Source organism: Eschrichtius robustus, chromosome 12 (assembly GCF_028021215.1).
Source record: "Eschrichtius robustus isolate mEscRob2 chromosome 12, mEscRob2.pri, whole genome shotgun sequence".
NCBI lineage: Eukaryota > Metazoa > Chordata > Mammalia > Artiodactyla > Eschrichtiidae > Eschrichtius > Eschrichtius robustus.
Genome location: NC_090835.1, coordinates 2,246,821 through 2,385,227, shown reverse-complemented (window position 1 = coordinate 2,385,227; position 138,407 = coordinate 2,246,821). Strand labels below are relative to the sequence as shown.

General features: G+C 60.3%; 1 protein-coding gene across 6 annotated transcripts; it reads left to right on the top strand.

The window, feature by feature from the left end:
• The first annotated feature begins 23,192 nt into the window (after positions 1–23,192).
• Positions 23,193–136,763, top strand: IQSEC1 (IQ motif and Sec7 domain ArfGEF 1). 6 transcript variants are annotated; one of them, XM_068557293.1, is made up of 14 exons: positions 23,193–23,619; positions 94,698–94,989; positions 99,425–100,671; positions 113,251–113,412; positions 115,233–115,355; positions 116,781–116,947; positions 120,951–121,090; positions 121,513–121,542; positions 122,537–122,662; positions 123,501–123,600; positions 124,810–124,971; positions 125,840–126,016; positions 131,444–131,493; positions 132,640–136,763. In XM_068557293.1, the coding sequence occupies exons 1-14, from the start codon at positions 23,552–23,554 to the stop codon at positions 133,177–133,179; spliced, it is 3,384 nt and encodes a 1,127-aa protein (XP_068413394.1). In that variant the 5' UTR covers positions 23,193–23,551; the 3' UTR covers positions 133,180–136,763. The 6 variants fall into 6 exon arrangements, with proteins under 6 accessions (XP_068413394.1, XP_068413399.1, XP_068413396.1 ...); XM_068557298.1 differs by lacking the exon at positions 23,193–23,619 and adding an exon at positions 26,049–26,089; XM_068557295.1 differs by lacking the exon at positions 23,193–23,619 and adding an exon at positions 68,664–68,793.
• The last annotated feature ends 1,644 nt before the right edge of the window (positions 136,764–138,407 follow it).

Here is a 138,407-nt window from a genome sequence, read left to right as displayed (position 1 = left end):
GCCGTCTGCGGCCTCTTCAGCTGAGGCTGGAGCAGGGGGGTGCCTGAGGCAGGTTCTGGGGCATCCCATCTGCTGCACGTGGGGTCCGGCAACGAGCGATGCTTCAGCCAGACGGGAAGTAGCAGATTCACAGGTCAGTGCGGGGATGTGGAAGGAGGGTCAGGGAACGAGGCCGAAGCTCAGATGAGCCGTGGTGGGCTCCCAGCGGTGGCCCAGAAGGCCAAGGCCTACGGTGCCGAGCTCAGGCCCACTCGGGAGCAGGTGTCCTGGACGTCTGGGTGTTGGGTGCGGAGAGGCATGCGGGGCACCCAGAGCGCGAGCGCTGTGGCCCACGTGGGAAGCAGCGTGGCATCGGAGGAGAGGTGTAGCCCAATGACACCGTCTCCAGGGGCGTGTGCTGTGTCACAGCAGCCGCTGCCCAGCAGGGCAGGGACAGGGTGTGCTGGGGAGCTGGGCCCCCGCCTCGTGGAAGGCACCCCCAGGCCCGAAGGCCTCGGTCACCGGGCGTGGCGCCAAGCAGAGCCAGCAGAGGCTCGTGTTTCTCGACATCGTCTCAGATCAGTTATTTGCCCGCAGGAGCTTCGTACTCTCACTCCCGTTTTACAGATTAGGACATTGAGGCTCAGAGAGGCACTTGTACCAAACGCGCGGCTGGTCAGGGGTGGGGTGGGATCTGACCTCACAGGTGGGCTGGCTCGGAGCCCAGACCCACAGCGGGACCCCGAGCCTCTCTGCCAGGGCTCCCGGCGTGGGGGTGTTGGGCCCTGCCCGTGGTCCGGGCCTCTTTGGGGAGGACCTGCTGGTCTCAGGCAAACACACCGAGTCTCTGTGCCACCCGATCTCTAGAGCAGGGGACCCACAGCGCTTACCTTCTCGGAGCCTGTTTCCTCACGGGCATCTGTGGGGCCTCAGCAGGGCCCCCCCCCCCCGACTGCCCTCCCCACCTGTGACCAGGTTTGTAGCAGGTGACAGATCAAAGGAGGCACCGTCACGGCCGGTCCCCTCGGTGGGACAATGACCAGGACACACGGGGCCCTGCCTTCTGGAGGGGAGTCTGATGGGCAGACAGGAGTGAATAAGCGAACAGATAGATGACTCGGCCTGTTTCACGTGGGGCTCTGAAAGAGAACGAGTGGGGGGCGAGGGTACTGAGGGGCGGGGGAGGGCTGCTACAGATAGGGAAGGCCTCCTGGAGTTGGAAAGCTGTCACATGTGATGGGGACAGAGCATTCCATTGCAGGGGCAACGGCAAGTGCAAAGGCCCTGGGGCAGGAATGATGAGAGGAGCGTGAGGGGGCAGAGGCCATCTCATGCTGGGAAGGGGTTGTCTGTGGTCGGGGGCTGTGGACAGACCTGCCAGCTGGCAGGCCCAGGCCACACCCCAGGGTGCAGCTCTGCCTGCAAAGAGCCTCCGCTGGGAGACTCCCTGTGGGACCTTGGGCCTCGGTGTCCCCATTGAACAGGGAGCAGTTGGACGTGTCGTTGCCAAGGGCCCCCTGGCACTGAGCCCCTGCACTGGCGTGTGGGGTGGGCACGGGGCAGTGTCTTGGCTGACCTGTCAGAGGACAAAAAAGCACATGGTTTCTTGCATGTGGGGGCCACAGGCTTTCCCCAGGGCTGCTCACCTACCCCAGGACCTGACCTGGGACCACCCAGCGTGGCCTGCGCTGGCATGGCCCCCCGGGTGGGGGGGAGGGCTTGTTGTCTGGGGTCATCGGTAATCCTGTCTCACTTTTGCCACCTCAGGAGCTCCCTGGAGACCGGAAGCAGCCTCTCCACTGACCGATACAGGTACTGTTGTACCATCCACCCTGGACCTGCTCAGAACCACTGGCCCACTCTCCCCATCAGCACCTAGGGTCGGCCCCAAGAGGCCATGGGGGAAATTAGCCCCCCATTTGGCCCTAAAATTCCCCCAGGGCCCGGAGATAGTGCTGACACATCCCCTGAGATCAAGTCCAGCTAGGAGCGGTCCCTCCTGGACCGTGGCTCAGCCCATAGTTCCTCCGAGATTCAAGGCTGGTGGTCCCCCGAGGGCCGGCCTACAGCCGTGGCTCCCATGACCACCAAGGCTGCAGCCCAAGGGAGAAGCTGACAGTGTCTGTCAGTTTCCACACTGTACTTGGTGGAAGTGGGGATGGTGGTCTGAGCGTCTTGTATCTTGATGTTTCTGTAAGACGTCTTCAGAAGGAAGGGCTGGAGACTGTGGTGTAGGGGAGGCCCCTGGATGGGGCAGCAGGTGGGCATGGAAGACCAGGAGCGGGCAGCTGGTCCTGAGTGGGGTTGGCATGGACGGGGGGCTGGGAGGGGACGTCTGCGCTACACGTGGGGGTGACTAGAAGTGGGCTGGGGGTCCCCGCTCCCAGGAGAGGGCAGACTTTGTGAGGCCCCGAGAAGTGGATGTGGACCCAGGGCATGGAAAGCGAGGGGGCGGGTGGACGGCAGACCCAAGTCCCACTGGGGAGCTCGGCCTCGGTGAGAGGGAGCTTCTGCACAAAGGCAGTGCGCCCCGAACTGGAGCCGTCAAGCAGGGGCTGGGCCCCAGCTGTCGGGTGGCAGGCGTTATATGGGGATGAGATGCTCTGGCGACCAGCTACATGCCTGAGGCGGCTGAGGCTGTGAGAAGGGCTGGGGTGGGCACGCGGGCGCAGCTTCCCTGAGCAGCTCGGGGCTGCGCACCCCCAGGGGCACTGCTGGAGGCCGGAGAATCGGGTGGTCTGCGCATGTTCACACTGTCGTGTAACCCCGTACACGGACGCTCTGCAGCCACAGCGCACATAGCAGTGAGGGCTGTCGCTTCTGTTGGCTGAAAGCTGGCAGCGTCCCACCTCTGCACGGCCACGCAGAGCTATCGGCCCATTTTACAGGCGTCACTTTTTCAGGACTCTCAGCTGGTGAGCAGAGCTGGGATTTGAACCCAGATCCTGGTGTGAACACTGCCGGACGCTGTAGTACACTCCTCGCCCATGTGTGTACACTTCCTGCACAACCGCACACACACACGCACACACGCAGACTCCCGGACATCTGCACGCTCCCTTCCTTCGGCACTCGGACCCTTATACCGTCCCTCTGCACGTGGGTCCACACACCCGCATGGCCTCACTCCAGTTCGGGCACATAAGTGATGGCGGTCACGGTCAGGGAGTGGCCACAGTAACCACCGCTGCTTGAGGCTGGCCACACTTGACCTCATAGCCATTGACCCCCTGCACCTTCAGAGAGCAAAGACAGCAGGGCCCCTTGGTTCTGCCTTCCCCCTCTGCTTCTCAGCCATTATTTCCTGAGCACCTGCGGGTATGGGGGGAACTCAGGAAACCACAGGGACTTGTCCTGCTGCCTTTGCAGAGCTACTGTATCAGGCAGCAAAAGGACAGAGAAATCGGGTTTTAATATGATACATCAGGTGGTGACAAGTGTGTCGACTGAAGAAAAGCGCACAGCCCAAAAGTTGCGAGTTATGTTTTATCTGGACCTTACCGAGGACTGTAGCCTGGGAGACAGCCTCTGCGACAGCCCTGAGGGACCTGCTGCCAAGAGGGAAGGGAGAAGCCAGGAGATAGAGGGCTTTTTGCTGGGAAAAATGTGCTCCACCAGCAAAGATGACTGCTAATCACAAAAACCCAGACATCTCAAGCTAATGATTTTAGTGCTTTTCTACGTATGGGACGGTGCAAGAGTCCTTGAAATTATTCCTTAGATGTGCATCTCCCCTATCCAGGGCGGGTCTCCTGTTTTTCTCCATCTGGAACCCCCTCAGGGCGCACCTTCAGGGGCTGCTACAGCGGCTGACGGCTTGATGGCAGCAGCATTCTCTGTTTACTGCAGTGGCAGCCGCATTTTTTGTCCACAAGCGCTACGAAGAAAAATAAAGCAGGGTGAAGGGGATAGTGATGGGAGGGTAGTCAGGGAAGGCCTTTTGGAGGCAGCGCTGTTTAGCCAGACACCAGAAGGGAAGGCGGGCGAGGGATGAGCCCTGCAGCTATCTGGAGTAGGAGCCTCCGGGCAGGGGGACGGCCAGTGCAAAGGCTCAGAGGTGGAGCATTCCCGGCACGTTTGAGGAGCAGCAGGCGCTACGTGAGATCTGCCCTCATCCCCTTGGAACACAGGCAGAGCCCAGCTCAGTGTTCCCATTTCACAGATGAGGAAAACTGAGATCCAGGGACCAGAGGACTGTTGGTGCCAGACCCAGCCGCCCCCTCCCCCCCGGCACGACCGCCTGGCCTCTGCCCTTTATGCGCAGCGGGGCCGCTGGCTTTGCTGCTTTGTGGGAGCCTCTGAGAAAGCCGGCCCTCGGGCTCTGGTGGCCAGTCCCGCGGAGGTTCTGGAGGCCTGCTTACAGCCTGGGAAATTCAGAAACAAAGGTCCCAGCCAGTAACTGCCTCCTTTCAAAGGAACAGCCGGCTTCCTCTGCCACAGGCGTGAGAGGGAAGCTGATGTCCCTTTGGGGGAGGGCGGACGGCCCTTCAGGGAGGCTGGCCCCGCTGGCTGGCAGACAGGCCCCTCACCCTCGGCAGACCGCCATGCTGCCCTCCTTCCTCGCCTGCCTCATCACCAGCCCAGTTACCCAGCAGCTCCCCTCTCCCCAGGCTGGGTTGGTGGACTGTGTGACCCACGCTGCGTCCAGCTCGGCCATCCTGATGATGCGTCCGTGCCCTTCCCCTCACTGGGCTTCACGCTCCCCGCTCGACTGAGCCACCGCGGACGCCCTTCCCTTCTAGCCATCCACGGCGGCACTTCCCACGGAGAGCCACCCTGCAGAGCCGCTAGACTAAATCACTCCTGGCGGAGGGGGGCGTCCTGTGCACTGTGGGGTGTTTGGCGGCCTCTAAATGCACTAGAGGCCCGTAGCGCCGCCCTCCCCATTGTGACAACCCACAGTGTCCCCAGGCATGGCCACTGTTGCTTGGGGCAGGGGGTGGTGGCAGAATCGCCCAGGGGGGGGAGAGCCACTGCTCTAGAAGCAGCGCGTCCGAGATGGTGGACGGAGGAGACTCCCTCCTGAGGCCGGTGACTTTGTTTTTGGCTTTGCCGGGACGCGGGGGGTGCTGGGATCAGGCCCGGGTCCGCACCCAGCCTTGGACGCCCGGCCGCCGGCACAGGACACGCAGGCCCAGCACTCTGGCGGCAGCCACTCCTGTCTGAGGCGATGGGCCTGGACGTCGTCCCTCACACACGGTGATGGGGTCTTCTCGGAGCTCTGTTTCCTCATCTGTGGTTGGGGGAGGGGGAGCGAGCCTTCCACACAAGGATGCGATGGGACCACTGCTTTGTCAACAGTGTGGAGCAAACCAGGGACCCCGAGTAGCAGGCGGGGTGAGTGTGGTGTGCTCAGGTGGACCCTTCCATCCCGCTCTCCAGGACCCTTCACTCCTGCAACAAACGATGGGGCGCCTGCAGTGGGCCAGGTGCTGCCCTGAGCCGGGCTGGGCCGGGGTGCTTGCGCTGCAGTTGGGAGCAGAGCAGATAAGTAAATCAACAGGATCATCTCAGAGGCGGGCACGTCCCGCAGAGCAAGTCAGGGCAGGGCGCGCGGGGGGCTCGGACGCGATGCTGCGGTAGGATCCGGTGGGTGGAGAGGGGCCGGGGAGGGCACCTCTGGCCAAGGGCGCTGCCCGGAAGGCCTAGAAGAGGGGATGGCTTCTGGGACCTGGCGGGAGCCAGGGGTCTGGGCGTCGGGAGCCTCAGAGAGCTCAGACCGTCGGCAGGAGTCGGGGCACTGAGGGCCGGTGGGCAGTCGGGAGTTTGGCCTTTATTCTGAGAGCAGCAGGAGGCCCGCGTGGAGCAGGGAGGGCCATTTGAGATCCGTGTGGCTAGCGTGTAGGGAAAGGGCCGCAGGGCGTCCAGAGTAGAAGCCAGACCCGCCAGGAGGGGCCCATTGGTTCTGCTTGGCCGCCCGTGACGCTGGGTCCCGGGCCGCAGAGCCACCCGTCCTGCCTGTGGCCCCGTCCCTGCCTGACAATGCCCCGCTGGCCATGGCCCCTCAGCCCAGGCCCCCCCCTCTGGCGTCGGGAGTCCCCTCCCGGCAGCCAATGAGCGGCTGTCATCGAGGTTCCATTTTAGATTTTATCAATGTGTCCCTGTCACCCAGGCAACCACGGTGGCCCTGTCAGTCTTTCTCCGCTGCCTTTCAGAGCCAGCGGTTCCCACTGCACCATGTGGCGACGTGGTGAGTTTCTGCTCTCGGGGCCGAGCAGGGATTCCGCCAAACATAACTGACCTGGCGAGGAGGCCGGCATTTGTCACCTCGCCCCCTCCCTGCCTGCACCCCACACCCCTGGTCTTCCCAGCCTCGGCCACTTCGGGCCAGGCAGGCGGCTGGGCCACTGCCCGGCCAGGTGCCGGCGCAGCCACTGGGGACCTGGGGACCAGCTGGAAGAGGGAGCTTTCGGAGCCGCCGTCAGGAGCCCCGGCATCCAGGCCCCCAGGATGACGGGCCGGGGGCCCCCACCACCCAGCACAGCCAGGGCTGCCCCCGTTTGCCCCGGGGACCCCCGGGGAAGCCCCGAGAAGCTCCAGCCCCCCGCGGCGGCGGCAGCCTGAGGCTGCCTGGGCGAGCCTGACGGAGAAGTCGCTGGGCTTTTGTGTGCGCTGCTCTTTGTATCGGAGGCTGTGCTGGAGGGGCGGCTGGCAACACCGGGCCATGTGAGTGGGGCCACTGTGGCAGCGGGGACCGGGGTGGCCGGAGCGGCCCGTCCCCCAGCTCCCTCAGCCCCTCTCCAAGTCTCGGTGGAGGTGCCACGGGGGTCCGGCAGGAGACCGAAAGGCGAAAATGCTCAAGTTCAAGGCCTTTTGCCTGGATTACTGGCAGTTCCTGTGCCTGCAGCCGCTGCACGGAGTCTATAAAAGGTACGTGCCCCGGGAGGGCCTCTGCCGTGGGGCAGCCGAGCTGGCGGGACCGTCCCCTGCCTGGCGACCACAGGGCCTCCTCGTCCTGGGACAGGGCCCCTGCTGGCGTTTGCTCTGGACCACTGGGCAACTTGGCTCAATTGTACCCTCCTCTTCCTCCAGCCCTGAAGCTGGTAGGATTTCTGCAGAGAAGGGGTCACCCCCGAGTGCTCTGTGGCCATGCGCTGAGTTTCATTGTTCCTTGCTGCTGAGATTGGCCCTGGAGCGGACTTGCATGGAGGACAGTCACCCCACAGGAGGGCAGCCTCCATCCTGGCCTGGCCCTGCCAGGGTCCACGCCCCCTGACCTCACTGGCGGCTCATGTGACTAAGGGGTTTGACGGCCTCCATCCCAAGCAGAGATCTGAGACACACTTGGGGCAATGAGGGTATCTGCCTTACTTGGGCAGAATGAGGGTATCCCTGGTGTGGAAGTCAGGAGACCAGAGTTCAAGTCCCTCCGCTTGCTTTGTGACTTTGGGCAGGTCACTTTCCCTCTCTGAGCCCCAATTTCCCCGTCTTTAGGGATTTGGCCCTGTTGACGGGTAGTGGCATTTGGGGACTACTCCCTGAAACGATGCGGGCATGACCCCGAATGTTAGTAAAACTGATGGTATCTTCCGCCCATGCGTTCTGTCCACACACAAACCTTGGCTGAGGAACACTGGTGCCCAGGCCAGCAGGAAGGGTGCCTTCAACGGCCTGTAATTAAAGGCCTTGGGGGAGGGAGTTAGAATACCGGCTATCCTGAGGGAATTAGTTTTTCCTGATTTCACACTCTGTGAAGTCCGTGGCTATTAGCATGCGAGCCGTTCTGGGAAAGTGTGGGAGCTTTTCTTTTCTCGTCCAAGGCTTTCTCCGAAGGGGGCAGGTCCTGAGGGTCTCACAGCGGCCTCAGAAAGGAAGTCCCCGCTCTTGGGTGGGTGCCCGGGAGCGAGGCCCACCCCACATCTGATCAGCACCAGCTGTACCCGGGGCGTCTTCCACTCGTGCAGGTGGACCAGCCTTTCCCACCATCCAGGGAGCTTGTTCCTATGGGCCTGGGGCACCTGGAATGTTCTGGCTCTTAGTTATTAGGTGTCTGCCGAGGGTGCACTTTACACTCTGGTCAGTCCTCAGCCCTACTGCAAGAGGGGCGTTGAAGCCCCCCTTTGAGCAGGTGAGACCCAAGGGCAGGCAGGCAAGTAAGTGTGGCCACAGGATTTGGACCCAGGTCTCTCTTGTTCCAAGGTAGACTCTGTCTCGAGTGCCCCGCAGCTCAGGAGAGGAGTATGCCAGGGTCCTGAGGCGAGAGGGATGAAGGAAGCATGTCCCCACCCCACAGGGGCTCAGGTGGACACGGTAGGAGGAGTGGATCTGGATGTGGGGCTTCCTGGAGGAGGTGACAGCTGAGCGGGCAACGAAGTGTCTGCAGGAGTTGGCTGGGCCGAGAGGGGGAGATGGGTGTTCTAGGCAGAGGGAAAGGCATGTGAAAAACCCCAGAGGCTTTCAGAGGGCATGTGTCTTTGGGTGGTGGTGAGAAGCCATGGAGCTGAGAGGGGTGCCGGGGACCTGAGTCTCGGACCAGGGGCTGGGCCTCCTGCTGTGCACAGTGGGGAGCCCAGAGGGGCTCTCAGGGTGGGAGTAGCAAGCTGAGAGTCCCTCTGGGAGTTACGTGGTGCTTGTGAGAGACCTGGCTCAGCCTCCAGGCCAACCAGTGAGAGCCCCCTTGGCCCCTCCCACCATGGGAGGTTCTTATTCAGAGCAGGTGCTCTTTTCTCAAGGCCCAACTGTGACCGGAAGACAAATGGGACATAGTCCCCAAGGAGCTCCCAGCCTAAGAGGGGGAAGAGACCCACTAACAAGCCGTGAAAGTTGAGGATGGGGGATAAATAGAGGTGGCACAAAGATACCAGCAGTATGAGGGAGGCTGTCTGGCCTGGGAGAAATCTAGGAAGGCTTCCTGCAGGAGGTGTCATTTGAGCTGGGCCTGAATGTAGGAGCAGGATTTTTCCAGATAAGGAAGGGACAGTAGGGAGGGAGCACAGCATGAGCAAACGTGTGGAGGTAGGACCGAGCCTGGCGTGGTTCAGAAATGGTCACAGATGAGGCTGAAGTGTAGGGTGCCTGTCAGGCAATGAGGCTAGAAAGGGAGGCCGGGTGGGCAGTGTGATGCGGAGGCTCACGGAGTACCTGCTACGTGGGAGGCATCGTTCTAAGCCCACCAACCCCGTGAAGGGGAAGATGTAATTGTCCCATTTTCCAGGTGAACAAATAGAGACTCATGAGGGAGAAGTGGCTGGCCCAGAGTCACATGGCCTGTCAGGGGGACCGAGGGATCTCACAGGCTGCTCAGGGCCAGCCAAGGAGCTCTGACTGGCAAATGAGATGCTTGGGGCTGGGGACAGTCCTCTTTCTATTGACTAGTGTTCATAAATAATGGTGACGCATCAGTCAGGTGGACGAGAGACTCCAGCTTTATGGCCAGACCGCATCCTGGCAGGGCTCCGACTGCTCGCGACGGTGGGGGAGGGAGTTAGCCCACCTGCCATGGCCCCTCCGGGGGATTGACAGTGTCAGTGCCAGGGAAGCACTTAAGGCACCTCACTTAGGGGGCTTAGGGAGCCGTGGTCACCTCTGTCCAAAGAGATCCAACCCTAGGAACTTGGCGCATGGAACCACTTGGCTCTTTTCCTGATGCCATATTCCATTGTTTAAACCAGCGACCCAAAACTTTCGAGTATGAAAAGGGTGTTTTGCAGACAATGCATAATTAACCACTTCTAAACACAGGGTGTGCCAGGCTCCCTTGAAGCTGTTAATTATTCTTCATTAGTGATCTTAAATTCATGTAAAATAATCCTGGAGCCCTGCCAGAGGCTGAGGCTGCAGGAGGAATGGAGATGCTTATTTCAACTAGAAAGTGCAAAGGAAGTTCTTGGCACCTCTGCCTTCTGCCTGGGGCGATGGCCATTCCGCAGAGCCCCTAGCTTTGGCCCAGAGCCCATCCTGGGAGGCACAGAGCCCTCTCCGCAGGCCCTAGAGCCTGGCGGACCTCAGGGCACTCTGGTTAGTGAAACGGTTCTTCGGGTGGGAAGAAAAAGTAGAGAGTGGTATACCCATCACCTGGCTTCAGAAATAAACGGTTACGACGCGGTGGACGGCCCCTGTGGGCCTCCCTCAAATCCCATCTCACCCCGATCCCCCCAGAGCTAAACCTAAGCAGTAGTGCCCCCAGCCTGCCCATTTGCTGTGTTTATTTCACATGCACGTTTTTATAATTTGGCTAACACAAAGATCATTCTACAAGTTTTAGAACTTTACGTGCATGATGTCATAACCTACAACTTGCTTTTCCAAACTTTTGAATTGTGGTGAAATACACATGACATAAAACTGACCATCTAGTCCATTTTTAAGTGTACCAGTCAGTGGCATTAAGAACGTTCACACTGGGCTTCCCTGGTGGCGCAGTGGTTGAGAATCTGCCTGCCATTGCAGGGGACACAGGTTCGAGCCCTGGTCTGGGAAGATCCCACATGCCGCGGAGCAACTAGGCCCATGAGCCACAGCTACTGAGCCTGCGCGTCTGGAGCCTGTGCTCCGCAACAAAAGAGGCCGTGATAGTGAGAGGCCCGCGCACCGCGATGAAGAGTGGCCCCCGCTTGCCGCAACTAGAGAAAGCCCTCGCACAGAAACGAAGACCCAACACAGCCAAAAATAAATTAATTAATTAATTAATTTAAAAAAAAAAGAACGTTCACACTCTTGTGAAACCATCCCCGCCCTCATCTCCAGGTCTTTTTCATCTTCCCAAACCGAAACTCAGTCCCCATTAAACACTCCCCACCCCGCTCCCCCAGCCCCTGGCACCCACCGTCCTGCTTTCTGTCTATAAATTGGACTGCTCTCGGGACCTCGTATAAGTGGAGTCATGCAGGATTTGTCCTTTTGTGACTGACTTGTTTCCCTCGCCGTAATATCCTTCAGGTTCATCCATGTTGTAGCAGGTGTCAGAATTTGCTTCCTTTTCAAAACTGTATAATATTCCATGCTGTGCGTAGACCACATTTAGTTTATCTCTTCATCCACTGACGGACATGTGTGGCTTCCACCTTTTGGCTCTTGTGAGTAATGCGGCCGTGAACGTGGGTGTACAGATAGCTCTTCAAGATGCAACTTGCTGTTTTCAGTCCAGATTTTATTGGTGAGAGTCATCCGTGTGGCTGTGTATAGTTCTCATGTTTATTTTTGTTGGTGTAAAGTATTCCACTGTTCTGCTGTTGATATAGATTTCGGTGGTTTCCCATTTTTTTGATGCTCCAGGGAGGACTGCAGTAAGTGTTCCTTCACTCGCTCCTTGCACACACGTGTGGCGTGTGTAGGGTTTGTACCAGGGCGGTATATGAGTACCTTCAACTTTACTGGGCTTTGCAAAATTGCTTCCCAAAGTGGTGTAGCAGTGCGCCTCCTCACGAGCAATGAGTGACGGTCCCGTGTCTCTACATTCTTACCTACACTTGGTATTAAAAGCCGGATGATATTTTTAATGTATAAAAGAGAGAAAGAGAGAGAGGAGAGGAGAGGAGAAGACTGTAAATGGTGTGGGTGTCCACCCCAGCTCTGCACAGCGTCAGGCGTCCTGGAGTGCAAGCTGAGACAGCACGTGCCGTTCCCTCGGTCTGTGTAGTTCCAGGTCCTCCGCGGTCACGGATTTTCAAGGGTGATTGTAACTCCGTGTTTTCTTGCCCCACACCCTGACTTTGGCGCCTCCCCTCCAAGCACGTGGTGGGTACCCCCCCCATCTGCTTTTAGATGTAGGACTAGTTCGGGTTAGACCAGCTGTCAACTTGCTTCCTGATGGGCAGGTTTCACCAGCCCCTTCTGCTGGAAATAACGGAGGCCAGGGGTATCGAAAACACAGTGTGAAGACGCTCGTTTTGAAGAGAGTTCCCCAACCTCAGTCACAGTCAGTGAACGCAGTGGCCTGGCAGCTCAGAGCACACAGCCCAGGAAGCTGGGCACAGAGACTCAGGGCTGGTCGGAGGCTGCAGGGTGCCCGCACACACGCTGGAGCCCAGGCGTCCGCTCCCAGCCGGCAGGTTCAGTCCCCGAGGCTTTGTGACTTGAGGGGACGGCGAGGGCGCTGACATCAGGCTGGCTGGGGATCCGATCTGGCCGGTCCCTTTGATCATCGTCAGGACTGCTGTTACTTTCCGTGGGTGTTCGTCTAGGTGCCGAATGCTGCGCGCGTCGTGTCTCCGTGAATCCTCTCAACAGCCTCCTGAAATAGATACTGTTCTTTTCCCCATGTTTCAGACAAGGGAACGACGGCCCAGAGAGGGCAGGTGACCTCCTCAAGGTCACACAGTGGGGATGTGGTGAGTGCCCTCCACGTGACCAGCTCCACGAAGCGGCCCGGCTGCACTTGTCCTCACTGTCTAGCCCCTTCTGGCTCTGGGCAGCTTCTCCGCCTGCGGTGGCTCCGTCACAAATTACCGCACACTTCCGGTGGCTTCAGACGATGACAGTGTTTGCTCTTCCCACAGGTCTGCAGTTTGGGTGGGGCCAGTCCTACTCGGCACCAGATGGGGCGTCTTGAAGACGGGGGGCTGCATTCCTCAGACGCCTCCCCCACCCGGCCGCTCACCTCACAGCTGCTGCAGGCTGTGAGCGGAACGCTTAGACGGGACCTCCCCGTGCGGCCTGGGCTTCCTCACAGCGTGGTGGCTGGGTTCCCAGAGCAAGAGTCCCGAGAAAAAGAGAGAAAGCAGGGTGGGGGTGGGGGGGTGTGGGCAGACAGAGCCAAGTAGAAGGCGTGCCAGCTTTTATGACCAGGTCTCAGAAGTCCCAGAGCGTCACTTCCCTTGCGTTCTGTTCATTAGGGCATCACGGTTGGGACCGTCTCGGGGCACAGTGACACCCCAGTCACTTCTGCTCTCCGACCTTCAGGTCCTGAGCTGAAATGGACTTAGGGAGAGGACCCAATGGGTGTGAGGGTGCCTGGGAAACAGTTGGCTCTGGGTAAATGGGGGGTTTTCTTTTTATTAATGAAGTAAGTGCAAAGAAAGCGTGGAAGTTATTCAGGAGAGGGAGCGAGCATTTCGGCTGGGAAAGCCAGAAGGGGTTCTTGGAGAGCAGAGACGGGTCTTGAGGGCTGAAGAGGGTTTTCCCACCAACAGAGGGAAGCAGTGCCCTTGGCAGAAAAGGCATGGAAAGGAAGTGAGGGTGGTGGAGCTAGAGCGTTGTATCGGACAGAGTCTTTGGGGGTGAGCAACAGAGATCCCGTGAGGCCAACCAGAGACACAGGGGCTCCAGTGGCACTGCACCCCGTGCGGGAGGGCCGGTCCCCAGGCGCCATGGGCGGGCAGGCAGGAAGGGCTGTGTGTGCTGGGCGGTGCAGAATGCCCGTTGTTCCCCGAAAGTGTGTCCTCCTGGCTCAGGCGCTCCTGCTGGACCAGAGTGCGGCGTGGGTGAGAAGCACGCCGAAGGCTCACTTTGACCCGGTGGCCGGGGGCCTTGAGAAGCTTGTCTTCGGCCGAATAATCGGTGAATGTTTAAGAATCAAGCAGCCGGAGCTGAACCCGGCCCAGGAGAGAGGAACGGATGTCCTCAGGTGGAACACCAGTGTGTCCTTGCCAGGTGCATCTAGAGGGCGAGTAAAGCAGATGCTGCAGCCGTGGGTGGGCTCCAGGGCTCCGGACTTCCGAATGACCGCTTCTCCCCTGCGGGAGGCCTTCTGTGTCTTAGCGAGGTCCCGCTGGTGGCCGGAGGGTGGCGGGAGATGGGTGTTACGGTCGTGGAGAGTTTATTCAGGGGAATGCTGTTGCCTGGACGAGACCCCACTGGGCTCCCCCTGATAGACACTTCCTGCCTTCAGTATAACTGCCGGACTGAGCACGTGAGATTAATCCACACTGAGTGACCGTCTGCCCCTGAGCCACGTCTTGGCAGCCATCGGATGGATGGGTCAGCCTGCCTGAGGGGCTCCACGTGTCCAGGCAACTCAGAGGAGGGAAGAGCTGGGCCTGCGTGCTTCTGAGCTGAATGGTCCACCCCCGAAGGGCCAGACTGGTGCTCTCCTTGAAGGCCGTCCTGGGAACGCAGTTCCCTCTGCATGTTTGCAAAGGAGGCTTACGATCAGGGACTGTTCTCCGTGGAGGAGAACAGCTAGGTCAGCTGGCAACTCTGAATAAGATCTGAGGATAAGATAGTAGTATTGAACCAATGTGAATGTCCCGACCTTGAAAACTGTCCTTCGGTTATGTCAGAGAACGTCCTTGTTTTCAGGGAACACATCAACGTAGCAGGGACTCGAGGGGGGCGACTTAACGCTCAGAGAATTCTGATCGCAAGCGTGTGTGTGTGTGTGTGTGTGTGTGTGTGTATGTGTGCACACACGTATGGAGAGAAGGAATACGATAAACAGGATACACTGTTAACATGGGGGGAATCTGGGCAAAGGGGGTACAGAATTCTTTGTAGGCTTCTTGCAACTTTTCTGTAAGTCTGAAATTAACTTAAAATACAAAGTTTGAAAAACAAGAGTCAGGACTTGCTGAGGGCTGGTTGCCTGTGCTCAGGCTCTTGCTCCTCTGGCGCCCCCGGACCCCAGGTCTCCCCCTCCCTCCTTCTCGGCACTTCGGGCCCCAGCCTGAGTGGCACCTCCTCCTCCACTTCCCCGGCTGCCATCGTTCATGCCCTCCAGCTTGGCTTCTTTCTCCTCCTCATCAGCATCGGAAATGATCTCATTCGTTTGTTTAGCTTTTGTCCTCTGTCCCCCGCCTCTAAGTGTCAGCTCTTTGGGACTTTGTCCTGTTCCCCCGTGCCCCCCATCCTCTGTGCCTCGCACACAGTCGGTGCTCAGTGAATACCTGTGAACAAGGTTTGATGGTCATGTGGCTGAAGGTCAGAAAACCTGGAGTTTTGTCGTTCCTGGTTCCCCACCCCCAGACTTTGCATGTGACCTTCGGCAGTGCCTGCCCCGCCTGGGACTCAGTTTCTTCGTCTCTGCCCCAGCTCTGAGCTTGTGGATTGTGCGACTCAGAAAGGCCCAGGCTGCCGCAGGGGCTGAGTCCCCACCGAGCCCCTCTCTGCTGCAGAGACTGCCTGCCGGCTGCTGGGAGGCGGGGAGGAGGGGGCCCTGCCCCCGCACTCACCACCCCTCCCTCCCTGATGCACGAAAAGTGGAAGGTGAGGAAAGGTGTTTCGGGGACCTACCTGCAGCCCAGTGTCCCCGGTGGGCCCAGGACGAGAGTGCAGGCGCTCACCTCTCGCCCAGGGCTTCACGGAACAGAGGCGGGCAGGTTTGCAAGGCACCCTTGGCAGGACACAGAATCCTCCTGAAATCGGATCGCACTGTGTTGTTTTCATGGTAACCTTCTACTTACAGCAAGTGATACTAGTTTTCCATGTAGGGGAGTGATCTAAAGTTTCCTTTTAAAATAACCGTATTCAGGGGCGAAAGCCAGTGCGTTTGGCATTTTGTGCATTGTTTTCAACTTTTCATTCTTGCAAATTTGAACCTAGTTGGAAGCCGGTTTAAAGTCCCTCCGCTCAAAGTCTCGCCGTGAACCACATGCCTGCACCAGATGCCGTGGCTTTGCCCGCCCGTCAGCTTGTTCCTCTGTCTCCTGTAGTTCCTACAACCTGGGAGTTAGACCTAGAAGCTTGATCAGACTAGGGTACGGCTTTTTAAACCAGTTGATCTTAAAGGAAAACATTAAATAGTATTAAATGCTGTAACGTCCACAGAGAGGGCCTTGGGAACTGCCTGTGCATGGAGACGAGCGACGGAGAAGATTCAGGCAGGGCCTCGCCCCGACAGGGCTGGGCGCTGGGAAACAGGATGCCGGGAAGCAAGTGAGGAGGTGAGGTCCTGGCCCAGGGTGGGGCGGTCCTCACCAGGCCTCTGCGCGCAGGCACACGCACAGTCAAGGGGAGGGTTCCTGTTTGGGGTAACCTGACCCACATGCCAGGACCCAGGGAGCTGGGAGCCAGGGGCCAAAGAACCTAGGCCTTTCAGCACAGAATGGGGGACATGGGCGGAGCTTTTCCCCTTCGCCTAAGAAGGAGCTAGGGAAGGGCTCAGCCTACAGCAAAGGGGATTCAGGTTAGACCTTGAGAAGGACTTCCATGCCGGACTAGGACAGCCGCGTCTCATGATGGTTTTAGTGGGTGCTTGGGAGCGGAATTGGTTCAAATCCTTGCTCTCCCGTTTCCTATTTGTATCACCCTGGGCATGTGCATACACCTGCCTGTGCCTTGGTTTCCACGCCCTGCAGATAATACTAGAAGCTGCCTTATAGGATGAGCCTGAGGATTCGCTGAGTTCCTCACGCGTAGGGCACTGGCCCCAGTGAGCACCCAGTAACCACCGGGTATTATTTCTCTTGGATGAAAGTGAGATGCGTCTCCTTGGAGGTTGGAAAGGTTGCCGCACCCAGACCATTCAGAGACCAGAAGATAAGAAGAGTGTGGCTGTGTAGTCCCGAGCCTGCACCCAGCACCACACCCCACGAGCACGTTCACACAGCCTCGGCCCTCAGGGGTGCTCATATGCACAGAGCCCCGAGGGGGCGGCTTCTCCTTCTCTCCCTGTTCTGCGGATGAGGACTCTGAGGTGGGGGAGGAGGGTGTGTGGCGTGGCTTGTAAAGAGCCCAGGGCCAGTGCAGCTCAGCAGCCTGGGAAGGATACAGGACTCAGAGTCGGGACCCCAGATCTGCTGCCCCCAGGCTGTGTGACCTTAGGTAGGTCACTGCACACCTCGGAGACTCTGTTTCTCCATTTCCAATGCTGGGAACTGGGCCGGGCCTCCATCGCCTCCGTCATCTGATTTCTCTACATGGCAGATCTGAGCACAGACCCTGAAGGTCCCTGGCACGGTCTGCCCTCCCAGGGCCTAAAGGGAACTGGGTCGGAGCTCTCAGAAGAGAGCCTAGGAGGGCTGGCTGTCACTTTAACTGACTGCTGATGTCAGACCCTGCCCTCGGGGGGGGTCCCTCTGTCCACAGCCAGGCCACCCACAGCGATGTTCAGTCCTAGGGGTCTGGCTCTGCCCTGACCCCAGTGGGTGGCCACCGTCGCCCTGGAGTGGGCTCCCCACCCACCCTGGACACTCAGGAGCTGCCCAGGATCCTGTTTTTTCCCCAGGTGGCAGAACCTGGTAAGATTGTGCAATCATCTTCATACTTCCTGCTCGCCCAGTCTCGGGGGCAGCGGACAAACAGCCTGGACAGAGCCTGGCCCCAGGGCCCACCGTGGACAGGTCACCTCCCTTCTCTGGGCCTCGGTTTCCTCATCTGCAAAATGAAAGGTGGGAGGATCAAGGGAGAGAGATACTCATTCATTCAGTAGGTACTCATTCAATAACGCCTCCTCTCGGCCAGAGTGTCTGCTGAGGGCATGAGAAATTGATAAGCAAACCCACACCCACCCTCAAGTCACTGCCAATCTGGTGGTTTCAGTGCTGTGAGGAGGCACAAGCACCTCTAGAGCTGGAGCAATCGCAGACAGCTTCCTGGAGGAAGTGGCAGCTCAGTGAATCTTGACGGGGGAGAAGGAACAAAGGGTACAAGAGGTAGCCTGAGGGCCGGACACCTGCAGGTGTGCTTTATTTGGTGTGCACAGGATTAGCCCACATGGCATTTTAAATTTGAATCTATCGCAAACATCTAAAACCCAAGAGCCTTTATGAAAAAAATCTGGATTTCTGACTTCTGAAAATCCAGAGCCTTCATTCCTACAGAGCAAGAATTTTCCCTTTAGACCACTTGTCCTCACCACTCTGTCCCACCCAATCACCCCCCATACCTGCGCCCCACGTGCCCATTGCCATCAGTGGAACCTCCATCCGCCCAGTAGTTCAGACCAGAATCCCAGGCATGACCTTGCACGCCTCTTTCCCCCTCCCCCCGTCATATCCATCAGCAGCCCCTGCTGGCTCTGCTTGGTGAGTGGTTCTAGAATCCAATCGCTTGTCCCCACCTCCTGGGCCACCACCTGGGTCCAAGCAGCAGCTGCTCCCTGGTCCTTGCTCTGTCCTTGCCCCCCTCCAGCCTCCCCTCGGCTTGGCAAGCAGAGTGAGGCCCTGCATGCCCAGGCTGGGTCTTGGCCGCTGGCCCCCGTGCCCCCCACGATGGACCTGCTGAAACTCTTCTCTGGTTTCTGCCCCCTGAGCGGCCTCCTGGGCCTGAGAGGAGAAGGCGGAACTCAGGATGCCATGTGACCGAACGCTCTTAACAGCCTTGGGCCTTCATTTTCCCATCTGGAAAATAGAGGCATCTGGGGCCCCCTCCGCACAAGGCACGCGCTGCTTAAGGAGCAGGACGATCACGGTCTTTGATGTTCAGCCCACTTGGCGGGAGGTCTAGCACCGGCCTCCGTGCTGGGCCCTGCTCTGGGCACCTCTGGAAGAGTCTGCAAATATAGATGACGGTGATGCACTTAGCTTTCAGCCTGAAGCAGGAGAAAGAGCTCGGCTGTGGAGTCAGGCGGGCAGCGCTGGGTTTGGGTATCATCCCCCAGGCAAGGTGTTGGGACCGCGTTTGTGAGTTTGTGGAAAACGGACCTGGTAAGGACCGTTACCACTTAGGCTGCTGTGAGGCTGATTCGGATGGTGTGCAGAGAGCTGAGTCACGACGTTCTCCCCTCCCCGCCCCGCCGCAGGCTCTCAGAGCAGAGGCAGAGGGACGGACACGGGTACTGCAGGGTGAGAAAGGCCGCAGCCCCGGCCCAGCGAATGGGGGGCATGTGGGCGGGAGAGGGGGACCAGGGTAAGCTCATGGCAAGAAACTCTGCTTTATTTCTCTTCCTTGAGGCCCCGATCGCTGCCGAAGTCATCTTTATTTACTTGGTCACTTGGTGCTGGTCATCCCTCCCACCAGAGGGTCCGCCCTACTAGGCTCCCCATCTTCTTCACCGAGTCCTCATGTGGTGTCTGGCGATCAATCCGTGTGGAATGGATGAAGGAACGAACAAACAAATAATTGCTTCCTGGAGGCGGTGGCCTTTGAGTTGCACCTTGAAGGGCAGTGTATGGAGTCCTGGAGGAAACAGCGGGTTCACTAGGAGTTGATGCGCCGTGCTGGCCGTGGGGGTCTGTGCGCAGGGGCGGGGTTAAGGGGAAGGTGTAGCACCTGGGCTGGCAACGGTGGAGGGGGTCCTTACCTGGGCCTGAGGGCGGGCGAGGGAGCCTTTACGAGAACCCAGAGAGAGCCCTGTGCAGAGACCAGGCACCAGGCACCGCTGCTGCAGAGGGCACAGGACAGGAGGGGGTGGGGCAGTGAGCTCCTCCGCCTGTGCTCTTGCCACGCCTCCCACTGGCCACACCCACCGGAAACGGGGTGCCTGGGGATGCAGTCCATGGCCCAGAGCAGAGTGGAGGGCAGGTGGCAGATGGGAAAGGGCCTTGCCTGCCTGGCGAGGTCAGCAGTGGGGAGGGTGCTGGGTGCTGGAAGGACCCTTATGGTGGATGGGGGGTCGGGGAGGGACGGGACAGGCGGAAGGCAGGGTGAGCCTGCAGAGGCTGTGCATGGACCCAGCCAGGGGGAGGGGGCCGATGTCTGGCCTCAGAGACCCCGTCACCCCCAACTCACCGCCAGGGAGTGGGTTGGGGGCACCCATTTGCTGGATGAGACAGGCGACATGGAGTAGCCCCTTAAGTCAGAGGTGGGAGTTGGGGGGTGGTTGAGAGCCCTAAGACCACGGACGCCCCTCACCAGGCCAGCAGAGGGGACAAAGCCCACTGGGCCTGGAGGCTGGACTGAGGTTCACAGACCCTCACTTGGCCCCCAGAGGCGGGCCACACCCCCAGCCCCCATCCTCCGGCCGGGTCCTCACCCACTGCCCCCCTCCCCCCAGGCTGCTGCCTCCCTCAAGTGAGCAGAAGCCCTCGCAGGCCAAGTTCACCGTGGCGTTGGCGTCTCCCAGGGAACAGGTGTGTCCTTTTCTCTGCCTGAGTGGCAGTGACCTCACCCCCAGTGGGCCATGTGAGTCACTGGGCCGAGGGTGGAGGCCCGGGCAGCTCTCCGCAGAGTCTGGCTTTGGCCGTGAGGCTGGGAGAGGGACAAGCGGAGGGTGTGAAGGTTTCCATGCCCTTCCCCCGCCTGCTGCTGTGGCCCCGTGTCCTACGGGGGGGGGGGGGGGGGGAGGGGGCACAGCAGTCACTGAGCACCTCACACATGCCCAGCGGTGCCAGGGGCTCTTGACATGATGCTGACATGAGCTCACCGGTCCTGCAGGAGATGGCCCTGAGAGGTTAGGTCTCGCACCCAGGGTTACACGGTTCTGTGGCCTGGTAGCACTTATCTGTCACCACGGCCGGGAGGGGAGGGATGCTTGTCCCATTGCACAGAGGAACAGACTGAGGCTCAGCGGACGATGCGTGTAGGGACAAGCGCATCAGAGATGAACCAGGAGTCGGCCCCCGTTCTCGAGGACAAGCCACCATCGGCATCCAGGGAACCTCGAAGCACGTGGAGCCTCAGTGTCCTCATCCATAAAATGGGGATAATGACACCCGCCCCTCGGGGATGGAGGAAGCAGAGAGAGGACATGAAAGGCGCAGTGTGGAAACGGTGGGGCAGCCCCCGCACACCCCCAGGCCACCCCACCGGGCCCTCTGCCATGTGACAGCCTCCACTGCCATCAGCCCTGGGGCCCGTATCAGGCCCGTGCTGGGCCGTGTGCAGCTCAGGTTCGAGGCTGGACCAGAGTGATGGCCATGGAGTGGGGCTGCCAGGGGTTCACAAGGCAGATCGTCATGGGCCACCGGTGAAGGAGAGCGTGGGTGATGGCGCCTGGGTTGGCCCCTGCTGGGTGGGCCCATGGAGTGAGCTCCTCTTGTGCCCCAAGGGTTTCCTAAACCCTCATACAGTCTCCCCAGCCCATCCTCACCAAGGAGCAGCCTTCTGAGGAGCACGTGGCTCCCTGGGAGCTGAGAAAGCCGTGCTCCTCCCCTGGCCTCAGTTTCCCCATCTGTAAAGTGGAGGGAGGGAAGCCCTAACTCGGTGCTGTTGGAAAGGAGATGGACCAGGTAGACACAGCCAAGAGGAGGAATGAAGAGTGGGGCCCAGGACCTCCAGAGCTTCTGGTGATGGGACAGGTGTGTCCTCCAGGACGAGAGGGACTTGAAGGAGGCCCCCGCAAGGGACTTGGGCCTCTGGTCCTAAAAATGGCACTCTAAGATCACCTCCAGGGCAAAAGTGCCACGTACTCCCCTCTACTGGGTGCCTGCCATGACTGGTGTCTGGCACAGAGCAAGCGTGTGACAAATACTTCTCCCTCTGGGTGTCCCGGTGCTGAGCCCAGGACCAGGGGGTCTTCCCCAGAGCCTGGGGCAGTAGGACCCATGAGACATGGGAAATCAGAGCCTGGGGGCCACACAAGGCCTGGGGGCAGAGACAGAGAAGGCTCCAGCTTGCCAGGGACATGACAGGTCGTGGATGGAAACCTGGGGACCAAGCAAGAGGCGAGGGGCTGGCAGAGAGGAGGGTTCAGGAGGACAGTCAGGAGGAGGAAGAGCTTGCTGCCACCACCTGTTACACCTCGTGACCCTGTGGGGACAGGGGCCCAGGCCGGGGGGGGTGAGTGAGGCGGTGGATGGCTGAGGGGATGGATGGATCGTTGGGGAAGTTGGATAAGAGGATAAATGGATGCATGATTGGAACAGAGGGAGGGAGATGTGTGTGGACATGTGAATGGTTGAATGGGTCCATGGATGATTAGTTGGACAAGTGGGTGGGTGAATGGATGTGTGAATATAGGGGTGGGTAGAGATGTGTAGACAGGGGCTGCCCCCACCCACAAAAGATGTTGAGGAAACTTCCACTAGTAGGAGAACAGACCAGATAAACCTTTGAAGGGAGATCTTGCTCTGTGTGGCACAGGAAGTAAAGCCAGTATGAAAAGTGACAGGGAGGCTGTATCCAAGGGAGAGTTTCCCTAGGTCAGTGGAGGCCCATGATGGAATGTGCAACTTTGAGAGGTAGTGAGGTTCCTGTCACTGGGGGTATCCAAGGGTGTTCAAGCTGAGGATGGGCAGCCACTTCCCCAGAGTGCTGTGGAGGAGGTCCTGTGGCAGGTAGGGGCCTACTGTGGTGGTGTCTGATAACAAAGAGTGAGAATTTGGGTTCACGAGGCCCCCAGGGAGGCCATGGCCTTTGTAGAAGCCTATCTTCCTTTCAGATAAAAAGTTCTTTCCTGGCTTGGGGGAGAGACAAGCGTGCAGCTACTGTCCTGACTGTGGGAATCGGGCTGGAATCCACAACAGAACTCCCATCCTGCACAGGCCAGGGTGGGGGGCCCAGGGACGGAACAAGGCTTTGACCCGGAGACCCGGTCAGGCCCAGCTCCATCCTCCCTGACTGTCTGTGGGCAGGTGATGCCCCTCTCTGAGCCTCGGTTTCCTCGTGGGTGAAGTGGGGGCCCTGACGGCCGCTGGACACGATGGCACTGGCAGCTGGGTGTGATGCCTAGGGCTGCAGGGTGCCGGGGTCTGGGCCCACCTGCCTTCTGGAGGACTTCCTGGGGGCCGTGGGTTGGGAGAAGTGGGTTCTGGGAGCACTGACCTTGAGCTTGAGTCATTGTCCCCAGGGGCTTCGCCTGGGAAGCCCCGGCTGCCTGCCCTGGGCTGGGCCTGGGAGCAGCTGGCAGGGGGCGAGGGCAGAGGCTCCAGCTGGGGCCCTGCCTGGAAATGCCCCAGACGCGGCTCAGGCCCAGACCCCACCACTGCTGAGAGGGGCCCAGCCCTCCGACCCTCCTCCTGGCCCACCCGTGCACCCCGAACGGATCCTACGGCTCACATCCCACCTCCGCCATCGCCTAGGTCTGCGGCCTGGGTGACTGACCGCCTCTGTGTGTGCCTCACTTTCCTCGCATGTAAAATGGAGCTGATGATAAAATGCACCTCGGAAAGCAGCTGGGAGAATTGGATAGTCAGTTCTGGACCAGTGCTCGGGGTTCCATGAGGCCGAGGTCAGAGGGGTGGGGTGGTGGTAATTGAGGCCAAGGAGGGGCAAGCCACACCCAGGCTCGTCACACAGCAGGGAGGTGGCCTGGCCAGGGCTGGAAACCCCATCTCCCCCACCAGACGGAGATCCTCGAGGGCTGGCGCTCTCCCAGGAAGCAGACAGCCCCTCTCCGCGTCCTGGCCAGAGCTTCGGTGGGCAGGGCTGCAGCGGGCGGGTGTTGGGTTTAGGCCTCTGGGGAGATGAGGGAGGATGTGGGCCCGCCCTCGCCTCCCCGCCCACCTCCCTCCTCGGGCTCAGCCTCTCCCGTCCCAGTCCCAGGCCGGCCTCTGGACGCAGGACCAGACCCTGGGCTCCAGGCGGACGCCCCTCACCCAGCCCGCCCTGAGTGACTCAACTGCTCCCCTGGCCCCGGGCCACCGCCGTCTCCTGGCAGGAAGCAGGCGCAAGGTTGTGCAGGAGCCACGGGGTCTGGTGCACGAGGGCCGCTCAGCCAGGAGGGTCTGGAGCAGCTGCCTGGGGACTGCAAGGCCGGCGGCTGAGACCTGCGGGGGCCTGTGGAGCCAGCGCTCCTCCTCCCCAGGCTTTGGTCTTTTCTTTCTTCTTCCCACCATGAAGAAGGAAGCGACCTGAGAGCCAGCCCCCTGGCCAGAGCGGACCAGGGCCGGAGGGCAGCGCCGTGGGCCCTCGGCCGCCCGCTCCCCTCTAGCCAGGCATGAAGGGCGGTGGCAGCGCTGTGTGGAGCCTTATGTGGAAGTACTGCATCTCCGTGAGGACCCTCAGGTACCAGGGGGCGTGTGTGTGTACGCAGCCGTGCCCGGCTGTCCCCCAGCGGGCAGAGGCAAGCGGTCACTGGGCTGGCCAGTTGCCTTGGCTCTACGAGGTCCAGGGCAGCCCGGCCTGGGGGAGCAGGGAAGAAGGCACGAAAGGCCACCCTGGCGCTCTCCTCCGAGCCTCTGATGGGGAGGGAGCGGGACAGTGGGCCAAGAGTCCGGGGTGCCCAGGTGTCCCGGAGGATGCTTGGCAGGTTCGGCGTGGCTGGCAGTCTCCCCAGCGTGCCCAGGAACTGCGCTTACCACGGAGCACACCAGCCTCGGGCACATCTGAGTGACCTGGGCCCGTCCCCAGCCTCCCTTACTGTCGCCCCTCGGTGAGATGGGCTCAGAACGCGGGCAGGACTGTTTCACACTGTAGTCCACGCAGTCGCTGAGCCCGGACTTGGGCACCAGGCAGCCCAGGGTCACTGGCTTTTGAGGGTGAAGTGGCTTCACCTCTCTGGCCAGAGTTTCCCACCTGCAGATCCTTAGAGGCTCAAAGGGAGGATTAAGTGTGGGAACAGAGGGTGGGGCCTGGCACTCGGCCAGCCAGCGTTGGGTAAGAGGTAGCTGCTGACTTCCCCATCTGTGAGCTGGGGGGTGCCCGGAACCAGGTGCAGTGGGGGTGGAGAAGGAGGTAGAGCGGAGCTCCGCCCCTGGGGAGGGGGCACTCCCCCACCCCCCCACCCCCAAGAACACCAATCCCAGCCCCACCCCCGGGTTGGCTCCAGCCTCAGCAGCTGCTGAAAGGGTTCAGAGCCAGGAGCAGCGACCAATGGATCCTGTGTGTGATCTCAGACAAGGCTGGGCTCCACATCTGTCGAGGGGTTGGGAAGGGCTTAGAGGCCCCGCCTATTTGGATAACACCTTCCTTCGGGCATGTTTTTTACTTCAGGGGGAGGTTTTAGGAAGGATAAAGGATTGGAAGATCCTCCCCCTCTTTCTTCCAGCCCTCATTACCTGGTATGTAAACTATATAAACTTTCCCTTGCTTCCTTCCTTCCTGCCTTCCTTCCTTCTTTCCTTCCCAAAATATTTGTGACCACTTACATGAAATACCTACAATAAAATAAATAATAAAACATCAGGATCAGGAAAAACACAATTTAGAACAGGATGTCATGACCTAGCAGAAAAAAAAAAAATAGAACAGAACAGAGGTATGCAGGGTCCTGAAGTCCTTTTGTTGAGATGAAAATTGCTGAGCTTCCTAGCAGCCAAAGGGAAAAGGGAAACCCAGCCACCCAGGTCACTCTCACGGTGATAAGAAGCTATCATTTCCAGGACCACAGTTGTCTCTGCTGCTGGGGGAGAGTGTTTGGGACCCTGGGCCTCATCCTGGGTAGATGGGTGGGTGAGAGGCATTGCAGGGACAGGCCGTGGGCCTCGCTTTAGGGAAACAGGGCAGACAGTGAGGGCTGAGGCTTTTTCCTGTGTGGGGATGCAGGCTGGCTGTAGGAATGGAGAGGAAAGCTCACCCCTGGAGTGAGTCAGCAGCCGCTTGTCCCTCCTCAAACCCTGGGACAGACCTCCTCAGGCGGGCACCTTGGAGGCTAGGCCAGGCAGGGAGTGAGTCCCTGGGTGCCTTTCCCTGTAACCGCAGCAGGATTTTCCTGCGTCTTGTTCTTTCCTGCGGTTTCCGGGGATTGGTGCTCTGGAAACCTCAAGGGTTGTTTACAGGATGCAGTGGGCCCAGGCCTGGGAGGCCCTGCCATGCTCTGCCAGGGGCTCACCAGCTCTGAGGAGGCGCAGCCCAGCCTCATGGAGCCCTGCAGGCTGGCCTCTCCAGGCCTCAGTTTCCTCATTGTCAGGGTGGGAGTAATTGCACAGCCACCTGAGGGCTTGCGGGGCTCGAGGTCAGTGCCCACTCGGTGTTTGCGGGCACTGCTGGCCGTATAGAAGCAACAGGCAGGCCTGCAGTGCAGGGCCAGCGTGCACACTGGCAGGGTGGCCGCCTGGCCGTCAATGACAGAGGACCGGCTTGGGGTGGGTGAGGGCACCGTAATTGGCCCTGGGTTCTCCCCAAACCCCCACTTAGCGCCCATAAGTACAGGGCGCTGTGTGGTCAGCAAGGAGGATGGTCCCGGTGTGGGATGCACGGGGTGGGCTCCAGGCTTCAGCACACACACGCTGCTCTATGCACCCCCACCCCATTTTGTTGGAGGGCCCCCAAGAGGGCGAAGGCCACTCCCTGAGACAGACAGACGGACAGACAGCTGGAGCAGGCCCTCGGCGGGATCCCAGCCCCCTTGGCTGCCGGAGGTGGGTGGGAGACCTGAGTCAGCAGGTCTGCGGCCCCAGGCGGGGCTGGCGGCAGCCACAGGGACAAATTGGAGGGTTGTGATCGACAGCGCATAGTTTTCCACTTGCGTCTTCAGATTCCGCTCCGCGTGTGCCGGTCGCCCTGGCTGGGGCGCTCACGTCTGGAAAAGCGCGAGGTGAGTGGGGAACAGGCCGCTGGCTGGCCCGCCCTGGGCCTCTGCCCGGGGCCCCGGTGGCTGCAGCCGAGAAGCCAGTGGCAGGATCCCTGGGACTTGGCTTGAGGTCCCTGAGAGGGGACCCCTGGGCTCGGGGCGTCTTCTGGACGGATCTCCCGGGAGCTGGGCACACGGCGTCCCAGCCAGCAGCGGTAGGTTGTAAGATGTGCAGTCACGGGCCAGATGCTGAACCTCTCGGGCCCGTTTCCTCGCCTGTAGAGTGAGGGGAGCGGTGCCAGCTGGGCGGGCTTCTGGGGAGATCCTAAGGGGGTTCTGTCGGCTCGGCACCACTGACCCCGTCCCCTGCCTTCCCTCCCGAGTGTCGAGTGTCCGTCTGCGTCCGGAGGACGGTGATGGAGTGCGGGGGAGGTCAGGCTTGGCAGTCAGGCCGCCCTGAGTTTGGAAGCAGCTCAGCCCTTTCTACCACGTGAGTGACTTTTAGGGTGGTTCTGAAATTCGCTGAGTCGACGCCTGCGGGCCTGCCTGTGGGGTGGGTGCCACGTGCATCGGTCTCTGAGCGCCCACCTCCGGGGTGGGGCCCTGTCTGTGACGGCCCCTCCTCTGCGCTGCAGGTAACCCTCAGCCTCTGGGGTCAGGCCGGAAAATCACTGGTGCACCTGGCATTATTTGGGGAACGAGAGATTGCTTTGTGCCCTGGGGGCCAGAAGGGCATTTGAGCTGCCGGGGGGGGGGGGGGGGGGGGGGCGGGGCAGCCCATTTGGGATGCAGACCCTGTCCCCGGCCCCTTCCCCGCTGTGGTGACTCTGGGGAGGGCTGGGGAGCAGCTGGCAGCCGAGCTCCCAGGGAGCTTCCCGGACAATTAGCCATCTGATGCCCTTCAGCGGGCGGCCTGCGTGCACCTCCTGGGGCGGGAAGCTCGCTGCCTCCCAGCCTGGGCAGCTCTCGGGCGTGGAGATCCTTTCCCACTTGGAGCTGGCACTTCTCTTCCTGTGATGCCACCCCCGACTCTGGGTTGGGGGTGCTGGCCCTGTGCTCAGGTCCCCAGCCCGCCTCCGCCCCTGTCCTGACACAGCCTGCAGTGGCCAGGACTCCCTGAGTCTGGGGACGGGGTCTCCAGTCTCCTCCTCACCTCCTTCTCCTGTGGACACACGCCAGGCTCTCCTGGTCCCTCTCTTGGCACAAGAGCCGAGTGCAGCCGGGGCGGGAGATCCCAGGCAGGGCAGAGGAGCTGCTGCCTCCTTGCTCTGGGCGCTGCCCAAAGCCCACGTGGATTCTTCTGGCAGCTGCTCTCCCCTCTCATACGTGGGCCTCCCTGAGCCTCAGCCCTGCAGGCCTGCCCCCCGCCCCCCATCACACGCTGCATTCTCAGCACCACCTGGGAGGGGCACTGTCCCCAGGGCAGAGGAGGAGGAGACTGGGGCTTCGGGTCTGGTGTTATTAGTTCCCTCTCGGGGTCACTGGGGAGACCTTTCTTGGTGGGAGCGCGCTTGCCCTCAGAGAGCTGGGCAGGGAGATGGCGGGGGCCAAGCAACCCCAGCAGGCGTGGGAAAGGCTGAGCGCCTACTGTGCGCCGGGCCCTGGGGATCCGGCAGTGAGTATGTGGAAGGCCAGGGTCTCACAGGGCTGAGGTTCGGACGGGAGACAAACAGTAAAACAAATAGATGAAGAGGTCTTCAGACAGGGATTCAGGGAAGAGGGTTAAACTGGGAGGCGTGATAGAGCGAAGGGGCAGGAGGGGCCACGTGACCTGGGTGGTCCAGAAAGGCCCTTCCCAAGTGTCCTTCAGCTGATGAGTGGGTCCATCCGTGCAACGGGATGTTATGCAGCCGTGAAAAGGAGTGACGTGCTGCTACACGCTGTGACACGGACAGACCTTGAGAACACCAGGCTGAGCGACGTGAGCCAGTCAGGAAAGGCCGCAGAGTGTGTGGTTCCACTTGCACATACGTCCACAAGAGGCAAGTCCGCAGACACAGGAATGGACTAGTGGTTGTCTAGGCTGGGGCGGGGCCGAGAGGGACTGCTTAATGGGTGCTTCTTTCTGGGATGATGAAAATATTCCAGACTTAGATGGTGGTGATGTTTGCACCACTCTAAATATACTGAAACCATCGAAGTGTACACTTTATTTTTATATTTTTTATTTTTTCGGCTGTGCTGCAAGGCATGCAGGATCCTAGTTCCCCGACCAGGGATCGAACCCGTGCCCTCCACAGTGGAAGCGTGGAGCCCTAACCACCGGACCGCTGGGGAAGTCCCGTGAATTGCACACTTTAAATGGGTGAATTTTATGGAATGCGAATTGTATCTCGATGAAACTGTTTTAAAACAAGACAAAGAAAAGAAAGGCCTGTGTGAGGGGGTGGCCTTGAGCTGAGAGCGGCAGGAAGGAGTGAGCTTGTGCAGAGCTGGGGGAGAACTAACGTTCCAGCAGCGAGCACAGCAGGTGCAAAGACCCAGAGGCGTAACATTAGCGACAAGGGTCAGGGAGGGAAGGAATGCGCCATCCCCAGGGTCCAGGACCAGATTCTTTTGAGGACTTGAGAGTTGACTGAGGTTGGAAGAGAGACAGGGCAGGGTTTGAAGCAGGATAATGACACGACGTGCTTTCTGTTTTAAAACAATCACTGCTGCGAGGAAATGAGACGGTGGAGGGGACAGGGTGTGGGCTGGCGGGGCTGGAGAGACCAGTCAGGAGCTAGATGACGATGGATACCCGAAGGAGACAGACTGGCAGAAGGTGGCAGTGATCGGTCCCACAGTGGGGAAGGCTTCCTGGAGGAGGGGCCTGGGCAGGGCCTCCAGGAATGGGGGATGGGCCGGGCAGTGGCGGGGAGTGGCCAGGGACTCTCCGGGTGACCCCACTGGTGTGGGCACGGGGAGTTGAACGTGTGGAGGCCTCAGAGACCCGCCCGGCCACAAGGAAGGCAGGCTGACCGCCCGACCCCTGCCATGCCCGATCCCCTGTGGGCTGAAGCAGCTTTCAGAGTAAGTAGGGTAGTGTCCTCCAGGGCCACCTGTCACACGCCTTTGTCCTGCCTGCTCAGGCTGGCCCACAGTGAGAGTGTTAGCTCCGTGTGGCCAGAGACCCAGCCGGGCCGGCGCTCTGAACAAAGCAGCCTCGACGAAACTCGAGTGGCCCCGAAACGCGATCGGCCACGAGAGACCGGCCAGGCAGGAGGTTGTATTATTTATTGAGCAGAGCCCCTGGGGCCTGCCCGGTCTGGGGCCCCTTGGGCGGGCCAGACCTTGAAGGAGCCCACTGGGCAGTGTCCGGGCCCTGTCGGGGGCGGGCGGGGGCCCCAGGGTGCCCGGGGTGTGGTTTCCTGGACGCCGGCTGAGCAGGGAGGAAGTCGGTCAGGCCCTGCGGGGGGAGGGCCCACAGCTGGTCCCGAGGGGCCACGGAGGCAGGCAGGGTGCCGGGGCTCCAGGAAGACCGCCGCCCTCTCCCTGGTGACACTGTGAGTACCCACCGCCTGCCCAGGAGCAGGGAGAGGGGCTTGGCCACCTGGGTGACCTGCGACGGGCCGCCAGTGTTCGGGGCAGCGGCTGGGGTGAGGGTCTCTGGCGCGCTCGTTGGGGTCTTGGCTGTTTCTTGGAACTGTTTTTTGTGCCTTCTCACTGCCTGGGTGGTGTGGCCCGGCTGGCCCAGGAGCCCCAGGTGTTTCCCCACAGCTGCCTGGAAGGGCGGCCACGGCTGCGGGAGGGAAGTACGCTCGTTCCCCTGGGGGTTAGACCCACCCCACGCCCTGGAGGGAGGACGGCCAAGGCCCCTCAGCCTACCTGGGCCGGTTGGTTCTCTGCCTGGGGCCGCACGACCCACCCCCCCCCCCCCCCCCGCCCCGAGAAAGAGGGACTCTGGCCCAGGCGCACTTACAGCCAAGTGAACTGAGGCCCCAGAGGCCCCCAGAGTGTGGTCGGTGCATCCCTCCTGCTCCCTCGCCCGAGGGGCACACACTTGAAGCACGGGGAGGCTGGGCCAAGGTGGCAGGAAGCTTCCCCGGGCTCTGGGACCCGGGCTTCCTGTTTGTCAGTCCATCAGGGTCAGCTTTGTCCCGAGAGGACACTGCCTGGGCAGGTCTCCCCCCACCAGCCCCTCAGTGGCCCAGCGCGTGTCCCCTCGGCAGCCCCCAGCCCCGCCGACAGCTTCACCTTCTTTCTGAAATGGTCCAGCGTGGAGCCATGAGGCTCTGCAGAGCCGGGGCGGGAGGGACTCGGGGACGGTCCCGGGTGGGTGGGCAGCTCTGCACACGCAGAACGAGCAGCTCGGTGAGGCACTGGTGCCGTCCCTCGGGAAGTCCCCTTCGGCGCGCTGGGGACCTGGGCCACCTGCCCCTCGGGGAGATTCCCCGCCGTGTCCTGCTTCCCCCTCCAACCCTCACAGCAACTGGGAAGGAGAATGGCTGTCGCCTCTGGTGACGTGAGGGCGTCCGTGCGGCGTCCCCCGGCCGGAGTGCACAGGGGAGCTGGGGTTTGAACCTGGAGCTACCCCCAGCCCCTCGGTGCATCATGCAGCCTCTGTCGGGGCAGGAAGTGCAGGGGACAGGGGTCAGTGATCCCATGACGACCCCATTGCTGGGTCTGTTTCTCCCTTTGCGGGGGTTGGATGCCAGTCCTGAGGAGGGGCTGCTGCGCCGTGGGCCCCCAGTAGCTGGGACTGGGGTGGGGGAGGCTTGGCTGCAGGAGTGAGAGCTCCAAGGCTGCCCTCTGAGCTGGGGTCAGCGAAGGCTTCCTCTGACCCATCCACAGAGCTGCCTGATGGCCCAGAGGGCCAGGGGTCACGGAGGACCCCAGCGGTCAGGCCACTCAGAGCCCAGGGCTCCGGCCCCCGGCTCGGCGTCTCCAGCGGTGAGCTGCTTCCGCTGGGCTCCAAGGCACAGCTGCGGAGCCTGGCCAGGTGGGTGGACGCCGGTCCGGCCGGGCAAAGGCCACCCCGAGGGCAGGCGGGGCTCTGGAGCGGCGCTTGTTCTGGTGCCTCGGGCAAGCTGCTTTCACTCCAGAGGCCTCCCGTCCTCGCCGGCGCACAGGCCATGGAGCCAGGAGCCAAGCACCCCACGACTCCGTGCGGTCTCAGCACCTCGCTCGTCCATAAGTTCAAGGATTCCACTTTTATCGAGCACCTACTGTGTGCCGAGCACTGTGTTGTCTGGGGATCCAAAAGGGACAAACGAACCAGGTAAAAAGGCAGGGGAGGGGGATGGATAGCAGGGGAGGGGCACCAGGGCGGACGTGATTTATTTTCATAGGTCCACGTGGCCGATTTGAAACAAAGCCAGCTAGCATACCAGATGCATGATTTCACAGTTATCAATGCTTAGGATGAAGCAAAGCTAAAAAATCAAGAACACGTAGGTAGATGTGAAGTTGATTTGGAGAGCAGGTGGCGGGCACAGAGGGCCCGAGTGGCGCGGGGTCGTGGGTGCCCGGGGCTCTGAGCAGAAGCGTGGCGAGCGGGGCTGAGCTTCGTGTCTGCAGCCGGGCCGAGAGGAGGGCTGTAGGGCATCCCAGCCGCTCCCTCCCCTGAAACTTCTGGAAGTCCCCAGACCAAGTCCCAGCTGTAACGTGACCCTCCTCAACGTGGCTCTCCTGAGATCGGTCCTCGTGCCCAACCATCCCTCCTCCTGAGCCTCCGAGTGAGTGGGTCGCGGCTGTGTAGACGTGAGGGTCTCATAACCCTGGCTGGGGTCCCGGCTCTGCACCCCTGCCTGTGGGGCCAGGTCAGGCTCCGCTCGCTCGAGCATAGAAGGCGACGGCTTCATGGTCACCAGATACATCCAGGTCCGACGGGCGTTCCTTCCCTGCCACACCTTGAAGAGCCCACATCCTCGGAGAGCTTTCCTCGGGCCTGGATACTTTCCAGGTGACCCTTTCCCCCGGGGCATGGCCTGCGGGGGACACGGAGTCCACGGAGCCGCCTCGGGCCCGTCTCCCAGGGGCCTGCTGGCCTCATCCTGTTTGGAGCCCCTCCCCTGGGCTTGGAGTGAGCTGGGGCTATGCAGGGCCCTCACCCACACCATCAGAGAGCCAGAGCAGCTCGGTCTTCAAGACCCCTGCCCAGAAGTGGGGCTACTGCCACGGCAGGAGGACCGGCCAGGCGTGGGCAGGGTGTGCCTGGAGCTCCATGTGGCCCCCGAGCTGGGGCGGGGGTCTGCTGAGCAGAGCATCTGCAGGCCGTCCGCCAGGTGAGGGCGGGAAGGAGGGTCCACACCGTGGCCTCCACTCCGAGTCCCGCCCCCCATGTGGGCCAGGCGAGCGTGAGGCATCCTCTGACCTTCACTGAGAGTCTGTGAAGGAGGGGTCGGTAGCCGCATTCGATGGATGAGCAAACCAGTGCCCAGAAATCCCTATCAGCGTGACATCACCTGCTTCTAGGAAACAGGTGAGAGGGCTACAGCCCGGCAGAGCAGGGTGTCTGGGCTGCACCCAGAGTGCTGGGCCTGGACGCTGGGCTGTGGTCAGGCTGCTGAAGCAGGCTGAGAGCCCAGACTTCGGTGTGAGTCTCACTCTTCTGCTTTCTTGGATATGTGACCTTGGGTGCTTCAGGTCACCTCGCCAAGCCTCATAGTAAAGGACCTTCTAATTGCAAGTGACAGAGAAATCCAAAACAAACAGGCTTATGCATTGAAGGGGCTCCTCTGGCTCATGGAACTGAAGAGTCTAGGGGTAACTAGCTTCAGGAATGGCTGGATCCGGGAGTTCAATTTATGTAATGGGTTTGGACTTTTCGACCCTCACCCTGCTTTCTCTCTACTATCTTCTTTTTGGCCTTCTCCACGTGGGTGCCTGGCGTGTCGGGAGTGTTCCCCAACCCTGCGACGGGCCGGCTGCAGGGCCAGGCTGTGGCGATCCGCATGCTGTTTCTGTCCTGGGATGTTGACAGTGCCCTGGGGGAGATGGGACAGGAAAAGAGGAAGTTACGACACGGGCAATCAGAGCTGAGCAGGGGTGAGCTCCAAGGCCTGTGGGAGCCCAGAGGAGGAGTGTCAGAGTTTACATCCGGACGGGTTCCCCAAAGGCTTCCTGGAAGAGGTGGCAGCTCAGCTAGACTTTGAGGTCTTGGAGTTGGCCCGGGGAATGAGAAGTGAGGGAGCAGGAGCCCTGGGGTCCAGTCTGGGGCTCAGGTCAGCTCAGGATCCGCACACGGTGGGGCTGACCTGGCTGTGCTGGGTTCTTGGAGTTCCTACCCAGGCTCAGAGGTCAGGATGCCTGGGGGGTGGCGGTGAGGGAGGGACAGGGCCTGCATTTGGGTGATAGATGGCCCGGCTTCTAGGCGGTGAGGACAAGAAAGAAAGAGTACTTAGTGAGCACCTACTGTGTGCCTGTAACTTTCCATCTGGCCTCGTTCTGGCCACACAACAGCCCCTGGAAGCTCCTCATCCCCTCTTTGCAGAGGATGAACCGGGTGCTTGATTAGAACAAGCCTTTTCTAAATAAGCCAATCAATCGTATTTCCCTGCAAAGTTAGAAGGTGCTGCTCACCCGCTGGCCGGGCTCAGCGGCCTCTGCCATCAAGAGGCTGCAGGGCTGCACCGTGGCAGGGTTGCATGGGGAAGTCACCGTGTTCAAAGCAGTTGTGTGTTGAAACACCTTCCCAGAAGACTAACCACCAGGCCTCCCATCACACTGGCAGCAAACACGGTAAATCCGAAACCTGATGCCTGCAAAACAGGGGCGCGTCAGAGCCAGAGGCCAGGCGTGAATTGTGAAGCCAGAGACCCCAGCGCCGCAGTGGGTATGGACGGCCACCCACTCCGAGCAGCCAGGAAACCAGCTTGGTTTTGAGCTTAAGGCGGCGAATTTTTAAACCCCTTCTAAACTGCTCCTAAAGTGTGTTCACGGGCGGCTGAGATAAGCCAGGGTGGGAGCAGGAAGATGGAGGGGCAGATCCCAGCTCCCCCCTTTGTTTGCTGTGACTCCTTGGGCAGCCCCCTGTACCTCTCTGAGCCACGGTTTCCTCCTCTGCAAAATGAGGATAGCATTTCACAAGGTGAGGATTAAATAACATTATACTTGGGCGTGTCCATGTGTGATGACATAGCAGTGGCTCCATAAAGGTCAGTGATTACCTTGAGTAAAACTACTGTTCTCAGTTTGACTGTAACACTTTTTAAAGTGTCGTTTTTGCAACCATGGATTTGAGCCAAATGGGAAATTGTTTGGTTCCGGGTATATATGCCCCCTGAGGGCAGGCACCAGGCCAGTGAGACCTGAAGTTCAGGAAGTGCACTTGGTGAGTTAAGAGCAGATTTTGAATTTGTCAAATCCCATGTCAATCCAGGGTGTTCTTTTCCTAAAAGATCCAGTGAGACAAAAGAAAAACACTAGTGGACTTTGCCCGAGGGATATAATCAAGAGTGGCGGCAGGCCAGAGCTGGATGGCAGTGGCTCTTCGGGGGTGGGGGGTTGGCATTTAGGAGAGGTTTTCAGGGAAGCAGAGGCATCTGAGCTGGGTCTGGAGCGTGAGTAGAAGTGGGCAGGTGGAGAGGGAGGAGATGGTGGGTGGAATCTGTAGGTCGAGTCCCCGTGTGTTTGGGGAGCAGCAGTCAGAGTTGGGTGGTGTTGGGTCTGGAAGGGATGAGGGCCAGGTTGGGGCCAAAAAGGAACGCAGGTGGGCCGCGAGCCCGGAGTGCTGCACTCTCTCTGTGGGCACAGAGGCGCCATCAGGGCTTTTGAGCAGGGAGGTTAGATTAACCAGTATTCTTTCGGTGGCAAGTGATAAAAACAAACAAAAACCCAGACTGGCTTAAGCTGAAGGCTGAGTTTATTGCCCTCTACTTCTGAAACAGGGCTTCAGGTACAGCTTGATTCAGGAGCTCAAACTATGTGTCAGGGACACTGGTGTCTTTTTCTCTTCTTTCCCGACTTCATTCCCAGGCAGTATCTCTGCTCATGATGGGACTGACAGCTCCAGGTTTACAGTAGTCTGACAGCTAATGATCCCAACAGAAACGGTTCCAACAAACTCCCACTACAGTCTTGGGTCACATGCCCATTCCTGGACCAGTCACTGTGGTAAGGGGGCAGAATACTGTCAAGTTAGGGCTGGAGTCCATGGACACAAATTATCTAATTGATAGACTAAGAGTGGAGGAGGGGGATCCCCCAGAGAAAACTGGGGTGCCTTACTGGAAGTGAGCTGGGAGGCTGGGCAGGCGCAGACATCCAGCCTCCCCACTGTGATCTGATAAGACCCTCCAGGCGCTGTGCTCGGCGACTTGACCTGCATCATCCCTTCCTGTCAGCACCATAGGCTAGGGTTTCTTATGATCCCCACTTTGCAGATGAGAAAACCAAGGCTTAGGGAGATAGTCACTTGCCCAAGTTCACATCATTAACAAATGGCCTCACACCTCAAATCATCCTGACCCCGAAGCCCAGGCTCTTAACGATCTGCTCCACTGCCTCATGGTAATCAGATCTGGGTTTGAAGAAGATGCCTCAGGACCTCAGATGGAGGACGGATTGCAGGGGGGACAGGAGGCAGAGGATGGGCAGGAGGCTGGTGCCACGCAGGCAGAGAGGAGGGCAGCCCCGAGGGATACAGCTACGGGGCATCTCAGCCCCTTGGTCCCAAAACACTGCCAGCCCAGCTTTCCTGTGATGTTTCCTGAAGTAGAGAAAATATACAGTGATATGTGAGTATGTATGCACACACATATATGTGTGTATTCATTATTGTGCCTCCCGGTCTCGGATTGGGGCGATCTTAGCAGGATGGTGTGAGGTGTGAGGCTCTGGGGCTGGAGGCTGGCTTTATGCTCCTGCCGTGGGCACAGGGGCACTTCCGGGGCAGTTTCCGGAGGAGGTGGTCAAAGGGAGGTGACCGCCCATCTGGCACGGGGCCAGGGTGGGGAGTGGGCGGGATGGGGAAACAGCCGCTCCTCACTTCCCTTTTCAGCCCTAAGACTTCCCAGGAGAGAGTCCCGCCCCCCTGATGACATCACAGCAGGTCAGAGGTCATCCTGCCCACACCTTCCTTGCACAAAGAGGAAACTGAGGCATTGGGGGCACAGCGTGTTCTGCCTTGCTGTCGCCACTTGGGGAAGTCTGGCGGCGTGAGTACCAGCCCTAGATGGCCTGCTGCCTTGCTTTGTGAGCTAGGGCAAGCCACAGGGCTGCTCTGGGCCTCAGTTATATCTGCAAAATGGGCCTACGATTACCTCACAGAGTGGGCAAATGAGAAAACCTTGAAAGGACCGGGTGCAGTGCCAGGCACCTCACAGGTGTCAGTGAATGTTGGCTGTGACGATTCCTTCCTTTGCATGGTGAACTCAGAGGGACGAACAGCTATAGATCCCAGGAAGCTGGGCCCAAGATCCAGCTCTGCCATCCAGGCTGTATGGCCTTGGGCAAGTCACCTCATTTCTCTGGGCCTCAGTTGCTTTATCTGGGAAATGGCTTTCGAATCACCACCTCAGGGGTCACAGAGGATTGATGGAATGCCCTGTCCACGGGATGGGATTTTCTGGGGTGTCTCTTTCCCACTGGGCGGTTGGACGTCCCCTCCCTGACGACTCCCCTTCCTGCCCTGGGAGGGGATCAAGTGAGTTACTCTATTGGTAAATCAGCTGAGCACCTGCAGTGTGCCAGGCGCTGCCCAAGCGATGAGGAGGTCAGACCATGATCCCTGGCGTCCCCTCTCCCAGGTGGCAGCTGGCGCCCAGCCGGTGCCACCACTGCTCCATCACCTGGTGGGCCAGTTACGGGAGAAGGGCCCCCGTGGTGCCTGCCTCTGGGTGCTGCATGGCTGCTGAAGGCGGAGTCCTTTGCTGACAGCCCCCCGGGCCTCTTCTGGGCGTCCGCGTGCCCCCATGCTCATTGCATCGGGGTGGGTCGGTATCCCCGCCCCCGGTGTGGCAGTCTCCTGCTGCCTTCCCCTGTGGCCCCAGTTGGGAGCTGGAGGAGTGTCTGCAGGGTGTCCCCTGCCCGCAGCGTGGAGGCTTTTGGACCCAGAAGCCGGATCTGGAGGAGGGCAAGTACGGGCAGGGTGACTCAGACAAGCGCCTTTGCTCCTGAGTCTGTTTCCTCCCTTGTAAAAGGGGAGAGAGACAGCCACCCATGGCAAGGGCTTTGTAACCTTGTCCCGTAAACGCCCCAGGAGAGGCTGGGCTGCAGGGCACTGCCGGCCCAGAAGCCCTCTGCACTTCGGGAAGTCCGGGCCGATCAGAGCCCAGCTCGGTGCAGGGTGCAGGCGTCTCCCAAAGGCTGCCTCCCTTAGCCCCGCTCAGGACTCTGTTCTGTGTAAAGGGCACGTAAGTTCCCCTGGGGCCCGGGACACCGCTTGTGGGTCCCCCACCCCTCCAGGGAACGCTTTAGGTCCCTGGGTCTGCCTTCTGGGGCGTGGGCTGGGCCTGAGCTGTGACCACCCCCAACCCCCGGGCAGCCACACTAGTGATGGACGTGCCATTTCCTGTTTCAGTTAGTGTTTGCTGTGTAACGAACCACCCCAAATGTCGGGGCTGCAACAGCAGTGTGTGACCGTGCCGGCTAGAACCTGGGCCACCCTGCTGGTCCCCCTGGGCTCACCAGAAGGTGCCAGGTGGCCCCACTCACATGGCTGCAGTTGGTGCTGGGGCACCTCTGTTTCTCCACCCCCCGGCAGTTTGGCCCCCCGTGGGCAGCCAGCGGCCATGGCATCTGAGGGCAGCGTTCCAAGGGGGCGAAGGTGGAGCCTCAAGGCTCTTGAGGTGCAGCCTCGGAACTCACACAACCATCCCTCCCGCCACATTCTGTTGTGCAATGAAAGTCCCATGGCCAGGGGGAGGGGAGACGGACCTCACCTGTGGGAGGAGGAGGAGGGGACGAGTCCCAGAGCTGAGGGGCCTGGGTACCGGGGTGCAGGGAATCTTTGGCCATATTTTGCAGTCACAGAGTATGCACCATTAGGATTTTGCCAGGTTCTTACCTTACAGGGGTTGGGGTCAGGGGAGCAAGTTCCAAAGTCATTGGATACAGAGCCAAAAATTACCCGGTAGAACTACCCTTGAAGACCCCTTACGTTGCCACGGCGTGCAGAGTCCCTGGTTCGGCACCCACCCTGCAGGGAGCTCCGTGCCCACTGAGCGGGCGAGTCCCTGAAGCAGGCCAGATGTGGGGTGAGGCTTGCCCAGGCATTCCAGGCTTTGCTGGGGGGGGGGGATCCCCAGATCCCAGCTGGGAATGGAGGGGGTCTCACCGTCTGCGTCGGCTCCATTCTGTGTGTCCGTTAAGCCTCTAGAAGCTGCAGTGCCCGGGACAGAGGCCGCTGGCCATAGATGGCTATTCAAATGTCAACTACTGAAAATAATTCCAATTTTAAAGAAGTCAGCTCCCCAGCTAGCCCCATTCCGAGTGCTCAGTGACCACACGGCTAAGAAGTGGAGAGCCAGGAGTCAGCTGGCCCCCAGCCAGCCCCCTTCACCCAGCCCTCACCTGCACGGTCACCCAGGCCCGGTGCTGGCCGCTTGAGACTCAAAGTGGCTCGGCCCCATCCCGGTCACTGCCTTCTAGAAGCTCCCGACCCGCTGGGAGCAGGCGGGTTGGGGAAACGCAGTGCCAGAGTGGGAACTGGGCAGCCAGGCCCCCGGAGACTTGCTGAGGAGGGAGCCCTACGGCCTCCCCCTTGCCGCTCCCACCGTGTCCTCCCTGCCACGAAGCAGCGGCGCAGGGAGTTGGGGTGGCTCCATGTGCACTTGCCAGGCTTTTCTGGTAAAGGGAGGGTGCCTTTTCATCACCCCAAATCCCACACATACCCCCCCCCCCCGATCTGTGCACACGAGGGTTAGTATCCATGGCTGAAAAATCACGGTGAGCCACTGAAAACCCATTTTAGGTGAATGTGAAGTCTGTGAATTTTATTCATCGCACAGCATCTGTTTTGGTTTGAAAGATGTTAACGTGTGAAACGTAGTATTTGTTTGGTCTACCAGCAGCGTATATGGGTTGCAAGAACCCCTAAAATAATTCGGGGGCTCCCAGCCTGGGAATCGGTGGAATCTCCAGGAATGGGATGGATAGTGCCCGGGCAGTGGAGGGGTGTGGGGGGGCACCTAGACATGGGATGAGCAGGGACACCCCCTGTGGGAGGTGTGTTCACAACTGCATCAGTGCCTTTTCTCCTTTGGGGGCCATGGATTTATTCTCAGGGGTATTCAAGTTCCACTCAATATTTTTACATGTGGATTCATTGAGTTATTTTGTAACAATTTCAATCTTGAAGAAGGCCTGCAAGAATTTTTAAAAAAAGAATTCTCCCGTGTACCCTTCGCCCAACTTCATCATAATTAACATTTCACCAAATTTCAATCTCTCACAAAAACATTTTTTTCTCCCAGAACTATTTGAGAGGTCATCGCAAACATGCAACCTGATGACTCTTACTCCTAAATAGTACTTCAGCATGTTTCCTAAGAGCAAGGACACTGTCTTACATATCTGCCGTCCAATAGCCAAATTCATGAAACTTAACATGGTCACAGTACTAGGATCTAAAGTACAATTTAGGGACTTCCCTGGCGGCCCAGTGGTTAAGACACAGAGCTTCCAATGCAGGGGGCGGTGGTTCGATCCCTGGTCGGGGAACTAAGATCCCACATGCCACAGGGTGTGTCCAAAAAGTAAAAAATAAAGAAATAAAATAAAATACAATTTAGAGTTCATGTCACCAATTATCCCAGTGATGTCCTTTATGTCAAGTTTTTCCCCAATCCAGAATCTTGCATTGCATTTAGTCATCATGGGTTTTCTTGAAGCTTTACCAAGGTTTACTTTGTGTCATAAAATTCACTTGTGTTAAGTGTACAATTTAATGATGATTAGTATACTTACAGAGCTGTGTAATCGTCACCATAATTTTATTTTAAATCATTTCAAATCATCTTGAAAAGAAATCTTGTGTCTATTTTCTATCACTCTTTTGTCCCACCCCAGCCCCCGACAGACACTAATCTACTTTCTGTCAATAAACTTGCCTTTCTGAGGATTTCATATAAATGGAATCGTATAGTAAATGACCTTTTGTGACTGGCTTCTTGCACTTAGCCTAATGTTTTCAAGGTTCAGGCATGCTGTAGCAGGTGTTAGAACTTCATTCCTTTCTTTTGCTGATTAAGACTCCGTTGTATAGGTAGACCACACTTAGTTTATCTACTGTCCTCAGTTGATGGACATTTGGGTTGTTTCCCCAGTTGATGGACATTTAGGTTGTTTCCCCAGTTGATGGACATTTAGGTTGTTTCCCCAGTTGATGGGTATTTGGGCTGTTTCCACTTTTTGGCTATTATGAATATACTGCTAGGGATATTCACGTACAAGTTTTTATGTGGACATATGTTTTCATTTCTCTTGAGTAGATACCAAGGAGTGGAATTGCCAGGTCAGATAGTAACTCTTATGTTTAACTTTTCAAAAAACACACAACTGTTTTCCAAAGTGGCTGCACCATTTTTCATTCCCACCAGCACTGTATGAGGGTTCCAGTTTCTCCAGACCACCTGGATGGCTCTCTAAAAACTGAGTTCTGCTGTCTGGTTTCTGCGGCTGCCTTTCCTATTCTGTTTTTGAACACGTGGTCTTCAAGGGACCCTCCAGTGTGGTCTCATTTAACTCTGGATGCAGTGTTCCCTAAAGTGGGGTCTGATGAACGTTGCAAACTGTATTCTTAGGGGTCCACCGAGTTCTTAAGTTTGAGAAACCCTTAATATAGAGCCATCTCTCAGACGGGAAAGTAGAGGCCCTTATAGAGAAAGTGATGTGTCCAAAGCCGTGCATCTGTGAGTGCCCACAAGCCAGCACGGAGGCCACGTGGAGTAAATAAGAGCCACTTAGGAAGTCGTTCAGCACCCGCCCAGTTTTCTCACCTGTAAAATGGAGGGGGCGTCACCCATCTCTAGAAGCAGGAGCAGTAGGGACAGTGTGGATAAAGAGCCCAGCTCAGCTCCTGCCTGACGCAGAGTGGACACCACGTGTGCCCACCACCTGGCCTTGCACCCGGCCCCCTCCTCCGCAGCACCTCCTCTCCCCAACAGAGCAGCCCCGAGGGCCGGCTCCCGGCTCCCGGCTCCAGCTGTCCCTCCCCCTCACGCACCTCACCTGTCCCCAGTGCTTAGCCACTTACTGGGCATGGCTCTGTCGCAGGCCCTGTACTGATGTTGGCAAAACAGAGATGATTCCTACTCCATCCCCGCCCTCGGGGACTTTGGGCAATGAATAGACTCATTAGCTGATGATTACAGGACAGCGTGGCAGTGGTTATTTTTACGATCAATAGCTAACGGTTATTGAATTTCTCCTATGTGCCTGGTCCTGTTCTAAGAACTGTGTCAGGATGTACAGGGCACTGTGCGAGCCAAGATGTCTAGAGGAGGTGACATTTTTGCAGCTGGATCTTAAGGATGGGTTTGGACTTGAGCTAACAGGCAAAAAGCACTCTTTAGGAATTTTTACTGATTTGGTGGGTGAAAATGGTATCTCATTATTATGGTATGCAATTCTTTATCAGTAAGGTTATATATCTTTTGGTATGTTTATAGGCCATTTGTATTTCTTCTTCTCTGAGCTACCTAGTTAAATCAGCTGGATACTTTTATTTTCATGGTTTTCTTATTGATTTGTTAGAACTCTTTGTATATTGATGAACCAAAGGGCATAGTATGTGCAAATACTCAGTGTTGTGAAATAGCGTGGCATACTCACAAGACGTTAAGCGTGGTTTGACTTTGGGGGAAGCAGCTGAAGATGGGGGGGTGGGCAGGGAGGCAGAAACTAGTTCTGGTGCTGAACTGGGAGCTTAGACTTTATCCTCCAGGTCATGGGGAGCCTTAGAAGGGTTTTGAACAGGGAAGGGATGTGATTGAAGCCATTTTTTTAATATATATAAATTTATTTATTTATTTTATTTATCTTTGGCTTCGTTGGGTCTTCGTTGCTGTGCGCGGGCTTTCTCTAGTTGCGGCGAGCAGGGGCTACTCTTCACTGTAGTGTGCGGGCTTCTCATTGTGGTGGCTTCTCATTGCGGAGCACGGGCTCTAGGCGCACGGGCTTCGGTAGGTGTGCCACGCAGGCTCAGTAGTTGTAGCTCGCAGGCTCAGTAGTTGTGGCTCGCGGGCTCTAGAGCGCAGGCCCAGTAGTTGTGGCGCCCGGGCTTAGCTGCTCCGCGGCATGTGGGATCTTCCCGGACCAGGGCTCGAACCCGTGTCCCCTGCATTGGCAGGCGGATTCTTAACCACGGCGCCACCAGGGAAGCCCTGAAGCTGTATTTTTGAAAGTTGCTTTAAATAAGTGACAATGATGGGTGGAGGGATGGGCTAGAAGGATAAATTGAGGCCAGAAAGTGCAGAGCTGTGAATGTCCCGCTGAAGAGCATCAGTTTGGTTTGCTGGGCAAGGGGGAACGTTCTGGGTAATGACGGGGGGGGGGGGGGGTGGGGGGGTGGAGAGGGAAGGAGCAGGATCAAGGCCATGGCTGATCCCCGGGTGGGGTAAGTGGTTCAGTCTCCCTGCAGGAGGCTTTGCCCCCACTGACATCTCCTTCCCACATGGGTGCCCAGTGCTGGGTCGTGTCTTCCTGCTCCGGGGAACTGATCTCCAACCAGACAGACGGGATTGTTGCCAGGGCTGATCTGGAGAGGAAAGATGAACCGGGAGTTTCCAGGCAGGGCACTGCGGGTGGGAGAAGGAAAAGGGAAGAGCATGGCGGCCAGCCTGGAGGGGGCTCAGAAGTCACGCATTCCACAGGCCAAGGAAGCTGACCCTCGGCTTCCGCTCCCACAGCCCAAGGCTGGGAAGCCCCACCTCCCGGCAGCATTCCACATCAGGTTGGCTCTTCCAGTGAGAAGGTTCTCGGGCTGGTCTGACGTCAGAGCTGCATGGAGCCTTGGCACTTGCCTTATCCCAGGCTTCCTGTCTGCTCGATGGAGGGGACCTCGAGGCTCAGAGGAAGACGATCCTCCCGCGGTCACACAGGGAGTTAGCCCCAGCCCAAGTCAGAGCAGGCCTCCCAACTACGCGTGCAGTCTCAGAAGTGATCCTTTTTAAAACATAATTTTTTTAAACGGTAGTACATGCAGAGGGCGCAAAAAATATTTAAATGGAACATTTCAGTGAAAAGCCATTCTCCTTCCCACCCTGGCCCCCAATTCTCCACACCCTTCCCCAGGGCACCACTGTACCAGTTTCTTAAGCATCTTTGTCAGAGATAACACATCCACACACCAGCAGGTACCCTATACCCCGCTCTTTTTTTACGTAAAAAGTAACATGCCATACCCTGTGCTGCACCTTGCTTTTTCCACTTACTTACAAAAATACCTTGGAGATTCTTCCTTGTCCATCATGTACAGAAGCTGCATCCTTTTTGACCGCTGCGTAGGTTTCCACCGTACGGATGTATCATAACAGGCATCTGTCGAGCAATCCCTCTTTGGCGCGCTTTAGGTAACAAGAAGACTCCAATAATTTTTATTCACTTTAAAGACAGTTGCTTAATTTTTTTAAGGCACATAAAGAAGAAGATTTAATCAGCCCGTGAGCCGGTGCCTATGTCCAGATAATTCCTGGCGACTTTTTACAAATCAACTAACCCTCAGAAGAGTATCAAATGAAAAGTAAAAGCTCCTCCCACACGCATTCCACACACCCCACCGTCCTCCCAAAAGGCAGCCATCAATAGCAGGTTGTTTGGGTATGTGGGTATCCTCTCCGGGAGAAGAAGTAGGAAATTACAGTACGCCTATATGTATAACCTTTTACGATGTGCACAAGAGAGATCACAACATACACAGTGTTCTTTCCCCTGCATTTTTCAGCAGAAATGCCTCCTGGAGATATTCCCATGAAGTCCCTGCCTGTGGGTGTGTTCATGCCGGCTCTCCCTCCCCCAGTGTTGGACACCAGAGGTGTCTCTCTTCCTAGTTGCTGACTGACACAGAGTGCTGTGTGCACTGCCCTTGCGTCTTTATGCCAGCACGCTGGATGGCTTTGCCAGATCACCCTTCAAAAACAGGTCGCCCCGTCTTGCACCTCACCCTCCAGTACTCTGGGTGCATTCATCTCCTCCCACCTTCAACAGCAAAAGCACCATTATACTTGTTCTTTTCTGCCAACTTGGTAGACACAAAAAAATGACAGGCATGCTGTGTTTCAGTGTGTATTTCTTCAATATGCATTTAATTACAAGTGAGATTGAGTATCTTTCCCTGAGCCGCCTGTTTCTACCCCCTGCTCTTTTTTCTCATTGGTTAGTCATCTTTTTCCTATCTCTTTGAAAGAGCTTTTTACGTATCCGGGAAAGTAACTTTCATCTCATTTTCCGCAATTAACTTCTGTCATATGTGCTGCAGATATTCTTTTTAAGTTTACCCTTTGTCTTTTTTAACTTTGTGGTACGTTTTATTCCATTTAGAAGTTTTCATTTCTGTATAGTTAAAATTTATCAATATTTTCCTCCATAGCTTCTGGGAATACAAATATTTATACAGTACATTTTACACAACCTTTGCACACCTTATCACAGCTGATCCTCAGAGCAGCCTTTGAAAGGAGGCAGGGTGAGGGTTTTTATCATCAGGTCTGTTTTACAGGTGAATTCACATGAGGCTCAGAAAGGTGGTGGGACCTGCCCAGGCTGAACAGGTTCTAAAACCCTTGCTCTTCCCAGGTCCCTCACCTGCCTTCCTGCCAGCCAGGTAACTCACTCCTGGCACTGACAACAAAAGGATGTAGCTTCTCTAGGAAAGCATTTTTAATTATTAAAACTACAAGAATCTTTCCTTCAAGAGCTCTTTTTTTTTTTAAGTTTTTGAAATTATAAAACTAATTCATAGTTTTTAAAAACAAAATGTCCAGTGATACAGGAGAGTGTAACACAGGGTTTCGGGGGGGGGGGGTGGGCTCATGCCTTGCCCTGAAAGCCCATCCCCCAGGGGGACCACTGTCATGTTTGCTGTGAGCACCAATGGTGAGGAAGACCCACCGGGAGCTGGACCGTTCCTTATCCGTCTCTGCCCATCACCAGTGCATTGTATATTCCAGGAGCAGCTCAGGTGCTCATAAATGCTGCGAGACGAGACTGAGGTGGTCAGGCACCCCCCTTAGCTTACACTCTGCAGCCCCACAGGCCTGTGTTCAAATCCCACCTCAGCCACTTAGCCAGCCATGTGAGTGTGGGCAGTTGACTTACCTTCTCTGTGCTGCGCTGTCCTTGTCTCTGAAATTGGGATAATAGTTTACACCTCAAGTAAATGAAATTAACCTCCTAAAATGCTGAACAGAATGTCCACCTCTCACCTCTGATCTGCCTGTTCCTTGGGGGGTCCACTGCCTACTCCCACCTGGCCCCAATATCCAGGGTCATGACATTTCAGAGTGGAAAGTCAGGCTTCCTCCCCCCTCCAGAAGCCCAGAGAGGGGAAGTGCCTTGCCCAAGGTCACACAGCCCACAGACGGCAGAGCCCGCAGAGACTCCAGTCTCCTGACTCATTACATCACTCGCCAGGCTGGACCACTGCGGCCCGTCCCCCGGCCTCCTGTCTCGCCCCTTCTGGCCACCAGGGGGCGCGCCCTAACCCAGCCCAGACTGCGGCCGCCCTTGCTCCCACCTGGTGGGGGTCTCCCGGCTGCCCACGAAAGGAAGCGTTCCTTAATCTGGTGTTCACGGCTGTCAGAATCTCCCTACACACCGGGCAGCGCGCCTTCCTCTGCTTGCTTGTTCCTTGGGTACAGTCTTCCTGGAGTGCTGTCCCCCTTCCTGCCCCTTCCAGGCCAGGCCTCTCCTGCCTACTCCACTCCTTCCCCACGGACTGGTCCCTCTCCGAGGCCGTGCCGCCCCACCGAGGCCCGTCCCCAGCATTCAGTGGGTGCCGAGTCCATGTTTGCTGTGGGGTAAGGGGCGGCGCCGGCAGGCCCGGACCCCCCTCCCCAAAATGCCAGGAGCGCGCGTCCTGGAGGGGACACAGGGCCCCACCACCGCGCTGTGCGATTCTGGGCCAGTGGCTGCCGCTTTCTGGGCCTCGGTCTTCTCATCTGAGAACTGGGGAGGCTTCGGGGAGGGGTCTGGGCATGGCCGGCGGGGACCGCAGCTCTCCGTGGGAGGGGCCTGCGGCTGCGGCTCCCGGGTGTTTACCTACGGGGACTCGGGGAGTCTGAGCGAAAGGCCGGGGGTCCCAGCGCCCCTCCGCCGCGCTTGGCTGTGCGGACCCCGCTCCGCGGCCCCACCGACCCGGGCGCCCTCAACTGGCCGGGGTTCGGGTGACGTCGGCGGCCGGGGCGGGACCCGTCCCCGCGCCCACACCCGTGTCCGGGGAAACTGAGGCCGGGCGCGGAGAGGCCGCGCACGCCAAGGTCACTGTGCGGAGGCAGGCCGGCCGGCCGGCGGCGCTCGGGCTCGGGCTCGGGCTCGGGCTCTGGCTCCGGCTCGGGCTGGGGCTCCCGCGCGCCCGCCCCCCCCCGCGCCGCGCGCCCGCCCGCGCTCCTGCCCGCCGCGGGGACGGCGGGGACGGCGCGCGCTCGGAGGCTGCGGGCGGCCCCGCGAGGTAGGAGGCGGGCCGGCGGGGGACGCGCGCGGCAGCGGGCGGGGCGGCCGGGGCCGGGGGCCGGGGGCCAGGCCGGGGGTCGGCGGGGGTCGCGGCTGCCCCGACGCGCGAGCGGCTTTCGGGAACCGGGCGGGGGCGGCGGGGGGCTTTGCGGAGCCGGGCCCGGGACGAGGGCCGAGGCCGCAGTCGCGGCGACGCGGCGGGCCCCGGGGTTGCAGGGTCGGGCACCCGCGGCGCCGGGCTCGCGGGGATGGGGCGGGGGCGGCGGCGCCGGGCTTTGGGAACCGGGGCTCTGCGGTGTCGCTCCCTGGGTCGCAGGAGATGGAGCCTCCGCGGCTCTGCGGATCGCTCCTCCGAAACCTTGCGGACGTGGAAGGCGCGATCTGGGGGGAGGGGGGCTGAGGGTCTCCGCGTCTATACAGCTGGCTGCCTGGGCTGGGAAACGTGAACCCAGGTCCCGAGGGTCGCTGGGGGAAGCTGCCCCCCGGCCCAGACACACACACACTCTCTCCCTTTTCTGCCCCCTCCGCCGTGCTCCCGCCTCTCCGCGGAGAAATCCTGCCGCGGGTCCAGGGTCCGGAGCCTGCGGGCGGGAGGTTGAGGCATCTCAGGAATTCGCTGTGAGCCAGTTAGACGCTCTTGGGGCGGGCTGGATGGCTGGCCCCGAATTCAGCCCTGCCCCGACCCCTTGCGTGACCTTGGGCAGCCCCTCCTCCCACTCCCACGCGGGCAAGAGGCTGGCTGGTAGTCTTGGGGATCCTGTGGGTCAGACCCCCAGTGGGCGAGGAGTCGGTTGAAGGGACTGTGCCTGGGGGCTGGAAGAGCCACTGCGATCTCCGGACCCAGTCCCAAATGGGGCAGGAGGCAGCAGGAGTCTGAGAAGTGACGATGAGGCTGTCGCAGGTATCAGGGCACTCTGTTCCACCTGCCAGCCTGGGGGGGAGCCCTCATGGACCAGGGGGCTCTGAGTGCGGGAAAGCCCTGCCCTGCCCAAACTAGCTGCCCCTGGGCTGTGAGGAGGCAGGGCCGGTTGCCAGAGGTGTGGCCAGGCTGTCCCCCTGCCCCCCACAGTCATGGGGACACCCCCCCCCTCCCAAGTTTCTGCCACGCAGTTGCCCCTTTAAATTGCTAAGTTCTCGGCTGTCACAGCTGATCTGTTTCCAGAGCAAACGGAGCAGAAAGATGACAGTGGGTGTCCCCTCCCCCGGGCCTGTGCGAGAGATGAGGCTTGCAGGCCAGCGGTCCCCTCTGCCTGGTCAGCTTTGTGCGTTTAGCTCTGGGCGTGCTCCATCATGGGGTGGGGGTGGGGCACTTGCTCTGCACCGGGGAGCCCCTGCTCCGCTCGGTGGTCAGGCACCACCAGACAGCGTGCGTGCCAGCCTGCGCAGCCCCTGGGAGCAACTCGGAGCGAAGGTGACCTCTGGTCACCCTTCCCTGCCCCCAGCTTTATGCCTGGCTCCTCCCTTGGGCTGGCGCGGTGGCCAAGCCTCTGAAACCGTGTGTGGCCAGAGAGCCCATGTGCAGCAGTTGGGTTTGAAAGGAGAGAAAAGCAGCAGCCCCAGACGCCCCGGAGACAGGAAAGGACAAGCTAAGAGGTGGTCAGGGTGCCACAGTGCCACGGCCCAGCCACTGAGCATCCGCACCGACCGGGTGGAGCATCTGGGGGCCGATCTCCTATTAGAGATGGGGAAACCGAGGCTAGGGAGAGGCAGGGACATGGCCAAGGTCACACAGCACCCCAGTGGCCCCAGCTCTCCCGCCGTCCAGCCATGCCCGGGGAGCTGCTGCCTGGGGAAGGCTCAGAGGACTCGGTGTTCCCGCCAGAGGTCCCTGCAGTGGAGGGACAAGGAAGGGGGGACCCTGGCTCCCGCACAGGTTGCAGACATTAAGTAATCTTGAGTCTCGTGAGTAGAGTTGCCACCCTCTCCCGTGGCTGCCTGCCCTTCCAGCACTTCTCTGCTCACCCCGTGGCTGCCAGCCCCACAACGACACTGTGATCTCAGTCATGCCCCTGCCCCATCGTGCAGAGGGGATGCCAAGGCCAAGCCAGCACTGGGACCCTCTGCGTCCGCAGCTTTCTTCCAACCAGTGTTCTAACTGCTGGGGTGCTAAGCACCTAGGCGTCCCTAGAAGAGCACAACCATCCTTTGTTCTCGTAGTAAGCTCCCCGTCACTGGGGTGTGCAAGCCGGAGCTGAATACTCATTGGTTAGGGAGGCTATGAATTTGGCCTCCGGTGGGAGGGTTGACCAGATGTCTCATCACCCTCCCACCCCGTCCCTCATAATTAGGGGGTAGGGAATGGGCTTGCTTGCTCCTATCAGGAGATGATGATTCTTGCATGAAAGAGGCTGGGTGAAGGCGCTGGGGCAGGTCCCTGTATGAGGCCCAGGGTTCCACATACTGGCGTTGCTCAGACCTGCTGTCCAAACTGTGAAGTGTGACTCAGACCCGCTTCTGGGGCAGCGTCTTCCAGTGCCTGCTGCCTTCCCACTGGGCCCAGCCTTCAGCCTTGCCTGTCCTGGCTCCCGTCCCACCCCACCTGCGCCACCCAGAAACCTTTGCTCAGCCTTCACCCATTGGTGTCACCTCTTCAGCAAAATCTGCCCAGTCTCTGTGTCTGCTTCCCCTGGGGGTCCCATTGTCACTGAACTGGTTGGGGGGGACAGTGTGCAGGGACATAAGTAGGCCTGACTGCAGGACACCCGCCCCCCTACCCCCACACACACTGTCTGAGCTCTTCAGTGGCCCTACCACACAAGTGCCGGCTTGGAAAGGCAGGGTGCAGGCAGCCAAGTTCTTGGTGACTCTTCGAAGAACTAAGTGTATGTGGCCTTCTGATCTAGTACGATTATAGTTCACACCCAGCAAGCGTCTTTTAAGCATCTACTCCGTGCCCGACCTTGTCACGGGGGTCTCACTTGTATCAGCCCATTTCATCTTCGAAACCACAAACCCATCCGCTAATGTGTATGAAGGCTCTAGAAGCGTAATATCAAAACAATGATGTCAGCCGCACGGGCCAGTGGGACCCACTGAGAATGCTGCACCCCCCGCCCGCCGCTGGCCGCGGTCTCTCCCGTGACTTGGGCCCTAGTGTCCCGACAGCTTGGCACTTTGCGCGCGCAGATGGCCTGGGGGGGCGCTGGGGGTTAGGGTGCTCAGAGGGGACTGACCCCGTGAATCCACGCGGGCTGTGTGGACGGAGATAGGAAGGCTTGCGAAGGGGTCCTGGGACCCGGTACATGCGTTTGGGCCTCATCTGCTGCCTCTTTAGAAGGAAGTCCTGTCGGGAGGGCGGAACAGTGGCAGAGGCACCTGCCGGTCCCCAGCGCCAGGGGCTAATGTGAGTCTTCGTTGTGCTCAACTGCAGTGGATCCAAAGAAGAAAAAAGGTGGTGAGTTGTCCTCATTGGAGGTATGCAAGCTGCGGCAGTGGAGAAGACTCCTGTGCCACGGTTAGGCGAGGTGCCCTGGAGGGCCATTTTAGCTCCAGGACTCCCAGAGCCAATGACTTTTTTTTTTTTTTTTTTTTAATTATTATCTGAGGACTTAGTGAAAGCTATCAGGATGGTAATATAGGTTTGGAAAAATGCTCAGTGCCAGGCTGTTTTAATAAAGCCAGTTGCCTCGGGGTATTATGGGAACGCTTCATTATTTGGCTCCTCCAGATTCGGAACTAGGACCAGGTTTTGGACTTGGCCAAGGGGCCTGAGGATTTGGCGTGAAACAGGAAGGAAATTGAGAGTCTTATGGCCAATCCAGGAGCGCTGGGGTCACTGTCGGCCACACTAACTTGGGAAGCCCTGAGGTCAGAGCTGAACTCCTTGTTGCTTTGGACAAGTCCCTTCCCCTCCCTGAGCTGAAGGAGTTTGAAAGAGTCCGGAAAGCACTTTGGAAATTGTAAGGGTTGGGGGCCGGGAGGAGGGGCCGAAGCAGCAGTTCCTGATTGGCTCAGGTGCATGGACCAGCTGAGGGCCAGCCTGCCGCTGGGATGGGTTCAAGTCCCAGCTCTCAGCTCCCTAGCTTCCTGGACCTCCGTGAGCCTCAGTCTCCTCCTCTTTAAAATGGGAGTGATGACAGGGCCAACCTCCTAAGGCAGTTATGAAGGCAATTCTGGAAAGTGTGTCAATGTCATACAGCTAGTTTCCATTTTCTCCTTTGGGGATATTGAGAAGCCACTCAGTATTCCTAAGGCCTCAAAGTCCAAATAGAAATGCCAGCTCTGTTGATTTTCTCATTCAACAAATATTTATGGAGCGCCTGTGATGATAGCAAAGGAGCCACACAGACAAAACGCCTTGCCCTCCAGGAGCTTTGATTTCAGCAGCAGGAGACCCACAACAAAAAAGTAAACAAACAAAGAGAATTTCAGTGAGTGCTAAAAAGAATGAATCTGCCCTGGTCGGCGTTAAAGGTGCTTTACAGTGGAAGAACTCTTCCGGAAGGGAGAGGAGAGGAGCCCCCTCACCCTCATCTGGGCTCCGGGAGACCTAGATTCCGGTCCTGGCCCTGCTGGCTTCCCACTTGCTGTGCAAACTTGGGCAGTTTCCTTCCTGTCTCTGATCCTCGGTTCTTGTTTGTGAAATGAGACAGCAGATATGCTCCTCCAGCTCAGGTGCCCGATGTGGCTGGGCTGTCTGCCCTGTGGTGCTGCACTGAAGTCTGCTCTGCCGTCATAGCTGGGGTCCCTGCCTGTCCCCTCTGTGTGCCACACCACACATACCTTCCTATTTTAGATGTGATAGGTAACCTGTCAAACAGAAAGGCGAAAAGACAGGCATGCAGCAGCTTCGGGAGAAATAAGAGGAACACACACGTTGTGAGACCACCTCCCGGGCCCCGAGACAGAGCGCTGCCAGAAGCCGCCCGCCCCACCCCGTGGGCTCCCCCTCAACTGTTGCCCCTCACGGACGCTCCACCCTGACTTCTGTGATAATATTGTTCTTGCTGTCACTGTCTTACCACCTGTCTGAGCAACTCTTCGCCACGTGGCCTTGTTCTTATTGTTGACTTGTTTATACATGGACTTAGGCTGTAGATATCTGTTTGGGTCTGGCTTCTCCTCAAAGTCACAAGGAGCTGTTGCTTGTCGTCGTCACGGCTGTGTAGTATTCCACTGCGTCGCTAGGCCACGCTTTATTATCCAGTCTCTGTGATGGACACACAGGGTGTCTTCAGTTCGGGGCTGTGTTCTTGAACCTGCCCACATCCTAGTGCACGTATCACCTCCTTTCCGGCATCTGTCTGGAACTGGGCCACACAGGACGCACACGTTCAACGTCATAGAGCAGACCAACACTGTGGTCCTTCCGTCCCGTCGCCCCCCACTACTCCCAGTGGCACCGCCTATTGTCAGTCTCTGCCATTTTTGCTCTCCTGGTGGGTGTGTAATGGCTTTGATCCGCATTCCCCTGACTGCTGATGGGGTTGAGCATTTTCATACGGTTACTGGCCATTTGGATCTCCTCCTCGGTGAGGTGGCCATTCAACCTTCTTGCCTACCTTGGGCTGTCTTTTTGTTTTCTTGTTGATTTGGAGGATTTTTTTTTTTTTTTTTTTTAAAGATTCTAGTACTGTTCAGTGTCTTCAAGGTTTTATTTTCCTGAATTCTTTTTTTTTTTTTAATGCTATTCTTGTCTGCTTACATTCTTTTTTTTAATTTATGTATGTATGTATGTATGTATGTATGGCTGTGTTGGGTCCTCGTCTCTGTGCGAGGGCTTTCTCCAGTCGTGGCAAGCGGGGGCCACTCTTCATCGCGGTGCGCGGGCCTCTCACTATCGCGGCCTCTCTTGTTGCGGAGCACAGGCTCCAGACGCGCAGGCTCAGTAGTTGTGGCTCACGGGCCTAGCCGCTCCGCGGCATGTGGGATCTTCCCAGACCAGGGCTCGAACCCGTGTCCCCTGCACCGGCAGGCGGACTCTCAACCACTGCGCCACCAGGGAAGCCCTGGAGGATTCTTTAGGTATTCCGGATTCCAGTCCTTTGTCAGTTGTATATGTTGTAAATATCTTGCATTTTTCACTTTTCCTGGGGTCTTGGAATGAACGTCTTAATTTCAGAGTTCTTAATTTCTATCAAATCTATCTTTCACTTTATTTTTGTTTTGTGTTTGAAGAATCCTTTCCTACCCTGTGGTCATGAATTCACCTTTTGCATTAGATCTTTAATCTACGAGGAATTGATGTTAGTAAAGGGCGTGAGTTAAGGGTCCCATTTCGCACACGCGCGCACGCACGCACACGTACGCACACCCCATTTCCCAGCCTGCCCAGCGCCGTTTGGTGACATGTGTGTCCCTTTCCCCTACCTGCCCTGCCCGCCCCAGGCAGGCAGGAGCCCGGGACCGCAGGCTCTGGCCTGGGAGCCCCGGCAGGGACAGCCCCCAGGGGCAGGGCAGGGCGGACAGCCCTCCCCCACTGGACCAGCTGCCGCTCCTGCCAAACAGGTCTGTGGGGCCCGTCACGTGTCCAGCTGGCGGTGACTCGGGCTCTGGCGGATTAAGCAGGGGCTCAGGGCTTATGACCCGCACCGTCCACTGCACAGACCCCCGGGAGGGCCGAGGGAGCTCAGCTCTGTGGGCTGCAGAGGAGACCCCCAGAGGCCAGCGAGGCTGTGCCGTTTGCCTCAGGACACCCCCAGCCGGGGCACTGGAGCAAGGTAAGAGAGGGCCAGGGGGCCCTTGGCTGTGACTTCCCTGCCCAGCTCTGGGAACTTCTGTCTGGAAAATTAAATGTCCCCCCCCCTCACTCCCCCGCAAGCTCTTTCCATCTGGGTCTATTGGGGGAAGCCGAGAGCCAGGAGGTGGAGGGCGGCGGCCGAGAGCAAGGACCTGCCGGTCTCAGGCCCCTGTGCACACTCACCCAGGCTCACACACACACGTACACGCACCTGCCCACCAGCTCCCGAGGGATTCCGCATCCTCTTCAGTGACAAGGGCCTGCCCACTGGGGGGGTGGGGGGGGTAGGGGCACTGCCAACCTCCAGTCCGCCCTCCAGATCCTGGTGCCTCTCCCCCCCACCCCACCCCCACCACAATGGCCGGTACCTTCGTGCTCCTGGAGTCTTCAGGGCAGGGAAGAGGGGGAGGAAGTGGGTGTGTGCTGAGCACCGTCTATGTGCCGGGAACCTCCCCTTGGGTGATCTTTATTCCAACCCTGCAAGGGAGGGAAGATTCGCCCATTTAATAGATGAGGAAACTGAGGCTCGGAGATGGGCTATGGCCCAGCTGGGGCCCGGGCTGGGAGGACGGTCCCCAGCATCTCAGCAGCCTGCCTACGTGACCCCAGAAGTCGCAGGCCCTGCTCACTCCCTGCCCAAAGGCACAGTCCCTCTGGCGCAGAGCTGCGGCTCCCTGGGGCTCTTTGAGAACTCTAGGTCCTTGCCAGGGGGCATCAGGGCGGGAACAAGAGCCAGCGGCTCTGGGCCCAGCTCAGCCTAGGCTAGTGGGTAAGACTTGGGCTCCGTCTCCTCGTTTGTGCCATGGCGGGGGTGACAGTAGTAGGCCCCACCTCTCCAGGTCGCTCTGAAATGCCACCGTGCATGAAAGGGCTTCCAAACACGGCGGCTCCCAGCAGGCACTCGGGCACTTAGCTTTTGTTTTTACAGGGAAGGTCAATACCTGAGTTCACTGCGTCCTCTGAATTTCTGAGCTCCTGTGCATTTCTTTTCTTCCTGGGCTTTATGCATGCATTTATTCCTATGAGTTTAATACTTGCTTAGGAAATACAGGCACGTGGTAAAATGTTCAGCATTATAAGAGTATACAATGCAAACGACGTATGCCCCCCGCCCCCTCCCCGGAGCAAACAGGACGAGCATTTTGGGGGTATCTCTGGTCAGAAATGTTCCTATGTATATATTTGCTCCTCTGCCATATTTTAAAGAGAGCACCCAGCAGCTTGCTCTGCCCCTATCCTGCGGCTTCCCTCTGGGCCTTTAAATCCACCCCCTCGGTTAGAGAGCCTGACCGCTGCTTTCCTGCAGAAGGCCCGCATATTTGTGGATGCTGGCACCAGATCTTCCTCGTCAGCAGGACTTGAGGGAGGCTGCAGCCTGGCACGGGGCAAACAGTGGGATTGTTGAGCCGCAAAGAACGGTCCCTCTGTGCCCAGTGAAGGCCCCAGTTGGAGGCCGGCTCCCCCTCCTCCCCACTCCAGCAGATCTGGGTCTGGAGCAAGGGTGGAGCCTGGGGACCTGGCTGAGGCCCAGCCCGCTGTTCATCGGGTGACCTTGAGCCTCCTCTGGGCTCCCGACTCAGTGCAGAAACCCAGGGCGCGTGGTGGCCCCAGTGAGAGGACTGAGGGTCTGTCTTCTTGAGGACCCAGCCAGCCACGCCTCACCCATCCGGCCCAGGGAAGAAGCGCATGACGTAGGCTGGAGTTCTCACTGCTTCCTCTTGAGCTTTGATGGTGCTCTCCGGGAGACAGTCGAGATCAGCGCTAAGTCTCACTGATACGTTCTCTGTGGGCCTTGTGACCCTGGACCTGCCGGCTTCTTATCTCTGCCAGGGAAAGCTCCCAGAGGGCTGGGGTCAGGGCCTTATCTCTCCCAGCCTCTGAGAAAGGAAAGCAGCAGGTGGCCACATGCGGCAACATACCCTGTGTGCGTGACTAGGAGGCTTCATCCGAAAGGCTCCCTGCCCCCTTGAAGCAAGAGCAGGATCCACCGTTGGTGTCGGGAGGGTGGCCAGTCACCCAGTGGGGCAGAGCTCCAGGCGCTGCCCGTGTGCAGATGTTCAGGTTGTGCACTGCACAAGAGCAGTTGGCAAAGGAAGAATGCACTGTTACCAAGCCACAGGCCTGAGAGGCTGTGTCCACCAGAAGAGGGCGCTTTTTCCAAATTCACACGCAGGCCCTGCATGCTCGCTGGTGAAGGAGAGGTGCCTGCTCTCCACTTACGCGCTCTTCCTCTGCTCAGTTTTCTAGAATCTCCCTCCAAGACTCTGCTGGTAACCCCAGGGGAAAGGCAGCTCCAAACACTCTCCTCTGTCTGTGGGAGCAGCTTGGGTATACCCAGCCCAGTGGATCCTCAGAGGGAACGGGGCCATGGCTCAGAGTAGACCTGCATCCACATTGCAGCTCTAGCTGCTCCTGGTCAGGACTCCTCAGCAGAGACCCTCCACTTTAGCATCTGTTAATACTCCCCCCAAAGCTCAAGTATGAAGGACCCTTACCTCTGTGCCCGGCCCCTTGAGCAGGGCAACTTTATTTATGAAGGCATGTTGATTTGGGGACAGGGACTCATGTGAACTCATCTCATGCACAAATATTTCTCCAGCACCTAGTGTGTGCCAGGCTGGCAATAAATGCTGAGTCCCACAGACGTGACTTTTATCCTCACGGAGCTGTCCAGTGAAGGAGAGGGAAATGCCCCCACGAACAGCATGGACCAGGGGCTGGGAGGACTTGCTCAGTGGGGCCTGTAAGGAGGTCAGGCAAGGCTTCCTTGAAAGTGGAGTCAGGGATAAGTAGGTGAAAAGAGAGAGACGTATGCACCCGGCGGTGGGAACAGCACGTGCAAAGGCCCAGGGGCAGGAGCCAACTTGCTGGGTATGAGGCTGGAGCTGAGACGGAGGGCAGAGGCAGGCAGAGGCCGAACCCACAGGGGTTTGTGGGCGTGGTGAGGAGTTTGCTGCTTATTTCTTAAGCAGCGAGGAGCCAGGGTTTGGAGCAGGTCAGTGACTTGTTAGATAGAAATGTCGGTGAAATTGGGTTTGAGTGCTGGCTCTGCTTCCTGATCCAGCTGCCCTCCCGCTGTGTGATGGGGGTGGGGGCGGCGGGGGGGAGGGTGTCTTAGGTTGTGCCGGAAGGAGGAGATCTGAATGAGGAAGCTTACCGTGGGGTCCAGAGGCTGCCTCAGCTGCTCCTCTGGGCACCTGCCCCGTGGCTGGGCACCTCCCTATCCAGGAGGCTTGGGGCTGGGAAGGCCAGACTGCAGTTCTCCAGCAGGGCGACAGGTGGCGCCGGCCCCTCAGAGGTGACCAGTGGGCTGGCCCAGCAGGGACCAGCGCAGGTCAAGTGGGGTTGGGTCTAGCTCTGGTCAGGCCGGGGCGGGGCCACGCTTCCCCCTGCCCTCACCCGCACCCCAGGTGGCACCCAGACTGCTGGTTCGGTGGCTCCAGCCCGCAGTTGCCAGCACCCCATCTTTCATCCCCTCCAAGGACCATCCATCAGCTGTGACCTGAGCTGACGTTTTAAGCCGATCTAAATTTGCCACCAAGCCTGACAGGGGAACAGCTGGGTGAAACCACCCTCTGCAGGGGAGTACTGCGGTCCAGATCTCCGCTCTGCAGCCTCAGCCAGTGAAATGCAGATAATGAGGTGCCCCCTCCCAGGGTGGGCGTGCGTCAGCACACACTGAGTGCCCAAGGAATGTTGGCCCAGCCAGGGCTGGGCACCCAGGAGGGCTGCAGGGCCTGGCAGTGCCTCCCCTGCTCCACTGGGGCCCCCGCACCTGGCATGGGGGCTGGACACACAGGGAGCCGACATGTGTTGAATGAAGACGTGCCCTACGCACCAGAGGCTGAGTCCCAGAGTGGGAACGCTCACACCTGGCCCATCGCTGGTATCACATTCCAGCTCCCCGAGGCTGGTGTGTGATCTGGCATCTTGGGCAAGTGGTTTGGTCCTTTTGAGTCCTATTCCTTCTGTAAGATGTGAACGGTACCCTCTCTGTAGGTGGGAGGGTTGCTCGCCCAATGGGAGTCCCTTGGAGCTCCCAGCACCGAATTGGTGCTCAGGGAAGGGCAGCCACTGCCACTGGGAATGCAACCAGCCATCCCTGCCTCGAAACCATGGGTGGTCATTAAGGGAGACCAAGGGCAGAAGCTGGAGCCACGATTGCAAGCAGCCCACAGCAAGCTGGCTGACCGAAGCAAGAGGGAATTTACTGGAAGTAGCGTTGTCCCCAGACTGCCCAGGAAGGACAGGAAACAGGCCCGTACACAGGGCCCCTCCTGAGGGCAGGAGGCAGTTTCCTCTAGGAATGCCCCCTGGAAGGGGTGCCTACTTGTCTGTGCTTGGGTGCCCGCAGGCAGGGCCGAGCCCCGTGAGAGGCCCACCAGGTGCAAACGCCCCCAGGACGGGGCACTGCGGGAGGGAAAGGAGGGATCCTGGAATAGGACGTGGCCTTGAGGGAAACCGCCCAGGTCCAAGCCCAGCACCCCCAACGCTGGCTCTCTGTCCCTGGTCCCCGTGCACCCTGCTGTACTCGATATGGGTTCCTCTTCACCAGCGTGATAATTACTGGACACATCACTGACATTGAACAAATTGTTGTGTGCTTGTAATTACAAATTACGTTTCTAACACTCCAGGGGTTTCCAAACCTTGATATCTGTGCTATTAACACATAAATTACAGTCATTTATGGAAATTACCAGAGAGACCAGAATGGTCTGTGGATTGTGTTGTGTAAGAGGTGCTCATTGGTGGATGTGCTCCAGGAGCCTGGAGGGGCCCAGTGTGGGCTTCGAGCTTTCCTCCTGTTTTCGTGGGGTCAGATTCCATTCCCAGCCCTAGACTTTTTTTTTTTTAATTTATTTATTTTATTTATTTATTTTTGGCTGTGTTGGGTCTTCGTTGCTGCACGTGGGCTTTCTCTAGTTGCGGCGAGTGGGGGCTACTCTTCGTTGCGGTGCACAGGCTTCTCGTTGTGGCTTCTCTTGTTGCGGAGCATGGGCTCTAGGCATGTGGGCTTCAGTGGTTGTGGCACGTGGGCTCAGTAGTTGTGGCGCACAGGCTCAGTAGTTGTGGCTCGCAGGCTGTAGAGCCCAGGCTCAGTAGTTGTGGTTCACGGGCTTAGTTGCTCCGCGGCATGTGGGATCTTCTCGGACCAGGACTCAAACCCGTATCCCCTGCATTGGCAGGCAGATCCTCAACCACTGCGCCAGCAGGGAAGCCCCCCAGCCCTAGACTTTTCACACATGGACCCCCAGGTCGGAATCCCAGCTCTGCCACGACCAGCTGAGTGGCCTCCAGCCACTGACCTCTCTGTGTCTCAATTTCCTTATGGACTAAATAAGGGGACTTGATGAGTGATTCCTAGAGATAGCGGCCGTCCAGCTGCAGGCACCCGCCTCCGTGCAGGAGGTGCCCCCGGGGGCCTTTTCTCCTCTCTCACAATGCAGGAGGCGCACAGTGAGGCAGCAGCCAGGTTTTGTTCCCAAGAGGAGGGAGGCGACCAGGGCCCTGGAACCCCACTTTCGGTCCCCCTGGCACCAGGCAGCCCTCCCCAGCCTTAGGTTGCTGTGAACTCCTTATGTGCTTCAGGGTGTTATTTCTTGCTGCAGAGAGTGTACTCTCAGATTCCTGGGTTTCTGGAAGTGTAAGACCCAGGCCACAGGTGGGCGTGAAATGATTCCAGGTGAGCCATAGATGCTGCACTGTGTGACACAGAGCCTATCATACGGACCCAGGAAAAAGCTATTCCCCTCCTGGAGTTCTTTTAGCCCCTCCGATTACACTGAGCCCAGAGTGTTGGTCGGGGCTAATATCTCTTTAATGCCTCTTTATCACTCCAAAAAAAGCTTAATTCTATTTCCTTATTTTATAGGAAGTAATGTGTCACATGGTTAAACAGTGAAAGATATAAAAGGCTACAAGACAAACAGTGAGCCCCCTCCGAGCCCCAGCCCCCCAGAGGTAACCACCATCCAGAGATACTTAGTGTGTCTATCAGCGTGTGGGGTGTGTGTGTGTGTGTGTGTGTGTGTGTGTGTGTGTGTGTGTATTCTTCTTCCCCTTTTTTTTTAGGCACATACAGCATTCTAAGTTTAGCCTTTTCATTTATAATATATCTTGTATCTCATTCCCTATCAGATATAAAGAGAATCCTTCTTCTGTTTTATGGCTGCTCTCTGTGACATGGATTCTCTATACTTGCTAATCTCTGTTTTAAAGAAAGAGCAAGCCTCAAGCATAGGCCTTCTGCTGATAACAAGATCTGAGCAGGATTTTATAAGTGTTTTGGTTTGGGTGATTTCTTTTTATGAGAAAATTCAATTTATGCTCAGCGAGACTGGCTTTTCACAGATGGAGCAGATATAACGTGCGCCTGATATGAAGAATAGTATTAAGTAAGTGGTATACAGGTGCTTACGTGGTCGTTGGGAAAACTAACCTGGGGATAAATCCAGGCCAGTTCTGCCGGCTTCCTCCCCACCGACACACACCCATAGGATGAAACCCCAGCCCCATCCTCTGGCCTCATTCCTCACAGCGCACCCATCCCCACACTTCACGCTCCCATATATGCTGTTCCCTGTACGTGGGGTGCCCTTCAGTGAATTCCCATTCATGCCACAAATCCCAACACAGGCTTCACCTCCTCCAGGAAGCCCTCCCTGATGGCCACCCCATCAGCTCACAGTCATTCCTGCTTCTGTGCCAGGTTGACCCCATGGTTGCATTGATCACCCACTGCAGTGCCCTGGCGTAGTGCAAGATCCTCTGCAGGATCTTCTGCAGAAACTTCTGCAGATGTCAGAATCACCTGAAGGGTGAGAATGTACATTTCTCAGAATTCCCAGCTGGGACTGCGGTTGCTGCTGTTCCTGGGACCTCACTCTGAGAACTGCTGGTGGAGGGGCAAGGACACAACGTTCTCCTGGGTTCTCCTCCCGGCTCCATCATTTATGGGCCGTGTGTCTCTGGACAAATTACTTACCCTCTCTGGGCTTCAGGGCCTCCGTGAGAAACTGAGATGTGACCCCACCTTGTACAGAATTGTGTGAACGTGTGTGGAAGCAGGGCTGGCACTGACCGATGTGAGTTGCCTCCCGCCCCCTCCCCACTGAACTTCCCGAGGGCAGGGCCCACATCTGATGTGTCTCGGATGCTCTGAGACACCCAAGCTGTGCCTGGGGGGCAGCTGCTGGCCATGTTCAGGAACGCACATGTGCCGGTTATCTATTTATTCAAATAGTGAATCAGATGGTGCACATCTCCCGCGCCCATTGATTCCAAATCCGTGGAGCCGGGTCAAGCTGGTTGAAGTCTTCCTCCCACCGGGACCAGAGAAGGGGTTGTTTAAATCAATAACATAAAGAAGATTTCAGAGGGGAATGTTTAACCCACTTAAGAGAGAAGCTGTTGTTTTCGGAGCACTTAGTGGCATCCGTTTGCAAAACAGTCGTCCCAAGCACTTGTTATAAATGAACGCTCTATTCATTAAAGCAGAGGGCCACTGAGGCTCGGCTTGGCTGGCCCTTGGTAGCGGTGTGGGCATGACAGTTAAGAATCAGTGCCGCCAGCGGAGTGGTCCATGGCAGGGCAAGGCCTAGCAGCCCCCTCTCTACCCCTTTTAGTGCAGGTGGGCCCTGGTTAAACGCAACTCCTGGGAAAGAAACCCAAATGCGTCAAGAATGGTCATTCGCTTTGCCCCAGGGGTACCTCTCTTTAGAGAATCTTTAGCTGACAGGTTCCTTAAGTACTGGGCACCCTGGTTATGAGAAGCAGTGTCTTTGAAAACCAGTTTCATGTGAAGAGGGGCGTTGGCTCAGACTGAGTAGGACCAAGATGTGAATGGGGAGCACGGGGGGTGGGGTGGGGCTGGCCCCGTGGCTGGCCCTGAAGCAGGATGAATCTGGTTCTACATGATTTGTTTGTTCATCATTTATTGAGCACCTGCTGTAGACCAGGCGCCTTCCGGATGCTGGGGACACCGTGGTGACGCTTCATTCTGGTAGAGAATAGACAGTAAACAAGGGAACATGTAACTGAGCCGGATAAACAGGCGGTGAGATGGGCTTTAAAGGGAATTAGACAAGATGGAGAGAACGGGGGTGTGCTTTACCTGGGGGCGGCTTAGGCTGTTCTCAGGCACAGAGAGTGGGCACGGGGCAGTCCTGGAACAGTCTGGAGCCAATTTCCCGGAGCTGTCCCCGAGGGAGGGACTTGGCGTAAGCATCGTGGGTCATACCCCTCCCTCCCTGAGATCTGGCGGTGGCTTCTTTGTGCCACCAGCCAGGAAAAGAGGGTTGAGTGTGAGGGGCACTTCTGATTGTGTCCTGGGGCTGGCAGGGCTCCCTGACAGGGAGTGTGATGAACAGGGTAATTTCTGGGCTGAGGGGGCTCAGGGAGGAGACCATCACTGGTGAAAGCAGTTCAGCTTTTTGCTTCTGAATTTCTTCCTGATGTTGTCAGGCCCCTTGAATCCTGCAAGAAATCCAGCAGATGGCCATTTCCCATCCTCTTGAATAGACTCATAACTCAAGTGGCCACACTTAGAAGCCGCAGGTCTGTTTTCTGCAGGCCCTTTCCCCGGGGCTTCAGGACGAGCAGTCCCGTTCACCTGGCTGGGCCCAGCAGAGGGACGAGGGCAGAGGGGGTGTTTCCCAGGAGTGCCCAGACTGGGGAGGGATGCGGTGAGCACGGTCTCACCTGTGGCCGCCACCCCCGTCTTCCTTCACTTTTATAACAAACCAGCATCTGCTGTGCGGCAGGGGTGACAAGTGCTCTGGGGATCCAGGCTAGGAGGTCTTCTTAGAGGAGGTGATCATTCTTGGCTGTTCTGTTGACTTTGTCAGTCACTGAGCATTGTCGTGATAGGTTTGTCACAGCTCCACAGAGCTACCCCATCCCACGCGGGGTTTTCTTTCTCCTTGCATCTGACCCTGTGTCCCAACCATGTGGTTTGATTATTGTAACCCTCCTGGAGGAGCTTTCCCAGGCCCTTGCAGGACCGTTCACCCATTTGTCAACTGTTGGCATTAATAACAACTGCATCGAATTTTTAGTGTTCATTTAAAGACCACAAGAAAAGAGCTCCGTACACCGCCAACCACGATGGTTCCCTACCTCTGTGGCTTCCTATGCCAGAGCAGTGGGAAGGAGCTGAGGAAAGGATGCCCTGTTCTTGGCTGTGCCCCAGACTGACTTGGGGACTGTAGGACTCAGGTTCCTCATCTGAATAAGAGCTGGCTGCACTGGGTCACGGTGACTCCTTCCAGCTCTCAAGTTCTAGGGTACACTAACGTTAAGGCCGCTTTCGTCTCACCAGCGTGGGTCAGGTCTTGGCCAACCCAAGTACCAGTGAGTTTTTTGTGGTTGGGACCCATTTCCCCTGGTGCCAGGACAGGTGTCTGGAACCAGGCCGGTTATGTGAAGCAGTAGTCGCACCTGAGCCCCACCACTGGGAGAGTGATGGAGCGCCATTGTCCCTGCCCTCAAGGTGCCCACAGTCTGGGTGAGGGGTTCTCGCTTAGCCTAGGGGGGCGGGGGCACTGGAGGAGGCTTCAAAGAGAAGGTGACATTTGGGCTGGGCCTTGAGGGTTGAGTCGGAGGTTGCCAAGCAGGTGAAGAGGGCAACCCAGGAAGTGGGAACAGCATAAGCAAAGGCACTGGGGCAGGAAAGTGCCGGGTGCATTCTGGGAGTCACTGTATGGGAGGGATGGTAGCTGGGAATGAGGCTGGAAAGAGTCAGGGGCTAGATGTCACCAAGGTAGTACCTGAGCAGGTAAATAGTCTGGTTCACGGTAAACAACCCTACACCACCTCCGGGTGACCCCAGGCTCCCAAGATAAGTTATCCCAGGGTCATTTAGTTTACTTTGTTTAGTAAGATCAGGGAAGTCCGTGATTTGCAGAGGTTTCTATGAAAACTGGTTGAAATTTTAAAAATAACTTGGCACTTAATAAGAGCAGCTTTATTTACCTGGGAAATCTCTCCTGTGGGGGGCTGACTGGGCTCCCAGAGAGGTCACGCTACAGAGTTCTCTGTTCTGTGCAGTGTCTGTGGTTTTTCATGGCATCCGACGCTCAGATGAATAAGTTCCATTCCATACGGAACCCACAACTCACCCACGCCCAGGCTGTATGCTGGACAGTCCCCATCCCTGCCATGCCATCCCAGCAGTGGGGGCCTGTGGCCTGGGAGGTAGGACGCTTGGGTCAGGGCCACTGTTTCTAGGACCTGGCCGCACGCCTGGGCTCATCCCTTCGTCTCTCTGGGCCTCAGTTTCCCTGTCTGTGGAGTGAAGGATTGGGCTGGAGGGAGGGTCACAGAGCTGCGGCTGTGCCATGGGGAGGATCCTTTTAGTGATGCGAAGAGTAACTTATTAGTGATCAACAGACACTAGGAGGGAGGCTCGAATGGGCTTGACCACAGCCTGTTTTTATGGCTGTCATAGGACACAGCCTCTCACAGAGTGCCCCAAGAGGCACCTTTGGTACAGTCTGGCATTTGGGGTCTCTGTGGACTGGCTCTGGTGGGCTTCAGAGTCTCCTAGAAGATGCTAGAAGACCTGTAGTCCCTTGGATCGTTACATCTATTATGGATTTCTTCATTTCCCTGGCTTTTTAAAAAATTATTGAAAATTTTGCAAACACTGTAGTTCTAAAGTGCTCCTTCCTCCTTCCCACCCTGTGTCCCAAGCTTAGAGGGCAGAGGCGTGTCCCCAGGAATCTCTGGAACCCCCGTTTCCCTTCCCAGAGGCAAACACCAGTGCCCGTTTCTTGGGTGTCCTTTAAGAAACAGTCTAGGGCTTCCCTGGTGGTGCAGTGGTTAAGAATCTGCCTGCCAATGCAGGGGACATGGGTTCTAGCCCTGGTCCGGGAAGATCCCACATGCTGCGGGGCAACTAAGCCCGAGCGCCACAACTACTGAGCCCGAGCTCTAGAGCCCACGAGCCACAACTACTGAGCCCATGTGCCACAACTACTGAAGCCCACACACCTAGAGCCCGTGCTCTACAACAAGAGAAGCCACCACGATGAGAAGTCCGCCCACCGCAATGAAGAGTAGCCCCCGCTCGCCACCACAACTAGAGAAAGCCCACGCGAGGCAACGAGGACCCAATGCTGCCAAAAATTAAAAAAAAAAAAAAAAAGAAAGAAACAGTCTATGAGCGTATTATGCTACGTAAGCATACTGGTGTTCTGTATGTTTTATTGTCTGTACTTTTCACATTTGTCTGGACTTTTTGTCACGATGTTGTGTCTCAGACCTTTTGCTGCAAGTGTGTACGGTGCTGCTGCCGTTCTCTTAACATAGGGCTCCTCTGTACCGCCGTTTACATAACCAACTGACAGATGTTGCCTGTGTCCTTCTCCGCGCTCTGCTGTTACAAACAACTAATACCCCTGGACCTGCGTCTTTGTGCACCTGGGCAGATAGCTCTCTCTGGAAGTATCTGTTCCGAACAGTGGATGGTCCCATCTTGTGGCCATCTGTCTGAAGGTTGCCTGGCCTGGCCCTATCGTTTTCATCACCATCTTCCCCATGACACGTGGACTCTCTTTCCCAGATCTCATCCACAGCCCTGAGGCAGGGAACTGGGGGTTGGCTGAACAGGCAGAGAATTCTCGTGGAGCTAATGCAAAACTCCCTCAGGGGAGCTTCATTATGTCAGGCTGACAAACCTTTTCTGTGGACAACTAGACAGAAATATTTCAGGCTTGCGAGCCACAGTCTCTCTTCAACTTTGTTGTGGCACAAAAGTATCCATAGACAATACATAACGGAATGAGTGTGACTTTGTTCCAATAAAACTTTATTTAAAAAAGCATGCAGGGGGCTGGACTTGCCCCCAGGCCTTAGTTTGCATTTGATTGATTTGCCTGAGCACCTCGGTGTCCCAGCCCTGTAGTGGGCACAGGGGATGCTGCAGAGAAGGACGCAGGCCGGCTCTGCCTGGCAAGGACGGCACAGTTCCTCTGCCCCTGGCAAGGAACTGGGGAGCATGTAAAGGCAGTTTCTGACTTGGATTGGGGGCCAGTCAGGGTGGCTTTCTGGGTAAAGTCACATCGAAAGCTGAAGCCCAAGTCCTGGCCACCAGCCAGCACAGTGGGGAGTGTTGCTTGAGGTGCGGCGAGGGCCGGAGAGAGGAACCAGACCAGGCCTCACAAGAGGAGGCCTCTGGGACACGGACTGCAAAGGTTGGCCTTTGGGGGCATGTGTGCCACATGTCTGGTCAGAGGAGAGCAAGGAGGCAGTGGAAGACGGGAGGCTGTCAGAGGCCCAGGAGATGGGGATGAAGTCAGGTTGGGGGGGGTGTGAAATGGGCCAGGGCAAGTAGGTTAGGACTGAAACCCAGGACGATACAGTGAAACTAAACATTTTCATGCCCTTCTTGCATCTTACAGCCTTGTAGGTGGGCTTCTACTCACCTCTCAAGGCCCAGCCTAAATGTCCCTTCATCTTTGGAGCCTCTTGTGGGGCAGAGTTACGGGCGACTTCCTCCAGACTATCCTAACATCATCCCCAGGGACACTTGTCACGGCAATGTCTCCCCACTGTGCCTCAGAACAGCAGCATGGAATAAGCACTGAGGCATGTTTGCTCAATCAAAGGAAAGGGCGAGGTGAATTAGCCAGCGGAGAGGTAGCTGATGAGCCTCACTTTACAGCTGAGGAAACTGGGGCTCAGAAGCCTAAGCAATTTGCCCAAATGGCACGTGTAAGACTTCTGCCCAGTCTAGTCATTTCTGCCCAGCAGAAAAATTGGCTTTCTCTACCTCTCCAGGCTGGAACTTTTCTCACTTGCCTCACGATTCCTTAAATTATTAATCTGTGAGGAAATTAACTGAAAGCCAGAAGCAAAAGGCACACTCTGCAGGAAGATAAAACAAAACGAGAGAATGAAGAGGCATTTGGTTTCCAGGGACTCCATCCTCTGGTAGTCCAAATGCTAACAGGGAGACTCAACGCCCTTTTTCTAAATCCCAGCCGGAGCTATGTCGCCAAGACTATCCTGGCGGGCAGTGAGGCCCTGGGCCTGGAGAAGTGCCTGGAATTCTTGGAGAATCCGGGTCGTGAGGCGGTCAGAGCCGGTGTCTGGAGCGCTCCAGCAGCTGAGGGGCGACTCTCTTGGCTCCATTTATTACAGCCTATTTTTAGAGGGCAGTTCAAGTGGGGGTGGGACTTCTCCACCCTCCTCCCCAACTGGACTGTTTCAACCCTATCGACTATATCCCCTCCCATCTCCCCACCCCCAGCCAGGATGCAGCATGTGAAGGTCTTCTCCTTCCAGAACCCTATGTGGAGGGGCTTTTGTCCATCTTGATTCCAGCCACCCTAGTGGCTGTGAGGTGATACCTCACTGTGGTTTTGATTCGTGTTTCCCTAATGACTAGTGGTGTTGAGCAAATTTTCATGTGCTTATTGGCCATTCATATATCTTTTCTGGAGAAATGTCTGCTCAGATCCTTTGCCCATTTTTTAATTGGGTTATTAGCCATTTTATTATTGAGTTGTAAGAGTCCTTTATCTAGTATGGATACTAGACCCTTATTTGATGCATAATTTGAAAATATTTTCTCCCATCCTGTGTCTTCATTTATTTTTATTTTATTTTTTTCCGAATGATGACCTTTATCGTTTAAAAGAAAAATGCTCCCACGCGTCTGATTTCGTCTTTACTTAGGGCTTTAAACGCCCAGCTGGTTGTTTGTAGAGCCGAGGCCGCCTGTGCACCCTGTAATTTTTCCAACCTCGCGGGTCGAGGCCCCGGCGGTCACGGGGTAGAACAACGCCAAAAGGCCTCCACCGTCTCCGCGACCCACTTGGGGACCCCTGCCCGCGCAGGTGGCGCGCGGGACTTCCTTCGCGGGTCTTCATTTATTTCTAATGTAGCAAAGAAAACATCAGAAGTGAAGAGGAGGCATGTGGAGGTGCGCTGCGGATTCCTGCTCGGCCTCCCGCCTGGGAACCCTGGAGCACTAAACTGGCTCTAGGGCTTGCCCTTTCCCGGGCCGCAAGCAGGGCCAGCCCAGCCCTCTTCCTCCCCTGTTCCCCACCCGCCCCAGTTCCCCATCTGGGAATAATGCTCCTCATCGGGCCCGTTGTACCACCCCCTCCAAATGAAAGAGTCAGAAGGGCACAAGCAGATGCCCCTGCACGCGTGGCTTCCCACAGCTTCCTGACCCCTGCAGACCTGCCAGCTGCCTGGCCCTCCAGGAGGTGTACCTGCGGGTGGGGCGGCCCAGGACAGGTGGGGTTTTGATCGTGTCTATCTGCTTGAGGTCTCCCAACTACATTTGGGCATTCCACAAGTGTGGGTGATGGGCACTGTGCCTGCCTTCAAGGAGCCGGAGGACAGACAATACAAAAAATGTGCAAACCGAGAACAGCAAGCTATGATTGCTTCTAGCAGGGAGAGCTGTGCAGCCTGGGAGCCGTGAAGGTGAGGCAAAGCCTCTCAGAGTTAACCCAGTTAAACTGAGCCTCAGTTTCCTCTTCTGGAAAGTGGGGTCAGTAATAACTCCACCTGCATCACAATGTTGTCTTGAGGACCAAATGTCAGTAAAAAGCTCTAAAATGCTAATTAGTATTACTTTAAACTTGCCGTGGGGGTCTGGAAGTTGTCTCTGGGTGAGGGGAGGGCAAAGGGTTGGGTGGGCTTAGGGAGAAAGGAGCTGCTTCCATCAGATCCTCCCAAAAAAGTCCCCTAAAGGGTATCCCCAGCCTCAGGATGGGACCCACTCCGCTATCTCCGGGGCAGGGGCGTCAGAGCCCAGACCCGCCCTGTCTGGGAAAGCAAAAGCCCCGTTTTATAAAGTGAGGCCAAAGTCAGGAGTGGCAGAGGTTGGCGCCGTTGGCAGAGTAGGCTGCAGTTGGCTGGTTTGGGGTTTTGTATTTGTTGTGCTTACACGCTTGGGAGGGACATATGGCTACTGGGGGGCTCCGTCTTGGAGGGAGTGCGCAGTCCTCCCGGGAGAGGGCCCATGTCTGGGACATGCTGCTGCCTTGGGAGAATCCCGCTCCAGCTCGCGGCCCCGCCCCTCGCTCCCTCCCGCCCGCGGCCCGGCCCCGCCCTTCGCCCCTCCGCCCGCGGCCCCGCCCCTCGCGCCTTCCTCCCGCGCCCGCGCCCGCGCCCACGGCCCCGGCCCCGGCCCCGCCCCCGCCGGGGCCACATTCCTCCGGCCTGGCCTTGCGCTGCGCCAGGCGGGCGGCGGGCGGCGGGCGGCGGGCGGCGGGCGGCGGGCGGCGGCGGCGGGGCGGGCTCGGCCGGCCTGGGGCTCGGACTTGGGGTCGGGAGCGGCGCGGACCTGCGGGCGCTGGGCCGGGCGACCCGAGGTGGTCGCGTGGCGGGCGGGCAGGGCGCGGGCGGTCGGGTGTCGGCCCGGGTCCGGCCGCCGCTGGCCCGGCCTGGGTCCCGGGCGCCCGGCCCCGCCAGCTCCCGCCGCGGCCGCCATGTGGTGCCTGCACTGCCACTCGGAGCGGACGCAGTCCCTGCTGGAGCTGGAGCTTGACAGCGGGTAAGGGCCGGGGCGGGGCGGCCGGCTGAGCGGGGTGGGCTTGTGCGGTCGTGCGACGCGGGTCTGAGTGAGTGTGAGCGAGGGGTTGGGGGGGGGGGGCTCCGGGGGCAGCGCTCCCCGTTAGTGTGCGTGCGGGCCAGAAGCGGCCCGAGAACGGGGGAGGCTGTGCGTTCGCGCTCGCCAGCGACTGTCGGACGGGAGCCCGTGTGGGTGAGTCTCGTGGGGAGACCACTGGGAGTTGGTATCCGGCGCAGGCGGCCCGCAGGGGGCCGGGAGTTTGTGGGAGGGAGCGTGGCCAGCGGGCGTCTGTGCTGTGTCTGGCGGCAGGCCGGCGGGGGTGTCAGGGAGCGCTCGCACAGGCCTGTTGATGCGGGGCCCGGGGCCCGTGTCCGCTCTGTCGGGAGGCCCCCGGGGAGAGCGTGCGGGGCTGTGCGCAGGTGCCCGGGTGTGCTCTGGCGGGTTCGCCTGGGAGTGCGCCGGGGCACCTGGGGCAGGAAGGCCGAGTTCTGTGTGGCTGCTGCTGTGTCTGAGCGGGGCTGCAAGGGGGCCGCTGGTGGGGTTGGGAGCGTCTGTTGACGTGTGTCTGGTGCGGCCCGGGATGGAGTCTGGCGGGGATGAGCGTGTGCCCCAGAGATGATCCCTGTTCTTCTTCGGGGCCTGCGGGTGGCTGGCTGAGCATCCAAGGGCCTGTGTTTATGGAGAGAGAGGGAGAGAGTGTGTGTGTGCTGGGAATATCGATTTCCTCGCTCTGCCCGCCAGCACAGCTGCCCCCTGAGCTGTCTGCAGGCCCCCCGGAGGAGCAGGGCTGTGGGGCGGAGGGGATTTGTTGACAAACTGTCTTGGCTTGTGTCAGGCCCCTTGCGGGGGGAGCCCACCTTCAGCCGTTTGATCTCTGAGTTCAGAAATTCTGCAGTGTGTGTCTGGCAGCTGCGCTGAGAACGCACGTATGTTCCTCTCCGCGCCCCCCAACCTCACCTCAGGGGCCGGGGCCCTGGGACTGAGGCTCCACGTGGGGTTGTGGGGTGTGGTTCCCAGGGACCCATGGCTCCTTGCGTCTGGGGCGGAGGCCAGGCAGGCTGCAGCTGCAGGACCAGCTGTCTGGAGTCAGTGGCATCAGTCCGAGAATGGTGCCGGGGGGAGTCATGATATTCACATCCCACACGTGCCGGCGCCGCTGCCGTGCGCACCTGTCCTCCCCGTATTCCTCTGCGTTCTCGTCCTTGCGGTACCGCATCCCCATGTTGCAGGGGAGCACACTGAGGTTGAGCCTTCTGTTGTCAGCACCAAGGCTGTGGCGTGAGTGCCTGCTGTATGCAGCCCCTGCTCTAGGCACTGGGAACACAGCAGTGAGCAGAACTCAGAGTCTTTGTCGTCCTGGGGCCACAGGCTAGCGGGGACGCGGTGGTCGGCACGCTCTGCTGCCTGGGCCTCCTCCGTCGCCAGCACAGAGAGCCTGAGGAGTCTCTCCGTCCGTTAGGACTAGTCCAGTGCCACCCTTCCCGTGGGGATGTCCGTGGCCACCTCTTCTGCGTGTTCCTACGTCCTGCATCCCTTCTCATTGGAAGTCCCTCCGTGTAGCCAATCTGAATCTTCCAGATACAGGGAAGCCTGCTTGGGCCCTTGTGTGGTCAGAGCTGGTGCTGAGCAGCTGCTCCTCCGTCTCTGCCGGGCCAGGTGCCCCGGAGATTAAGCCCTGCTCAGGCCCAGCCTGCAGCTTACCCTCGGGCCTCCGAGCAGGTGGGGCCCATTTGCTGCGGAGTGCCTGGGGGAGGGCGGGAGAGGATCAGCCCAGCCCTGGCCCGTGGAGGCTTAGCAAGGCGCTCCTTGGGCTGGCCAGCTTGCACCCAGCGCAGAGTCCTTCCGGGAGGGCCATCTCCCCTTCTCTAAACACAGAGAGGACCCAGCAGGCTCCAGAGGCCTCCCGACGCCCCCAGCGTGTTAACAGGTCCAAGGCAACCTGTCCCGGCACGGCCGCGCCCCCCAGCCAACAGCATGCCTGGCACCTGTCCTGGGTGCTCTGCTCTTTGAGCCTCTCTCACCCTACCTTTCTGCATGGGCACATAGAGGCAGGGAATCCAGGGACATGACCAGAGTATTACAAGGCGAGCCCAGAGTAGAACCCACACGTCCTGATGGAGGCCTGCGGAGGGTCCCTGCCAGCCCTGCCGCCATCCTTGGGCTTTTGCCCAAGGAAGTCGGACTCTGAGCTGGTTGTGCTAATATTTACACAGCTTTGGTTCAGAAACACGGACAGGACTGCTGGCTGCACAAACAGTGTGATGACTGGACAAATAGGTCCTTCTGGAAGAGTATGGACAGGGCTCCAGGCTCCAGGAGCTCAGTATACACGTGTGCACGTTGTGCGGGTGTTATCCGGCGGGGCTCTGGAATGTGCGATCGTGGTTTGCCGGGAGAATCCGTGGGTCCAGGGAGGCTCAGGGCGTCAGGAAAGAAGGGCTTGGGGAGGCGGACAGACGTTATTCCAAACCCCAGCTCAGCTCTGTGAGTTTATGCGAGTTTCCACACCCCGCGAACCTCTGTTTCCCCATCTGTGACAGGGAATGGCGCTGCTGGTGCACGGAGGGGCCCGAGGCCCTCCCAGCGGGCGTCTAAAAGCCCTCGCTGGGCTGGCTGCCCCGGCCTCGGTCAGGCGCACAGTTGGCCCGGGTCAGCTCTAGGTGCTTCCCACTACCAGGGACCCATTGGATTTTCTTCCTTCCTCTTTTGTGAATTTCCTCTGCATTATGATGACGTGTGGAATATCCGCCCAGTAAGCACAGAGGCAAGGCGATGGCACAGGGCTGATGGGTTTGGACCCAGCCAGGGGAGAGTCCTGTGGAGATAGCCCGGGTGCCCTGGAACTGTGTGTGCCTGGGGGGCGGGGGGAGGGTGTGCAAAGGCTCTTGAGTGTGCTATATCATTTGTTCTTGAAAAGCAAATCGTAACGAGTTTAAAGGCCATTACAGCTCTTGAAGAAGTAATCGGTCAGGCCTTAGAGAATCTGGCTGTTCCTACTGCGTGAGTGGCTCCTGGGGGGAAAGTGGTGGCAATCGTGGTGGAGGACGTGGCGTGGTAACTGCTGCTCTTCCGGCTGCTGTGGCTGCACTTGGGTTGGGCGTGTGCCCCGAGCCCCGGGCTGTGGTTTGTGCTCGGCCGTCGCGGCGGCGAGCAGTGCGCCCGTGGACGTACACGCTCTCCGGCCCGGAGGGCGCTTGGTTCTCTGGGGAGACGTGTGCAGCCCCAGGGCCAGCCACGTCAGGCTTCCTGTGTTCCTTTATTCACTCACCAAACACTCACCAAGCACCTGCTCTGCCAGGCCCTGGGCTCGATGTAGGGGAACCAGATTACTCGTGTGGAGCCGTGAGCCCCGGGGCCTGGACCCTGACTCTTCCCAGCTGCGTGGCTTCGGATATATTGCCTCCCCTGTCTGAGCCTTGATTTTCCCATCTGTGAAGTGGGACCCCAACGGACATTGTGGGGCCTGTGCAGCTTTGCCTGGTGACGGAGGACCCGTGGCGCATGCCCAGCAAGGAGCAGCGGCCCTCGGCCCATCATTGCGTACTCCTCGCTGCTTTCCTTCCCGCTGGTTTCTGGAGTCTGCACGGGGCGCTGGGCCTGGTGCTAGTTGCTCTGACTTTAACAGCTTTTAATGCCTTATTCGTACGTGGCTGTAGCTCCTCTGCTCCTTGATGGAAAGGACCGTTCTTTCCATTTCATTTCCTTGGTTTGCAGTTTCCTAACACGGAGGCAGTTTAATGTGAACTTAAGGCCCAGGTGTAGCCAGAGTCCCCTCCCTCTTTGTATAGATGGGGAAACTATGACGACATTGTTTTTTCCTCTTTGTTCAAAGGTTGGTATAATAATAATGATAGCAGCGGTTGCCATTTGGTGAACTCTGTATGAAGTACTTAGTTCTCAAAGCAGTTTATGAGAAAGAGCTTCTGCTGGGCCCATTTTTCAGTTGGGGGAAGGTCACATGCCTTGCCCAGGGTCACCAGCCAGTAATCCCGAGAGCTGAGCTTTGAACTCCGTCTGCCTGGCTCCGAGGTCTGCGCTCCTCACAGCCAGGCTCTGCTCCCTCTGGGACTAAATAACCTTCAGCAAAATATGTCACATCGCAAATAGAACCTTTTGCGTCTTTCCCAAACCCCAGAACAGGAGTCTAGTATCCCCTGCTGTGAGGATTCCCAGAGTGTCCCCAAACGTGCCAGCTATAGGCAGGTTGATGACATCTCTCTCCATTCTCCTAATGTCTTGACAGACCCCAGAGCTACTTCCCCAGACACTCCAGCAGGATGCTGCAGGATGCCCTTGGTGCCAAGTACTTGCTGCATTTTGAGGGTAGCACGCTTACCCCCAGGCCAGTCTCGGTGTGGCACGGGGTCTCAGGGACAATAGCCAACTGCCCCTGACTTGCTGAGGGACCCGTGCGAACACAGCTGGCCTGGGCATGGTGAGGAAGCCCAAGGGCATGGCCTTTGACGTCATGAGGGGACACACATGCATGTGGGCTGTTGAATTCCGTCCCATGGGAGGAGAGAAGGACCGTTAAAAACACTGGAAAATTTGAAAGCGTCCCAGCTGGGAGGCAGCCTCCTTGTCTGGGTTTCCCGAAGTGGCTGTGGTCCAGGCAGGGTCCGTGTCTGTCTGCCAGCGTGTGCACTTTCTTCCCGATGCCTGAAGATGGAAGATGGAAGCAGACGGTGTTTGCTTTTCTGTCTCTGGCTGGGAGGCTCGGTGGTGTGACAACTGGATGCAGTCGTCCGAGTGAAACATGGTTGGTGCCTTACTGTGATATAGAAGGAGCTCAGTAGATATCAGTTATGGTCGTTGTCGGTGTTACTGTTTATCCTGATTATTCCAGAGAGAGGAGGCGTCCCTGGGGGCCCTGGCGTCAGGCATCACGTCACGTCCCCTCTCTGGGCCTCGGTTTCCACCTCTGTGAAGACCGCGGGACCCCCGTGGTCATTTGCTGAGGGGGGATGTTTGGTCCAGCGGCTGGGGGGCAGATACTGTAGCCTGTGACCCCTGCCCTGGGCCTCACACTCTCTGTGATCCTGGGAATGTTCTTTAGCCTTTCTGTGCCTTGGTCTCCCCATTTGCAAAAGGTGAGTGACAGTAAGAGCTCGTTACGTGAGTTGATCCACATAAAGTGCTTAAGCGTGTAATGTAAACGCCTGGTAGACGGTAGCTTCTCACTCTTTCAGAGTTGAGGGGTTCCACGGCGTTGTTCCTCGACAGGAGCGGATGGCCCCTCGTTTTGGCTGCGGGCAGGGCCAGGGCTGCTCGTGGTGCACGGCGGCGGCCACTGGAGGACCCAGATCGCAGCCTTGGTGAGGGGTGGCGCGCCCCGTGGGCTTGTGTGCGTGCTCGTAGCCTCTGCTTACAGCTGAGGATTGAAACCTCCCACGGAGGGTGGACAGTGGAGTGTTTTGCCCGGAGGCTGGGAAGCCTGCAGCTGGGCACCTGTAGGGAAGGGGAAGGGCTTGGCTGGGTTTGGTGGGTCTGGAGTTGGCACAGGTTTGATCCAGACTGGAATGGGCCACAGAATAAAAATGGTAATATCTGACATTTGGGTGGTCTTTGAATCTGACACACACTTATCCTATTTGAACCTCCCAAGAGCCTTGTCAAGTAAGTAGCTGGTATTATTCCCATTTTACGGACAAGGAAACTGAGGCGAGAGAACGGAAATAACATGTTCAAGTTTTGTACAATGTAGATTTGGTCTTCAGGTTAAAGTATATCTTTCCCCCTCCCTGGCCTTGTTGTGGCGAGGGCTTGGGCTTTCAAGGATGGAGGATGAGGTAGAGGCAGGAAGGGGCGGGGGGCAGACAGGAATGTGTGGGACTCCCCCCCCCAACCCCAGACCAAACAGCAGCACTGGGTTCTCACAGCAGCCACGTGTGGAGAGCACAGAGTCCACTTCGCAGTGGGCGCGGCTCCCTTGCAGCTCTGGCTAGTGGCCTGGCATCTCACAAGCATGTTTGCTGGCCCGGGAGGCCACCCGGCGTGAGAAGGGCCCGCCAGGTCCCCTCCCCCACGGAGGGGCTGGTGGCAGTTGTTCAGGAACTGCCGGCTGCTCCCAGGTTCTTATGAATCGGTCTTATTTCCCCGTGTAGACCCTGGACAGGTCCCAGGGTAGCTCAGTGCCGTGCTGGGGCCGGAGAGGAAGTGATTGGGAAACGGCTCTTTCCTCCGCTGCCAGAACGGCGAGGTGCGGCCCTGCAGATTCGGCTTCTCTGTTCCCTCCGGCCTTGACTTTCTCAAAGCCGTAAATTAAATGTGCAGGCTTCCGGTTTTTTTCCCCCATGCAGTAAAAATGGCAGAATGGCCCAGGAAGATGATAGGCCTTGATGTGGACAGCAGATTCTTGGCACTATTTTAAACTCTTTCTTATGGAAAACTCCAAACATACACAAAGTAGAGAGAATGGCATAATGGCTCCTACGGGCACTTTTACTTCCTTGCTCCCGGATTATTCTGAGGCAGATCCCAGACATTTTGTTGATTTTAAATCAAGGACCTGTCGTGCGGTCAGCCTCATGTCTGGCAGTGGAGGGGTCGTGTGGCCGGGGTGGGTCCCTGGGGCACATCCGCGTTCCTCCAATGGCCCTTGGCTGTGGTGGCCCAGCCTGGGAACCCAGAGCCTGGCCCCGTTTCCGGGCCTTGAGACCCGAGTGACGCCGGCCCCCGGGGGAGGCCAGGCCTGCGAGGCCCCTCCGTCAGGTCGTGGGGTGGGATGCCCAAGGCGCTGCCCTTCACCCCACAGGCCCCCAGGCAGAACTGGGCTCCCTGCTCAGCGTCCCCACGGGGCCCCGCCTGCTGCCCCGGGGCTGCCCTCGCCCGGTGGTGGGGTGGCAGTGGCCCCTGCGCCCCGTCCCCCCCACACAGTGGCCTCTCATCTCGCCTGGCCTCTGGGTGGCCTGACATGTGGCCTCCAAGCGCTCTTTCCTCTGGCCTAAGAGACATCCACGCCCACCACTGCAGCTCCTTCCAAGCCCTTGTGGCCAGCCCGTCTCCCACCCGGGCCTCTACCAGGCCCTCGTCCCTCCTCTCTGTCCTGCAGCTTGTAACCTGGCTCCTTACGGCCTCCCCCTCCCCAGATCTCCCCGCCCGACCCTGGCTCCGGCTCTGGATAGAAGGCTGGAGTCATCCTGACACCCCCCGCCCAGCACTGTGTCTCAGCCTGGCACACGGTGGGTGCTCAGGAAATGTGAGTTGCTCTGGTCCTCAGGAACATGTTAAAATATCACTGTCACCGCCCCGGCGTCTGACACAGTGCTGGGCGCACGGAGGGCCAGCAACCAGATTCAGTTAAAAAGCCACAGTGTGCCCAAGTCCCACCCCACTCCTGCTCTGAACCGGTGCCCGCCCGGTCAGCGCACCCCGCACTCTCCTCAGGCGGGAGCTGGTCTTGGGTCACGTGGTCTGACGCCTGGTTCCGAGCAAAGGCCGCTCCTTAAGGTCTCTTCCCACTGCCACCCACCCACCGCCTTCCAGCCACCCGGTCCCCGTGGCGCCGTGCGACGCAGCCCCGAGCACGTCCTGATTCCCAGGCCCCAGGTGAGGACTTGTGTGCGTTACCCTGCGGCCCTCACAGCAGCCCTGTGAGCCGGACAACACCCCCATCTTATGGCTAGGAAACTGAGGCACAGAGAGGCCTAGTCAGCTGCCCGAGGTCGCACAGCTCCTGCTTGCCGGGTGCCAGACCGGGGAGGGCCGTGTGCCGCTGGTACAGGAGGTTGAGGGGCGGCGTCCTTCCCCAGGCCCTCGCTGTTCCAGCTCCGGCTGCCGTGTGCGGGTGGGGGCCTGTCGGCGGTGCTGCAGGTCCAGGTCCTGAGGGCAGGAGGGGGTCGGGGGGCAGACACGGGGGGTGGGCTCCCCCTCCCGAGGAAGGGGCTGCAGAGGTGCGGGTGTGAAGCACCGTGGCCCGTCGGCCGGCGGCCCGGTGCCTTGGTCGGCCTCCCCCCTTCTCCCCTCCCGCACTCGCTCAGTTACATTACCTCTGTGTCTCAGTTTCTCTGTCGACTAAATGGGTAGGTGATAGAGCACCTGCCTCTACCTTTAGCTCCGAGCGTGAGCCCTCAGTGACCTGCGGCCTCTGGGTGACGGTGCGGTGTCCGCGCGTTCCCGACTGTGACAGAGGTGCCGCTCTGGTGGGGGTGTTGATGGGGGTACGACTGTGCACGTGTCGGGGCGGGTGTATGGGAACCCTGTACTCGACGCTTCGTTTTGCTGAGAACCTAAAACTACTCTAAAGGATAAACATCTATTAAGGAAAAAGTTGTTGGATGGTTAGTTAGTTCCCTGTGAGGTGCTCAGCAGGCTGGGTGCGTGGCTGTCACCTGCTGCTGTGCAGTGATTCTTGTCACCATCAGCTCCTTCCTTCCTTCACTCATCCTAGGATGTGCTGGCCCTGAGGACACAGACACACAACGTGTGCGCCCGTCCCAGGGTCAGCTCACTGTCGGGCAGGGCGTCCCGGGGCCTCTTGTGGGCTGTGCCCCCTCCGTCATGGGCACCCCGTGTCCCGGGAAGGGCATGGACAGCGCCACAGGCTGGAGCACGAGGGGAGGAGTGGGCAGGGCCCCGTGGGAGGGGGCATGGGTGCTGCCCCAGGGAGTCGGGACCGGGACAAAGATTTTAGGTCGGCGAGGACTTGGATGATTTGCAGTTTGGAAAGTGCTTTCTGGCAGCGGAGGGGGGCGAGAACAGCTTGGTGGCCCGCCGTCTAGGATGGGACTGGACAGCTGGGCCGAGAGCGTCCCGGGCTCTGAGAGGGCCCCGCGCCGGGCCCTGGCCGACAGGGTGGGCTGCAGACGGGCGGCCTGCATGCCGGGTGTCCCCTCTCTGCCCGCTCGCTCCCCCGGAGCCACCTCCCCAGCCGGTGCCTCCTGCCCGCCCTGCCGGGAGGGGGGGTGGGTGGAGTCCCTGGGGCCCGGCCCAGCCCAGTCTGCTGGAGCCTGCCACAGAGAACTGCTTTATTTAAGTCCATGATGCACGTATGGAAATAACTAGAGGCCTCTGTATTTAATTTGGCTCAGCTGGGAAGATTTTTGGCTGCGTGCATGCGTGTGCGTGTGCGTGTGCGTATGCGTGTGTGTGTGTGTGTGTGTCTGGAAAAATCTTTCCGAGTGCGCCCAGGGATTGGAAGCCCCAGTCATCCTCATGCAGTCAAGCAGTCAAAACCAACAAGAGCCGCCCTGGCTTAGCCGGGGGTGAGTGTCTGGCAGAGGGCAGGCTGTAGGAAGTGGCCAATAAAAAAATACAGACAGGGAAGAGGTGATGCTGTGTGCAGATGAGATCCCGGTGAGGGGAGCAGTTTTGTGAACTTTCAGGTAAGCTGTGGGTGGAGTGAAAGGATGAAGCCCTGTGCAGGTGCACCGAGGTGTTCCTGGTTGCCGAGCAGGGAGTGCTTAGGTGGGTGCTGGACTGGAGACCGCGTTTCCCACATCTCTATCTGGCCTCGACGAACCCGGCAAAGGCTCTTGGCCAAGCCCTTGTCCGTCCGTGTGCAGAGCAGAAATAACCCCCGCGCTCACACGGGGGCTTGCAGTTGGCAAAGCCTGTCCTCACTTGATTCCCCCTTGCCTGCTGGGTGGCGGGCAGGAGTGATACCCATTGCTAAGATGAGCCAGCGGAAGCCTGGAGAGGTGAGGTCACCTGCCCGGGGTCACTCAGCCCGGCAGTGGGGCAGCTGGAGCTCGACCTGGTCTGACCTCCTCCCAGAGCCGCCCCACACTCCCTGTGGGCGCTTCCCGAGCTGCAGGGCACCGTTCCTTGCACAGACGGATGAAGGGGGCTGCTGAGGGTGGGCAAACCCCAGGACGTCACCTGGGCATCCAGGTTTGGATGAACGCTTTTTAGGTTATATCCTAGCCGCATGACATTGAGGAAGGAGGACGTGTGGTGAGTTGAAGTTTGGTGGCCATGACGACTACGTGATTGTGGATCACAATCCACAATTGTGGGTCATCCATGTGGACCCACTTTGGTGGGTCTTGCAAAAATCAAACGCTCAGAGGGTGCGACAGAGCGGAAGGCCTGGGCGTTCCCACCGCTGTGCAGAGCTGTGGGAATTCTGGAACCCTGCCCCTCGGGACTTGGCGTTCTAAATCAGGTTCCCTGGGAACAGCAGATCTGACTTTTCTGCTCTTTGAGTTGGGTCTTGAACGTTGGTCCTTTGCAAGCGTGGCAGGCAAATGCACATGCTCTGAAAGGAAGGCGGTGTGAGGGAGAGGAGCAGGCCAGGTGTGGGCGGGCTATAGGGAGTGGTGAGGACTGTGGCGGCGGGAGAGCACCTGCCCTCTGGTGGGTGTGGCTGCCACCCAGCTCCATCTGATTGTTACCAAGCTGGAAGATGGGCCCACGTGGCCTGGTCCTTAGCTGCCCATCCGGAGCTCTGTGTTGAGACCTCGTGAGCTCTCCTCGCAGAGACCGTTGTCTCCCGGAGAGCTCTGCCCCTCAGGTGCCCATGTGAGGAGCGGCAGAGTGGGTGCCAGGCCTCCCAGCCAGCCGTCCTGGGGGTGAGGCGCAGGGTCCCAGATGGCTGGGCCTCACCCTTCCTTTGGTCCTTGCCCAGATGGCCCTGGGGAGAATAAAAGGCTTTTTCACAGCCTTTCTCTGGAAAGGCTGCCCGTCCTGGGTTTGGCTGCAGGACTGGCATTAGAGGCCCCATTTCCCTTGGTTTAGGCCTGTCCCCTGGCTTGGTGCTCTGCTCCCTGGGATGTGGGGTGAGATCCTCAGGCAGGTTGGGGCCCCCGGGAATGCTGGTGATGCCACGTGAGCAGCCCCTCGCCGAGCAGAGGCCCTGGCTGGGCTGGATTGGGGGTTGCGTGTGTCGGCCCTCACCCCTTCCCCACGACCCTGCCCCCACCCGAGCCTGTGGCTTCCCCGCCAGCTGGATTCCAGCCCAGGTAAAAGCGCACGTTTGCCGCCTGCGGAGGGGTCCCTGCGCCTGCCTCCCGTCTGAGACCCCATCGGTGCCGGCCAGCAGGCCTCCCAGGGCTGCGGAGGTGGGCGCGGGCAGAGGTGGCCCAGGGGAGCCGAACCCCCCCGAGGTGGCCTGCACGCGGCCCCTGTTCCTTTGAGCCTCGAGGCCTGGGGAGCGGCGTTCTGGGTGCAGAACACACGTCTGTTCCTCGGAGAAACTCGCCCGTGTCTGCGGCCGTTTGGTGGTGCCGAGGCCGGGCGGCAGGGCCAGGGAGCAGGCGTGGGCGCAGGTCCAAGAGTCCCAGGCCCCGTCGCGGCTGTGGGTGTGTCGGGGGAGTCGGATGAGTCTGCCCCCCCCCCCCAGGCATCGGTGCCCCCGCTTGTAAGTGGGGGAGGAGCGAGCCCGGCTGCAGGGTTGCTGGGCCTGACTGCGGCGGCCCCAGTGAAATGCCTGGCCGAGGGGCTGAGGGCGCCGCCCGAAGGTCTTACAGGGAAGGTTGGGGGCACGCGGCCCCTGGTCCAGGAGTAGCTAAGCGAGGGCACAGTTGCGGGAGGGGAGGCTGGGAGGTCCGCCTGGTGCCCAGCTCTGGGTCCTGATCGTCCAGTGGGCCTCATCCTTCTCACCTCTGTGTTTGTTGAGTGAATAAGCGAACGAACGAGGGATGCCATTTCCCAGATTCACTGGGGCCCCTTAGCCACTGGTGGCATCGCTCGTGTAGCGTCACTCATTCACTCGTTCAGCAAGTGCTCACTGAGCTCCCCGAGCCCTGTTGTCAGCCCTGGGGGCCTGAGCGAGGGGCAAGCGGCATGCAGCCCCCGCCCCAGCTTTCCAAGGCAGAGACACAGGATGCAGGGGAAAAGGCGGTCAGGTAACCAGCCTGCTCCATGCGGTGGAGACAGTGGAGGTGGGGGGAGGTGGGGCTGGCAGCTGCAGAACCCCTTTCCCTTCCCTGTTGCCAGGGTGACCTTTATGCCCCGCGTTTGCGGTGCCCTGAGCCCCGTGGGACAGCCTTCGCTGGACCTGACTGCAGGCTGTTGGTGCTGACCTCTGACCCTCCGGCCGCCCGGGCTATTTTAATGGGAGTGACTCACGCAGAGCCTCCGGGAGGTCCAGCCCGGGCTCTGGCAGGCGGGTAGACAGACTTTCTTTATGTTTAGGAGTCAGGCCTGCGCCAGGGATGCTGGAGCCGCCACCTCCCCGGGGCTGGAAGGGCGACTTGGAAAGATGTTGACAGGACAGGGCGAGGGCCTGGCTTCGCAGCCGACTTCTGTTCCTTCCCTCTGGCCGTGCGCTGGTGAGAACAGGCCTGTCTGAGGAAGGGCGCTGCCCCGCCCCTTGGAGGGGTTCCCGTCCAGTTAGGCTCGGCATTGGCTGTCCGTAGGGCTCCTTGCCCGGCAACGGGTCCCCGACTCCATACCCCCGAGGTGGCGGCCCCGCTCCTGCTCTGCAGGTGGGAAACTGAGGCTTGGGGAGGGTGGCTGGACCCCGGGGTGCTGGCCACCCGCCCATACCGTTGCCGCCTCACGTCAGGACACCGTGGAGTGGTGAGTGCCCTGCAGGGCCGTGTGGGCACTCAGGACCTGGGGCGGGGAGTGCCAGGCGGCGGCCCCCACGCCCCACAGCTCGGGCATCCCAACACCGCGCCTCTCCTCATGCGCTCGCGTCCTGAGGAGACCCCGCTCCTGCCCGAGGCCCATGTCGCCAGCAGCAGCTGACAAACAGGGAGATGCTGAATGCTGGCGCAGTTAGCAGGGCTCTAAAAATAGCCTCCCACTCTGAGAAGTTCATTCTTCCGAGTCCTATATTTTTATACGTATGTAAAAACCACTTCTGGAGGCCTTGGTGCCAGGAGAGCCGGTCTGCAGCCCGGGAGGCGGGAGGCGGAGCTGAGCTGGACTTCGTCCCCCTGGCAGGGCAGGCCTCGGGGCAGGGGAGGGGGTGCTTTGCGGCCGTGGCCCTCTCCCCGGAGGTGATGGGGCAGTCGGGCCAGCGACCTGTCTGCCCACGTCAGGGAGGACGGTGGCTGGGCGGCCGGGGAGGGGCTGTTCCAGGCTCAGGGGCCATCCGAGGCGTCTGCGGGTCACAGAGGCCAAGAGGCGCGGGGGTGGAGAGCCAGGGCCAGTGTCAGGGCTGCGGGCCCTCCCTGCGACCGGACACAGGGTCGGAGTGAACCCCGTTTCTCTTGCTTTGGTCTAATTCAGACCTCAGGCTCCCGAAACTGGCCCTGCCCGAGTCCCAGCTTGCTGGGGGTCGGGGGCAGCCCACTGACCACCCCCCTCCCCGCCCCTCGGAGAAGCAAGGCAGGGGAGAGGTCCTACCGGGCTGCCGGGTCCTACCCGCTGGGGCCCTCTCCTCTGGTGGCTCCTCCAGGGCCCTCTCCTGTCGCCGTTCAGGTGTGCCCGGGTCCCTGCCAGCTCGCACACCTCCGGCCTTCCCTGGAGCGCCAGCCCCTTCAGCCACCACCCGTCCCCTCCTCTCACCCACCCGTCCTCCTCCTGCCCCAGCTCCCTCCCCTCCTCTCCCCGGGCCCGCACAGCCCCACCTCACCAGCCAGCAGCCCTGCCACGCCACGCCGGGTCCTCAGCCTCCCCAGCTTCTCGGTGACCTCTGGCCCCACAGCGTGGCCTCCAGGACCTGAGGACGGGCATAGCTGTCTCGCTCTTCTGGCCCGTCACTGTCCCTGGGACCAGCCCTTTCCCCCGTCCCGTTGTCAGGGCTGCTTGTGCCCCCGAGGGTCGCTGCAGGGGAAGGATGGGGGGAGGCGGAGGCAGTGACTCGGGGGCTGAGGGGCCTGTGCTCCACAGTTAGCGTTCCCCTTCTAGGGTGCCACTGCCGTCCGTCCCACCCCAGGTAAACCCGAGACCCTTCCTTGGCCTTGCCCCGACCCTGCGGTCCACTGCACCCTCCCTGAGAAGCCTTGCAAGGTCCTGAACACGCTGGCTCCTGCAGCCCCATGTGTGTCCCGCCAGCCTGAGCTTTCCCATCCCTTGTGCACACAGTGGACCCCGACCTTCGCTGTTCAGCCTCCACACACGCAGCGTCCTGAGCCGGGAAGGGCCCTCACCCGCCACCCGCTGCTCCTCCTGGGGTCCTGGCAGAGGGTGCGTGCCTCCCAGGAAGCTTCCCGCCTCGGGCGCTGGGGCTCGGGCTCTGCTCGCCGGCCTGTGGCGCCTGATGCACCCCCATGACTGTCCTGACGCCAGCGTCGTCATTGTCCGTGTCCCCCCGCGTCCCTGGCCCTGACCTGGGTGTGTCATATAGTTGGCTTCAGTTCACGGGATGAAGTGACCAGCCTGGGGGAGGGGGTTGCAGGGGGGCTCCTGGGGGAGGACAGGCCTTCCCATGGGCGGCTGCTTTGGGGTCTACATTGCGGTCCCCATGCAGCCCGGCTGCCCCGTCCATGGTTTGGTGAATAAGACTTTTCAGGTCCAGAGAAAATCTCGAGAGAGATTAAAACCGGTGAGGTTTTAAAATCACCATTCTTTTTTTAAAAAACAAAATTCTGTAGTAAGTTATCTTATTAGCTGTGTAGCTGTGTTTAAAGCCTCAGTAAGGGAGCTGGTCAGGCCGAATCCTTAGGCTCCGGCCTGCGGACGCCATGTCCCTTGGGGGGCCCCGGAGGGGACTGAGCCGTCAGGCCGCTGCTGCAGGGCCCTGGCTGGACCGTTTTACTGTTGGGAACGTGAGGTCAGGCCAGGGGAAGTCACCCCTTTGGGGGACTTGGGCCCGTGGCTGCGGCTCTGTGCCCTCGGCACCGGTGAAGCAGGACGAGCCCCGGCACCTGGGGGGCAGGCAGGCAGGCAGGCGTCCACCACGAGGCGGGCGGCCGGTGGGGGCCCAGGGCACTGCAGATGGCTGGCCCTGAGCTCAGCGATGGAGGCCACGCAGGAATGCGTTCTCTTCTGATTTTATCTAAGAAAAGCCAGAAATCCGGGTGAGTGAACACTCCCGGTACCTAGTTCTCACTTGAGAAAGAAAAAGGAGATGGTGGCCACTGCTCTGTGTAGACCAAACAGAGCCACGTGGGCTGGACTCAGGCCGTCCGCCTCAGGTGTGCACCTTGCCCGTGGGTGGGCTTCCAGAGCCAGGGCTGTGGGGTGGCGGGAGGGGAGGGGGGTGGCCGGGTCTCTCCTCCTGGGCCCCAGTTTTCTCTGTGTCTGACGGGGGGCTTGGCTTGGTAGTCAGGATTCCAGACAGGCCACAGGTCACAACCAGCCGGGGCTCTTTTTGAAGTCCCGTTTCAGGGGCCGCACTGCTGGCTGACCCTTTGAATTCTCGGGATCTCCAGACTTGGGTGGGAATCGGCTGCCGAGTCTCCCAGGGGAGTCTAAGGACCAGCCCGGTTTGGGGGCCACATGCCCCAGGCCCTCTGCAGTTAACTCGTGTCTGTCACCTGGGCACCACCTCGCGAGGGAGGGGTGTCAGTGTCCGGCCAGAGGGTCTTTGTCCCTTTTGAGCCCAAAAGGTAGGGGCGGGGAGGTAGAAAAGCTTCCAGCTTTCCTTTAAAAACCTATTTCTAGAGAATTCTGAGTCATGTTTGCGTGGATTTTCTGCATTGAAATTGTCACTTTGGGTGTGTTTTGGGTCTCTGTGGCTCCATATCCCGCCATCCCCAACCAAGATGTGAAACCTTACCTGAGGGTTGGGTCCAGCCAGCCCGGCTGAGATAGTTTGTTGTAAGTTGGTGCCCACCCGGGCCCAGGTCCCGCTCCCACAGACCTTGCGGTCCGCGTGGCAGACAGAGCAGCCCTCAGGAGTCTGGGTTTCTTTAAAAAGGCTTCCCTGGCTTGGTAGGGGTAGTTCAGAGTGTGTGCACCTGCTATGTGCCAGGTGCTGTTCTGGGGCCTAGATCTGACGGGACAGACATTCCCACAGATGGTGGCGAGGCGGTGGCATAGCACTGTAGAGAGATGCAGCAGGGGAAGAGTGGGGGAGGGCCGGGGTCCTTGCTGAGACTCGGGCAGCCTTTGAGCAAGAGACCTGAAGGAGGTGAGGGCGTGAGCCAGGTGGACGTCTGGGAAAAGACCCCAGCAGAGGGAAAGCACGTGCAAAGGCCCTGCGGTTGGAGTGTGTCAGGAATGTGGAGGAACAGCCAGCAGGGTGGGGGTGGGATGGCCAAGGGGGCATGGAGGAGGGGTAGCAGGGGGGACAGCCGGTCCTGCAGAGCCTTCCGGGTCACTGTGAGGACTTGGCTCTAAGCCCCGTGAGGGACAGCAGAGGAGGGACCTGGTCCGAGTTGTGTTTTAACAGATCCCAGCTGCTGAATGGAGGGGTGAGAGGGGCCGGATGAGCCTGCTGGAGAGGCTGTGGCCATAATGCAGGGAAGGGGTGAGGCCTGCGCAGACCGGGCTAGTGGGGGGGTAGGCCAAGCAGTCAGGTGCTGGCTCTGTTTTGAAGGTGGAGCGGCCCGATTTGCTGACAGACAGGGAGTTGGGTGTGAGAAAAAGAGAATTGCCAAGAGCGGCCGTCAGATTATTGGCCTGAGCAGCTGGAAGGATGGAGTTGCTATCAGCCGAGATGGGGCGGCTCCAGGGGTGGGTGGGGGCCACGCAGGAGCTCAGTGGAGCCTGTGTTCCAGGGGTCTGCTGGGCAGCAAAGAGGGTGCGCCTGGGGCTGGACACGCGTTTATTCGGTTGCTTTGTGATCACCGTAGAGCCTCATTAAAGCAAGTTTAGGAACTGGGTAAAAGCAGGAAGTCTCCTGACTCTCCTGAGCCTGCCAAGCCCTCGGGCCGCCTCCAGATTGTCCAGAAAGCTCGTCACCTCGCCCATTTTGGATATGGTGCTGCTCGTTAAGCAGCCAGAAGTGACCTCGGATGTTCAGGTGGGTGTTTAGGTGGATGTGGCTCCAGCCTCCCGCAGCCCCTCCGTCTGAGGCCTCGGCGGTGTCTGGAGGCCCTGAGTGCTCCCCGTGGGCTCGCCCGCTCTGCCCCTCCCTCCACCCTCCCCAGGTTTCCACCCGGCCCTGCAGGCTGAGACGCACCCGCTCCTGCTCGCCGCCCCTCCTGAGGTCCTTCTAGGTCACACTGACCCAACCCGCCCACCGGGGGAGGTGCCTAGCATTGCCCGGCCTCAGTCTAGGGGCTCCCCAGCTTCTCCTCCCTGGGAGGGAAAGGCTTAAGGGTGTCCGCCGGGATCCGTAAGTCCCTTCGGTTGCCAGCTAGGCATCCGTCTTCACTGAGGACCACTTACCAGCTGTGGTCCAGGCTGCGAGGCCTTAGTCCTCCCTGGAGATGCTGCCTCCACCCAGACCAGGGAGGAGGGTGGGTGACCGGCATAGGTGCGGCCTCCGCGGTCCCCCGGGGACGCCCTCTGCCCCCTTCTTGCGGGCACACCAGCTCTCTGTCCCTTTGCACACTCACTTCTCCCTTCACATCCACCCTGTGTCCTCGTGTGCTGCTCCTCGGGGCCAGGCACGTGTCAGAGTGGGAAAGACCGGGAGGATGGCCTGCGCTTGCATCCTGACTCTGCCCCAAGCTCTGCGTCCGTGGGCGAGCCCCGAGCCCTGAGTCTGCATTTCCCCGTCGGCGGAGGGGGCAGGGCCGTGCCTTCCCCACGGGGTCACGGCGGGGATTAAGTGCATGGACGTGGGCGAGCCCCGAGCCCTGAGTCTGCATTTCCCCATCGGCGGAGGGGGCAGGGCCGTGCCTTCCCCACGGGGGTCACGGCGGGGATTAAATGCATGGACGTGGGCGAGCCCCGAGCCCTGAGTCTGCATTTCCCTGTCGGCGGAGGGGGCAGGGCCGTGCCTTCCCCACGGGGTCACGGCGGGGATTAAATGCATGGACGTGGGCGAGCCCCGAGCCCCGAGTCTCCATTTCCCGTCGGCGGAGGGGGCAGGGCCGTGCCTTCCCCACGGGGGTCACGGCGGGGATTAAATGCATGGACTTAGCTTGTGCCAGGGCTCCCACGTGGCACGCTGGGTGAGTGTATGTGGGTGACGACCCACCCCAAGCCACAGCAGTCCCTGTAGACTGGTTTTCCAGACCCTGATGGAACGCCTGCACTACGCCGAGGCAGCCCTTCCCCAGTAGCTGAACTGCTAAACGCCTCACCTCCCAAAGCCTCCGGGCTGCCTTCACGCTGCCTGTGGCCCCGCAGACCTGCCTGCCCTTGTTGCCCCAGGATGGAGGACACGGCCACCAGTTCCTTGCCCCCCTCCCCTCCCCTCCCCTCCAGACCCTGCCCTGGTCTGCCTGCGTTCCTCCCCCAGGACCTGGTGCAGAGCAAGACCGTCCCCTCCCCCTTCTGGGCGACACACCTCTGTGAACCTGGCCTGGGCAGCAGAGTCACAGGAGCCCAGGGGGAGCTTGCGAGGGCCGGGCGTCAGTTGTCTCTGGCCTGGACTCCCTTTCTGGAAATCAGAAACCCTGAACAGAGCGTGGTGGAGGCCACGAGGCCTGGAGGCGTGAGGGCGTGTGTGTTTGGGAGGCTGTCTTGCTCGGGCCTGTGCGTACCGCCGGGAGTCTGGAGGGAGGCTCTGGCATGGGCGTCTAACCATGGACAGGCCTGCAGATCGCTCTTCCTCTGTGTGGGGCCGGCCCCCTCGGAAGAGGGTGGCTTTTCCGTGTGATGTGACCCCAGCTGGCACCACGCAGCCCGGGCTGGCTTATCTCATGACCACGCACGACCCCGAGACCCCCAGGCCCTGAACCCCAGCCCTGCCCCCAGCACGTCAACTGCACACGCTTCCTCTGGGCCGCCAGCTGGCAGGTGCACCCACCTGGGGTCAGGTCGCCTGCATGGGTGACCTTGGCCCAGTGACTCAGCTCCACCAGCCCCACGTTCCTCATCTACAGAAGGGACAGTGGCCTAGCACCCGCCCCCGCCCCCCGCCTCGGTCCCCAGGGATGGTGGTTGGGTTACAGGCCACGTAGGTTAAACACCCAACACAGCTCCTGTACCCAGAAGGTTTACAGAGGAGAGTTGCTACTGTATACCCCAAACCCGTGTGTGTGTGTGTGTGTGTGTGTGTGTGTGTGTGTTTCACTCAGAAGTCATAGAAGCACAGGGCGTACGTCTGTCTGCTCTGAGGCCAGGCTGCCGGGGTTCTGATTTCACTCGTGAGCTGTGTGACCTCAGGATGGGCCCAACCTCTCTGTGCCTGTGGGGTGTGTTGGGCGGTCAAGAGGACTAAGTGAGCTGCACGTACAGCTTAGAACACCACTGACTACGCAGATATTAGTATTGTTTCTGTCAGCAGCGTCATCAGTGATGGGGGTGAGCAGCGGGTCCCTGCTTCTGCCCCGAGCCTCCTCTGACTGACATCTTTCTTAAGAAAAGTCATTCATGACCTCACAGGCCATAATTAGACATCCGTGGCCCAAGAGGCCGAGGGTCCCCTGCCCTGACTCTCCCCAGCTAGAGTCAGGATGTGGCGTCTCGGCTGTGGGGCCTGGGCCCCTTTCTAGGACCCTCCTGCCTTCCCCTGGGAGCCCGTCACCCGCCTTCGTGGCCCAGTGCCGCAGGGGCGTGTCCGCAGAAGGAGGGGCCCTATAGCAGGCAGGGTAGGTGACCCACCTCTAACTGCTGGGACATGCAGGCAAGGCCTTCTCAGTCGGAGAATAACTGGAGACAGCAATCAGAAAGCGCTTTTATGAGCCGAGCAACTTTTAAGGACTTTTCACGTACCGACTCTGTAAAGCCTCACAGCAGGCATGTGAAGTTGGCTCTCTAATCGCCCCCATCTTACAGGAAAGGAAACTGAGGCACGGAAGGATTCCTGCCTGTGGTCACACAGCTGGTGAGCAGTGGAGCCAGAATTCCAGCCCAGACGTCTGGCTCAGAGGCGGCGGCCAGGAGCCCGTCCAGCCCCTCGCTTGGCAGAGAGGAGGCGGGGAGGCTTCAGATGTGTCCTCTGTTCTTGTGTGGTTTCCGTCATCCCAGGGCTGTCGGAAGCTCCAGGCGCTGTGATCCAGCCATTTCCCCACGTAAACATAACACAGACCAGCCTTTAGTGCGAGAAGGATGTTTGGAAAACGGGAGAAGAGGAGGAGGAGTCTGGGGTAACTCGGCGACGCAGAGCTTGGAGTCCCCAGGCCGGTGTGGGTAGGGCTGGGCCTCTAGGGCCAGTGTGGGCGCCTCTGTGTGCAGCTCCCCCTGCTCTCTGGCACCCGCCGCTCGGCAGCTCCCCCGCACACACACAGCCCCCTCCCGCTCTGTAGCCTCGGGGCCCCGTTGTGCATGTGCGGAGCTTGGCCCCTCGGGAAGGAGCCAGTCTTGGGTCCCGGTCTTTGCCGGAGGCTGAGGCTTTCAGGGACTCAGCCCTCACAGAGCAGGACTCCCAGTGGGGTGGTTGGACCCCATACACACTCGCCCAGGTGATCTCCACGGTGACCGGGAGCGCGGGAGCGGGGGCCGCAGCAGGCAGGGGTGGCCTTGTAGAGGAAGTGGGACTTGAACTGATACCTGGGTGTGGCCTCAGAGGCCAAGAAATACAAGTGAAGGGCAGTGGGGTGCAGATGGATGGCGGCTTCTAGCCAGTGCAGGAGTCCTTCAGCCACACCTCTGACAGGTGTCTGACCTGCCGCAGCTTGCACACCTCCAGTGACAGGGAGCTCATCACCTCCAGAGCAGCCCTGACCACATGAGAGCATTTTTTCTCGAGCAGGGCGATGCCGGTCATAGTTCTGTCTGCAGCAGGATCTGCTCTGTCCTCTGCCTGTCAGCCCGTCAGAGGCTTGACCGCAGGCCTCATATCCCCTCTGGCCGCTGTTCTCCTGGCTACGCGGTCTCAGCCCTTGGTGGGAGGTCGCCTCGTGCTGTAATTGGGGTTGGCAGACGGGGCCCCTCTCGCCCCCAGCTGGCGTCCATCGTGGTCGTGTGGTGCGCCGTGCTGGCAGATGTGCAGAAGGGAGTCTGTGATGGATTAGCGATGTCTGCCCTGGGCTGGCGGGAGCAGGTGGGAGCAAAAGCGCCCAGGCTTAAGAACCCGTCTGGGGCTCAGACGGTCTTCCGCTATGATCCGATACCTGTGATGGACGGTAGGGCTGGGTCTGCCTCTGATTTTTTACTCGTCCTTGTTAGTGACTGGCTTCTCGGTTTGTATTAAACTCATGTCAGCCAAAAAGGTCCCCCAGTCTTTTTCGTAAGAACAGCCATCAAGCTAAACCTTCCCCCATCTTGACATTGTTTCCAGTATATTGATATATAATTAATTTAAATCAATCCCTTGTTGACAGGCATTTAGATTATTTCCAAGTTTTTATAATTAGAAACAACACTGCGGTGGAATTCCTTGTACTCACCTCTTTGCGTATCGGTCTGATTTCCTTCGCGTGAGTCTCCAGAAGAGGGATTGCTGGATCAGGAGCGTCTTCTGAGAGTGCTGGCACCAGGCTTAACTGTCATGGAACGTCCCAGAAACTCTAAACTGTCAGGGAATGGCGGGGACTTGGGACGGTGCCCGCCCATTCCTAGATTTGCACATGGCCCGGGAGTCTGTGCGTGATCACAAATTCCATCGGGCAGCTGAGGACCGACTCGGGGGTGTCCGGTCCTGGCTGATGGACACAGGCTTTGGGAGAAGCTTCCCCAAGAGAGAAAGGACCTGGGTGGCGAGAGGTGGAGCTCCCTCCCGTCCGTCGAGCGCGGTGGTGAGGAAGAGGCGTGCAGGGCGGGCTGGGGGCTGGGCCAGAGCTCTGTGTCCCTGGGGCAGCCTGCAGCGGGCATCCTGCTGTGGGGTGCCTGTTCTGCTCAGGGGACAGTCCCTTCTCCCCCAGGAAGGAGCTGGGGGCAGAGGCGAGTGCTAACCAGGACAGACGGGCTTCGAGCCCTGAGCTCCAGGGTGTGGGGAAACGTCTCCATGGGTTCAGGTCAGGCATCTGCAGGACTGAAGGTCAATGACCAGGTCTAGCTGCTGCCCTGAAAGGTTTAGAGCGGCGTGTCCTGAGCGCATCTGCTGCTGCCCGTGCTCGTCGGCACCGGGCGTTTTCACGCCAGACGTTGTCCTTGCGTTCGCCAGGGCTTTGGCTCTGGTTCAGGAGACTCTCTCGGTGTCTAATACTGTGTCGCTTCTGTTTGGGGCCATGAAGGAGTGATGTCCTCTGGCTCAAGACAGGTTCTTACGCTACGTGCTCTGCTCGCTTTTGCCCCCTCATCTCTTGGAGGACAGTGAGTCACGCTGGTTGCCATAGGATGGCCTGGCCATCTTATCGGGAAGGTCTGAGGTTTTGATTTGGGGGTGTGCAAGGGCTGCCACATTGCACAACTCAAGGGACCCCATTCACGTAGGTTCGGCAGGACTTGGGGACAGATGGAATGGGGTGAGGGTGGGAGTTTGGCCGTAGGGGAGGGACTAACTTGGTGACTGAGCTCAGGACTCTGGCTCCGTCACTGCGTGGTGATGGGCGACCGTCACCGGTTAGGTTTGGGGCAGGTGGGATGTGCCGGCGGGGGGTGATGTAAGAAGCCGCATTCCGGGACCGGCAGGTGGCTGGCCTGGGAAGTGCCTGCACTCACTCGGCAGGTGTCACTGGGCCCTGTTAGTCTGGCACGTGTGTGTCGGCATTTGGGGAGCATCAGCCAGCAACGAAGAAAAATGACCCATGTCCTCACAGGGCTCAGATACTGATGTGGGGGGCAGACGGCAAAGGAAAGACAGGAAGAATACATCACACTATACAGCGTGCTGGTGGGCAGGCCACTGAGTGTGGGACTAGGGTTGCTGGGGAGAGGGCGGCGTGGTTTTAACTCGGGCGAGCAGTGGGGGCCTCATTGGAAAGTGGCACTGAGTAAAGACCCAAGGGAGGTGAAGGTGTGGTGCGTGCTGAGATCCAGGGAACAGCGTTCCAGGCAGACGGAACAGCCAGGGCAAAGGCCCTGAGGCCTGCCTGGCCCCTTGGAGAAGAGAGGAAGGAAGCCGGTGAGGCTGGAATAGAATGAGCGAGGGGAAGAGGGGCCAAAGTGCAGTCAGCCGAGGTCAGGCCTGAAGGGCATTGCAAGAAGGACGGTGTCTTCCCAGTGTGACGGGGAGCAGGGAGGCACTCGACATGGCTCCCGTTTGGTCAGGATTGCTCTGACTGCTGTGGGGAGAAGAGAGGCGGGGGCATGAGTGATAATCCAGGGAGCCGCGGTGGCGCTGGCCTGGAACACCTGCTGACCAGTGGGCAGGTAGGGGTGTTTCGAAGGTCGGGCTCACAGGGGAGAGGAGGCTGCAGGTGACTGTCAACCCCTTCTCTTGGCCTTAAAGGAGGCCCGGCCCTCTCCGCCAGGCACCTTCTGGAACCTGCTGGCTCGAGACGGTCGGGAGCCAGGTCATGGGCAGAGCAGGAACCCTAGGCTGGCACAGCCCCAGAAAATCCCTGCCTTCCCCCAAGCACCTCCATCCCCCATCCGATCCCGAGTATACCCCGCATGCTGGGGCCCAGCCTCCACACGGAGGGGCTCCGCACAGATGTCCTGTTCATGAGCTCAGCCGGGCGGCCAGGCCTGGCCCCTCCGCAGGGCAGAGCGTGGCCGTGGGTCCGGGGCAGTCCCCTGCCTGTCCTTCCTCAGCTCCCTCTGCCCCAGACCGTCCCGGCCCGGCCCGGCCCACTGCGGGGGGATAGGGGAACGGCCTTTCACCTGTTGACACCTGTTCACATCGCTCCGAGATCAGGTGAGCGCCGGCGGGGTAGGGGTAAGGGGCCGAGCCCCTTCCCTGTGAGGGTAGACACCCCCTTTGTTGGGGGGCGTCGGGCGCTGGAGGAGAGTCCAGGCCCCCGGCAGGAGTGGCCCGTGAGGCACGGAGGGACTTCCTGCTTGGACCTGCACGGACCCTGCCCCGTCTCCATGGCCTCTGCAGACTCAGGGCTCAGAGACTGTTTAAAATCCTGGCGAGCTGAGCCCCGGCTGCTTCTCTTCAGGACACGGTTCTGTTTGCTGTCACCCTCTTGCTGGGAAAGACAGAAGAGGCTCTGACAGAAGTGCTTCCAGTGGGGGTGCAGGTGGAGATGGTCCTGGGGAGGCGCGGTGCAGGGGGGGGCTCGGGTCGGCCGCGGGCACCTCCGGGGCATGCATCGCCTCCGGGGCCCGTGGGCTCCTTCACTCTCCCCTCCAGCTGTCCGTCCCGGGCTGTGGGCTTTATCAGGAGAACGGGAGAGTTTGCCATGCTGCCCGTCCCTGCCCCCGTCCACCAGCCCACGCAGGCCCCCGAGGCCCCGAGGAAGCTGCTGCCCGGTGCCCACGAACGGCAGGAGGGTCTCGAGCGGTGGTGGGCCTGAGGCACCGAGAGCGGCCCACCTGGGTCACGGACAGGGGCCAGGCCTTGCGATGAGCCTGAGCCCTTGACTCAAAGCCGCATTGACGCCAGGCACCCAGGACTCTTCCCCGCGGAGGACCCTCGTCACACCCCAGCCCCTGGGCGCCGGCTGGGGTGTCCTCTGCTGCAGGAGACACGCTGTGTGTCCCCGTGGGCCAGAGCGGAGGGTCTGCACTGTTCTTAGACGGCCCGCCGGGCAGCACGTGCTGGGCTTTACAGCCAGGTGGGCTGGGGTGTGCTGGCTCCAGGGCCTCCGTGCCCATGCCCCCTCCCCAGGAGGCATGTTACACGCTGGGCAGGTGGCTCTGCCGGCCCTGGGACCCGTGGGGACAGTGGGAGCGGAGCTGGGCAGGTGGGCCGGTCACAGAGGCTGCTGAATGCAGGGCGTTCCCACTGCTCTGAAGGCGGGACTCTGGAGGACAGACTGCAGCTCACGGGTCTGTGGGCCCTTCCCTCCGCTGGGCCACTTCCAGAGGGACCCCTCCCTGGCCCCAGGGATCAATGGACCGGGGAGTGGCAGGGCGCCTCAGGAGAGGCCGCCAGAAGCTGCCAGAAACTCGGTTGCACGTTTCCCCCTTCTCTCTGTGTCCCGAGTCTTCTAAGGTCATGAGTTTGGGATGAGTAAGCCACCCCTCTGTCCCCCCACCGGGCACTTGGAAGGTTGAGGGATCTGCACAGGCCTGGGACGAGGGCGGTGGGGTGGAGGGGAGCCCCCGGTGTTGGGCTTTAATCCCGACTCACCTACGTTCTACCTGTGCAACCTCGGACAAGGCCTGTGCTGTGTGGGCCTCAGTCTCCTCACCTGGAAAAGGGGTAATAATCCGTCCTCTGGAGGGAGACTGGCTTTAAGATGTAGAGAAAATGTACACACAGCTCTGTGTTTGTCTCCAAGCTGGCTGTAACCAGCAGCACGGATGGGGTGGCTTGGACAGCAGGTGTTGATGCCTCACGATGGGGGGCTGCGGGCCGAGATAAGGTGTGGGCAACGTGGCTCCTCCTGAGGCCCCTCCTCTTCTCCCTGCATCCTCACAGGGTCGGCCGTGTGTGCGTGTGTGTGTGTGTGTGTGTGTGTGTGTGTGTGTGTGTCCGTCCTAATCTCGCCTTTGAGGACACCAGTCAGTTTGATTAGGACCCTCATGACCTCATTTTAACTCAGTTACCTCCTTAAAGACAGTCTCCAAACGCAGACACATTCTGAGGTGCTGGCTGTTAGGGCTTGAAGTATGCACACGTTGATGGGGAGGGACCAGTTCAGCCCATAACAAACACCAGCACAATGCCTGACTCCCCCGTAGGTATGCAGTGAAAAGCTATTTTGTTAATTACTGTTTAAAAAAAAAAATGAGTGGTTTACTTAAATCAGGCAGTGGGAGTGAGGGAGTGGAGGGGACGGGACCTGCTGTCTGTCAGTGAATGTCACTAGGCACCTGCTCTGGGCCGGGCCCGCTCGAGGTCCTGGGCTCATCAGTGGACCCACGGGGCCGACCTTCCCGTGGGAGACGCACAGTGAACAGGGTCCTTCAGGGAGGGGTGCTGGCTGTGAGGAGGGGCGAGCTGTACAGAGAAAGCGGAATCACCGCAAGGGGAGGGGAGCCTCGGGAAGGCACGGGGCAGAGGGTCACGTGGGCCCCGGCCGCCCCTGGGGACCACCCGTAGGAGGGCGGGGGGACGCCTGCGGGGCCCTGGGCTCTGGGTTCCCGCTCACCGGAGGCCCGTCCTCTCTCTGCAGCGTCGAGGGCGAGGCCCCCAGCAGCGAGACTGGCACGTCGCTGGACAGCCCCTCCGCCTACCGCCAGGGCCCCTCGGCGCCCGGCTCCGGCCTGGGCCCCGACCACTCCGAGCTCACGCCAGGGGGCGCCTATGGGCTGTATGCGGGGCCGCCCGGGCAGCAGCGCACGCGGAGGCCCAAGCTGCAGCACTCGACCTCCATCCTGCGCAAGCAGGCTGAGGAGGAGGCTATCAAGCGCTCACGGTCCCTCTCCGAGAGCTATGAGCTCTCCTCCGACCTGCAGGACAAGCAGGTAGGCGGCCGGCCACGCGGGCCACGCGGGGAGAGGCGCTGGGGGTTGGGGGAGGCCGCGGTGCCAGCGCGGCCTCGGACGACGCGGCCCTTGGCTGGGGCCGCCCAGGGCCGCGGGGGGCCCCGCGTGCTCCACAGCCGCGCCAAGGCCGGGGCCGTTCCCTGCGGACGTGGCCTCTGCCTCAGCCCCAGCCCGGGCTGGCTCGTCCCGACGCGCGGAGGGTTGCGAGGGAAGGAGCCGACGCGGGACGTTCCTGTCCGGCCTCGGCCTCTGCCCGGCTCACAGCCCTCCTCGCCGGGCTCCGGGGCCCACGCTGGGTGTCAGGACCTGGTGCCGCCAGTGCGCGTGGGTTCCGTGGCGGCCACGGAGGTCCTGGGGTCCAGGAGAGAGCTGAACCTTGGGAGGTCTGCAGGAGGGGCCCTCGGGGAGGGGGAGGTCAGCTCACCACAGAAAGAGCACGTGCTCTGAACCGAACAGCGAGCCCGTCCCCAGCGAGGCCAGGCTGTTCATTCCACCCCTCAGTTTACAGCCCTGTGTCCTGGGGGAAATCGCCTCCTTGCAGGTTGCCCTTCCTCCCCGGGGCCTTGGCCCAGACCCACTGTGGGGCTGGCACATGTGTACAGAGCGACGGGCATGCATGGCCTGCCCGCTTGGCCTCTTAGGTTGATGGGAGAGAGGGGAGGGGTCCCGGTTGGGTGGCAGGTGGGGGGCAGAGGGAGTGCGAGCTCATGAGGGGACAGAGGCTTCTCACTCGCAGCCCCTCAGAGTGCAGGCACGTAGTAGGCACTTTACTCAGAATTCCTGTGCGAAGCTCTGGCAGAAAGCCCCAGGCTTCAGGAGCACCCCCAGGCTGCCAGAAGCAGCGGGGCCGGCCTGCCTGTCGCTCTCCCCAGCTCCTGTGCCCTGAGCTGTGGGCAGTCTCCTTGTGAGCCCGGGCGGCTGCCTCTGCCCTGGCCTGGCTGCAGGACCTGCCCGGCAGCCCCTCAGACACCAGGCTGCAGAAGTCGCCTTGCCCGCTCACCTCCCACGCCTACCCTGGCCTGGACCCTCTGTTTGCTCCCCAGTCTAACTGTTTGTCTCTTACAGAGCAGAGGTCTGGGCCTGGTGTAGCCCCAGACTTCTGCGGGGAGCGGTGCGGTGTGGGTACTGCCCCGGGCGGGTCTTCCGCCGACACAGTCCCTACTGGCCCCCTCTCCCTGTTCTTGGTGCTGCCCTGTGACCTTGGACAGCCCTGCCTACCTGCCCTGGTCTGTATCTGTCTGCCTGTGAGTTGGGACTGATGAGGGGGGTGGGGCCCGCAAGTGGCCAGAGCCTGAAGCAGATGATCCCCGTCAGGCAAATATTTGGGAGCATACAGACCCCTGGCCTCGTGGCGCTTGGCCTCGTGGCCAGGCCCACGGCAGGGGCCTCTGTTCCATTTATCAGTTTCACCCGTATCCAAAGTGGATCAAAAACAGTTTATAGTAACAAACGTCTGCAGCAGGACCATTAAAATAGAAGTGGGAAAGGTTAAAACTTCAGAGAGGCCTGTGGAGGTAATCATATGCTTCCTGCAGCCTTGATGTGGCCACAGCTGTTCATTTTCATCCCTCGCACATTAGCCCGATGCCCACCGTGTGCCAGACCCCGTGCTGGGCGCCAGGGAGTCACCAGGGGGCAGGGTGCGGCCCCAGCCCTCAAGCAGACGCTGTGGTCCAGAGACAGGTTAACAGTTAAGACACAGGTTAATTCCAGAGCGTGATACAAACTCCGGGGATGAAGAAAGAGGGGAGAGAAGCCGAGCACCTGTGGGAGGAGACAGCTTGGATGAGGTGCGGGGGACCTCTCCGAGGTGGTATCAGAGCTGGGTGTTTGAGGACGGGGTCTTCCAGGAAGAGGTAACAGCAGGCACGAAGGCCAGAGGCAGAACCACTTGGCAGAAAGGATGGCCGGGAAGAGGGGAGGGGTGGGGAGGTGATGCTGAGGGCCACCGAGCATTCGACTCTCTGCTGAGCCTCCTGGCAGTCAAGGTGAAAATAGGAGGAACAGGACAGATTACACGGGAATTTCCAAATCAAGGTAGGGTGCCCGGTTCCATGAGAGGGTAGAGTCTGGGTGGCGCAAAGCCCCATTTTAGTGGAAGGAGCCCAGTGCAAGGTCATGCAGTGTCCGCTGGCCCTCAGCCTCCGCACCTCCTGGCAGTTTCCTGTCTGAGCGGGAGGCCTGAGTTGGCAAGGGTGGCAGTTCTGCTTTGTGGGAGGGTGAGCCTCTCAGCTCCTCGTCCCGTCACTTGTCAGAGCCTCTGTCCCCCTCTGCAGGGGGCGGGGGGCTCCTGGGGTCCCTCTGCAGACCAGACGCTGTGTCAGGTGAGGGTGGTGCCCAGCAGGCGAGCACAGACGGGTTGGGGTCCCTGCCCTGCACCCCCAGTTAGCGTTCAGCTTGGGCCTTGGGTCGGTTCTGGCCCGGAAGGAAGAATGAATGACCACGGTGGGCCCGGGAGCTGAGTAAGAGCGGGCCTGGGTCTGTGTGTCCCCCGGGGGAGGCCGGTAGGAGGGGCTGAGGGGGCTTTGACGACGCAGCACAGAGCCCACGTCTGCCTTCCCGAAGTCTCTCCTGTCCCCACCCAGATTTGGGGGACGGTCTCAGGCCAGGAGTGTCGCTCCAGGGTTCGCGAGATCCAGAGTCAGAAAGAGAGAAGGGACCGTGAAGCGCACTCTGACCTGTGCGGTGCCCCTCCTCCTTCCCACCCGAGGGGCCCGGAACCCAGGCCTTGGAGGGCAGAGAGGAGAGGGCTTCCCAGAGCTCAGCCGTGGGCCCTTTGTCGGCGCCGTGGGCTTTCAGAGCTCCACTCCAAACCCAGAAAACAGACGCTGCTCACAGATGCGGAAGTGAGGTCATCGCTTTGGATGCCGTTCAGTAACTTCAGGGCGAGAGGAAAAACAGACCCGCCCTGGCTGACTCCAGGTCCGGGCTTTGAAAAGTCATTTTCATCCTCACCCCGCCCCCCAACTCCTCTCGTGCGAGGGGCCGCTCGGCCCCGCCTGCCGCTCCCCCTCCTGTGGGCCCCGGAGAGCTGCACGTCTGTGTCTGGGGGGAGCTGGCATCCCTCAGGGAGACCAGGACCCACCCTGAGTCCTGAGTGAGGCTGGGAGCCCCCCTCCCCCTTCCCGCCCACCCTCAGGCGGCTCTGAGCAGCCTCTGCCCCACTCAGCCACGGCCTGGGGTTTGCTCAGTGAGGCGTGTGCCTCTGTCCTGGACAGACTTGGCCTCTCGAGGGTGGGGACCTTGTCCCCCTGCCACCGGCGTGGGCGTGGCGCCTGCATGGAGCAGACAGCGGTGCTCTGCCCCCGCGGGATGTGAGCACGCCTCATTCCCAGGGACCCGAGGCCTTCCCACCCACATCAGGGGCCACTCTGTCCGGCACCCAAGGGCTCGGCTTGGCCGACCAGCCAGCTCCTTATCCTGGGCTTTCCTGGGTTCCGAAGCGCGGGCTCTGGCCTCACTCGGGAAGCAGGCACGGGGAGCGGCCCTCGGGGGCTGTCCTTAGTCCTCGGCCGGCGTGAGCCTAGGACTTCACAGGCCCACGTGGCACACGGGAGTCCCAGCGCCCCTGCCTGCCTGCAGCCCGGCCCAATCGCCAGGCTCACAGAGCCTGCTCTGGGTCTGGAGGCCTCCAGGGGTGTGCTGGGCCTCTTCTCTGGGCCTCAGTTTCCCCATCTGTCAGGGAGGGGACTTGGGGCCCCCACAAACTGTCTACACTTCCCAGGAGTGCAGCCGAGGGTCCTGCATCTCCTCAGCCCCGTGCTGGCATGTGCCGAGGGCCTGTCTCACCTGTGCCCACCGCTGCCCTGCGAGGTCCGTCTGATGGGACTCAGCAACCGCAGGGTCCAAGGCTTCTCAGAGTCACTCCACTGCCAAAGGGAAGGGCCAGGACTAGGACTAGGCCCAGGCCCTCGGGCAGTGCCGCAGGCGGAAGCGAGGCTGGAGGCCTGCGGCCAGTGCTCGGCGCCCAGGGCCTGCTCGGGCGCGGGCTTCTCTGTAGTTGTGGCGTGCGGGCTCAGTTGTTGCGGCACGTGGGCTTCGTTGCCCTGCGGCATGTGGGATCTTAGTTCCCTGACCAGGGATCGAACCCGCGTCCCCTGCGTTGGGAGGCGGATTCTTAACCACTGGACCACCAGCGAAGCTCCTCGGGCCCATCTCTTAACCTGCACCTGCCGCGGGCTTCCGGTCTCTGGAGGGGCTGCCTGCACCTCTTCCACCACCTCCAAGTCTCATTCAACTGCATGCCCCAGGTACACCAGGGCCAAAGGCTGCTGCGGCCAGAGAACTCTGGGAAACCCCCACCCTTTAAAGGTTCTGAGAAGTCCTGCAGGGAACACTTGCTTTAACTGGGTCTGACCCCTGGGACGCGCTGGGCCTCCTGGGCCGTCCTCACGCTCCTCTCCTTCCCCCGCAGGTGGAGATGCTAGAACGGAAGTATGGGGGCCGCCTCGTGACCCGCCATGCGGCCCGCACCATCCAGACAGCCTTCCGCCAGTACCAGATGAACAAGAACTTTGAGCGGCTGCGCAGCTCCATGTCCGAGAACCGCATGTCGCGCCGCATCGTGCTGTCCAACATGAGGATGCAGTTCTCCTTCGAGGGGCCCGAGAAGGTGCGCAGCTCCTACTTCGAGGGCAAGCAGGTCTCAGTGACCGACAAGGGTGCCCCGCTGCAGGCCCTGGTGCCGGCTGAGTGCGGAGACCTGGGCCCGCCGCCTGCCCTCCAGGCCCCTGCCCCGGCCGGCGACCTCGCGGATGCCATCACGGAGCTGGAGGACGCCTTCTCACGGCAGGTGAAGTCGCTGGCCGAGTCCATTGACGACGCGCTCAACTGCCGCAGCCTGCACGCCGAGGGGGCACCCGCGCCCGACGCGGGGCGGACCCGGGACGCCGAGCCCTCGCCGGCCCTGCACGGCGCCGAGCACCGCCAGCTGGACGAGATGACCGCCTCGTACAGCGACGTCACCCTGTACATCGACGAGGAGGAGCTGTCGCCACCCCTGCCCCCGAGGCAGGCGGGCCGCCGGCCGTCCAGCGCCGAGTCGGACCTGCGGCTGCGGCCCGGGGGTGCTGCCCAGGACTACTGGGCCCTGGCCCACAAGGACGACAAGGGGGACACGGACACCAGCTGCCGGAGCACGCCCTCGCTGGAGCCGCAGGAGCCGCGGCTGCGCGGGGAGCACCTCCCGCTGCTCACCATCGAGCCGCCCAGCGACAGCTCCGTGGACCTCAGCGACCGCTCGGACCGCAGCTCGCTGAAGAGGCAGAGCGCCTACGAGCGCGGCCTGGGCGGGCCGCAGGGCAGCCCCAAGCATGGCCCCCACGGGCCCCCCAGGGGCCTCCCCCGGGAGGAGCCGGAGCCGCGGGCCCGGGCGCCCAGGCCCCTGGACGGCCACCTGGCCATCAATGGCTCGGCCAACAGGCAGAGCAAGTCCGAGTCGGACTACTCGGATGGGGACAACGACAGCCTGAACAGCACGTCCAACTCCAACGACACCATCAACTGCAGCTCCGAGTCTTCGTCCCGCGACAGCCTGCGCGAGCAGACGCTGAGCAAGCAGACCTACCACAAGGAGACCCGCAACAGCTGGGACTCGCCCACCTTCAGCAACGACGTCATCCGCCGGCGGCACTACCGCATCGGCCTCAACCTCTTCAACAAGTGAGTCCCCGGCCGCTGGCGGCCCGGGCGGGATGAGGGGCGGCTCCGGGGTGGGGCTCGGGGGTGGGGGGGGGGGGGGCGCGTGGAGTGGCGCCTGCTGCGCCGCACCCGCCCCAGCGTCCGGCCCTGGGTGGTGCGGGCACGGGGGTCTGAGCAGGGGGCGGGCCGGGTGCAGGTCCGTGCCCGTGTCCGTGCAGCCTGGACTCGGGCCCACACCCGGGAACAGGGCACTGGTAGGCCCTACGCCCTCTGGGAGACTGTACGTTGGGTCCGTGGCGTGGCCGCCACGCCGCGTTCTGGCAAGGCGCCGTGGGGGCCGCCTTGAGAGCAGGTCTGGGGCAGGCGGCTGGTATTTAAAGCTCACTATTCTTAGCACGGCTGAAAATAGCAAGTGGAAGGGCAGGCGGGCTGAGCATTCCCTCGGAGGGGCCGCTGGCGGCTCTGGCTGTTAAACCTCGGATTTCTCCTCACTTCCATCCACAGGGCCTCTGGATTTGGGGTCAGCAGACGCCGGCCTGGCGCTGGCTCCTCCAGGGAGGGGGGCGTGGCGGGGATGTGGCCAGCCTGCTTGGTGGCTGCTGACAGCTGTCCTCCGTGCTTCCCTGCTCCCCGCTTCCTCTGCTATACGGGGGTGGAGAGTCTTGGGGGCACTTCTGAGCCATCCCTGGTGCAGCTGGCAACGCCGGCGGGGGGACTCAGAGAGACCTGTCCCGAAGGGCACGTGTGGGGGAACTGTGCAGTCCCACAGGAGCCGCCAGGGGCTGGGGGTCATTGGTCCTCGATCAGCTGAGGACTAAGAGTCTCGGACCCGTCACATCTGCCAGGGGTGCTCTCCTGAGACTCCATCTGCATGTGAGGACCAGTCCCACTGCCACGCAGTCCGTGGCCAGAACAGCGCGCTGAACGGGGAGGTCATGAGCTGCCAAGCCCATCCTGAGGTCTGTCCCGAAAGCCTGCCCCCACCTGCTTCCAGGCACAGCCAGCTCCCGGATCGTCTCGGACCCTCTTGGGGGAGGCTGGGATGACCTGGGGGCTCCCCCAGTGCCCAAGGTTCCCTCGTCCCTGGCAGACGTTGTGTCCTGACGTGGGAGTCCCAGCTGGGTGGACGGGTGGAGGCCAGAAAAAGCTGCATCCCTCCCCCCAGCAGCCTTGGCCTCTGTAGATTCTTTCTGGCTCTGTTAGTCTTTAATTACACCTGAAACGCGTGAGTACACTCTCCACTCAGCGTAGAAGGTGAAAGCCTTCCAGCTCGGGTCTCTGTGCACGTGTGGTCCAGCGCAGCTCCAGGCCAGGCCGCCTGGGTGCGGACCCCGGTCCTTGCCCTTCCTGCCTGTGTGTCCCTGGGCAGCTCGGTCTCTGCCACGGCGGCTTCATCTGCATGGTGGCACCGAGCCCAATGGTGTCCAGCTCGCAGAGTGTGAGTTGGAGATGAGCAGATGTATAGGTTGCTCAGCAGCGCCAGACGTGCGGCGAGCTGGGCCCGAGCCTCCCTGCTGTCCCCGTGGCCCCTGTTGACGTGACCTGGGCCCAGGCCACACCCACTGTCCCCCCTGTGACGCTGCCACGCGCTCTGCTGTTGGAGGCCGTTCCCATTGGTGCCGCGCGCCACCTGGTCTCTGTGCTGCTACGTGGGGTCCACGTGCGGCTGTCCAGGGTGGTCTGGCCACTCGCTCCCATGTTTTCACAGTCACCAGCCACGTGACAGTGACCGTGGGCCTGCCCCTCCCACACGCTCCCGAGTCTCTGGGGAAGGGGATAGCTGGAGGGGGCGGTGTTTGGGGCTCACGTGGGCATGTTGTCCATCGAAGTAGAGCCTGCAGCTGGACCTGGAGGGCCCGTTTCCCCACACGCTGGACAGCACTCCGCCTTGTCTCCCACCCCGATCAAAGCATAGAAACAGTGTGTCTATTGTTTCAACTTGGATTTCCCTGCCTGCTTCTAAGATGCAGCGTCCATATGTGTGTCTTTCGGCCATTTGGGTTTTTTCTCCTACAAAATGCCTGTTCCTATTTTTTGCCCATTTTTCTGTTTTTTCTCATTTTGATTTACTAGTGGTTCTTTATATATTATAGATACTAATCCTTTGTAATTACAAATATTTTCTTCCTGTCTGTCACTGGCCTTTTTTTTTTTTTTTAAAAACTTCTGAAATAGAATTCACAGACCATAAAAATTCACCCTTATAAAGTGTACAGTTCAGTGGTTTTTAATTATCTATCTTTTAACTTCGTGTATGCTTTGTTGGTCTAACAGAAGTTACTAATTTTTGCATTTTTTTATCGAGGTGGAATTGACATGTAACAGTTTCAGGCATACAACATAATGATTCAGTATTTGTATATATGTAGTCAATTCATCAGTGTTCTTTTTGTTTATTACTTTTTTTTTCATATTTTATTTTAAAAGGCTCTGCCCCAGGTCATAATATAGTTTTAAAATATTTTCTTCAGGACTTTCTTAGTTTTGTTTTATATCCTTTAGGACTTTAACCTGGCCTTTGGTTTGGAGAATGGTACAAGGTGAGGGGTGTAGTTTTTGTTTTTTGTTTTTTTTTAAAATTTATTTATTTATTTATTTATTTTTGGCTGTGTTGGGTCTTCGTTTCTGTGCGAGGGCTTTCTCTAGTCGTGGCGAGCGGGGGCCACTCCTCATCGCGGTGCGCGGGTCTCTCACTATCGCGGCCTCTCTTGTTGCGGAGCCCAGGCTCCAGACGCGCAGGCTCAGTAGTTGTGGCGCACGGGCCCAGTTGCTCCGTGGCATGTGGGATCCTCCCAGACCAGGGCTCGAACCCGTGTCCCCTGCATTGGCAGGTGGATTCTCAACCACTGCGCCACCAGGGAAGCCCCAGGGGTGTAGTTTTTATAGTTCTTTGTAAATTAGCTGGTTGTCTGCAGACGGTGTATTGAGTAGTCTGTCCTTTCTCTGTTGACTTGAAATCCCATCTCATTCCTACGTGAACAGAGCCTGTGCTTGGATCCTTTCGTTCACTTGGCAAGTATTTATTGAACACCTGCTGCATGCCAAGCCCTGTGCAGGGGGCCTGGACTCAGCCCTGAACAGAATAAAGACCCTTGTGACGCTCCACGCTAGTGGGTAGAGGCTCTGTGTGTTCCTTTGCCAACATCAGACTTTCAGTTTTACGTGTTTTTTTATTAGGACAGAAACCACTCTTTTGTTCTTTTAAAAAGTGGTCTTGGCTCTTGTTGGTAGTTACTCTTCCACATGGATTGCAGAGTCAGCTCGTTAAGACCATGAAAACTCCTGGTGGACTTTGCACTGGAGCCCCTTGAGCTTGGGGGACCTCGCCCCTCTACAAGTTGAGGGACAGAGGTGAGGTCCAGCCACAGGCGGTGTTTAAGTTCAGGTTGAAGGTAACTACAGTCCGTCCAGCTCCCCCGGTGGCAAGCCGCAGTGCAGGTGGTCGCCGGCCACACGTGCTTGGCGGCTGCATCCCTGGCAGTGCGGGTCCAGGATGGTCCCCCGGCTGCAGAGCCCGCCGTTGGATGACGCGGGTCTCGCACGCCGAGAGGGGCAGGTGGCAGGCTGGCTCCTCCGAGCGGCGTGCGGGGCAGGTGTTGGGAGGTCGTGCGGCGACAAGCTCCGGCCCTCCTCAGTCTCCTCCTCCTCCTCCTCCTCCTCCTCCTCCTCCTCCTCGGCCTTGGTTGTCCACCTCGGGGGTTGTTCGGAGGATTGAAGGCGCAGCCACAGCGCTGTGGCCACCGGCCATCTCCCGAGTCTCGCCAGGCCCGGGAAGGGCTGGTGGTCCGACCCGAGTAGATAGAGGGCCAGGCCCTGTGCGGGGCGAGCAAAGCTGGGAGCCGGGTGTCCCTGAGCGGGCCCTGGAGCCGCTGGACGAGGATGGGCACTGAGCAGCCTGCTGCCCGAGGCCGGGGCCCCTGCCTGGGAGGCCCGACCTCAGCGCCTCTGTCCTTTCCCTCCTGGCACCCTCCTCGCACCCCCACGTGTCCACTGCCCGCGTCTGCTCCCCATGCTCTCCCCGTGGCTCTCCTCTCCCCCCACCATTTCCCTCCCTCCCCAGGCCCACACCCAGGCTGCCTTTCCAACAGTTCTTAAGTCCCACCCACTCCCAGGAGGGAGCTTTCCAGCACGGACACCCGCCCCCTCCAGGGGGTACGTGAAGGGCCTGAACGCTGGATCCAAAGTGGGTGAATAGCCAGCTGGGGAGGAGAGAGGGAAAACAAATGAAACCCGAGAAGGTGAAGCAGGTTGGTGGGGAGGGGCTGTCCCCGGGGCCACAGAGGAGGCTGCCGCCGTCTGCCTGGCATCCAGATGCGCCTCCCGGGCTCCAGGACTGCACTTCCGGCTCGCAGCGCTGGGCACCGGGCCGGGGCCGGGAGCCGAGGCAGGAGGGTTTCGGCCCCGGTTCAGCGTATCCGCTGCAGGGACTCGGCACCGCCCTGCACTCTGAGCCTTGCTGGCTGCGCCCAGAAACTGGCCGTGAGGTTCCTGCCCGCCCAGGGCCTGGTGAGGGTTAGAGACCGTGAAACCGGGAGCCGCTGGCCAGGGTGCCGCGGATGGCAGCGGTTGTGCTCCGCGGGGCTCCTGCGTCCAGAGCCATTGCGGGGGGCCTGGGGCTCGGGCCTTAGAGGACCCAGGAGGTGGCTTAGCGGGCAGAGCAGCATGGAGCACGGGAGTGGCTGATGCCCACGTGCACTGACGTGTGCCCGGTGCTGTCGTATGAGCCCACCGTGCTCACGGCAGACCGTAGGGAGGGGACCGTCACTAGCCCGCTTTACAGTTTGGGTGAGCTGAGGTGCCGAGAGGTAGCTTGCCCGAGGCCCCACGGCCGGTGGATGGCCGGACTGGGATTCACGCCTCCGCCGCCTGGCCCCCGAGCACAGCCTCGTAAAGCCCGGTGCAGGGACTGCGGCCTGGAGCGCGGCCTCCGCGGCCCGGCCCACTCGCTGGGCCTCGCGTGTGCGCTGAGAGTACAGGGGGCGCCGCCACAGCGGTGAGAGCTGGGGTCCGCACCCCAAAGCCCGGAGGGGCACCCAGCGGGACCTCCTTCACGCCCCTCCCTCTCGCCCTCGGGCGCGGGCCCAGGTGACCGTGGGCCAGGCCAGCCCTCTCCCCACTCTGGACGAGTGTCCTCATCCCCAGAGCCGCCCCTGATGAAATGGTGCCCTCGGAAGGGAGTGAGGGCCTCTTGTCCAAGGAGCACATAAGCCGGGCCTCGGAGACTACTTGGTGTGCCGGGACTCCCGACGGGCAGGGAGCTGCTCACCTGGCCTCCGAGGTCCCTCCCCGCCCAGGGCCTGCGTTTGGTTTGGAGGCAGGTCTTCTCCGCCCAGCGCCGGGCCGCCGCCTGCCTCTCCTCCTGCCCTCTGTCCACTGCCCGCTGGAGCTGCTGCAGAGAGCCCTGCCGCGAGGCTGGGGTGCTCCGAGGTGCCACCCTTCCAACGTCCGCGGGGCTCGGGGCTCGGCCCGCCTCCCAGTAAGCGGCAAAGCTCGGGTTGGGCTCCCGATTCCGTGCGCCTTGGGCGTTACGTCTGTTGTGACCAGTGAAGAGGACAGTGGTGACAGCCAGCCTGCGTGGTTGCATGTTAAGTTGGCAGCTGGTGCCGAGCACTTCGTGTGCGGCATCTCGCCGAATCCTCACGGTGGCCTGGGAGGCGTGGCTGCTGGCAGCCGGGCCGCGGGACCCCAGGCGCTGGCTCGAGGCTGCAGAACCAGAAGTGCTGGCTGTGCCGGGCCGTCTGCTGGTGCTGGACGTGCTGACGGTTTAAGTGACTGTGGCTCTCTTAGGAGCACTTTGAGTTGGGTCTTTGCAGATCAGGGTCCTGTTCCCCTTGACATGAGCCACTCCTCCGGCCCGCGCCACCCTCAGAGCGCTGTCCCGGGTCTGGGCTGGCTGGTGCCAAGGGCCTCAGGGAGGAAGGCAGCGCGGGGCAGGCCCCACGGGTGTTCCAGCCATGCCAGTTCCTTCTCTTTTTTCTAAACTGAGTATGGGTGATTTATAATATTGTGTTGGTATACAGCCAAGTGATTTAGTTGGGTTTTTTTTTTTTTAGATTATATTCCATTATAGGCTATTACAAGATATTGAATATAATTCCCTGGGCTTTACAGTAAATCCTTGTTACTTATCTGTTTTATGGATAGCAGTTTGTATCCATTAATCCTTTTCTTTTCTTTTTTTTTTGCCTCATTGCACGGCTTGCGGGATCTTAGTCCCCCGACCGGGGGTTGAACCTGGGGCCATGGCAGTGAAAGAGCTGAGTCCTAACCACTAGACTGCCAGGGAACTCCCAGTATCCACTAATCCTATACTCCTAATTTGTCCCTCCCTCCCCCCCCTCCCCCCCCCCCATTAACCATAAGTTTGTTTTCTACCACACGTCTGTGAGTTTGTTTCTGTTCTGTATATAGATTCATTTGTATGATGTTTTAGGTTCCACTTATTTATTTATTTTTGGCCACGCCACACGGCTTGCAGGATCTTAAGTTCCCCGACCAGGGATCGAACACGGGCCCCCCTGCAGTGGAAGCGCAGAGTCCTAACCACTGGACCAGCGGGGGAACTCCCTAGGTTCCACGTATAAGTGAGATCATGTGCTATTTTTCTTTCTCTGTCTGACTTACTTCACTAAGTATGATCACTTCTAGGCCTGAAAATGGCAATGTTTCATTCTTTTTTATGGCTAACATCCCATTGTATATATAGGTACCACATCTTCTTTATCCACTCCTCTGTCGATGGACATTTAGGTTGTTTCCACGTGTTGGCTATTGTAAATAGTGCTGCTACAAACATAGGGGTGCATGTATCTTTTCGAATTACAGTTTCGTCTGGATATATTCCCAGGAGTGGGATTGCTGGATCATATAGTAGCTCTATTTTTAGTTTTTTAAGGAACTTACATACTGTTTTCCACAGTGGCTGCACCAGTTTATGTTCCCACCGACAGTGCACAAGGGCCAGAGGGTAATTCTTCCACCTTGTCTCTGGGATAAGTGCAAAAAAGACCCCGGCAGCCACGTTCAGCTTGGGTTTCTAGTATCAGAAAGAACTTTGTGAAAATCAGAGCTGGATAAAATAGGCAGTCTGGGGAGGTGATGAGCTTGCTGGCCGTGGAGGTGTGCGAGCCGATGGGAGGTGGCCGCTTCTCTGCAGGATATTGGAGGGGTTCGAGCCTAGATTCCAGAGTTGAAGGGCACCTCCAGGCTTGCAGGGCCCCTGGGTGCTGAACTTGGTGAGTCCATCCCTCGCCCCTGCGGCCAGTGAGAACAGCACGGGGATGGCTCGGCCTCCGACCTTGGGACATCCTCGGGCCCTGCCGGTGTCTGTGCAGACCCCATGTTGGTCTCTGTGTGCATCAGGCCCTTCTTCATTGGAAATGATGGGCATCCGATCAAACTGGTTCAAGCAGAGAGGCCTTACTGGTTCGTGGACCTGAAAAGCCACTGGGCATCTCTTGGCCGTGCCCCACCATCGCGCCCTCAGGGCAGGAGGGCAGCCAGCAGTCCGGGCTCGTGGTCCAGCCTCACGGCAGCCCTGCAGGAAGAGAGGCTCCCGCCGGCGCCGTCTGAACCACTCGCTGTCGTCAGCGGGGTGCAGCACTCTGACCGGCCAGCCCAGGCAGCCCATGGGGTCAGGGGGCGGAGCTCGAGGGGGGTGTGGGAAATCCTGAGGCCGACAGGGTGCCGGGCAGACGCCCACGTCCACGTCTCTTCAGCTGCTGCAGCAAGTGAAAGCGGCAGGAGGAGCCGTTGTGGCCCCTGCAGACCCTGCTGGGAGGAGAGGGGTTCCGGCAGGTGGGTGGTCCTTAGGTGCAGAGACCGGCCTCGTAGTAACCGCCTCCCGAGAGCCCCGGGCTCAGGCTCGAGGACAGAGATGCGAGGCTGGCGGCACCACTGTGGTCTGCACGTGCTCACCTGGCACAGTTGACGAGAAAAGCTGGACCTGGGGACAGCAGAGGCTGCTCGCAGGCCCAGCAGACGGGCAGCGGGGGTGGGGGGCAGAGGCCCGGGCGCCCGGGATGCAGAAGCGCGTCAGGTGTAGATGGTGAAAATGTCGCCTCCGCACCTCGTGGATGCTGGTTCTGGAGGGTGGAGATCAGAAAGCTAGAGAAGGAGTCGTCGAGGGAACCCGGAGAGATGGGGAGAGCTGGCTGCGCAGAGGTGGGCAGAGCAGATTTGCAGCCCTGGTGGGCTGGGAGCATAGAGTGGAACTTTACGGGCTTCTACGGGCAAAGGGGTAAGAACCTGGCTCTCCCTCGCTGGACAGCCTGGTGCACAGCTACTCGGCCTTTCTGGGCCCCGTTTGGTTTTTTTTTTGAATTTTGTTTATTTTTTTATACAGCAGGTTCTTGTTAGTTATCCATTTTATACGTATTAGTGTATACATGTCAATCCCACTCTCCCAGTTCATCCCACCACCACCCCCGCACCACTTTCCCCCCTTGGCGTGCCCCGTTCTGTTACGTGTCCAGTAAGGCTTTTGCGTTGGTCGTTCCTGCTCCCAGGGACCTTCTTCCTGGCTCCAGGTTCAATGCCACCTTCCCAAGGAGGCCTTTCTAGACCGTCCCTTCTCACCCCATCCAGCTGAAGTCCAGGCCTTCTGTGGTCACTACGGCTTCCCCTTGGTTTAGCTCTGCCTAGTGCTGGCCCTTTTCTTAAACAGCCATGAAACCAGCGTGTCTTCCAAGGGCTTAGAGGCATTGACTCATTTGATCTTCACAGTGACTCTGCTGTGTGCACTGTCACTCCCCACTACGCAGGTGGGGAGACTGAGGCACAGAGAGGGTGAGTGACTTGCCCTAGGTCACCCAGCCAGGGAGCGGAGCTGGGGTCTGAGCCACGCCTGGGAGTGTCTCTCCTGGGAGTTCATCGCGCTCCAGCGAGGATGTGTGTTCGAGGGCAGGGACTTTGTCTGGACCACAGGTGTGCTGGTGCCGCACCCACCCAGAGCAGGCGCTGGATGGATGCCTGGAGTGAATGGAGAAGTGGATGAGGGGCGAGGGGCCGGAACTTGTCCTGCAGGCTTGGGAGGCCCTGAAGGTTCTAGAGCAGTGTCCTGGGAACACGGGCCAAAGCAGCCCCTCCCAGAGCCACGTCGGCCCCAGCCCCGGAGGACACAGCACGTTCTGTTTCTCTGGCCAGACGTGCGCTATGTGGGCCGGGCCCCCGCTGGCCCCTGAGGGTGCACAGGCAGCAGGGCCCCAGGCTGCGCCTCTTCAGTCCCGAGGGCCTGGAGCCGCGTTCAGGCTCGCAGGCAGGGAAGGGGGAGCCAGAGCTGGGGGTGGCGGCGGGCCCCTTTGCCCGGTCGGGTGGGCTCTGTCACAGCCGGGTGAACTGCTCTGTCCCGGCCGCGTCCGCTGCGTGTTGGCCGGGCCTGCTGCGCTCGTCAAGTCTCTCAGGGACAAGGCGGGCAGAGGATCCTTTCCATGGGGTCCCCTGCGTGCTCTGGGGGATCTCAAAGCCCCACAGGACGTGCCTTCCACTCTCCTGCCTCGGCCCGAGCCCGTCCAGTGCCCCTCACTGCCCCAGGGGGGGGGCGGGCAGGGCTGTGGGTGAGCCGCAGGCCGAGTGTGTGACCTACCCACTCAGGACACCTGGGCTGCTCCGGTCAGCACGGAGCCCTGTGAGGGGCCAGTGGACCCAGGACCTCTGCCCAGCAGGGCCCCCGGAGTACACGCGGGGCAGCTGGGGGCCAGCAAGATCCTGCGGGCCAGGGACTCGTATCAGTGCTGGCTCTCCACGGTCGGGGAGATCACTCCCCTTGCCGGCCGCGCGCATCCCGAGCCTGGAGCCCCCGCCCGAGCCCCCGCCTGCACCTCCGGCCGCAGCACCGTTCCTCTCAGTTTGCTGGGAGCCCCGGCTCTCTGGTCGTGGCCTGGGCAGTCCACGTTCCTCTCCTGCAGCATCCTGTGAAGGGTGCCAGCTGGATGCGGCTCCTGCCCCGTCCGCCCCGGGCTGAGGGCTGGAGCCCTCGGGCTCACACGCGGGGTCACTAGCATATGTTGCGATCGCTGCCCCCAGGCGGTGTCCTGAGCCAGGCCCTCCTCCCCCACTCCTGCACCAGCGCTGGGGGGCCTGCGAGGGTCTCCTGGTGGGCTCCCGTAGAACAGCCAGAGGCGGCTTCTTAAACGGGGACCCAGGTCCCTCCACTGCGCTGTGCAGAGCATGCCGGGCTTCTCATCCCACTCAGGGCAGAGCCAGATGCCCCTGCGGCCTGTCCACCCCGCTGCCCCTCCCCCGGGGCCCCTACTATGAGCCCTGGAGCAGCCTCATGGCCTCGACCCTACAAAACCCGCTTCCACCTCAGGGCCTTTGCATTCGCCATTGCCTCCTCCGAAAAGCTCCTTGAGCACGCTTGTCACTGTGTCACCTGCTCAGAGAAGGCCTCTGCCTCCCCTGCCAGAACCCCTCCCGCCCTCGCTCGGCCACTTTGCCCTTCAGACTGGGCGGTGGCAGCTGTCGTGCCGGGCGTTCGAGGCCAGCCACGCTCGCCGCTGTCATCCAGAGTGCCGCCCGGCACAGAGTCGGCACGCGGCACTTAGGCCATGGGCAGTCCGCGTGCTACGGCCCCTGCGCAGCCTGCCCGTCCCAGGGCGCTGTGGGCTGCTGCGGGGGGGCCTGGCAGCTGTGAGGCTGCACGACGTTGGCCTGTGAAGGCAGGCAGGAGCAGCCGGGGCAGAGGGGGGAGCAGCCGGGGCAGAGGGGGGAGCAGCCGGGGCAGAGGGGGGAGCAGCCGGGGCAGAGGGGGGAGCAGCCGGGGCAGAGGGGGGAGCAGCCGGGGCAGAGGGGGGAGCAGCCGGGGCAGAGGGGGGAGCAGCCGGGGCAGAGGGGGGAGCAGCCGGGGCAGAGGGGGGAGCAGCCGGGGCAGAGGGGGGAGCAGCCGGGGCAGAGGGGGGAGCAGCCGGGGCAGAGGGGGGAGCAGCCACCCCAGGGCGGCAGGAGGAGGCTGGGCTGGACCCGGGCGTGGTGTCAGGGCCTCGGTGGGCCAGGCTGGCCCGGGTGGGCGACAGGGGCGCCCGAGAGGGGGCTCTCCAGTCGCTTTCACGTGGGAGCCAGGCCGGGGGGTGCCACACTGTCTTCTCAAGAGAAGCCGGAAATCCGGGTTCTGTGTCCAAGCTCCCGGTTTCTAAACATTGGCGACCAACTGGAATTCTTTCTGTTAACGTTGTGTGGGCCGAAGAAAACACATCTGTGGGCTACCGTGGAAGTGGGGGGCGGTCAGGTATGGGCGGGGGTCCTGCGGGGGCAGCTGTGGAGCTGGCGGTGAGGAAGCGCGACCCGCCCCGCCCCCGACCCCACCCCCGGTTGCAGCATCAGCACCAGTAGCCCAGTGCCTGGAGAGGCCTGGGGCTGGGGCAGTTCTTGGTTGGAGACCCCGGGGTTGCCGGGAGGAACGGGGATGTGGGGGAACGGGGCCACTTGGTGACCACTTCTGTGCCAGGACCCAGGCGGCCGGCAGTCGCTCCCTGCCCAGCTCTGAGCGCAAGGTTGGGGTGTGTGGCCACCTGGGATAAAAATAGCAGGGCCATCTTGAGGCTGGAGGTTGGCCTGCGTGTGGAAATACGGCATCTGCGGGACCCGCTGTCAGCACACGGCTGGTGGTGGCAGGTGGATCCTGGTCCTCACCTCCGTGCCCCCAGGGGCCAGCAGGACACTGACCTCTACCACTGGGGCAAGGCGTGGGGCGCCAGGTATGCCCAAGGGCTCCGCAGCTCCTCAGCCCATCCGAGGCTCCGGGTTCGTCAGAGGAGGACACCGTCCTCCGAGGGTCACAGGTGCAGAGGGAGGGGTCAGTGGCGCCTCCCCCTGCCCTGTCTCTTTCGAGCACCGCCTCCCCGTGAGGTCAGCCGAGCCGGCACCAGGCCCCGAGGCCGCCGGGAAGAAGGGACCTCACTGCTCAGCCCCCGAGGGTGCCCCGGCCACCAGGCTCCTGGTCCGGGTGGACGCTCAGCCCTGTGGGGCTGGCACAGGCCCGCCCCAGGCCTCTGACTGCAGGTGGGGCCGGCGCTGCGCCTCCGCGTCCCCTGCCGTCAGTTGAGGTTTATCCTAAACCTTCCCGGTGCTCACCTACTGCGTGCAGCGTTCCAGGCGTTGCTCACCTACCGTGTGCAGCGTTCCAGGCGCCCGACTGTGTTAACACACACGTCTCACGACACGGGCAGTCGAGTCCCCAGCAAGGTCACGTGGCTGTCGGGCAGCACAGGTGGCAAGCGTGCCAACCCCAGGGAGTGGTGTGGGAACTGAGTTGGCGTGCAGGGTCCTCAGACGGTGACGGCACGGAGCATGTGCCACAGGCGGCCAGCGTGTGCTGGGCGGGGCCCTCCAGCCCGCCCGGAAGCTCGGCACAGAGGGGACCACGGAGCCGGGAGGGGTGGGGCCCTTCTGTGCCCCCCCCCCCCCCCCCCCAGCCCCCAGCCCCCGGCACCCTCCGTGCTCCTGCGCTGGCCCAGCCCTCCTGCAGGGCCCAAGCCGCCCCGGTTCCCCTGCGTTGTGGGCTCAGGGTGGGGCAGGGCAGGGTGCCGTGGAGGAGGAGGGGATGAGGGCCGGGGGAGCTGGAGGGGTGGGAGCGCCCGGCTGAGCCCATCTCTCGTCCCCCAGGAAGCCCGAGAAGGGCGTCCAGTACCTCATCGAGCGCGGCTTCGTGCCCGACACGCCGGTGGGGGTGGCCCACTTCCTGCTGCAGCGCAAGGGCCTGAGCCGGCAGATGATCGGGGAGTTCCTGGGCAACCGGCAGAAGCAGTTCAACCGCGACGTGCTCGAGTGAGTGGGGCTGGGGGCGCTGCGCGCACACCCCAGGCTCCCCGCTCCCCTTTGTCTTTCTGGCTCCCAGACACACGGAGATGCCCTGCCAGCACCTCTGGCCCCATCCAGCAGGGCCAGCCCCTTCCCCTGGCCCAGCGGCCTCTGGGCCGACCTCCCGCAGGGGCAGCGGGAGGGGAACCGGTGAGCTCAGCCCCCCTCCTCCTCCCTCTCCTGGCGGGAGGTGGGATGACGGTCCAACCAGGCTGGCAGCCATAGACTCTCAGCTCCTTGGAACCCTGCAGAAGAACAGGTTTCCAGCCCCCTGGGAACTGCTGACAGCTTCGAGAAGCCCTGCCCGCACGTACCCTGCACCCCCCGGCCCTCGTCCAGACTGTCCTGAGTAGAAAGCCACCACACCTGGGTCCTGTGGTCACTGGGCAGGTGCTACGTGCAGGCCGTGTCGTCACCTCATCCGCGGGGGTGTCAGGGGTCCATAACCCCTTCCGCAGACGACGAGCCAGGGCCAGCAGGAGGCCGGCTCGGAACAGAGGCCCTGCTCCCCTTTGCCGGGACCTGGGGGTGCAGCTCCAGGCCTGCTGTGGGCATATTGCTGACCCAGACACTGCACGTGGGATGGGTGACCCAGCCGGTGGGCCAGGAACGGGATCAAAGCAGGGTAAAGACTGACCCTCAGTAAAAACGGCAGGGCGGCCTGGCCACGTACACCTGCCACCTCCGGGCGCCCCTGGGAGGAGGTGGACGTGGGCTGCGGCCTCTCTGTTTCACAGGTGAGCAGACCCAGGCTCGGGGGGGGGGGGGGGGGGGGCGGGGTCTGGCCTGGGTGCCCCTCCATACAATCCCACGTGCACACACATATATGTACACTAGTGTTCACTCAGTCACACGCAGACACACACACCGGAGAGGCAGCGAGCCGTTGGCGGTGCCTGGCGTGTGGCCGGCTAGTGGCGTCTGTCCCACCTGGGCTGCTGTCTCCCAGCCCAGCCTTTCTGATAGTTCTGGCCCTGCCCTGATAGTGTGGTTGGTGCCCCCTCCCCCTTTGAAATCCGGGAGGAACCGTCCAAGGAGAGCACGCTAGCTGCTCCATGAATGGGGCCCAAGACCATGTGGTCTGGCCCCCTCCCCTGCAGCCACCCCTGCTCTCCCCCACGCCCCCTCCGAGCTGCTCCTCGTCCGTAGGAAATCCGCACATTGTTCTCCTCGGATCAGAAAATAGCAGCGGCCTCAGGAAGCAGCGAGACCCCCCCCAGCCCCAGGCATCCTACTCGGATGCTGGTCAGCGAATTGTCCTGCGGGGCCCCTGCCCTCACCCTGCCCCAACAGCCTTGAGCGCTCAGCGCATCGCCCCAGGGGAGGGGGCCCACGGCCGGGGTCTCTGCAGCCCCACCGGGGTGGTCACGCGAGGGTGCCTGTTGCAGACCCGTCTACCATTCGGGGTCACGGTCAGAGGCAGGAGCAGGCTGTGCTGGGGGCGGGGCTGTGATAAGAGGTACCTGTGACCTGCGGCCTCCCCAGCTCTGCCCGCCTTGCGGGATCGGCAGGTGAGGGCGGCACAGCCCCTCCAGAGGCCCCGCAGAAATGCCCGGGAAAGCATTGACGTGAGGGGCAGGCCCAGGGCGCAGTGGCTGCAGGGCCAGTGGGTGCCGAGACCTCCACCTCCCCCTGTGGAGGAGGGAGCCGACTCCGGCCGCCCTCCCTCTCGGGCCTCCCGGCGCTGACCCCTTGTGCTCCCTCCGCCCTCTGCGGGCCATGCTCGCCTTGCACCCGGCGGGAAGGTGGGCAGGGGACGCTGACGGGGCCTTCTTCTCTCATTTCAGCTGCGTGGTGGACGAGATGGACTTCTCCGCCATGGAGCTGGACGAGGCCCTCCGGAAGTTCCAGGCGCACATCCGGGTCCAGGGGGAGGCCCAGAAGGTGGAGCGGCTGATCGAGGCCTTCAGGTGGGGGCGGGGCAGGTGTCAGGTAGAGAAAGCGTCCGCACTCGAAGACCGTGGCTCAAGGGCAGACTCCCCTTCAGGGTCAGGTGGCCATGAGCTTCCAGGGGCGGGGGTGCGGGGGGCCGCAGCCCCTCCTCTGCCGCGTGCTGTGCGGCTCAGTGCTGGAGCCAGGGCCTCCAGCGTCTTCGTGGTCCCCTCGTCCTCACTGGTTCGGGAGTCCATCTGTGTCGTCACTCGTCTGCTCGTTCACAGGGGCAGGTGCTCCCTCAGTGACGCAGAGGGCCTGGTCTGACACCTGCACTGCTGTGTGACCTTGCGCTGGTTACTTAACCTCTCTGTGCCTCACGTCCTTGCCAGTAGAGAGGGGTTGATGAAGGCACCTACTCTGGAGGGGGTGGAAGGATTAAACCACTCAGGCCGTGCGGGCGCACTCCGCCCAGCACCTGGCCCCCCAGAGAGCCTGCAGTCAAGGCGGGCTGTCCCTGCACCATCTTCCATGCTGGGATGGTGTGCACACTGGCCACGTAGGGGGTTCATGCCCTGCGCTGGGTGTGCGAGACCCAGCCCTCTGGGCTCGGCAGGGGTGGTGGGTTCACAGAGGAGCAAGGTCGCAGGAGGAGAAACCCCAGGCCCTGGGAGGGGAGCGTTCAGACACTTCCATTCAGGAGGGCTTCCTGGAGGGGGCGGCACTTAACAGGGAAGACGAAATTGAAGCCCACATCGTCTAAGCTCCCATGGCTGCTGCCTGCGGGATGTGGGCCTCGGTCACGGTGCCCCACCCGGTTCCTCTTCTCCATCCCTGCCCCACACACCTACCCCTGCACAAGGTCGCCAGTGGAGGGAACCGTGGGGTGGGGTGTGGGGCGTATTCGAGGCAGTGAGGACGTGAGCAGATGACTCTGTGAGGCAGTTTGTAGCGAGACTGTTAGTTCGGCTGCCGCAACAAAGACACCCGCCGCAGCCACCGTGGCTAAAACGCCCCGGAGGTGGGCCGCCCTCTGAGCTGGTGTGGAGGAGGCCTGGGCTCATGTCACCTGAGGTCCCTGGGGGCAGGTGCAACACCCATCACATCCACGTTCCAGGCAGGCAGAGAGCATGGAGGGCACCCCCTGCCTTTAAGGCACAGCCTCGAAGGTGCCGACATCGCATCAGCTGGAACTTAGCACGTGGCTGCGCGGGGACCGAGGGATGTGGTCCTCAGCCCCGAGCAGCCACGTGCCGGCCGAACTACGGGCGGGTGGGACTTAACTCACATGGGGTGGGTGAGTGGACGGTCAGGGCCGGCTCTGCCAGACAGGTGACATCCCCGTGTACCAGAAACGGAGGCTCCGAGGTCAGTGACCAGCCTCAGCTGTTTAGGGCCGCTCACGGGTGAGGGGCGGACTGGCCTCCTGCCCCAGCTGAAGCACCACCCCCGTCCGCCCCCAGCCAGCGGTACTGCATCTGCAACCCCGGGGTGGTGCGGCAGTTCCGGAACCCAGACACCATCTTCATCCTGGCCTTCGCCATCATCCTGCTCAACACCGACATGTACAGCCCCAACGTCAAGCCCGAGCGCAAGATGAAGCTGGAGGACTTCGTCAAGAACCTCCGAGGTGAGCGGCCCTGGCCCCGGCGGGACGCCCCCCCCCCCCCCCCCCTCGCCGCCAGCACGCACCTGACCGGGGTGCGCGCAGTGCGGCCTCACGTGGGGAGGGCGGGGGTTCCTCCCCGAAGGAGCCCACGCAGCGCACGTTCCCGCAGAGGGCGCTGAATGCTGTGGCGGGGGCACTCGGGGGGGAGGCGGCGTGTTGTCTCAGAGGACCGCGGGGTTCGGCAGGCCCAGGGCGCCAGAGGGCAGAGGCCCGAGAGCGCAGCTCGGCTCAGCGCCCGGGGCCGGGCCGCACACGGTGGATCCAGGCCTGCTTGCAGGGCCAGAGGGAGGATGGACCGCAGGCTGGGTGCTGGGCGCCCCGGGGCCTCCGAGCACGGGGGGTGGGACGGGATGGGGGCCGGGCGGGGGCCGGCACTGCCCTGCCCCCATCACTGCTGCCCACACAGCATCGCCCACCACCCCCCTCCCTCGGTGGTCCTCGTGGAACAGACTTGCCTTCTTGTTTTCGTCTTTTTACTTAAACGTATGTATTTTTAAAAGGGACTTTATGTCATCACTGTAAGCGGGAAGCCGGTAGCATTTGTCACACATGGGCATCACTTATGAAAATGAGCGCCGTGAAAAGGCAAAACCGCTGTGGGTTCCAGCCAAGCTGTTCCTGGCTGGGCCCCGGGCCCGAGACTGCCCTCTCCTCCCTGGCAGGTGGGCCCATGTGGGGCAGGTGCCCAGGGGCTGGGCAGCCAGACGGAGGCTTCCTCCTGTGTTGTCAGGCAGGAGAGGGACGGAAAAGGGAACGGCTGTCTCCGTGTTTGCTGCCGGCAGGTCCCTCCTGTCCGTGGAGTCCCGGGCGGGGGGACTGTCCCTCTCCTTGGGAAACAGCCGTAAGGGACTGAAGTCCCTTTAGAAATGGCATCATAATTTTATAAAAGGGAAACAACTGATCTGAATCAAGTCCAACTTTTCGAGCTGTTTAAATTTTTCATTTTGTCCTTCATTTCTGTAAAGCTGCTCCGTCGTCCCGTCCCCCAGAGCGGAGGGTCTGTGCTGGCGCCCCCTGGGGGTGGGCCCCGCCCTGACAGGCGGTCCCGCAGGGAGGTGGGCTCAGGGCCCTCCCCATGCGGCCCTCCGCAGGCCCCAGGGAGGGGCAGGCCTCAGCCGTAGTTCCTAGGAACCTCGTTAATAAGAGATCAAGTCGCCAGGCCAGGTGAGGGAGCGGGGCGGTCAGCAGACACCGATGGTCCGGGGGGCTGCACCCCCTCCCCTCCTCTCCGTCACCTCAAGCCCCTCTCCTCGCTGGGCCTGGTCTGGTCTGGTCTCCACGGCGTCCCCATGGCCCCGGATGCAGGCGGCTGCTCTGTAGCTGCCGGGGAAGCTGGCCGTGAGCTGCGTGCTGTTGGCGACCCCGGGGAGCTTGAGGGACTCTGATTTTTGCCTCTGGTTGAGCAGCTCAGCCATGTAACCGGGGCCTCTCCTGTGTGAGAACTGAGCCAGAAACGAGGCCCGTGGAGAGAGGCTCGGGGGAAGACGGGGCTGCTGGGTCACATACCTGCCGGTCGGCCGCCCTCGTATCCGCGGCTTCATGGCTCATGCGCATCCGTGCGTCCGCCATCCCGGCAGTCTGGGGGAGGGGGGGGCTTTGTCACCCCAGTTCCCAGGGCGGGGGCTGAGCACCCCAGAACCAGGAGAGGAAGCCACTGATTCTTTCTCGCGAGCCTGGGCTGTTCCCACCAATCACCTCTTTTCCTCAAGCCAGGGACTCGAGCGTTCTCTGCCCCATCTTCCTTGAGCTTCAGAAGGTTCAGAGAGGGAGGGGGCTTGCCCGAGGTCACACAGCAAGTGTGTGTCAGAGGAGGCAGGACGCTGGCCTCCCAAAGCCTGGTCGGCGCTCTGCGCTGAGCACACGTCCCAGCTTGTTCTTTTTAGAGAGTGCCCCCCTGCCCCAACGTGCAGCGGACACACATTTTCTCTGGAATCGCTCAGTGTGCCCAGTGGGTCCAGCAGCCGGGGGGCGGGGGGGGGGGGGCTCTGGGAATACGGGGATAGTCAGGGGAGGAACCTGGAAGCCAGGCAAGCGATATTTTGCTTTTATTGATATTTGCCTTCAGATTTTTTAAATGTATATCTTGAATGGGTCTTATCCCCACATAGTTCAAAACCCAGAAAGTAACGTGACCCAGCAGTTGCCCTCCTTGGAATTTACCCAGATGAGCTGAAAACTTATGTCCACACAGAAACCTGCACACGGATGTTTATAGCAGCTCTATTCATATTCGCCAAGACTAGGACACCACCAAGCTGTCCTTCCGTAGATGAGTGGATAAACCTTGGTCCATCCAGACAGTGGGATATTATTCAGCACTGAAAAGAAATGAGCTACCAAGTCATGAAAAGACACGGGGGAACCTTAAAGGAACATCGCTAAGTGAAAGCAGCCTATCCGAAAGCCTGCACCCTGATTCCAGCTGTGCCACGTTCTGCAGGAGGCAAAGCTGTGGAGACAGTCAGGAGACCAGCGGTTGCCAGTGGTGGGTGGGGAGGGATGGAAAGGAGAAGCACAGAGGGGTCTTTAGGGCAGGGAAAATTCCGTATGGTATCATGATGGCGGACACGTGGCGTCGTCCATTTGTCCAGACCCATAGGGCGGACAGCCAGCAAAAGCAAACCCTCGTGTGAGCCGTGGGCTCTGGTGACCGGGACGTGTCTGCGTGGGCTCTTCAGCTGTAACGAAGGCACCGTTCTGGTCGGGGCGCTGATTGTCGGGGAGCTGGGGGTATATGGGAGCTCTCTGTGCTCTCCTTTGAATTTTGCTATGACCTTAAAACTGCTCTGAAAAAACAGCCAATTAGAAGAAAGCCAGAAAGTGTAAAAGGTGCACAGCAGGGCCCTTCGCATCCCTGGAAGTCATCGGCTTTGAGTCCCTGCTGTGCCACCCAGCGCTTCTCGCTTCTCGTGGGCGCCGGTACAAACGTGCACGGCTGGTCTGACCCTCTTCCACTCGGCGCCTCACTCTTGCGTTCGGTAAATCTAAGGGCTGTTGCCAAGGCTTGCCGTGGCCTTCCTCGTTCCTGCGGGCATGCAGCGACCCCTGTCCCAGGAGTCCTCGTATGCGGACAGCTTAGCCAGTCCCCTGTGATGGGTTAGCTCCCGTTTTCTGCAATTTGGAAGCAGCGCCGCATTGAATGTCACGCCCCACGGGACAGATCCCCCAGATCCACTCACTGAGCCCGAGGGTGTTTGAATTTATGACTGGCAGGTGGTGCCGGACAGCCCACCAGAGGGCTTGAGCCGTCCCACTGCCCCACGTACCGCCAGCAGCCTGCAGACTGAGGGCCGGGGAGCTTCGCGTCTCTGTCGTGAGCAGGGCTGGGACTTCCTGACAGCTCTTTTGGGGCCGTGCAGCAGAGAGGGCGCACGCTTGTTGTCAGAGTGACCCGGGTTCAAGTCCCAGAACTGGGACAGCAGCCACTCAGACCCCCTGAGCTCTCGTGTCGGGGCGGTGGGGGTGGCCCCGTGAGCTGCCCTGGTCCCTGTAAAGTCACCGTGCTCTTGGTGGCCTGTGTCACCGAGGAGAGGACTCGTAGCTCAGAGAGACCACGACTCAGGCCGACAAGGGGCAAAGTGAGGATGTGGGCCGGGCAGCCCTATCCGCACAGCCTCCCCGCACCCCAGCCCCGTCCCTAGGCCCCCGCCAGCCCGTCGGTGCAATGGGGACCGTGGTGCCCGCCCCACAGGGTGGTGGCCGGGATCAAGCAGGGCTGTGTGTGCGGAGGAGCCCCCTGGGCATGGCTGCAAGGTGGCACAGGCCCCTCCACACTCATCCGGGGGCAGTGCCAGCCTGGTCCCTGGTGCGGGGGCTCCGAGAACACGTGTAGTGGACGGAGCAGGGGCAGCTGCTGGGGGTCTGGAGGTCTTTGGTTCAGCTGGGGGCTGGCAGGGGGACCACTGTCCGGATTTGGCTGAGAACCCGGTGCCTTGGGGTGAGCCCTGCCCCTGTCCCCTACCAGGCGTGGACGACGGGGAGGACATCCCCCGGGAGATGCTGATTGGGATCTACGAGCGGATCCGCAAGCGGGAGCTGAAGACCAACGAGGACCACGTGTCGCAGGTGCAGAAGGTGGAGAAGCTCATCGTGGGGAAGAAGCCGGTAGGTGGTCTCCGTCCCCACCGCGGGGGGAGCCGCCGCGGGAGGCCCGGGGTTCCCAAGACCCACCCACCCCGCGACCCCAGGCTGCCCCGCTGGCTTGGCTTCGGCCAGTAGCCGCAGTGCCTTTGGAACCTGTTTCCTTCCAGGTGGGGTTGGTGAATTATGTCAGGTTTGGGGCTTTTTAAGGGAGTAACAACCCTTCTCTCTGGGTCCCCTTTGACGAGAATCTGAGGCTCTTAATAAACCAATGGCCGGGGCTGTGCAGTGGCTCCCTGGCGGCCTGGGCTCCCCGTCAGAGCCCGCTGGGGGCGCCCTGGGAGGCGCTGTGGGCGGGGCGTCACCCCGGGGTCTCCATCAGGGCCCAGGTGTGTACTTGGAACATGAACATCTCTTGTTGTCTGTTCACTGCTCCCCCCCTGTAGATTGGATCCCTGCACCACGGACTCGGCTGTGTGAGTTCCCCTCGGCTTTCGCCTTCCGTGATCCCCACTCCCCCGCAGCTCGCAGCTCCCAGACCCACAGTTCTGGCTGCATGAGTTAATTTCCGGAGCCATAAGAAGTTTGATTTTCACAGTTATCTCCGCCTCAGATCCCTGCGAGCACGCGGGAGGGTTGTGCTGTCAGGCCCAGAGCAGCTGGTCCCCTCCCGTCTCGTCTGGGCCCGGTTGAGCTCAGAGATGCCGCTTGTCCCTCGGCCCCGAGACCCTGTGCCTGAACAGATGACCTTGGTGTGGCGTTGAGGCCTCCCCGTCCCGACCCAGCCCACGCTGTGCCTCCCAGGTCCCTTTCGCTGCCGGGGCTGGCAGTAGTGTGCCTGCTGGCCGTCATGTGGTCTGCTCCTTACCCCACCCTGGCAGCCGGGTCAGCTGCCCCTGCAGAGGGCCCGAGACCCCCGGCACTCCCGTGACCTGCCCTCGCCCACCTCCCCAGCCCTGCGTCCTGCCCTCCTTTCTCGCTCACACTCTGCTGCGGACAACGCTGCCCCCTGAGGGCACCAGGCTGGGCCCGCGTCCCCTCCCTCTCACCTGCGGGTCGCTGAGCTCGGGCCTGGAGAGCAGCCCCACGCAGGGCCGTGTGTGCCCACGGCCGCGTGTGCAGAGGGCAGGGACCAGCCCCTCGAGGTGGTGACTGCTGGCTCGGGACCCCGCACGGCTCCCCCAGACCCAGCTGTCGGGGCTGAGAGCCTTCAGGAGGGAGGGCCTGGGGGCGGGGAAGCCCGGGCTCTGCAGCCTCCTGTGTGTGTGGCTCGGGGCGCACATGGCGGGTGCTTTGGGGGCTCAGAAGATAACGCGTGGCTCCCTGGCGGGGGCTCCACGAGCCCAGTGCTGAGAGGAGTCGGAGGGCGGTCTCCCTGGAGCAGGGGCCTCCGGAGGCCCGAGCGAGGGCAGGGTGGGGGAGTCCCTCGTCCCCGCGGGCGCGTGGAGCTGACGCCGCCCCTCCACACAGGTGCTCTCGCTGCCGCACCGGCGCCTGGTCTGCTACTGCCGGCTCTTCGAGGTTCCAGACCCAAACAAGCCCCAGAAGCTGGGGCTGCACCAGCGAGAAATCTTCCTGTTCAATGACCTCCTGGTGGTACGTGGTCCCCACGGGGAGGGGCTGGGTGTGCAGACCCCAGAGCGGCTTGGGAGAGTGGCCCCGGCTGCTCCCGGTGTCGGCCGCCTGGGCTCCCACCTCAGGCGGGCTCATCCAGGAAGGGAAAGTCAGCCTCCGCGGGTCCAGGCCTACTCCTGTCCCCTCGGCCGCCGGGGGGTCCTCCTCCCGAGACTCCGAGCAGAGGTCTCGCTGCTGCCCAAGCCCGCCCCTGGGGCCAGGCGGGTGCGGCGCTGTCTCGCTGGCCTGGGTCTCAGCCCCAGGACTAATGGGCTGAACGTGGCAGAGGCGGGCTCCCCAAAGGGAAGTTGAGCTCTTGCCCCGAAACAGGTAGCACAGATGTGAGCCAGGGAGATAGAGATGTTCCCGCAGGGAGCAGGGGGCCTGCCCTTTGGAGCTCTTGCCTCCTGCAGGCCCCCTTCTTGCCCCAGACCCTATCCCCTTTCCCCACCTGATTGAGGACCAGCTGCTCTCCTCGGCTTCCTGAGGCTGGAATCTAGACGTGTGGGTTCTAGTCCTTTAAGAGTTCCTGACCTCGAGCAGGTCGTTTCAGACCTCTGGCCTCAGTGTCCTTCTCTGTAGAGCTCATCTCTCAGAGGGTTTCACGGTGCCTTTGGGCCGTGCGTGGGGATGGCGGGCGTGAGTGTCCCTCCCTGTATCGGCCCTCCCCCGCCCCCAGGGGTCTCCTGACCTTGGAACCGCAGGAGGGTCCTCACCCAGGAGAACTCGAACTGTGGGCCCACTTAGAATCCTGAGCGCCCAGGGCTGCTCCCGGCCGCTCGGGCCCAGTGGCTCAGCCTCTGTCTCTGGCTGCCCCCAGGTCACCAAGATCTTCCAGAAGAAGAAGAACTCGGTGACGTACAGCTTCCGACAGTCCTTCTCCCTGTACGGCATGCAGGTCCTACTCTTCGAGAACCAGTGTGAGTGAGTCCCGGGGCCCGTCCACACGTGGCCTGCACCCCGTGGCAGGAGGCTGCCTTGCCTTGGCTTCTCCCAGGCAGCACCAGGGAGGCTGGTGCCACGCGCACTGTCCTGACCGGCAGGCCCCTCTTGGATGGGGTGGCGGTGGTAGTGACCACCCAGCAGCGGCCCGAGCAGACCGAGTCCTCAGGCAGAGGCCGCGCCCAGACCACTTTCAGGTTCCCAGGGCTCAGCCCTCGGCCCTGGATACGGTGCTAGCGGGAGCCGACCCTGACCTTCTGTAGGACATGCCTCGCACCCGGGGTCTCAAACTGGCAGCCCCCGGTCGGTCGCAGCTCAGTTATGTTACATTTGAACTTTATTTTAAATTCGTTGAGCTCATACTAACATCTTCCCATAAGATTCAGGTATCCGTGGCTCGTCTTGTAAAGCTGGGTTTGGGCGGATGGCGGGCAGTAGCGGGCTGCACACCCCCCCGAGACTCTGCAGCCGCAGTCTTACCCTGCCCGCTTCCTGCATTTAGGAAACCCGCTCAGGCCTCTAGGCGTTTGAGGTCCCAGCCCTGACCCAGGTCTGAACCACGGTGGGATTGGTGTTTGGGCCAAGAACCTTCACACACTCAGTGGTGGATGCTTGATTCCCACTGAGGAGAGAGGCTGCCGGGACACCAAAGCCCCAGAGACCCCGAGAGCACGGAGGAGGCACCGGGCCGGTCTGAGCAGAAGACTGTTGGGTGTGGGGTGCCCACAGTGTACCCCAAAGGAGCTGGGGGCCTGGAGACCAGTCGGGAGAGGACAGAAGAGTCCGAAGTGACTGGATAAGACTGTCCCCCAGCGGGGACACCACCTCCCCCTCCTCCCAGGCTCGGCGCCTGGCCGAGTGACCAAGGATCCTGACCCTAAAGGGTCCAGGCTCCACGCCCTTCCGGTGGGGAAGAACGAGGGCCCTGGCTTTGCCTCAGATCAGTCGGATCTGCCCTCGACTTGAACACAGAGCAACACAGACCCAGGTCAGGAGCCGGAGACTGCCTGGTGGTCTGTCCAGGCTGCACCGTGAAGCCTTTCCTCCCTGGAGGGATGTGGCCTCTGGGAGCCTGGCCTCGGCGTGCTCCCACGCCCCGGCTGAATGGAGACCCGCTGGTACTTTGCCAGCCAGAAGGGAGGTGGCAGAGCCCGCCCTGAGGCCCGCGCTCTCCTCCTCTTCTGCAGATTACCCCAACGGCATCCGGCTCACATCCGCCGTCCCCGGAGCAGACATCAAAGTGCTAATAAACTTTAACGCTCCCAATCCTCAAGACCGGAAGAAATTCACTGATGACCTGCGGGAGTCCATCGCGGAGGTGCAGGAGATGGAAAAGCACAGGATAGAGAGTAAGTCACGGATGCCCGGCAGGGGGCCTGCTGGGTGCAGGCGTTGCCTCCCATCTTGGGGCCGAGACAGTGGTGAGAGGCCAGGGTGCAGGGACTCTGTGAGCCCAGAGGTGAGATGCCCTCGGCCTCTTCTGGCCTTCCCACGGCCACGTGACCAGGCAGCCCACCCGCCCAGGTCATGGGAGGCGGCACAGAGGAAGGAGGGGTGGGCAGGGGTCTCTGGGTGGTGGGAGCCGGGCTTCCGAGGCCCAGGCCTGTCCTACCCGGGGAACTACATTGTGTGCCCTGAGCGGGGGGGGCCTCTCAGGACCCTGGTCACCCCGTGTCCAGAGCCCTGGACCTGAGCCCTCTGCACTTGAGCGTGGTTGGTATTTGTGTCTTCTGCGCCCGACCACCCGGAGGGGTCAGGGCTGGGGCCATCCCCTGGTTTTTGTTAAAGCCGATGATACCCCTGCTTCTCCTGGCTCTAAGCCTCCTTCCTGGAGGCACATGGGTGCCCCCACGCCTGGCCTCCATCCACAGCCAGGCCGGGTTAACTGCTCTCCAGACCCGCGCAAATCCGCCTCCTAGGAAAGTGACTGACCTTCCTGCAGACCTCGGGCACTCTGGTCTCTCCAGCCTCCTTTCTGGGGTCTCATTTCGGCCCCTTTGGTCGCAGGTGCCATCGCTTCTGCTCTTTCCCAGACGGCCTTGCCCCTCACTTGCCCCCTTCCGGGGAGGTGGCGGCTCAGCCCGGTGCCACCCTGAGCAGAGGCCCCCCCGAGTCCTCTGCGTTGCCCTCCGGGGGGGCCCAGCCCCTTGCCCTCCCCAAGCCACCCTTGGCTGGGGGCCACGCTCCCCTCACTGGGCGCCTCGGCCTCTGTTCCAGCGGAGCTCGAGAAGCAGAAGGGCGTCGTGCGGCCCAGCATGTCCCAGTGCTCCAGCCTCAAGAAGGAGCCGGGCGGCGGGACCCTGAGCCGGGCCTGCCTGGACGACAGCTACGCCAGCGGCGAGGGCCTCAAGCGCAGCGCCCTCAGCAGCTCCCTGCGCGACCTCTCAGAAGCGGGTAAGAGCTGGGCCCAGGACCGCCCCCTACCCAGCGCACGTGGGACTCGGCCGCCCGTGGCCGGCGGGGCTTGCGTCGGCCGGAGGGGGCTGTGTTGGAGGCTCGGACGGTGGAGGGGCTCGGACGGAGCTCACTTGGGTGGCCGTCCCCAAACCACAGCAGCATGTGGCCACGCGGAGAGGGCGTCCCCCAAAGGCCAAAGGAAACGGGGCCGAATGGTCAAAGGCAGGACAGCCGGGAGGTTACCCCTGGTCTCCCTTGCTTATTTATTTTATTCTTTTATTTGTTTTCTGAAATTTGCTCTCACGCAGAGTGAGTCGGCCCCGCTGATGGGTGTGTCCCCTCTACTCTGTGCTGCCCCGTCCCTGTGCTTCATGCTGATGAATGAGATGGAGTGAAGCCCTTGACACTGTGTCTGGGACCCCGTCTCCCACTGTCCCCGGTCTTGCTTTCCCGCACGGAGGTCTCCCTTCCTGGGAAACCCGGGCCTCCGTCCAGCCCAGAGACGCGGCCACGCCTGGCCCTGGGACGTCAGGGGAAAGCCCTGGCGGAAATGTGATTGTCGTTGTTGTTTCTTTGTTCCTGTGTGTGTCTGATTCGCTGCCAGCCTCTTAGCGTGCAAGCAAGCAGCACCCCTCGAGCCGCCCGGGGTTCCTGGGGCGGGGGCTGTGCGTGGGGCATCAGCGAGCAGGGAGCTTCTGCCCGCGGCCCTGCCTGACCTCGGCTGGGGCAGGGGGAGGGGAGGCGGGAGGTGAGCGCTGCTGCAGCCTGCTTTGCCTGCCAGCGCGGTCGGTCGGTCGGAGGAGCCACGGGGTGAGGCGATGCACGCCAGCGGCTCTTCAGCCCCCCACTAGGCGTGTCCAGCCAGGCAGCTTCTCCCTTGAGGGAGATCAGGGGCTGCGGCGCAGCGGAGGGAGCCGGACACGGGGGCACGTGGCTGTGCCAGGACCCCAGGCTCCCACCCCGAGGCCCCAGCTGTCCCAGCCGCAGGAGCCTGACGTAACCGCGGCTCTGCTGGCGAAGACCCTCTCAGGCTGAGACCAGCCTCCTCCTCTCCAGGGCCCAGCGGACCCCTCCCCACCAGGGCCTCGCCCACCCCACCGGCCTCAGGCATCACCGCTTGACCAGCGCTGGGCCCCCGTACAGAGCCTGCTGATGACCCCATCCCTCCCTTCAGCTTACTCATTTCCCAGAGATGTTTTTCTTTTTTTTCTTTTTTTTTTTTGAGTTGGATTTTCTTCTTTGTTTCTGTCTCGTCATTTTTTTTTTTCCATAGTGAAAATCCGAATTGCATGGTCAGCGTGAGAGTCAAGCAGGGCTTCTCAACCCCGGCTCTGTTGACATCTTGTGCCAGAGCACTCCTGGCCTCTGCCCACCAGACGCCAGTAACACCCCCCAGTCATGACAGCCAGTAATGTCCCCCCAAATTGCCAGGTGCCCTCTGGGGGAGAAGTACCACCCCTGGCTGGCAGAATTGCCGTGGTTGAGAACCGCTGGTTTTCCCCGTGGCTTGTCACACCCAGCTAATCGTAACCAGACTGCTCGGGGCCTCTGCAGGCTTGGGGGCCCAGGGCCCGTGTTTGAGTTTGTGCAGTGGGGCAGGTTCTGGCCTCTCTGGGTCCTGTCCAGCCCCCTCGGGTAGCAGTGGCCTCAGTGCAGCCGGCTACGGCCCCTCCAGCTCCCGGTGATCAGGGCCTCAGCTCTCCACTCTCTGCTTGGGGGCCAGACAGAGCCGCGTGCCCGGGTGCATGGCCATGAGAAGGGCGGAGCTCCGAGGTCTGGCTGATTTCTGTTTATCGTTACCGTTGCCATTTTTGTCTGGGGATTCTGAGCCGAGAAGGACTCCAGGGAGCGAGTCCTCTCGGGTCCTAAACCACCGCGAAGAGAAGCCCCGGGAAAGCGCCCCCTCCACCGAAGGTGAGAGGGGCGGTAAGGTGGGTGTTTGAGTCCTGGTGACCGCCAAAGCCCCAGACTGGGACAGGCCCCCTGCGACCTCCAGAGGAAGACGGGCCGGCGCCAGCTGCCTGCCGGAAGACGCCGGAGACGTGCCCCTATGTGCTGGACTAGGTCGGGGCGAAGCTCTCCCGCACCCGCCGTGCCCCGGCCGAGATGGGCTTGTCGGGAAGAGGTGAGGCGCAGGGCCAGCCTCTCCCCTCGGGACAGTGACGCCCAGCAGCCGGCTTGTCATCGTTCCCAGAGCAGCTGCCCCAGACCTGCGACCACACGTCCATCCAGGAGGCAGCACCCGGGGATGTGCCCTCGGCCCGGCACGAACCTCGGGGACCTGGGAGGCAGTCGTGGTTTGATGGCCCAGGAGGAACCAGGCGGCAGACTTTCCAAGAGGCAGGGGGACGGGCCTGGCCCCCAGCCCGGCTCCCCGCTGAGCTGCGAGGCCTCGTCCCGTGTCTCCGCGTGGTCTTCCTTCAGCTGGGCCCCCTGCTCGTTTCAGTGGCACCAGAGCCCTGCCAGCCTGAGATCAAGGACCCACAGGGACCTCCGACACGGGTGTGACTGGGCCTTAGCTCCTGCCACAGATCAGTCAAGTCACAGTGGACCCCGTCCACGGACCCCGAGGCCCCCAGCCCCTCGCCAGCCGAGCTGCCCAGCACCGGTCCCCACGGAGAGGACATCTCCCGGGCCCACGGGGTCTGCCGTCGTTAGCCGGGGCGCAGCTGGAAGCCTGCCATGTCCTGCACCTGTTGGGGAAGAGCTGGTGGCTCCTGGCGGCCAGTTTCCAGAGCAGCCCCTGCTGTCCCACGATGGGCACTCCGCACGTGTAGCTGCCAGTGGGCCAGCGGCTGCCTCTCCTGGGGTGGGGACCACGCTCGGGGTGGCCTCCCAAGCAGAGCCCATCAGAGGGCCGCGCAGCACGCCGATTCCGGGGTCTTTGGCTCCGGGCCCTGGTCGAGTTACACCTCTGGGCTTGGGTTCCCCAGATGCAGGTGGGCCTAGCGCTGCCCTCCAGGATCTGTGAGAGTCAGTACCCACAGAGCACTGGGGGTGGGGCCTGGCCCGTGTGCTGGCTGTTGTCACCCTCAGCGTTGCTAGGGCCACGGCACGAGACCTCGGGCAGAGCCCTGTCTGCCTGCTGTCCCAACGCCGAGAAGCCAGGAAGGCTGGGAAGAGCCTCGCCGGGCGCCCCGTCTGGATGCGGCTCCCAAGCTGTCTGTGGCCGGGCTGGCAGGGCCTGCTCTGACCCTCGAGAGGCGCCGGCTGGGGCAGGGCTCACCTGAGGCTTGTGCAGGATCCGGAGATGGTTGCGGGGGACCCCAAAACAGGGCAGGCAAGGAAGGAGTGGTGGGGATACGTGAGTGGGAGCAGCTGTCCCGGCTCCTCCTCCATCAGTAGGTGGTGTGCACGTGTGCAGACGCCCACACGTGCGTCTGCCGTGGGCAGGTGTCCGCGGGTGTGCCGGGGACTGGAGTGCAGGACTCCTGCGAGGGCATCCCGTATCTCCTGCTGACTTGAGAAGTTGAAAAGGTGAAGTCTGAGAAACTCAGAATCACTCCAAGACATCCAAGTTAGAGCTCCCCTGAGTCTTGGCCCACGGTGGGCAGGAGAGGGGCTGTTCAGCTCCAGCGGGGGCAGCGTATGAAGCCGCAGCCCCCAGCCCCGGGCCTGGCCCAGTCCTGTTGGGAGAAGCAGGCCAGCTGGAGGGTGCTGCTGGCCCGGCGGGGCCTCTGTCTTCCCTCTCTGTCCCTAGTCCTTAGAGGAGTGTCCCCAGCCTTAGAGGGGCTAGAGAGCAGATTGAGACGCTCCAAGGACAGCAGAGGTCTGAGCATAGCCAGCCCAGGGAGCGGGGGCCATGCCTAGTGGACAGATGTGGAAACTGAGGCAAAGAGTGGACGGCGTGCCAGGTAGGGTCACCCCTCCAGCTGCAGAGCCCCCCTCCTGGAGGCTGGGCTCTAATTCTGTTCTATGTCCCTGGACCACCTGTTGGGACAGAAGGCAGGAAGGAAAGGTCACCACTCTTCTCACACCGGCGGAAAGATGAGGAAGGGAAAGGTCATTTTCAGCTGGGAACAAGGGCCAGTCCCCGCCTGGTGGTCCATGGTCTTCAGCAACCTCATCCGTTGTGCGGCGCAGTTCCGAGTGGGCTCTGAGGCCAGGGTCCAGCACGGCCTTCGGTGGACCCCAGGCTCCCAGCTGGAACTCAGGTTTGGGGGTCAGCAGGCAAGGCAAGGGCACCGGAGCTCGCCTGAGCCTGCCGTTGTGAGCCCAGGCCCGCGCAGCTGCCACCATGAGGCCCGAAGGGTCCAGACACGCCCTCTCCACCCAGCGCGGGTCGGGGTGTGGGCCACAGGGTAGCACGAGGCAACGCCTTCCATCCTCCAGGCTCCTGGGTCCGGCCCGGGTCCAGCTCAGAAGGCAGTGTGGCCAAGATTTCCCGCCTCAGGGGGACGGGCGGACGCGGCGTGAACGTGCTCACTGGGGGGATTGAGCCGGTCAGTCCGTCGGCCAGAGCTTCCGTCTCCTGCTGGTGGGGACAGAGGGACACCTGTCCCGCCCCGTGGGGCTTGCCAGGCCGGCACAGGTGGAAGCTGGAAGCCGTCTTGGAGCCCCTTCTCTGCCTCAGCCTCGGTGTCCTGCAGACATGCCTGGAGAAGTCACCCGGGGGAGCGGCCGGGGCCAGGGCAGGCGCTGGACATCCAGAACCAAGAGGCAGGCTCAGTCTCCTCTGGCACAGCCAACACAGGTTGCGTGCCTGCTACGTGCCACGTGCGGGGGACGCAGAGGCGTTGGCAGCGAGGGCTCACGACTGGGGAACGCGTGTGGCGTCCCAGCGGGCCGTGCCCACAGAGGACTCCAGGCCCTGGGCTGGGAGGAGGTCCCAGCGTCCCTGTCCCTGGCCAGACACTGCACAAACCAAACACGGGTCCAGGGTGCGGCCCCCCTGCTCCACCAGGAGAAGGAGGACGTGGAGTTTAGCCTCCTCACCGTCAGGCCCACCAGCAGCCGGGGAGGCAGATGTGTGTGCGTGTGCGTGCGTGTGTCCATACACACGTATGTGAAATCCACCGCAGGTCAGGCCGGGCAGGACCACGCTTGGCACGTATGTGAAATCCACCGCAGGTCAGGCCGGGCAGGACCACGCTTGGCTCGTCTTAGCTGTGGGAGGAGCTGCCCTTGCCCGTCCCCACTGGCAGGCAGCTGAGGCCCCCTGAAGCTCGGGGGCAGCCGGGCCTGTGCGCCCACCCCAGCTCCCCGGAGGCCCCTCCCCCCAGGCTCCCGGTCCGGTCCGGGAGAGGGGGTTAAAGTTGGGCTGGTTGAAAAAGATTTTTTTTTTTTTTTTTTTTTTTTTGCTTTTTAAGAACCCCGTTGTCTTGTTAACTCATTACTGCCCTGCCACCGGCTCCCCCGGGCCATCCGGCGGCAGCGCCCGGCCCCGTGTCGCGTCTAACCTGTGGTATTGCATGTTCTGGGCAGGGAAGCGAGGGCGTCGCAGCAGTGCGGGATCGCTAGAGAGCAATGTGGAAGTAAGTCGGAAGCCCCCGTCCAGCTGGCTGTCGTGTGTCGCCTCCTGGTGTTTTTCTGTTTTGCTCCTCCTCCCCTTCTGCACAGAGGCTCAGACCCCCCCCCCGCCTGCCTCGTCCGTGCATGCCGCCCGCCTGGCGTTCCCGTGCCCCTCACCGCTTGTCTGGGCTGCAGCGGAGGGGGTGGGTCTGGGTGTTGTGGTTTAGTCTCCGCCTAACCCATCCCCGCGGTCCCAGCATGGTTCACTTCCCGGCTTCCCGCTCATCCCGGGCCGGAGGCGGCGGCCGCCGGGCGCCCTCCCCCGCCCCGCGCTGGCGGGTTCTGCCACCTCGGGACTTCCATGCTCCGCCATCCCCATCGCTTCCCTCCTGGAGGTTCGATTGCTGTGTGTCTGCAGTCAGGGCACCACGGAATTGCTCAGCTAGCTCGGGGGAGGAGAGCCATGAGAGCAAGAGGAATTCAGTGTGGATTTCATGAGATTTCATTCATCCTCCAGCCATCTCGATATTCCTGTTCACATCTAACCTCAGCTTGCAGACCTTTCTGTTTCCTTCTTTTCCCGTGTTTGGTTTGCAGTAGTAGCCGCAGTGAAATGCCTAGGCGGTGCCCACCCCCAGGACGGGGCTTCCCCAGCCCCTCTTGTCCCCCTCGCCACCTCCCCAGAAACCTGGGGACCGGCACAGGCAGAGCACACGCCCTCGGACGTTGAGAGGACCCAGGAGAGCTTAGGGCAGGACCGGCCCTTCCCTTGCACGAGGCCCGCCCGCCCGCCCCGCCCTACCCAGCACACGCCGCTTACACACACCCGCAGACACACGGTTCTGATCTGGAAGCTCCGGCCACCTCCGGCAACGAGGTGCTCATCAGGCCAAGAGCAGAGGTCAACCTTGACCCGCCGCGGCTGCGTCCCCCCCCCAACCGACCTTTCTCCCCAAAGGCCCCCTCCCGGCCCCTCCAGCCGACCTGCACGGTAGTGTCTGGAGGTGGCGCCTGAGTCCAGCCTTACACGGCCCGGCCTCTGCGGCTAGCGAGTTGAACTAAGGCTTAGCAGTCAGTGGGTGAACTTTTTTTTGACATTTCTTAAGAATCATTCTGACGTAAGTGCTCTAAGCTCTTTTAATTTTGGTTTCTATGAATTTCCTTTTTAGGGGTCCATCATTAGCAGTCCTCACATGCGCCGGAGAGCTACATCAACACGAGACTGTCCATCTCGCCCACACCAGGCCATGCCCAACTCCTCCTCCCTCCTGGGCTCCTTATTTGGGAGTAAGAGAGGGAAGCCCCCTCCCCAGGCCCACTTGCCCCCAGCCCCTCCCCAGCCGCCCCCCCACGCGCCTCATCCCTCGCCCGGCCACCCCCAGGGGCCCGCGGAGGGCCCCTTGCAGGCCCCAGTGCACGGGCACCACGGCCAGTACTGCCCCCTCCAACAGAACCCGCCCCCCTACCATCACCACCACCACTACCACCCGCCCCAGCACATCCAGCACACACACCAGTACCACCACGGCCCCCATGGGGGGCAGCCCGCCTACGGGGCCCATGCCCACAGCCACCCGCCGCTGCCCTCGGCCCACGCCGGCCACCCGGGCCACGTGGGCCACGCCGTGCACCACCACGGGCAGCCCCCTGCCCCGCCGCCCCTCCCCAGCAGCAAGGCCAAACCCAGCGGCATCAGCACAATTGTGTAGACAGCCTGGGCGGGGGTCCCGGGCCCCCCCCAGAGCAAGTGCACACCACACAGGCGCGCCCCGGGGCGGCAGCCCCAGACCAGACCCAGGGCACTTTCTGTTTCCACCTCCCCGTTTGCTCCCGGCCCGGATGGAGCCCCCCAAGCCCCGGGGCTTGTGTCACAGGGAACAAACCCCCCCCCCCAGTTTCATTTAGCGGTGGCGCCCCAGGCTCCATCCACCTCAGCCCGGGAGGTGGGCCTCGGCCACCATCAGCCCTGAAACGGTGCCGCCGGCCAAGTAGATGTCGAGCTCCCCGCCCTGATCCCCCACCTGTAGCCCTCAGCTCTCTGCTCCCTCACTGTACACGCAGATGAGAACCCAGCCTAGGAAAAGAAGAGACGACACAAAAAACCAGAGACAGAACCAAACAAAAAACCCAAAACTTGCTGCATTATTGCTCTTTTATTGACAATGGGCAAAAATTAAGTAGACCTGATATGGTTGATGAAAATACGTAAGTAAACTTTATATAATATAAATATATAAATATATAAATATATATATATATATACTGTATAGGTAGTATTTGTGTGTGAAAGGCAAACGTTTCAGTCCACGAAATTAGCAATATAGACTTTACAAGGAGCTCCACTTACCTGATAGGAAGACAGTACCTTAGACAAACGTGTGAGAGGGTAGACCAAAAACTTAAATGCTAGGGACAAAATTCATATTCTTCCGTATTTTCATAAAAAAGAAGAGAAGCCCCCCTAGGACTGGCGGAAATCTTTACACGATCATTACTAACTGTGCCAAGTAACATAGCATCTAACTGTTTTAAAAGTCCGATATTGCTTTGTATAAATCCTTATTTTATTAACAGAAGACTATCATAAGTAATCAGTATTATAACTGCTCTGTTATTTCAGGTAAGCAAATAGATAAAATGCAGTAAACTCTACAGTAGCAACTCGAGACAGCTAGTTAAGAACTGGTTGCCTTGGACCATTGGTTACAGATTCTTAAGACACTTTAATGGCTGCAATAACTGTGAATTTCCATGATCCATGTTTCTTTTGTATGCATTTGATTTAATGCACACTCATTCAGAGCCCTCTGCGGGGGGCCCCATACACGGCAGAGGTATTCATCTCCAACATGAAAACGACCAACTCATCCTGTGTCCCCAGCACCATAGCTCCCTCATCCTGTCTCCAACCGCAGCAGGCGGACGCCCCGGAACCCGAAGGCTGCTCTTAGCGTTTAGTGACCCAGGGCGGTGTGTGTGTTTCCCGTTTTGTTTTCTGAGTGGTGGCCGTGATCATCGTGATTCCATGTGGCCGTGTGCTAGCGCGACCCCCGTGTCATCACCGTGGCCCATCTGACCCCGGCCGACGAGTGCCCGGCCCCGCCGCCTCCTCACGGTCAGGCGGCTGCCGGGGCATCACGACTCTCCGCTGTGCTCTTGTCGCTTCCATGTTGTGGTGACACCATCCGCTCCCCCGGGGCTGGCGCCGCACGCGCCCGGTTCTGTGCCTGAGTCACCCACGGGACGTACTTTGTAGTTTCAGCCCTTCGAGCCACTGCAGCCGCCAGTGCTGTGCTCCTAAGCCGTGGACCCGAGGATCGCCCCCGGCACCTGCCGGGCAGGGAGCTCTTCCAGAAAGGGCGAAGCTGGCACGGGACTCCGCGGGCGTGGGGCTCTGCCCGCCCACCGCCCCCTTTGTCGCATCATCCAGGTCACCAAACCAGCAAATCTGCAAACCGAGCACTTTGTTAACCTCCATAGAGAGCAAGTACAGCAATCTAGAGTTTAGCTTTTTTTTTTTTTTTTTTTTCCTTTTTTGAAAGAAGTGTGACTTTAACCTGCCCGCCTTTATCTTCCCATCCATGTCATCCTTCTCTCTCATCTGCTCAGAAAGAGAGAAATGAAAAGCACGGGCGTGTCTGATGTGGTCCAGGCCGGGCTGGTGGGAGGCTCCCCCGAAGCTCCTTGGTTTCCCTCCAGAGTCCCGCTCCCGAGGCGTTCTCTGTCTTGTGGTGTAAAGGGCGTTGTGATGACAAGGAACAGTCGAATTGTACTGCATGTCCTCTGGCGTCGGGCACGAGGCCACACTTTGTGTTCTGTGTATTTGCAAACTCTCTCAGTGTTACTGTTGACAAATAGTTGAAGTAAAGTGATAACATATTAAGTATGTCGGCTTTTCTTCACCCTCTGTACCAATCGTAGGATCTAACTGTAAACTCCAGGTTGTTCCAGAAAAGATGCAGGCAGGCTGATTGACACCAGGTCGCCCTTTCCGAAGGGCAGTCACTGATGGAAACAGAGCCAAGCTGGGTAGAGCCGGCGGGGAGGGTGCCCTCTCTCTGCAGGCCATTCGGGACCCTCACCTCCAGGCTGTCACCGGGCTGGGTCCCTGAAGGTGGGGGGAGTCTCTCCCCGTGTTTCCAACTTTCTGCTGGATTGGGTTCTGGTCAGTGATGTTTCATCAGTCTTTGTGTTTCGTTTCCAAACTTGTCGTGGAATAAGTGTTCCCAAAAGGTACACTGTTCCCTGGAGGAGGCCGGAGCCAGGCTGCCCCAGACTCGTTTGGGAAGCAGCTGCTCCTGAAAAGCTTGTGGCCCAGGTAGCTTTCTTGAGACTGCTCTCTCGGGGTCCCAGCCCATCCCAGGGTCGCAGCTGTGGGCACCTGTGGTTCACCCCCTGGCACAGGAGGTGGGAGGCTGGGCACCACCGGGATGTGTGTCATCCTTTCTCACTGTCAAGATACACGCGGGGCATTTTGTTCAAGTCACGGATTATTTCAGCAGGTGACCCTTAGAGAAAGCAGTTGGTACCATCACAGAAATCTTTTCTGGGACAACAATTAAATCATGTTGTTTGTTTTTTTTTTTTTTTTTTAAGTTTATGAATGGATTGCACAACAATGTAAAAATAAAGTTCATCCTAATACGATGTGCACATCTTGCTTAAAAACACCCTCAGTCATCCCGGGTAGAGTGATTTTTCCATCTCGCCCTGCATGCAGCAGAAACCTCTTGGTTTTCTTTAAGATGAGCTGGAAAGACAGCAGATGTTAAACATGACCCTAGGTGTTGACTCAGCACCGTACGAAGCTATGTCGCTACAGGTAAGCATGCATCTAACGGTCCGTTGTAAAATATCATCACCCTTCCTGCCTGAAAAACGAGTCCTTTTGTAAGTATTTTCAATACAACAACAATAATCCAGGAAGCGGGTTGCAGAATGAATCGGCGTGAGGTGAGGGTGGTGAATGGGCACAGCGAGGGGGGGTGGGGGGGACGTCACCGTGTGACCCGCCTGCGGTCATGCCAGGGTCGTGTGTGGGACCATCTCCTCTGGGGCACTGTCATTCACCTCGAGTCGTTTCACACACTTAGAACCAGGTCTCGAATGCGGTCTCTTCAGACCTCAAGGGCCACCTCGCTCGCAGGAAGCCCGGCACCCACGATGTAACTTTGGGGAGGAAAGAAGTGCTTTTGTTTTCCTATGCGTTCTGTGTGTAAGTAGTAACAGACTCTACTGATGTAAAACCATAGCTGTGATCATGTGGAGAAATCAAATAAATGCTTCAAAACCCTCGAGTTCTTACTTTTTCTGGGAAGTCCAGCAGTTTCCCTGTTGGCCACACGCAGAGACCTCCAGGTGACAGGGCGGCCCATCCCTTGTCGTGACTGCCGTGGGCTCCGGCTTTCCGGGAAGACGTTAATTTGAGGATGCTGATGGACGACTTAAGGTAAAGGTACACGTCGCAATGTAGGCACTGGTAGAAGATTTCAGAGGTATTTATAATTTCTAGCAACTTTGGACAAAATTGTGTGCTTTCGTTGAGTTAGAGAGAGACAGGAGGTGGACCGTATGAAGTGTGCAGGTGGGCTGGGAGGGACTGGTGGGGGCAGAGGAACACCCAGGGGCCCAATCCCCATCACGTGATGTGGAAGCGAGGGAAGGAATTCTGCTCCTGCTGCGAGCAGGCGTTCTGTGGGAACGTGATGGGCTTGTACTGTTTCTCCTTTCCTTGAGCCAAATTCAGCTCCGGAGAATACCCCTTAAAAGTTTCAGTACATAGCATAAAACCAAGTAAGACTGGTAGATGTTATTTGTGGAAACACGAAGAGGTTGGCGTCAGCGGCCACCATCCGCTGTGGCCCACCCTTCACAGAAAAGTGGGTCCCTATGGGAAGACGGTCTCAGGTCTCTGCAGCGGGGAGGCTGTCCCTCTCCCAGGCCCTCGGGGGCCTCCGAGGGAGGGGAGCCAGTTCCCGGAATTGCTGGGAATACTTAGGTCTGCTTCAGCGCGTGATGCCACCATGCACGGGGCTGCTGACACCTGCCGCTCGGGGCACCCGAGCCGCTCAGCCAGTGCTGCGGTGCGACCGTGCTCTGGGTTTCAGGTTTGTCTACCCAGCAGACTGCGAGCTCCTGGGGCAAAGGGTGCACGTGGTCCCCTTCTCTGTGTCCGGTGCCCAGCACGGGGCTGCTTCTGTCAAGATGCATCCGAAAACGAATCGGTGGTTGGAAGGGGGCGGGGGTCACAGCAGAACCACTGGCTGGTCTGAGGGTGTGTAGATCGTCCGCACCCCACATTGATGGACAGTTGTTTGCTCGGCCCTCTGCTGCTCCTGCCACCGAGAATCTAGCTGCGGATGCAGGTGACACAGTGAAACTTCTCCGAGATTGTTTCCTGCTCACTGACCGTGTCCTTTAGCCCACGTTTTATTCGACCTCAAAGCTTTCAACGCTGTTCACACATCCCTTCGTGAAACGTGTGGTGTCTTTGGTCGCACACTCTCTCCTTCCTCTCCGAGGGAGGAGGTGGGGAGCTCCTCCTGTGTCTCCTTTGCAGGCTAACACCCCTCCCCGGAGCCATGACGTGTTGGTCTCAGGGACGCAGAAAGCCCTCTTCCTTCCTTCCTACTTCTCGGCAACGTCACACAAGCCCACAGCTTCGGCTGGCTTTCTGTTTTCCTATAGAGATTCCCAAATTCGAATCTCCAGCCCAGACCTCTGCTTCCAACACCCACATACCTTGGATCTTTCAGTAGCAACTCTCCCCAGGAGGACCAAATCCATGGTCGCACACGAACACACACGTGGAGCTGGGGCCTCCCTGGGCCCCCCTGCATTGATGAACAGCATCCCTGTGAGGGGTGTAAGTTAGAATTTAGGAATTGTTCTGGACACCTGTCCTTTCCCTGACTCCCCAAATCTGTGCTGTCACCAA

Excerpts from the sequence above, each read along its gene's own strand:
- IQSEC1 (XM_068557292.1), top strand. The coding sequence starts at position 73,467 with ATGCCTGAAGATGGAAGATGGAAGCAGACGGTGTTTGCTTTTCTGTCT. Across the intron at positions 121,091-121,512 it reads TCATCGTGGGGAAGAAGCCG|ATTGGATCCCTGCACCACGG; the intron begins GTAGGTGGTCTC and ends CCCCCCCTGTAG. Across the intron at positions 122,663-123,500 it reads TGTTCAATGACCTCCTGGTG|GTCACCAAGATCTTCCAGAA; the intron begins GTACGTGGTCCC and ends GGCTGCCCCCAG.